Here is a 131,418-nt window from a genome sequence, read left to right on the forward strand (position 1 = left end):
ATTTGCTAAGGATAAGACATGAAATGGGAAAGTTTTCTTGTTGAAGTTGTAACAAAAAAATGTTTGTCACATACCCATATGCATGGGGAGGGAGCACGCATATCTGTATATTCCCACAATTCTTGCTCTCCAAAAGGGCCATCTCCTTGAAACAGGTTTACTTTGAGATCTACTTGTAATAATGAGAGGGCCTTCAGCATATATCATGTTTCCATGTACATCTGGTCAGGTGGGACTATTTTGTCAAAACTTCCTCATTATGTAAGACATGTTTGGTTCATCAGAGTTACTAGTGCTTTCCAAGGGGAATATGAATTAATTTGCCTATATACCATCTGAATAATTGGCAACTAGATGGCATAATGAATAGATCCCTGGATCTGGAATCAGGAAGGCTCATTTTCCTGAGTTCAAATCTGGCTTCAAACTCTTGCTAGCTGTGTGCCCTGGGCAAGTCGCTTTATCCTGATTACCTCAGTTTCCTAGTCTGTAAAACGAGATGGGGAAGGAAATGGCAAACCACTCCAGAATCTTCGCCAAGAAAATCTCAAACAGGATCACAAAAAGTCAGACACGACTCAACAACGAAAAAATAGCACATCTATTTTTCAAACGCAAGCAGATACCTCATTGTGGTTGTGGAGGTGATTTTAGCCCAGAGGGTGCAAGCTATAGCAAGCTCTTCCAGTCAAAAATAGCTTGAAGCCTAATGCTCACAACAGAAAGGGTCTGCTTTAGGAGAAACAGCCCAACTAGGAAACATTCATTACTAGATGAAGACTCTTTTGGTTATGGCAATCCAAGAATACAACAAGTCAGTCTGTGATAGCATCCTGCCCCTCCCCTCCTCTCAGCCCAGGAATTACAAAGGGTAACACAATACCTGCATTTTGTCTCGGAACTTTATTAAAGATAAACAGTTTCAACATAAGCTTTTAGAAATGCACATATTGCACAGCTTCACCAAGTCCCATTCCACAGGGCCCAGTGTAAATCCTTTATTTATTAATTCAACCTCCCCCCTCCCTTCTTCCCCATGAAGCTCATAGACATCAATCACTCCTTTCTCATCCCTCTCCAGATGTTATTCTTATTACCCTCCTGGAGATCTTACTTTTGTTGTGATGGATGGATGAGAGGGAGAAAGGAAGGAGAGCAAAGTAAGATAATAACTGCACTGAAGGAGCTTACTCTAACAGGGAAAAAGAATACAAAAGGGGGAGGAAGATACATGTGGTTCAAGGGGCAGAGGTCCATTCTCAGGTGGGGAGGGAATGTAGAGGATGGACTGGGTGAAAGCGAGAAGGAATGGCTAAAGATATCAGAGAAGTGTGGCTTATCACAATTCATATGACCCTTCCCAGGCTCAGTTCCTGACCGTTTTCCTTGGCCGAGGAGATGGCTCCAGGTCATAGCAATATTTTTGCCCAGCGACAAAGTTGTAGTCCTCATGGTGTGGACTCTTTTCTTGACTCTGCCTGCTGCAATATGCATTAGTTCATGTCTTTTCCATGCTAGGCTATGCTCCTCTCTTTGGAATATTCCTTCACATTCATTTAACACAATTTGTTTAGCTAATCCTCAATCGATAAGTATCTATGTTGTTTCTGGGTCATGTTTTGATGTATATGGAAGTTTTCTTCCTATCAGTGGCCTCCCTGGGGTAAGGCTCCATAATAAAATCAGTTGTCAAAGGGCATGGACACATAGGTGATTTCATTTGCACAATTCCAAACTGGTTTCAAAAAGGGCTGGCTGATTCAGACCTAGCAAAAAGACAGGATCAGTGTACCTATCTTTCCCTAACCTGCCCAACACTATTGCCATTTTGGTCATCTTTGCCAATTTGCTGAGTGTAAGGTAAAAACCTTAGGTTGGGTTTAATTTCTATTTTCCTTTCTATAGCAATTTGGAGCATTCTTTCATAAAGCTACCAATAGTTCACAATTCTTCTTTTGAGATCTTTGTGTTCATATCCTTTGGCCACTCATCGATCGGGGAATGACTTTTAGTCTTGTACATGTCTGTTAGTTATGGAAGCCATTAAAAAAATTAGTCATAATGGCAACCTACGCAGAGTAGAGAATTACCTTCAGAAGCCATGCCTCTGCCACATACTGGTCATGTGACCCTGGGCTGTTCTCAGTGCCCCAAAGTTGCCTGGTCTGCAGAGGTGAACAGGAGAACACTCCCTAAGGGTTCCCTCCATCAATGAAGTCACATATCTGGTTCAAAAATAAGAGCCACCATGAGATCGTGTATTCTCTGCATCGTTCAGTCAGTTGTGACTCTAAAAGACATGTTCTATTGTAGAATATCATTTATGAAACTTGCCTAGTCTCTCCTCATTCACTGAGGACCCTTTCACTATTGCTACTAAGAATCATTACAATTATGGTTAAACACTAAAAACAGGTTCAATAGCTAAAAACCACTAAAATCAACCTACAAAGACTGCTTGCAAGAAGCATTTTAACTGTATAGAGGTGGGTTCAGGGGCCAGGTTCCACGTAGACTTTTGGAACTCCCAGAACCTCATGTGCCAGTTCACAGCTTTCAGCATGCCTAGGTTAAAAGGATGGTGGAAATCTATGGGTAGAGAGTACAAGAAAGCTGAGACTAGCTGATTATAGGGACAGTTAGGTGGTGCTGTGTGATCCTGGGCAAGTCACTTCACCTTGTTTGCTTCAGTTTCCTCATCTATAAAGGGAGTTGGAGAAGGAAATGGCAAACCACTCCAGTATCTCTGCTAATAAAATCCCAAATGGAGTTAAGAAGAATCAGACAACAATTGAATAACAATACAAGATCACAGGATGCCAGACTTTGAGCTGGAAGGAATTTCCTGGGTCATTAAGCCCAACTCCCTCCCTTTATAGATGAGGAGAGTAGAAAGGGGACATGACTTGCCAATAGTTAACACTAGCATTAAGCGCAGGTAAGGATTTGAAACCACATTCTCTGACTCTACATTCACTACAATTTCCAATGTATCCCACTTCCAATTCTACTGAGTGGGACTCTGGATTCCCACATGAAGAGAATCTCAAAATATTATGAACAAAAATGCAAAATAAGGAAGAAACATACTAAAACCAGTGTGACATAATAATTCTAAAAAATAAATTAAAAAAAAAAAAAACAAAGCACAGTAATAGGATAAAATTCCTTGAGGTCCTAAAGGTAACGAACAAGTAAGGGCATGTCAAAGGCTTAAAAAGACTAATTACTGGCTTCTGAGAGGTGCTTTGGAGAAGTGGTACTCCTGAGTTTCATGCTGCGGGTAAGGAGATATCAGGAATTTAGATTTAGTTTCTTCCAGAAGCTTCTGGGTGGGGATCTCTCTTTCTTATCTTCTCAGGCTAACAGTTTTAGGCACTGAGCTTTTCAGCTCTTACCTCTGACATAAGGGCACTGCTTGTGGTACCTGAGCAGAATGGGACATTGGGATGGAGGCAATCAAGATCAAGGCAGCATATTCCTATTCTCTGTCTCACTTTCTTTATCAACCCCACATAAGGAACTGTCTTTTAGCCTCTGAATTCTTCTTTTCTTCCTTGTAGACCAGGAGCATTCAGCCAAGAAATGAGATTTTGCCACCCTACAAAGGATAACAAGGAATACTGGACATTAACTTGAATTTCTACCAAGAACATTTTTCTTCAATTGTCTAAGGCCAAGACAGCATTTAGTGAGTAAGAAGAAAGTCCTTATTCATATACAAACTTGGAAATAAGGTTTTGAGATCGCCATAACTCTTGTCACCTTCACCAGAAAAATACTACCCAATGATTAAAGCAAATTCTATTACTTTCCCATCAAAAATACAGCGTGGCATTTAATGTTCCTGGGATTGCAAATATGACAGGTACACATCAATTCTATATTGTGGTAGTACACACATTAAAATGGAAAACTTAGGCAATAACACTAAAGTAAGGCAGAAATTGATTTAGGTTTATCTGCATGTCTCAGAAATAAAAAGGACCCGTGACATGTGGCTTTTTTCCCCCCTGAACTCACTGTACAACCAAGCAACGGGTGTAGTTTTATGATTTATTTTACTACTTAAAGAGCAAATATTTGAACAGAAGTCTAAAATTAAAGACAAGACATTCAGGAGCACATGCATTGAGATATAGGCTTTACTTATATATCCATTTGGTATTAGAATCTCTCTCTCCTAATCCACACTATAATTTACAAATCCCTTACAGGGTACCTACTTTTCTTGATGGCACTAAAAGCCTTTGGATAAATAGTCAAGTCTGAAATTTACCAACTTAGAAAAGTGGGTTAGCATTTCTGACCTTTCATAAATGTTCTCTAGCTCTACAATTACAGCATAAAATATTACTTTCACATTTCTAATTTCCCAAGGCGGCCTGGAGAGGGTGAGGTGAACATGGTGGGAGGTAAATGTCATTTTCACAAGTGCACTATAAAATGTTCTAAGGTTACACACCATCCCAGCAGTTATTTGGCATGATCCTCACTAGGCAATGATTAGCACCAAAATGCCCTACAGTGATAAGTCCCCATGCAAATTTCTAAATCGGGAAACGGAAGTGTCCTTTTACTATGGTAAATTGATTATTCAATAACCATTGATTTCTGACACTATGCCAGGCCTTTATCTTTACTTATCTGTGCCACCATCTGACAGTGACTTACTTAAAAATTGAATCAAAAACAACTCATTGTTTTCAATTACTTTAAAGGTTGAGAGTAATGGCTAAAATTAGTTTTTTGGATAATCTGTGAATTTCCTTTTACTATGATTTCTTTGCCTTATTATGTAATTAATTGACAAGTCAAAGCAAAGGTAAAATCCAAACCAAATGAGAGAAAGGGATAAGGGGAAGGACATAGGTATTTATATAGCACCTATGTGCCAGGTATTGTGGTAAGCACTTTACCAGTATCTCATCTAATCCTCACATCAAATCTTTCAAAAGAGATGATTTTATTCCCATTTTACAGTTGAGGAAACTTAGGCAAACAGAAGGTGTGACTTGTCCTGGGTCATACAGCTTGATGTGTCTGATTTCAGCCACTGAGGTTCTCAATACCTAGATACACTCCTTGCTCTGCAGACATCTTTGAATCCTTTCCTAGTTTCATTCAAACCATAGCTCAGAAGCTGCCTCCTACATGATACCTTTTCCTGACTGTCTTTCTTAATTACTCCATCCCTTCATCCCTTCGCAACTATAGACATATTGTATGCTCCTACGTTTGAGCCTATGACAAAGTATATTCTCCTATCCCCATTTTATAGATGAGAACCTTAGCACAATGGAGCAAAACTTTGTTTATTACATGCTATTTATGGTTCGGAGCAATAGGAAAACAATGAATTTTTTTTTTTAGAAGTGACATGGTCAGATACACACATTAGGTTCATTTTGCAGCATTTTTATTACAAAAAAAAAAAGGTCAGTTGCAATTACTGATACATCCATATGTACTTCCTGTTTATTTACTATAAAAACACACTGGTCTTAGGGAAAAATAAGCCCTAAAGGCCCTCTTCTAACCAGACATCTCACATGGATATTTCCATGTCACACAAGATTCCTTGATAAATACCACCATAAAAATGACTTTATTCTATGATCTCTGATAATCAGTATCAACTAAGACATACAACAGGGAGACATACATTTGTCAAAGGTGTTTGTCACTGTCATGGAGGATGTCCTGTGCAAAATCCAAATGGGAGAGGGATTCCCTATAGGTGACGAGGTCTTCCAGATGTTCCTGTTGGAAGATGATATTGTACCAAATGCATCAAGTTCCAGAACATAAGGATCTCTACAATAAGATCCATGACCACTCAAAAGAGATTAGCAAAACAAGTTATTGGAAAAACCAAAGGAAAGAGTATCTACTATCCATCCTACATAATATGAAGTTGGAGAGAGAGAGTGTGTTGCATTAGCTTATCTGTACACATATCTTAGATGGTTACTGGTGAGAGGAAAGGAACTGGACTTAGAATTGGAGAAAGACAGCAGACTGGGCTGGGCTGCATTTGATAAACTGTAGAATGCTTCCAGTGATCCCAAGCTGCTCTCGAATAGAGAAAACCAATGTTTTAATACCAACATTCCTCTAATGATGCTATGGTGGCTACATATGATGAAATAACAATTTTCAAAGAATCAAAATTGCATGTGAACCAAAGGACAATGAAAAGATGCGTCACAGGGAGAGATGCCTATTGCCAATGGACACTTTACACAAAAGAAAGAATAAATGTTACCATTCAGGAACTATATGACTAAAAATGAGACAGACCAACCAGGTATGAGAGAAAGAGTTGGTCAGGGCCAAGTGCTGCATTAGTACACAGAAAATGTTCCAAGTCTTAGCGGAAGACCTCTACTCTGTGGGTACATCATTTATGAAGGGTTGCTGAGAGGTCAGGGATAAGCATCACAGAAGATGAGGAACGTATGCACTGCACAACAATGCAATCAAAGGCCCATTGCAGTATCAGCTCAAATAACTGAAAGTTGCCAACAAATACAAAGCAGTGGAGAATATAGAACATAAGTGAATCACTTTGCAAAAGAGCAGTTTATAAATGTCATCAGACGAGGGATTTCCTCATATACCACTATATTCTACATGGTCTAATATACAAATTCCCAGGAAGCCATTCCAACTAGAGAAGATGATTCCAGGGGCTCAAACAATTTCCATCTACTCTTTTTGCACTAACTTCCACCCAAAAGAAAATTTAAAACATTGCTTTCTAGAACAATCCACAATTCTATTTGTAGATCTTCAGATATGTACTCTGATGTTTTAAGGGGAAAAAAACCCACTTATAATGAGCAAAAACAATTATTCTTTTTTTTTTCCCAGTGAAATTTTCACCTACTGTTTCACTTCAGTCTCCTAACACTTTGAAGGCTGGGTATATTATTATCTATATATTATAAAAAATTTTTTAAAAAGGAAGTAAAGGAGAAGGAAGTTAAATGATTTGCCTTAGGGCATTTAGTTTGCTAATGAAAGAAGCTAGATTTGACTCAGAGTCTAGTACAAAATCTAATATTCATTACCTAAAGTTGAAAAACTCCTATTTTCCTTTTACATTTATATATATAGTTTCATAAACGATGCTATGCTCCCTCCCACACAACTTTACATACAAGAAACAAGTAACCTTTTGCGTAACTGGCTTAATACATTAAAAGGTATCACACACATTCTCTAAAAAACACAAAAATGAATACCATATAGCAAATGACATCTTTCATTGATGCAATGGCTCTTAGGTTGGCAAGTCTCTGAAAGGGCATTTAAAAAATTACCACATACTTTAAAGATCTGTATTTATGCTGGCTGGCTGACCAACACTGAGGACAAGAAAATACAATTTTCATTATATTCAAAAAGTCATTTTGAAGCCAAATGAGTGGCCAATGCTTTTTTCAAAACATTTCCCTTTACAATGCAAGCTTTGGACTTTAACAACCTATGAAAAGTATAGACTGACAATGTCAAAGCAGGAATAAACATTGGGCCATCTAGCCCTTAACATACCTTAAAGGAGTAGCAGTCTAGGTAACTTAACACCAGAATGTTCTCCATGTCCCAGGCATGAACCATAGGAATATTCTTGTTTTACACAAACTAAAGATATGTATGAGGCAGACAGCCAAAGTAGCATGCTCCATGGCTACCCCAACCCCTCATCCCTTTCAATGCCAAGGAAGAGGCAGGCCTCTAGCACATTAGGTAGATCCCACAATAGCATATTTAGGGGAAAATATGGACAAAAATCACTCAGGATGGTCTTCTGTCTGTATTACTTGAGGGCATGCCCAAATTGATGCAATCACAGATCCATTTGAGTACTGAGTTTGTAGAGATGAGCATCATGTATAAACTCAGGATTTCTAGCCAAGATTCATAGTATATAGCATCTTACAAATTCCCCAAATGCTTCAAACATTAAAAAAAATGTTGTTTACATCAAAATTAACGTGCACATAGTGAAGACATATGAATGTCTTTTCATTTTAAAAAAGGTTTTGAGGGGGCAGCTAGGTGGCTCAGTGAATGAGAGCCAGGCCTAGAAATGGGAGGTCCTTGCTTCAAATCTGGTTTCAAGATACTTTCTAGCTGTGTGAACCTGGACAAGTCACTGAACTCCCACTGCCTAGCCCTTACCACTCTTCTGTCTTGGAACCAATATACACTATTGATTTTAAAGTGGAAGGTAAGGGCTTAATTAAAGAAAAAAAAAAGGTTTGAAAATAGATAAAATTAGGCACTAATTTTTAAAATGTGGGTACTTTCTTCATATGAATCAGTTCTAAGTTTTAGACCATTTTTAGAAATGTGATTGTGATCAATAACCTAATTTTATATTTAAAAATGAAGGCATCTGGATATCATCTCAGAGAAGGTGTTTCATTTACAGTGTGATCCCTACTTTGTCTACACAAATACCACATGGTAGTCTCACTTGCCATGATCTTCTTCCTCTACCACTCTCTGGGTAGCTTTAGTTGTCCCTCTATGTAACATCCTTTGTGCACTTCATCTACAGTTTCACTGTCTTCTTGTTGTACAGTTGCTTTGCCACTTAGGGATCTCCACATTTCACCAAAGGCAAAGTTATTTTTGCCAAAGCACCAACGAATTTGTCAAGATTCAGTCATTAAGCTGAGAAAAAATTCTTAATCTGTTTCGAAGCAAAATATGGCATTTTGCTATTTTTCGAGATGGTATATAGTTCTTGCTTTCTGAATCCTTCTCAATCTTGTCAGCCTTTGTCATTTCATCAAATTCAGATCTATATTCCCTCAGCACAGTTCTAAAAGCACTTCTTCAACAACTCTGAAAAGGTGTCAGCCATCTGTACACTCATCTTTTGTTCTTCATGGAACAGCGAGGCAAACAAACCTCTTGGCATCAGGTTTCTTAGATCACTTTGAGTGATGTTCCCTCTGTATCATTTGCTCATCTGAGCAGCATGAGGAATGTCATTCACTTGAGCACTACTGTCATCTTTGTCTAGCCAGTTCCAAAAAAATCACTGGAAAAGCATCTCTTAAGCACACAGGATAACTCTTGTTTGAGCTTTGCTTTCTTGGATACGGAATTTTTCAATAAGGGTATTTTTAAGTCCCTAGATTTGGCTCATTTGCATATAGTCTTAAAGCATTACATCAAGGTATCGGTCTTCACCCAGATTTTCATATGAGCTCTACAAATCTCTCTCTAGTCAAGAGGGACTGTGGGCAGAGAATTTACTCAGTGCGCAGAGAATGGTCTATTCAGCAAAAAGTCAACCCCCAGAAGAAAAAAGCCTCATCTTTGAGAAGTTAGGTTTTCTTTAATGGCTTGTGATAGTTAAAGTTTAAGGTCATCTCCACTGGAATCGTCCACTGATAAAGGTTCTAGTTCCCCAATCTGCAGTTGTTGACTTTGAGGGATTATCAAATCTCTTCTTACCAATGAGGAACTAGCCTGGCAATCTCCATGTGGACAGAGGGCCCAGGCTTGGAAAGCCAAAAAAGCAAGGTTTTAAATTAGAAAAGAAATGACAAAGTTTGCATTGGAGTCTCCATTCTTCTCTGAAAACGATTAAGAAAACTTTTTTGTCTTTTTTAAGATACCAGGGGCCACGAACCTCCAAAGGCATAAAAATAAACTCAAGGTGACTTTTCCCAAGAGACTTGAATGTCAGTAAAACAAGAGCACATCCTGGTAGCATGGAAACAAAATTTGATGGAACAGGTACTTCTGGAAAAACATTATGACTATTTTGAACATATCATACTGAAAAGTAAAATGGTTAATCTAACTTCCTCTGCATTTAAATCCTGGAACTCCACACAGCACGTAGCAGTCTCTGTGACCTCTAGGGCATTAGAATGCTATCAGCAGGAAGCTCTTGATGGATAGCCTTGGATGGATCATGCACATTGCTTCCCTACTGCTCCATATTGAAGGTCCAGGCAGCTACTGCTACCTCCTGGGCTCATCAGTATACTAGAGTCTCATAGTAGGGAAGATGACGGCTCTGATCCATGGCTCACTGCAGTAGCTGAGTCTGGTGGGTCAATATTAGTTGATTCAATGATGGCTCCCATTATCTGTACTAAGCTCTCCTGCAGAAATGCATCTTACAATGTGCTATATAAAAATATCTTTAAAAGTCCACACATAATAGAAGTCTCATTACACATGATCTGTTGAGAAGCAAATGGAAAAAATTCACTTTGATCATAAACTCTGTCAGAAAAAGAAAAGAGAAGAGAGAGGAAGGAAGGGACCAGGGGTGTATGTAGAGGTGGGGGGTGAGAGTGGGGTGTGTGTGGAGAAGGGGATGGATGGACACAGAGAGAAAGGGAGGGGAGAGAGGGAGAGACAGAGAGAGAAAGGTTGAATCAAATGCCCATTGCTCATTAAAATATTTTTATGAAGGAAGTGAAGAAATCAACTCCTGATTTAAAAAACCTCAAGCCATCAACATGAAATCCCTCTTTGATAACGGAAAGCCTTTTGGAGCACTCCTTTCCTATTCTTGTTGATGGAGGTCTGTTGGAAACGTAACAACAGAAAACCAAGAAGAGCCAATGAAATGTTTTGCCACCAAAGAAGGCAGTGTGGGAAGCTTAATTAATCCTAAACTGAAATGGGTCCTGATGTGCATATCTTTGGTCTCTTAGCATCAGGGTACAAGCTAGCTGAGGAGGCACTGTCAGCAACGTTGAGGCTGCTCTCCATGAAAAGGTGAAGCCCGTGCAGATCCTCCAAAAGGAGATAGTCCAAGTACCAGTTCCATTTCTTTTTCTGCAGGCAGAGAAAGAGCAAAGTAACAGAATACCCTGTTTTTTAACAAATGTTTGTAAAGTATTTTTCACTTTTATATCATCGAATACTGTCATTTTAAAATAATCTCAATCTAACACCAATGAAGATGAACATGTTCATTTGCTAAGCTGCAAAGAAAATTAAATTTGTACATGTAGCTACAAATTAGAACCATGGAGAGTGGCAGACTTCTCCTTCCAAACACAAACTAAATTTATTGGGGCATTTTTAAAGTGGTCCTACTTTGTGTCATCTATTCAGCTTCCTCTCGTTTCCTTCATATTAGTTGTTCCTTCAGTGATTTTTTTTTTAAAACCCTCACCTTCTGTCTTAGAATCAATACTGTGATTGGTTCTAAGGTAGAAGAATGGTAAGGGCTAGGCAATGGGGATTAAGTGACTTGCCCAGGGTCAAACAGCTAGGAAATGTCTGAGGCCAAATTGGAACCCAGGACCTCCTGTCTCTAGGTCTGGCTCTTAATCCACTGAGCCACCTAGCTGCTCCTTCTTCAGTGAATTTTTAAATGATTCAATGGCCCTTTTTGTGTTCCCTTTCTGCCCACCCCATTTTTCGCCTCAACTCCCACCTCAACAAAAAGAAAAACAAAACCCTTGTAACAAATCTGCAGGGTCAAGCACACCAAATCCCTTTAGTGGCCATATCCAAAACTGTCTCTCTCATACTCTACCCTTGAGTCTTTCACCCACTGTCAGGGAATGGGGAGCCTGCTTCATCACTGGTCCTCTGGAATAATGGTTGGTTATTACACTGAACAGAGTTCTCAAGCCTTTCTTAGTTATTTTTATTTACAATGTTGTGGGTCTGTATAGATTATTCTCCATTTTGGGCTCATTTAGTGCTAAGTGTTTGAGCAGTTCTTAAGATATGTATGCATGTTAAAAATCAAACCACAGTAGAGCTGGATTCACAAGAAAAAAGTCGTTAAGTTAAACTAACCCAGAAAGTGCTTGCCAAGTCAACTGGTACTTGTTATTCCAATAGTATTTATGAAGTGCCCAGTCAAACCCAACACCACGAGATGCAAGTTAGAAATTTTCCTCGACCTCTAGGACCTTAAAGGCCAAAACAAGCTACAGAAGCAGACTTTGTATGTTCCCAGAGGATGACTACAAAGCACTAAGGCTTGTGTAGTTTCTATAATCAGTTGGATTACATTTTAGTCACATCTTACACCAACACCTGCAAAGGGAGAATTGAAAGATGCTAACAGCAAAGTCAACTTAGTGGATATTTGAAAAATTTGTGTGTCTAAATCTTGCACCCCAAAATGTGCACACTGGCCACAAAAAGCAGGCTTTTCAAAGATCTCTGAAACTGCTCCGTTCAGTGGGTACTCTTCCTTTGAGTGGACAGATGCTGAAGCATGCCTATTGATTTGGGAAAGAACCATACAGTACCAGCCATGAGGAATATATGTGTGTGTGTGTTACTTAACTGAATAACTCTTTTTTTTAATACAAGAAAATCTTCTCTTGGATAAAGAGAGGGGAAGAAGCAGAGTATGAGAAGTGAGGGGGAGACATATTGGCAGAATAAAATTAGGAAATAAAAAAATTAAACAAAATCAAGAAAACATTTTAAAGAGACCTCTGAGAAAGGTGATGCAATTTTTAGAATTTGGAATTTCTTTGAATATTTACCTGAATGGTACCCAAAGCAAGCTCCTTTTCTCCCGGCCATCCCTTAAAGAGGAGAAAATAGTGTTAGCTAAATTACAGGAAAATTAATTGAGTCTTCTCAAATTTTCAGTTACTTAAAAACCACTGAAGATCTCCAAGAACAGCGAATGAAACAGGCAGAGAGGCGGGGCCTTACTGGATCTGAAAGTAGCATCTCTTTTCACATACTTTGATTCAGGTGCTCATGATTTCCTTTATTACAAAGGAGAATTCAATGTGGTGTCAAAATTAGTAATATAAATATGAAAGAGATCAATCTAGCACTAAAAAAAAAAAGAAAATTGAAGTTTCCCAAGCTATTGCTTGTTTTGCTGTCATTCAATTGTATCTGATTCTTTATGACCCTATGATGAGTCTTCTTGGCAAAAATACTAGGGTGGTTAGCCATTTCCTTCTCTCCAGCTCATTTTACAGACAAAGAAATGGCAGCAAATCGGGTTCTGAGGTCACATTTGAACTCAGGTCTTGGTGACTCCAGACCTGGCACTCTATCCACTGCACCACCTAGCTTCCCTTCTTTGTTTTAGCTTCTGGGAAACCTTTGACTTTCTTGGGGTTCCTCTTGGACATTAACTTCAGCTTTCCTAGTTTTCCATCTTTAAGTCTTGAAGACAAACTAAATGGAAGAGAAATGATAGGGAAAAAGAAATGCTACCACTTTTGCTGTGATTTTGTGAAAGCAGAGGTCAGCATCAGATGGTCTGGAGCTGAATAGGTAACAAATGAATATTTGATGATAAAGGTTTAAAGGCAATGTTGGGATCCAGGAATTATTCAACCAGATTGACTGGGTTCAGTACAAATTTCTATTATCCAACTGAGCCTTCAAAGCAGCAAGGCAATCCATTTACTCCTCCCTCCTGAATTGATTTTCTATAGAACTTCCTAAAGCAACTTTTTCAAACCCTTTCTTTCCTCAAGCCTTCTTACACCATCCCTTACTGCTCTCATTGACTTATTCTACACTAAAAAGAGCCTATTCACTATGAATGGCCACTTTTCTAAATCTCACCCCCCCCCCCTTAATATCATCACCATTTTCTCTTCTTTTAGTCTGATGAAAAGGCAGCACATCTTGCCAAGGCCAACCCTCTGACCCATTTATATGTTTGATCCTAGTTACTTCTTGATGTTTGCTGTCACACGAATCCCCCCTCTGATTTTGGCTCTTTCCTATCTATTCTGTCATGATTTCTAGTCTTACACCCCCAAATGATTCTTGAATATTTTGAATGGGATGTTATCCCAAATTTATCATGTTCAGAATAGAACTCCTCAGAATTTTTAGCAAAATCTGTTCCATTTCTGAAGTTCCTTGTTTTTGTTAGAGGAATCCATATCCTTCTAGTTACTGAGGCGCACAACTTCAGCCATGCATGGATTCCTCACTCTCTCTCACCCCACATAGCTAATCACATGCCAAGTCTGGTCCATTCTAGTACTACAAAGTCTCCCACATCGGTGTCCTTCTGTCGACTCATAGCCACCACTCTAACTCAGGGCCTTCACATCTCTCACCCACGGATGATTACAACAGCCCCCTCACTGGCCTTCCTGCTAGCCTCTCCTTTTCAATCCATTCTCTATATGGCTGTTAGAGATGTTTTCCTAAAGTAAAGATCTAACCAAGTCAGTTGGCTAGACTCAAATGTCAGTAACTCCCTGCTACCTCCACAAATACAAACTCTGGTAACCCTTTACAAAATCATCAGGCATCATTTCCCATTATGCAGCTGACTGTCCAGCCAAAATAGGCTGCTTTGCTGTGCCCTCACATAGAATACTCCATCTCCCACTATGCTGCCTTTGCACTGACTATTCCCTCCATGCCTGGAAAGTACTCCATCCTCATGTCCCTCTCTCAGGATCTCTTGCTTCCTGTAGAGGTCAGCGTAGGCACCACCACCAAATACTTGCTCCCTACCTTACCCCAGATGCTAGTGCGTTCCATTACTCCTTGAATGACTTTGATTTATTTGGTATGGATTAGGTTTTCTCTCTCACACCTTCAGACACACAAATTCTTCCTTGATAAACATTCAGTACACCAAGGGTAGGAACTGTGAATACTTGTGGTGCTGTGCCCCTAGCACCCAACATAAAACACAGCACATAGTCGGAGCTTACTAAATGCTTGTCAATAACTGAATTGGGGGCCTGGAGTAACAAGATATCCAAAACCTTAGGCCCCTCAAGGATTTGAACAATTCCCACCATTTGCTGATGAGGTAACTCATTTTTTGAAGCCCAGAAAAATTAGCTAGGCTTTTAGGTTGCTGCTCTACTAAGTCCTGTTCTGAGAAGCAGTTAGCCTGTACATCTCCAGGGATTATTCAGTGCTGATTAAAAAGGACCAAAATGAAATCATCAGGAGCCCCTATTAATGAAGCCACATACCTTTTACGCTGCCCCTAGAATTAAGGTATACAATAGTTAAGTTCTAGGTGATAGAAGTTCAAAGGCAGCCCTCTTAGAAGATTTATTAGCATTAAGGCCTAACATTTTCTTAGCCCACATGGAACCACCTGTTAACAACTGCAAAAAGTAGGTTTCTCATTTGTTAAAGAACAGTGCCATCTAGAGCTAGAAAAAGAACCAGTCTCTGATGAAATATTTGAATCATCCAGCACTATTTCCTTAAGCAACTGCAGAGAGAATGGACTGATAACAGGAGACTAGCAGGGAGGCCGATTAGATGACTCTTGTAGTAGTTGTCTCTGGTGCGAAATGTAAAGGGCCCAAATTACAGTGGTGGCTGAGTGGGTAGAGAGAAAGAGATAGATGTGAAAGATTTTATAGTGCTAATGGACTGGCCTTAGCAACTGACTGCCTAGGTGGAATTAGTTAGTGAAAGTGAAGAGTGAATGATGGTCCCAAAGCAAAAAGTCTGTTGGCCTGCACTCAAAGAGGTGCTATTTTTTTAATTAACATAGTTCATTTTGAAAGAAATTTCCTAAACAGTTAAACAATGCGTTCATCTCTCCTCAACTGCTGTTATAGAAAACCCCGTGGAATGATTGGGCCTGGTACGTACCTGTTCCTTCCCACTTCTGTCATTTCTCAAATGGTGACAGAAAATAAAGACTGGCTTCTTTCAGCTTTGCTATTACAGTACCAACACTGACTTCTACATGCCCTCAGAATTGCTGCTTTTTAAAGACCACAGTCTTTACTTTGTGGTGACTCTTTTTAGTAGCTGTGTACGTCATTCTTTGATTTGCATTTCTTTACTCTGTACCATGCAATCCAAGTTTTCCTATATTGCTCTTAATTTTTCACAACTGTCAGGCCTTCTGATGCAATAGCAACTCACTGCATTCCTTTCCAGTGGGTTCGGCTATCCTGAAGTTACCTGGCACATGTCATTTATCACTAGTGTTTTGCATTTATCAATCAAAGCCTGCTATTTAGACAGAGTCAGTTATCTATGGTCAACCCAAAGTGCTAGAGGTTCACCCATGAAGCACCAGAAGTCCATCCACAGCAGCAGGATGCCCCTGGCAGTGGCCTTTTCTGTTTCCACTTTCATTTTTGGGGAAAGGGACGGGTGGCGGAGAGTGTGCTTGGATCCATGGTCATGGGGGGTTAGCAGGTGTTAGCTTATATCCATAGTCTCAGCTATCTGTAGTAGATCTTGGAACATATCCCCTGCAGATAGAGGAGCCCTACTATATTTTGGGAAATAAAAGAGAAGCAGAAGACAGAGCAATCATTTCACCCCTCTGTGCCTCAGTTTGCTTGTGGGAGTTGGACTAGATGACCTCTACGGGGCCTTGTGACTTGAGAACTAGGAGCCTGTGATTTGCCTTGAAGGACTTTATAACCTAACAACATTATGGTAAGCAACAGCACAAATATTATCCGACAAGCTACCTGGGCTAGGGGAGTTCTGAGGAGAATGGAACCACTGAGAATGAGTAAGGAAAGCTGCATGGAGAAGGACTTGAAAAGGAGACTGTAGGGGGATTTGAAGGTGTGACACTACCCTGCAGCCAATTCAAAGTCCCTCTAATACAGGTTCAGCACAATACTTGAAAGGAATAAGTTTCTCAGAGTAGCTTATCCTCTGAACCAAAACCCCCAAGAGACCATTTGGCCCACTGTTCTTACAGCCATAAATTATGGGATAACTAATTTTAAAAAGCCAAAAAAATGAGGTAATAAGAAAGCATGAAAATGTTTTCAAGATAGCACAAAGTAAGTAATTCAGGAATCCTTATGTGCTCTTACCTGAAGCAGAAAGTAGATGGAATAGACTAGTAAGGCTGGATGATTTGTTAGATTTAAACTCTTCTTATAGTCCTTTATTTTAGTTTTTTTCATAATCTCAGGATCTATGTAGAGAAAGTGGTCTTTTTCAAAGGCTGTGGATGTCCACAGGCAGTCCACCAAAGCAGTCACATATTCATTAAACTTTTGGTAGGTCTTGTTGAACTTCTGCCTTTCCTAAGTGGGGCAGGGAAAAAATTTTGTCACCCAGAATGTGATAAGCTTTCACCTCCTTTCCAACTACACCTCTGTTATCCTGACCAACTTGGACACCCAATAAGGTCATGCTCAGTTATTAACAAAAGATCTGAAAGCACCAGTCTACCCTCAGTACCTGGCGTATCACATCATTTTCCTTGGCAGCCGTCAAGTTGACACGATACCTAAAAGGAACAGCAACCACAAAATGTTAAGTGGTAATAGGAATGAATATTAGCAACAGTATATAGGCAACTGTTTGGATAACATTTTTACCTCCCTGCTATGAGATTGCTACACTCTTCTGGAGGAATAAATGCTAATATAAGTTCAAAGGCGATTGGTGGCTAGTACAGAGTCATTCTCCCTCTTCATGGCCTAAGCTAGAGAAGGAGGTAGACAGAGGACAAATACTGCCATCAGATAGGGAGAGGGAGTACTGGATCTAGTCCCATATAGCTGAATGGGCAGAGCTAAGAGCTCAGTTGAGTATAGTTATCTCAGGATGATTTTTAAAAAAGGAAAATCTAGGTTTAAATGAAGGAATAGGAAGCCATGATAAATAATGTGAGCCTACCCCTTCCCCAGGAATCACAAAATATGTATAACAGTACTTTTTGAAGTAGCAAAGAACTGGAAACAAAGAAGATGCCTATTGATGGGGAATGGCTAAGTCAAATGTGACATATGAACATTACATGTGGTCATGGAACACTGGGTATACCACCAAAGAAATGAAATTTAAAAAAAAAAGAATTCAGAGAAGCATAGGGTATATATACTCTTAGGCTCAGATGCAGAGCAGAGTAGGTCAGAACCAGGAGAACAATATATACACACCATGAAATGATGTAGATGGGAATAAAGCAAGCAAACACTACAATTGTAATAACCAAGCTTGTCTCCAAATGCACTTCTATCCCTTTGGGACTGAAGTGGGACGGTGTGAGTTGGAAAGTGATGGCTTTTCTAAATGGCATTTTCTCCCTTTCCTTTGTGATTCCTTGATAAAAGGGATGGCTCACTAGATGGGACAAAAAGAAGCTTCCACTCAGAAATGAAGGTATTGTCAAAACAAAAGATATCAATAAAAATAAAATTTTAAGAAGAATGACATGCATTAGTACAGCTCAACAAAAAAAGCACACAACTTGAAGAGTTATTCAGAGTGCAATTATGGATCACAAAGCCAATACTGATGCTATAATATGCCACTGGCAACAAAATACTGGATAATAATGCCCCCAAAATGCCGTTTCCCCTCTGTTATTACAAAGACCCTGGCAGAAGGCAACAAAAATTGTGAATGGATTACTAACATTAAGATGGAATTGTCCTTAGAATTTAGAAAAGGATGTATACCTGTACATAATATAACACAGATGGTTGAGGGTGATGGAGTCGAAGGTAAGTAGTGCTGGATAGAAGACTCCACATGGAAATATCACCACTAATGGAAGGTTATAATTCAGGTACATGTCAGAGACCTTTAGGGAACAAGGATATCATTAGATATTACTCTCCAGTTCTCAATCAAGAATAATAAAAATATCATTTTTGTAAAATAAAACAGTATTTACTCATTGCTTATTATAATATTAAAAGCCATTACTCCATTAGTTCAAAAGTCGACCATCTTCATAGAACAAGTAGGAAACTATAAACCTGCCCTCTCACCTAGTGATTTGACTTTCTACCTGATTAGTCAAAAGCTAGGTTAGGGAATCATCCCCAGAAGACTATGTAACAAATTCCATGAGAGGCTAGGGGGGTCAGGAGAGTGAAGGCCATTCATACATTCTAGCACATGCTAACAGCTAGCTAATCTGATACATTAAAAAGCAAATAAGATACCAGACAAAAATTACTTCTGATAAAAAGAGGGGATCCATAAAAGCCTGGAAACATTCAGTATTTCCAAATGGAGGACAAACTTTGTTGTTGTTGTTTTTGTTTTGTTTTTTTAAACCCTTACCTTCCGTCTTGGAGCCAATACATACTATGTATTGGCTCCAAGGCAGAAGAATGGTAACGGCTAGGCAATGGGGGTCAAGTGACTTGCCCAGGGTCACACAGCTGGGAAATGTATGAGGCCACATTTGAACCCAGGACCTCCTGTCTCCAGGCCTGGCTCTCAATCCACTGAGCTACCCAGCTGCCCCCTGGAGGACCAACTTTGTAATGACAGCAAGTTTGAAAGATCCTAATGGGCCAGAGGGGTCTAAGGTAAAAACAGTTAAGACTTGGAGAAATTAGAATCTGGGTATAGGAGACAGGGATCATTATCAAGTATACCAAAGATCTGAATAGGGCTAATTCTGTAGCAAGAAAAGACATCCACTTCCCTTTTTATTTCTGTGGTATTACATAATTCTTCAGAAGTATATAGTATCAAAAACATCAATTGGTTTAAATTATATTCATATGAACCACTACCACCTAGAAGCACTGATTGCAGAGAACATTTAAACAATAGATCATTAAAATGCATAGATATTATATAAGAATTGATCATACAGAATGGAATTCTTACTGTCTCAAAGAAATCCAAAACAAAATGAAACAAGAAACTACTGTGTTCTTCCAAGCGCAGAGCATTTGTGGACAGCCATCCTACGAAGGAGATCAGCTCACTCACAGAGTTCACTACATTCAGGGTAGTGTGCCTATAACCAGAAAGCACTTGATTCACACACGAGCATAACCCAAACTCTTTAAATAACAAGCTATTCTGTATAGAATGGGGCAAAAGTTGCTACATGCATGTTTACAAACCTTGAAAGGTCTATGTAGAGCAAATATAAGGGAGGGAGTACGCTCCATGAAAGCCCTGAAAATCAGTTCCTAGGTCACACAGCTCCTAGGCTGGATGGCAATGAAAAATGGGACCAGGCTCCAGATAGGCTGGAACTCCTATCACCCTAGGCTAGCAAATTGGGTTGAATTCTCCAATCTATGTAGCCCTGAGCACATAGTTGGTACTTGATAAGTGCTTAGCACTCATTATCAACAGACTATGCAAGTGATAACGTCTATGCAAAATACATGAGAAGAAAACTTAAGTTTGTGAGAATAGAATCTGAGACAGAAAATGATTAAAATAAACCAGGACAAATATGAACTGTTTAATCCAAAAGAGAAGTTTAAAACAATCAACATTAACATTAAATAAAGATTTCTTTTCTCTACAATGCTGATAGAGAATAGGTGCCAAGAATCAGGAAGGTGTGGGCTCCAGTTTCTTCCACCTTTAACTTACACTGCTTATATGACCCTGCACAAATCGCCTAACTTAGCACTGCAGTATCCCAAATGATCCTCAAAGACTCCAAGTTGGGCAAAAATCTCTGATTTGCCTTGGTAGACTTCCCAACACCAAGGAAATCCACAGGCTCAGATGGCTGTCACCTCACAAGACATCAGCATTAGAACATATGGATTGGAAAGGCCAAAAGGCCAAAGTGCACCAATTTCAACAACAAAAGCAGTATTATGTAACCTTTTCAGCTTGCCCTCCTGAGTTACAGAAGTTGTAAAAACCTTTACTCAAACTGAACACTTTTGGCAGGTACTTCAATAGTGATTTAGTCCGGTCTTTGGCTTCTCTCTTCCTGCCAAAGATCAGAAACTATTATGATCTAAATTCTTCTCAGCCTAACTTATTTTAGCTTTTATAACTCATCATAGATATTCTTCCATCTATACTGACCTGGCTGAGATTACATTTGAAGTTGGAAACAATCTGGTGAATGAAATCTTCATTTGGGAAGTGGACTTAATGCAGGAAGGTTGAATCTATGCAAAATGGCAAAGTAACCAATGTGTCCGTGCTGATGCCAAAGTAGTGCTAAAATGAGTTATGGAGGTATGGCTTTGCAAAAAGTCAGATAATAGTATGAGGATCTATCTATAGCCTGTGGGACCCACAGTTCCATCAATCCTCTTCTGTAGGTTCTGGCCTAGAGCCATCTATCTACCTGACAGAAGAGAAACATCAAAAAAAGTCCCAATTCCAAGTCCACATTGTCCTTATTCTCTAAGTGACAAGGAAGACTTAATTGATCTGATGAAAACAATGACTTGCATGTAATAGGCTCTGCAGGGAATAGGATACTCAAAGGATGTTAGAAGACTGTGTTTTCCTCAGCTCAGGGAACTTCCTGTGTGGAAATTCCCTCTACCAACCCAGATCCCAGGTGTCTATGAATTAGTAGGTTAAGTCCCAAAGAGCTGCCCAAAGCACAGAGATCAAGACATTTACCCAGGGTTATATATAGCTAGCTAGTAAATATCAGAGGCATACGAACTCTTGTCTCCCTGGCTCCAAGCTCAGCAATCTACCTACTATACCAAGTTATCTCCCTCTCATCTCTACAATAGAGATGAAATGAATATTTATAAAACTGGCAGCATATATGGGTCAAGAATTAATAATACTGGGAAAGTAGCTCAGATTTTGTAATTATTGATTTAGAGTTTTAGGGAAAAAAATTTACATGCTTAAAAGTATAAATAGTGATTTTTTTTAAGTTTCCAATTTTTTTCTGAAAGAAAATATGAAAAAATCAATCCTCCATTTTTTGAGCTCCTAAGATCCAAAGCAAAAGGAAGATCACGGATACAAAGATAAATTTTGATGACTTTTTTTATGGAAACTTAAGCATTTAAACATCATTATAGAAGGCATGCCTGCCTATTAACTCTTCATGTCCCTACCTAAAGTAGAGAAGAGAAGCACCGTGGAATGCAATAATGACTAAAACAATTTTTAAATCAATTGTCCAGCTGTCTTTCTAAACCTCCTCAAGCATAGAGTACCACTCCAACTACTTTTGATGAAAAATGACTTCTGAATCTGGTTTGTGTTAAGTCTGAACTAAGAATATGGCTCAAAAGACAAAATGACTTCAAGTTAAAGCTTTTGGGGTTGAAACATAAAATCTTGAAAAAATTGGGTTTTTCCTATTACCAGGAGAATGAAGCATATCACAGGCAGTACTTACTATTCTAAGGGAGCAAATTAAAGAGGATGCTACCCAAATAGATTAAAGTAGTAATGGTGAACCTTTTAGAGACCATGTGCTATGGCCCCATCCTCCTTTCCCCACACAGGGGAGAGAGAAAGCACTCCCATTGGGCTGCTGGGCAGAGGGGGGGAGGTGATATAATAAGATGTCCTCAGGCATGGTGGATAGGGGGAAGGAAGCAGCTCCACCCACCCAAGTTGCTCTGCCTTTCTAGTAAGGAACTCTAGCAAGGGACGGTGCTCAGGTGTGCACAGAGTGTGCTCTGCATACCCTCTTTGACAAGCGTGCCACAGGTTTGCCATCACAGGCTTAGAGGGTCTTCTCCAGGTATAATCAGAATTATCTTTATTCAAATTGGGATAACCTGAATGCATGAAGAGTTGTTATGAACCAGTTTGATCCTGGGCTTTTAACTTGCTTGCTACACAACTTAAAATTATTTAAGACTTCAAAAATATAAAAATGGTTGTTATATGTAATTAGGAAAATAAAATAAAAAATTTAAAAAAGACTCCAAAGAGGTATTGTTCCTTTATGTAATAAGAAAAAAAACAACTAAACTTAATGCCAGAGGACTGTAGGGGCAGACAGTAAACCACTGAGGCAATACTTTATTTGCACCATGTCACTAAGTACATGGAAGCCTCAGGCCTCAGGCCTGGTTCTGGATAGGCACCCCTCCCTTCCTCAGTCCCCAGCATCCCTTATGGGGGGTGGGGAAAGAACTTACGAAGAAGTGCTCATCATGGTCTTCACGTTGGCCCTCATAGCATACCTCAAAAGCCAGTTCTGCAGCAGTTGTTTCAGACTATAAAGAACGCTACACTAAAGGAGGCAAAGAAAAAAACCTGTTATACATACAGCTCTTCCCTGCTCTGATATCTCAGCTCAGCAGGTCAAGCACAGCCATTGCAGGACTTGAACATCCAGGGCAACCTTTCTCCCAAGGCAAGAATCCCTCCTACAACAACACCCTGAAAAGATACTTGTTGAATAAACGAATGGCCATCAGTTGCTGCTCAAATACTTCTCATAAGGGGAGGAAGCTGACAACTTCTGAAGGGAAGCCTGTTCACTTAAGAGCACTGGTTGTTAGAAATTTATCTCCTTGTAACCCTGGTCCACTGGTTCTAGTTCTCCCTTATACAGATTAATACTTAATAATCAAATAATAATCTTACAAAGAATGATAATGAATAATTTTCGCTTTGCTGGTACATCAAATAACTAAAGACACTCAAAGCTCATGCTGCTCTAGCCTTCTCTAGACCCCTACTGAAATGATGGGCAACATCTTCCCAGGGATCACTTATTTTCTCATCACTTGTCCCACAGGGTTTGCTTGGTCTCTCCAACTTGAACAAACTGTTTCTCCACTACTTGAAAGCAACCTGATGCTTGTGTATTCATCTACACTACTTGGAATAGTGCTGGCTTACTCATGACCACATGGATAGCCCTTTAGAGTTTACAAGGCGCTGTCTCTATAACTACTCCATGAAATAGTCTATAAGTGATTTCATGTCAATATTAATAGAGACTGCAATAACTTGATAACTTAGGATATAGTCTATTGTTGCTAAGTAGTTTATAATTCTGTAGCCAGCCTAGTAAGAAGCCCTTTTGCACAGAGCTGGGCTGAGCACTGAGACACAGATGTTTAATACATCATTGGGCCCCTATTCCAGGTTTGTCCAGTTTGGGGACCCCTGCCAGAGCTTACACAACATCAGAGAACCTAGGATCACCTCCATGCTGTAAAAAGGCATTGGAGGATTCCAGTGGAAAGGCGAAAACTGTCTTCTCCATTTGAACAATAAGGAAACCAAGGTTCAGAGTAGTGACTTCCCATGAGTCACCCAGTTGAGTGTCAGAGATGGCACTCAAATTCTGGTCCTCTGACTCCAAATTCACCATTCTTTGGGCCATATTACCTTTTCATGAACTCACAAAGCCTCCAGGGAGCCTGAATTTCAGGGTTGGATTTCCTCATTATAATAAAAATCAAAGCAATAAGAGAAAAATACATATTTAGAAATTTCTAGATTGTTAAGTAATCACTTCACAATTGAGTCCATGCAATTTTCTCACCTAGAAAATAAACCTTAGGGTTGAAGTGAAACTTGGCAACTCTCAGGTACAATTACATCCATACTGCTCCTTTCTACTCAGCTATTTTGTAAGTGGCCAGGCCTTAATTTCTACTCACAAAGGGTCTTTGGGAGAGGCAGCTGGCATAGTGCAACAGTGGACTCTGAGTCGGCAAAACCTTGGGTGAAAGCCCGCCTCTCCTACTTACAAGCTATGTGACCAGGAAGAAATCATTTAATCTCTCTGATCATCTGCCAGCTCCCTAGAACCTACCTGTTAAGACAGAGTGAGATTGTGAGCTGTTTTTGGGGAGGGAATTCCCAGTGTCAAGAATGACAACATATCCCACTACTGATCTTCTTGAATTCAATATCCATATAGCATATAGGAGCTTTATTCCTAATAACTATGACCATTTTGTACATTTCCTGTTGCCAATATCTTATATCTTCATCTAAAACTTAAACTGAATTTATCATAGGGATGGAACTTCCCTCTAGAATGCCATTATTACCAACACTCCTTAATAGCTAGAGGATGTTCCCACATAATACATAATGCCACAAACAAATTCCAATCCATATATAAATTTCCATGTAATAATTCCCTTAAAGCAGCTCACAGCCTCACTCTGTCTTAACAGGTAGGTTCTAGGGAACTGGCAGATGATTAGAGAGATTAAATGATTTCTTCCTGGTCACATAGCTTGTAAGTAGGAGAGGCGGGCTTTCACCCAAGGTTTTGCCGACTCAGAGTCCACTGTTGCACTATGCCAGCTGCCTCTCCCAAAGACCCTTTGTGAGTAGAAATTAAGGCCTGGCCACTTACAAAATAGCTGAGTAGAAAGGAGCAGTATGGATGTAATTGTACCTGAGAGTTGCCAAGTTTCACTTCAACCCTAAGGTTTATTTTCTAGGTGAGAAAATTGCATGGACTCAATTGTGAAGTGATTACTTAACAATCTAGAAATTTCTAAATATGTATTTTTCTCTTATTGCTTTGATTTTTATTATAATGAGGAAATCCAACCCTGAAATTCAGGCTCCCTGGAGGCTTTGTGAGTTCATGAAAAGGTAATATGGCCCAAAGAATGGTGAATTTGGAGTCAGAGGACCAGAATTTGAGTGCCATCTCTGACACCCAGCTGGGTGACTCATGGGAAGTCACTACTCTGAACCTTGGTTTCCTTATTGTTCAAATGGAGAAGACAGTTTTCGCCTTTCCACTGGAATCCTCCAATGCCTTTTTACAGCATGGAGGTGATCCTAGGTTCTCTGATGTTGTGTTAGCTCTGGCAAGGGCCTTCCTAATAAAAATTTAAGAACAGCTAGCATTTGGACAAATGCCACCATTAAGCATCTACATGCCTAGTATGGCATCAGGCAGGACAGGGGACACAGAGACTAAGGAGAAAACAATGAAGAAAGCATTCCTCTAATGCTTGGAAATGATCAAATAAAATATATTAAAAAAAAAAAAAGAAAGCATTCCTCATTTATTTTCTGTTCTTTAGCTCTGCTATGTTCAATAACAAAGGTTCTTATTTAAGATTCTATTCTTTATTGAGGCTGATTTGATTATTGGTATTCCTTCAAGTGCCACATCCCCCTCAGTCTCTGTATTGGTTTTTTGTTTGCCACGAGTGTTCTGGATTAACTAAAGAAGGTGTGTCTTTTCTCTTTGTGAGACCCCAGTGCTTGGCATAGGGCCTAGCACAAAGGAGTGCAAGTACTGATTGCTCATAGCTATGAAGTTTTATGTGATACACCCCCCCCCCCACACACACACACACACTTAAGAGAAGCTAACCTTGGGCCTTCATATCACAGCTCAAAAATTGTCTAAGCCTGGGACACAAAGACTGCCAGAAATCCAAGTAATATGTACGCTATACTTACCTGAGAAGTGTTTTATGAAATTTGGTATGTGAATGCTTTTCAAAAGGTTATTATTGATTGTTACTGCTATGGGGAAACTGGAGTCAATTGGAGAAAATATAAAGGGAATCAGAAAAAGAATAAAGAGGTGGCCATGCAAATTAGACCAGAATTACAGAAAAATACAAAATTCAGATTGCAAAATGAGTAAATAAAGAAATGGGATAAAGGCCATTGATCAGGCAATGAAAATGACAGTTACAGCTAGGTGGCTCAGCAGATAGAGAGCCAGTCCTGGAGACTGGAAGTTCTGGGTTCAAATCTAGATTCAGACACTTCTTAACTGTGTGATCTCAGGCAAGTTGCTTAACTCCAATTGTCTGGCCCTTACAGCTCTTCTGCTTTGGAACTCATACTTTGAAGACAAGGGTTTTCAAAATAATGCAAAAAAGAAAGAAAAAGAAAATGATAGGTATATGAGCAAAGCACCAATCCCACTTGATATGGCAAGTATAAACAGAATCTCATTTAGTGTCTGATACTAAGCCAACACCTGTATTTTCTCCTCAGGGTCTCCCCAATAGAAAGTGGCTTAAAATACAAAGAATGAGTTGCTAAGGACACACACACACATATATACACTCAATGCTTTGGAAATAGGCATTATTTATACTGCAAGGTAGCATGAGCTTGGAAACCAGGCCACTGGCAACAACCCAACATACATAATTAGTTCGTCATTTTACCTTATGAAAAATGGAGGATGTAAAGAACAGTGGTGCCAGGGAGTCACAGAGAAGCGGCCTGATTTCTAAAGAAAAAGCATTCAGAGGGTTAGTTATCTTTTTGGAAATATCAGTGAGCATTTCCTCATTTATAAAGAGGTTCCCTAGTTTCTTATTACATACCAGAGAAATTTCCCAAGGGAAGCCAGCTGAGAAGCTGCAGGTATTCTGACCGGCAAGAGGTGCCATCCCATAAAGGGAGGCTCCTATACAGGAACACCTCACTGGAAGGAAACCCCTCCTGAAACACAATCAAAGCTCAGAAAGTCTTTGGCCAGAAAAGCTAATCAAATACCAAGCGTCCAAGGACACCTGGAAAGAGTAAAGAGCAAAGCAGGATCAACACAGCCAACTGTTTGGGACAGTTGTTTTACAAGAAGACCAAGTTGAAGGTGGTTGAATTTCAGCTGGGCTTGGACAGGGCTAAGAAATGAACACACTGGAGTGATTAAAGTGACACTTCCAGAGTCACAAGGTCACTGTGTATTACAAGCAGGCCTTGATCTTCCTAGCTTTGAGGACAGCTCTCTGTCTCCCAAAAGACAATCCCACTTGGCCCAAAGTAGGCCTGCACTTAAGTGTTTGCTGACTGAATGGATGATCTTGCTTTCACAATTCCCTGATCAAATCTATACTTCTTAGTATAGTAAAGAAAAGCCCAATTTTTAGAAAACATTCTTCTAATTAGATCTAGTCCAGGTGCAATTACAACAAATTATATATCTCATATATATATATATATATATATATATATATATATATATATATATATATATATTAGGATGAATAGATAGCTTCTTCTTATTAAAAATTAGATAGTGCTTAAAAAAAAAAGAATGTGCTAGACCTATGCTAACTATATAAAGGATTCTTCTACTAACTAAACTAGTGTGGTTTAGGTTCACACAGAAATTTTAGTGTTCAATCCCATAGCACTCACCATGATTTTAATCCAAAGTATTTGAACACATGAACACACACACACTCTCTCTCTCTCTCTCATTGTCCAGAATACAGTCATATACCTTAAGAAAACTTTATAGTAACAAATTATACATGAATAACATTTACTGATTATCATGAGAGTCTAATCAAGAGTTAGAAAAGTTGTAAAACTCTAGGAAAAAAGTCAGTTCTCACCTGTAAGAAACACTGGGCCTTGCCAACAATGTCCAGAAAGCTCTTGAACTCTTCTTCAGTCGTGTAATTACTGACTTTGCACCATGTACATCCTAGAGCAGCAGATCCCAAATGAAAGAAAGCATCCAGTTACTGAAGGAAAGCTCCATCCCCAAAGGGAAGCCCAAGTCCCCTCTTCTCCAACTGAAAATAGGCCACATCTAAGATGCTAACCACAGGTGAGCTCAGCTGGCACCAGGTCTTTAGAGCAAATACCCTGGTGGATGGTCAGCCCAGGATCTTGCCGGGAAGCAGGGCCCATCTAGCTCCCTCTCTTCCAGGGCTTTAGATCGTTTTCTTTCTTACCTTCTTTTAACACTTGATTCATCCAGTAATAAAGCCTCAGCCAGACAGTCTCATCTCGGACACAGTTCAGATAGTGCAACAAAGAAGAGTTCTTGAGCACCGAGCACATCTGGGATGGAAACTGTGAGCAAAATCCAGTGTACAGGGAGGGGTCCCCGGGTACAATGACAGTCAAAACTGCTGGGACAGGGCCTAATCACTTACCTGAATGTTCTGAATGTTCTCCAAGAGTTGGGAGAACATGTGGAGCTGCTCTACCGGAAAGGTTTTCCGTACACCAAACATCACATCCAGGCTGGTAGAGCCACCCTTCTGCTTTTTCTCGCCAGTAAAACTGCTGGTGGGCTTTGGTATAATGCAGCTAGAATTCCATTTCTAAGAAGAAAGACAACTCATAATCCCTTCAAAGAATCTGATTAGCTCCAAACTTTAAACACAAAGACCAGAATGAAAGTGGCTTTTAGGGTGATTGTGATCAAGCACCAAATAATGATACCAGAAAGAACATTTAACTAAGCCTCATCACTTGAAGGTTGGGGTGGAGACTGGCTCGGGAAGAAGTCTCTGTATCACTTGGGGTTTAGATGCTTACCCTTTTTTGAGGCTGGCTGGCAGATATGCCAACACTTAGTTCCACAGATGGTAATGAGGGTAACTGATTTCTTTGCTTCACAATATAGACGGCTGTCTGCCAGATGCTGTCTGTATTCTTAAAGTAGTACTGTAAATTAAGAAGCCTGTCAGGTTTGAAGCCAACAAAGCCAGAAGGCAGGGCAGCCTAGATCCTAAAACTCTGCCCAAACTGCAATTCAACAACCTATTTGTTATGAAACTTGCTAAGCTCCCATAAATCAACTGAACATCATTTTTCTTGCCCCCATTTTCTATAACATATATATTTTCCCCACTAAGTAATTAAATCTCTTCTCAACCAAATCTTACAAATTTGTGACTCTCCATACACTTTTTTGACCATTCTTAAATCCAAAGAACACACATCTCAATGTCAGCACAGAGCATTCCTTTAACTTCTTACCTTCCTTTTCTGAGGCAAAGAAATGCTAACCAAGTCGGGACAAAAGGATTTATACAAAGATAACAAGGCCTGGAGATGAGGCTGAATTCCCTGCAATGTAAAAAGACTTTTTAATTCTATGCCCAATAAGAGAACCTGAAAAGGATGTCAGAAATAAGATAACTCAGACATAAAATCGCCCTGGAGATGGCATAACTAAGCAGATGCTGACATTCTTAGACAAAGAATAACCAACATGGTATTTACACAAACCCAGAGTGTGAGGCAAGGGTTCAGGGGATTCTACCCATGTCTAGTACACACCTCTTTACTACTTCCTTCCTTCCTTGTTTTTGTCTTTTTTCTGTCTATTCTCCCCAACCTATGCTTTCAGCCCACCAATGGGGAGTCATTCTACAACTAGCACCACCACCACCACCACCACCACCACCACCAGCAGCTTGTCAGTCAATAAACTTATGAGGTGCTATGCTAACACCTGGGAGTACAAAAAGCCAGACATTCCCTGCCCTCAAGGAGCTCACAAAAGGTGAGACAACCAGTAGATATGTACAAAGAATCTATTTACAAAATAAATAGGAGATAATTAACAGAGGAAAGGCACTAGAATTAAGAGGGTTGAGAAAGGCACCCATTAGAAGATGGGGTTTGACTATCCACAAGCAGAGGATAAACTGTGAGAGTAAAAACACCAAAGAAAAGCAACTGCTTGACTACAGGGGCTGAGGGGATATGACTGAGGAGAGACTCTAAATGAACACTCTAGAGCAAATACCAACAACACGGAAATGGGTTCGAGTCAAGAAAACATGTGATACCCAGTGGAATCATGTGCCGGCTATGGGAGAGGTGGGGGGCGGGGGGAGAGGAAAAGAAAATGATTTTTGTTTCCAATGAATAATGTTTGGAAATGACCAAATAAAATAATGTTAAAAAAATTAAAAAAAAAGAAGATGGGGTTTGAGTTTGGACTCTGAAGAAGCCAAGAAAGCCAGGAAGTGGAGATAAGGACAGTATGTTCCAGGCATAGGGGACTGCCAGAGAGAATGCCAGAGCTGAGAGAGCATGTCTTATTTGTGGGACAGTAAGGAGGTAAGTATCACTGGATGTAAGAGTACATGGCAGAGAGAAAGAAGATTGAAGCATTGGGGATGGGGGGGGGGGGGGGAGAAAGGAAAAGGTTATGATGGACTTTCGAAACCAAGTAGAGAATTTTGCACTCCATCGTGTGTCGCGCACACACACACACAAGCATGCTCTTATATGTCTTTGAGAAGAAAGCGGGAGAGAGAGAGAGAGAGAGAGAGAGAGAGAGAGAGAGAGAGAGAGAGAGAGAGAGAGAGAGAGAGAAACATATAGCTGGAAAGGGACTTTAGAAAAATCACTGGGGGGGCAGCTGGGTAGCTCAGTGTGTTGAGAGCTAGGCCTAGAGATGGGAGGTCCTAGGTTCAAATCTGGCCTCAGACACTTCCCAGCTGTGTGACCCTGGGCAAGTCACTTGACCCCCATTGCCTAGCCCTTACCACTCTTCTGCCTTGGAGCCAATACACAATATTGACTCCAAGACGGAAGGTAAGGGTTTTTATAAAAAAAAAAAAGAAAAAGAAAAATCACTTTGGTGGCTAAATGGAGGACAGACTAGAATAGGGAGAGACAACAGTTCAGGAGTAAGGAGATGAAGACCTGTTCCTGGGTAGTGGTAGTGTCAGAAGAGAGAAGAGGGCATATTTGAAAAATGTCACCAAAGTGAAATCAACAAGCCAGGCAACAGCCTGAATACTGAGGGGTGTGAGTGAGAGATGATGAGGAGTTCAGAATGGCAATGGGATTGTGAATCTAAGGGACGGGGAACATGGAGATACCATCTACAGTAATAGGGAAAGGTAGGAGGGAGGCAGAAATTAAGGAGAAAGATAATGAATATGATTTTGGTTATTAAATCCTTGGGGGCTGGGGAGATCACCAAGTGAAACAATCTAGAGGGAGAAAAGGGCCAAGGTCAGAAGGATACAAAGCTCTTCCCTCAGTAACCCCATGGTGAGAAAAGTTGTACAAGGATCCTGACTTCCATGCCATAGAGAAAGACATGGAAGCTCAGGAAAGCGGCATGATTGCTCAGATGTGGAGCTCAGAAGTCTCTAAATGTGGGCTCAAAATCAGACATCCCACTTCTAAATGAAGAGTTCTTTCCACTTGATTATACTCTTTCATACTCATTTACATCCAGATTTGTGATTTAATTGGTGTAGGAACTTAGTATAGAAACCTCTGTGCCAAAGCAAAGCAGCAACTTCCATTGCCAGAGAGTCTTTGAGACACGAAGAGGGTGAGGGATGGGCATGGTTAAGTCCCTAGAAGGGTTTCCTGATGCCAAAGTTATCCCTTTGTCTCTCTACTGGATTTCAATACTTCTCTACCATAATCCCACTGGTGACACACTCAAGGATAGAGATTTTCCCCACTCGACTTAAATGCCAAAGGAGAAACAAAAGAAGAGTAGGGGAAGAGGCACATGCCAGGAGAACAGTGGGAGAATGGCCACTGGCAAATGTCGCACTGGGGCAAAGCACCTGCCATGTAGCTTCCATTTAATGGAGACCCTGGTTGTAACTAAATCTACAACAATCCCAGATGAGAAGTTATTCTTACTTGGCAACTGTACCTTTGGCATATCTGATTATTCAGAATATTATATCCCTTCAAACAAATTGGAAAGGTATTCAAATTACTTTTTAAAAATATAGATAAATTCAACTTAATTGAATTGAAAACTCTTAAAATATGCAGCCCAGTACAAGTGATTCCACATCCCTGAGCTGCTTCTTCATCAACTGTAAAATGAAAATACTATTTAGACTACCTACTTCAGTAGAGAAATGGGGGCATTTCTTGGTTGGTTGGTTGTTTTTAAAGCCCTTTCCTTCTGTCTTAGAATTATTACTATATATGGGTTCCAAGGCAGCAGAGAATAGAAATATAAGTTCCTTGAGAACAAGGAATATTTTGTTTCTTGCCTTTGTCTCCCCCAGGGCTCAGTACCATGCCTGGCACATGGCAGCTGCATAATAAATACAGGATTACTCAAAAGTCTTAGTTCAATTTGAAGCTATTACATTGACTTCTGGAACAGTCTGTATTTGCTTTTGAAGTTGTCACACACAGACTTACAGCTTATGCCCTCTGACACAGTAACCTCGACAACGCAAGTACTGTCATTATCAAATAAAAATGTTTATGTGCAAATGGTATTGTCTCTTGGGCTAAAGCAATTTTGATGGAGTAAGAACTGAGTAGTACAGGGGCCAGTAATCCTTACTGCCTAAAGCTGGTGTCCAGGAACCTTCTGCTATCACACAAAGACCACCAGTTGCCCATGTTCTTACCTAATGTTTCGCTGGCCACTCTAAGTCTACTTACCACCTTGGACTGGAAGTCAAGCAATCTCCTCACACGAAAGGGTTTGACTAGAAAAAAGCAAAAGAAGCAAAAAGGTGTCAGACACGATGGGGAAGAATAAAAACAAAATTTAAGCAAGCATTCAACCAACTTTCTATGAGATTCAGTTCATTCCACATGATTCTACAAATAGGGCCATGGGTACAGAATTATAATGGTCCTTTCTGCCCCAGAATCTGCTCCCAGACAAAAAAAAGCAATGAGAAATTGCCATCAGAAGCTTTGCCAATGAGCACAGAATAATTCTCCAAGTCTGGGGAACTGGCCCTGCAGAATCAACAGCCAAAAAGGAACACAAACAGTAAGAATACTTACCATTTTCCCTCTTGGTCAGCAGATACAATAAGTGACAGACGTAACAACTCTGTGAAGAAAGAGCACCAATAAAAAGCAATCCAATACTATAGGCACATGTTTTACCTGAGCTTTTAAACTTCCTGAATGAAATCATTCCCTCAAGGAAAGGGAGAGGTTCATGAGGGGTATGAGGAGACATCAGTCCTTTATCAACAATGACCTCCCTGCACAGAAGTATCTGTGGGCAGTCACAGAACAAGGATAAGCGATAGTTTTTGACTAACCCAAAGGCTGCATCGTAACCCATGGTACAATCCAAGTCTCAGTGAAAGTCACTGCCAGCGGAGCTCCGGGAAGCCGCAGCCCATCCCCCCGCAGGCCGACAAAACAGCCTCACGGCCAGCTATTCTGAAGGCAACTTCCGGAAAGCAACCAGACCCAGAGAGCCGGGGGAGAGTGTGGCCCCCTGGTCCGACCCTTCCACTCCAGTTCCAGTGAGGCATACTCAATTTAACCCAGGGAAAGCTCATAGAACCGACAATCTGCCCAGGACTAAAGCCTCTGAACACCAGACAGAGATAAGAAAAGCTAATCCTCCCCATTCAGAGATGGCAAACTCCACAGAAGCACAAAAGCCCCCAAATACCAAGAAAAATAAGAAGAAAGGGGCGACTTTGGACACATTCTATGGAGCCAAAATACAAAATACAGAGGAGATAGAAGAAGATATAAAAGAAAATGCTCCAAAATCTTCCAAAGGAAATGAAAACTTTCCACAAACCCATGAAGAATTTGAATCAGAAATGACCAAAAAGATGGAAGCCTTCTGGGAGGAAAAGTTGGAAATAATGCAAAAGAAATTCACGCATCTACAAAACCGGTGTGATGAAATAGCACCTAGTTCACAGGACTGTTGTGAGGATCAAACAATATGTGTAAAGCACTTGGCATAGTACCTGGAATGTAGTAGGCGGCAATCAATAAACACTTACTTGCTTTCTTTTGTTTGTAGCTTTCTTGTTTTCCTTCACACACAATACCTACCTCCATGTCTTTGCACTGGGTATCCCCCATCTCTAGAAACTCATTCCCCTCATTTCTACCTTTGGGAATCCTTGTGTTCAAGGATTCAAACAAACAAAATCCTTTGTTCAAGATGTAGCTTCTTCTACGTGAAGCCTTTCCTGGTCCCCCACACCCTTCATTATAAATGGCTAATTTCTTCTTCTCCAAGGCTAACCTGTATCTGTAGGTTGTCCCTGCTGTTAGAATAAGCTCCTTGAGGGTAGGAACTCTTTTGACTTTATATCCTCAGAGCCTAGCACACAAAAGAATCTAATTAAATGCTTGATCAATAACTGACTAGGCCATCAAGTACTTAGTATTTCTTGTTCATTACAACCCTGGAACATGCAAATTTATTCTGAGACCTGAGAGATAATTTTAAATGTCCTGAAATTTTAAAAATCTTTATTTCGTCCAAATAACAAATTTACACATAGGTTTTCCAAAATCACATGATTCATGTTCTCTCTCCCCTCTTCTCTCCTCCCTCCCAGAGTTGATAAGTAATTCCATTGGGTTACATTATCATTCTAAATGCACTGTATTTAGATATATGTTTCAATTCAGTTTTCTCCTTACTAACCATTCATTTTTAAGCAAGCCAAACAAATTTTATACGAAATATAATAGTTCTTATAAAAGCTTGCCTCTTCCCAAACAGCTTCTACCCATTATAACTTCTGACATGACTCAAAGTATATAATTAAGCTTTCACTCAGAAATATATGTACAATGCCTCAAAGAACATTGCCAAACAATATCTCAGTACCTTATCTGTGAAGGACTTCAGTGCCTTTCCTAACAGGCTTCAAATTTAGGAACTAAATATTTGCCCAAGAGTAGAACTGTTAACTATTACAGCTAAAGTACTGAAAACTTGGACTACAATCCAAATTAGATGCAACTGATTTTCCAGGGGGAAAAAAGCACCATTAAAAAAATAAGTGGCAATGTAGCCCATGAAGCACACGACCAACTGCCAACATGCTGAAGAGAAACCCTTAAGATTTTTGCATCAAACAGTTCACTCTAAACCACATCAGAGACAAGGCCAGACTATTCCTGCAGATGTTGTGGCAGGGCCTCTGAACTCAGAATCACCATATACGAGTAAGGAAGTTGGAGTAAGAATCAAACACTAGCCGAGCCTCAATCTAGAAATCGAGGCTGGATATATGAGTAAAAAGGAGAAATCACCATAAAGAAAAAACTTGGACTAAGAGGAGCCTAATGAATATATCCACAAGAAGATAAAAACTCCACAAAAATTCCAAGTTAGAACCTCAATGAAAAGAATATCCTCACCAAAAAGACTATAAAAGTACCTGCAAGAAATGGAAGAAGAGATACAAAATCAAACAGCTAGAGAGGAAAAAATGTCAAGGAGAATCAATACCTTAGAAAAGAATTTCCTCAAAAGGAAAACGGGCCAAAAGAAAACAAATATATAAGGCAACAAAAAATATTAAAATTAAAAGACTGAACAAATAGAAGAAAATGTAGGGTTAATATTATTGAAAACCACTGACCTGGAAAATAACTCAAAAAGAGATAATCTAAGAATCATTAGACTACCTGAAAATCATGACCAACACATACACGGTGAAGATTAAATTTAATTCTCCCCTGATTATAACAATGAAAATATTAACTCTCTCCTGATTATGAAGATTAAATTGTAACACTTGTCTATTTTTAGATTTTAATCCCCATAAGTGTAAACACACTACTTAAAAGTTAATTATGGAGACCTGCCTATTTTTAGATTCAATCACCAAAAGTGCAAATATCCCACTTAATCACGAAGTGGGAGGTCTGTGACCCAAGTGTACGATGGTGGGTAACGAATCAGAATCGACTAACTGCCTTCTGGGCAGTTCTAGAGCAGAGTGTCAGCTGTGATTGGTAGACGTGGAATTAGGGGAAGTGACGCAAGAGAAAATGCCTTTCAAAGGGAGAGTGCTAAACAGAGTTGGGGATTCTTGAAGTGGAGTTCAACTTGGACTTCCACTTCTGCTGGAGTCAATTCTTCATGCTTTCGAGTTATGGCTGGTGAAGAGGGACAGAAGGATCTCCTGACTGGACTGACTCGTGACCAGTGGAAAAGCTGACTCTTCCTAGATATTTTTCTGAAGAGACTAGCCTCAGGAGAGACTTCCCCAGGTCCTTGGCTTTGCTGAGGCCAGCTAAGGACCAACTCTCCAGTCCTGGTTTTGAGCCAGGGGCCAGGAGTAAATTACTTAGTGTTCAGGCTAGATATCTGACCTTATCCTCTCTCTGATTTCTTGCTTCACTCTTTCTACATTTTGTAAATAAATTGTAAATAAAATTTCTTTGGAATTAATTAGATTCCTGGCGACTAAACTCTTAAATAATCAAGTCCAACCCTTTAAAAAATAACCTCCTTGCCCCCTTACCACACACACACACACACACACACACACACACACACACACACACACACACACTTCACTTTTAAGGAAATTAGAAATGAATTGGCCTGGATCTCTTAATACCAAAGGAAGAATAAATTGAAAGAAAATTCAAAACAAGAACTCCCAGGAATACAAAATCCAGGGCTTTCAGGTCAAAGAATAAATGCTAAAAGAATCCAAAAAGGAAGAATTTAAGTACCAACGAGTAGCAGTCAGGATCCCACAAAACTGCCACTATTAAAAAAAAAATGAAATTTTGGAAAATGATGTCCCCAAAGGCAAAAGACAAAAGGCCTATAACCAAGAATAATGGCCAAACAGAAGAATGGACAGAACAAAATTGAACAATCTGGCCAAATAGAATGTAAGTGTTGTAGTTTTTAGAACATAAAAAATATTATAGGAAAAATCAATCTTTAAGAAATCTAAGAATTTCTGATGAAAAGGCCAGACAAAGCAGACACTTTGAAATAGAAAAGAATACAATTTATAAGAGAGAAGAAGATTTATTAAGCACTTACTTTTGTGCCAGGCTTGGTGCTAAGTGCTGAGAATACAAATACAAGCAAAAACAAACAAACAAAAAACTCCAAACCAGACAAAAAACAGTCCCTACCTTCAAAAGCTTATATTCTAGAAACTAGGGGAAGGGAATGAAAGATAGCTGAAAAAGAGAAAGGCAGGAAAAAAATAAATTTTAGTTAATTGAAAAAGAAAAAGACATATGAACAATAAAAGTATCACATACATAGGGGTAAGGTGTGAGAAAAGCAGGAAATGCAGGAGAGGGGGAAAGGCAAGTAGTGAGCTGAAGGTGATCCAGCTTCCTCAAAAGGAGATTCCTGACAGGAATTCACCTAAACTAGGGAAGGGTCAGCCATAGGACAGAGGCATTTCCAAGGGGAAAAGGTGGGAAATCCCTCAACACTAAAGAAACAAACAATGATTTTGGAAGCTGTAAGCACATCTTATCAATGCAATAACCAACCATGATTCTAGAGGCCTGGTGATGACAGAGAGGTGATGGACAGAGTACAGACTAAGCCATATCAAGCTCTTGGTTAGTCCTATGGACCTTCATTGATAGCAAAGGAATCTTAAGTTCTTAAGACCTCTTCCAGTGAAGCAAGTCTGTGGCAGGTCATAACAAATGAGAAAGATTTGAAGGAGAGTCCCAGTAAAGGACTAGAAATCAGGTTATTAAATCAGGCCCAGCCTAGCTAAGCAAAGAGAAGGTGATCACCAGATTGGCCAGTGATAAAGAATTCTCAAAGACTGTCTAATTTCAGGGGTAACTCGGTGGCTCAGTGGATTGAGAGCCAGATCTAGAGATGGGAGGTCCTAGGTTCAAATCTGGCCTCAGACACTTCCTAGCTGTGTGACCCTGTCAAGTCACTTCAACCCCATTGCCTAGCCCTTACCACTCTTCTACCTTGGAACCATTACATAGTATTGATTCCAATTGGAAGATAAAGGTTTTTAAAAATATATCTAATTTCTAGAAGGGTTGTGATTTTCATGTGTGGAGGGCCAAGCCACACAAGACTGGACCAGCACTGTCCCAGTCAGCCCATGCTCAACTTTGTATATAAGACTCCTCGATCTGAAACACAGCAGGATACAATGTTAGACAATGCCTGCTGGTAGAGCAGGCTATGAGTAAGCAGGGCATGCTCTTTGTGCAAATGGAGACATATGAGAAATTATAGAAGATGATTTTCTGAGAATTGGTATGTGAGAGCTTGTTTTAAAAAAACCTTTCTAATAACTGTCCTAGTAAATGATGAGGAAAAGCATTAGAGGTAATTTTCTATCTTGTGTTCATGAATACCTCTTTAGTGGGTACAATTTGGTCCTATTCATTTGAAACTCATTTTAACTAGCTACAGACAAAGCCTATGACCAACCAAAAAGCAGAAAAAGATGGGATGATTGGAATGGCAGGCGGCAAAGTAAGTAACCACATTCAATTATGGAAAAGACCAGTTCAAGATTCCATATCTTGGGGGGGCTGCAGGGGTGGTCAGTCTCTTCTAAGGACCTCTCATGCTAGAAGTCTCCCCAAGCACCCCAAATCTTCTACCAGAGCTCCTGGCTCCATATCCTAAAACACCAGCATCTCTTTTGTCACTCTTTTTACGGAAATGTAGATCCTGAGGGACAGGGGGAGTGCTTAGCAACTGATAGAAATGTGTCCTTTAAATAAGTTTGCTGTCTTACACCCTGGAGCATGGCCATAGGTAAGAGATTCTTCCCATGACAATCTCATTCATACGTGACACTAGAAAGGCAGCTCCAACTACTACCAGCTTTGGGATACAGAGAAAGAAAGAAGCCTGCTTATGAGTTCTAAAGACAATATAAGCCAATTGCCTAAGCACAGTTTAAATTTAAAGAAAGAGGGGAGATAGACTAGGTGTCTCTTTATTAAATTCACACACTTACGGCTAGATTAAAGGCTCTTCACTTTTCTACAGCAACACTCCCCAACCAAAATGGAAGACAAAAACCAAAAAAACCCTGGCAAAATACACGTGAAAAAATAATCATCTTACCCAAAGCTTCTTGACAATCTTGGCTTTTCAGGAACCCGGAAAAAAAATAAATAAAAATTCTACTCTACCTGGAAGCCACTCTTATGTGACCAGGAAAAACTGAGATAAAAGAAAAGGCAAGAGAGGATCAGTTTCCCAATTTGTGGATCACCAAGTTATTATCATAATTCTCTGGATATTGTATATTAATTTATAATTATTAGTAAAGGTTAGAGAGAAAGAGAAAAATCACACGATCACGTAGCCACACCTAATTAATTTGAGTTTGCCATATTGTCTCCATCCATTAGTCAAAAGCTGCTGCACCAGCAAGAGTCTCCAGCCCCAGCTCCCCAAGAGTCAAAAATCCAAAAATAGAGCTCACTTCCCCATCCCCAGCTCCCTTTCTTCTAAAGCCATTTAGGCCACCCCCATCTGGGTTTCTCTGGTCGGACAGACTTAACTTCAGTCTGGGTTGAAGCCCCATCTTTCAGATACCACAAATTGCTTGAGATTAAAACCAGCCCCTTCCAAGTGGCCAGGATGCCAAGAGGTGCCCAGTCAAAGGGTGGGGCTGACAATGATCAAAATGGATTTTCAAACAGATTAAGGAATACGATTTCCATTAAATTCACATACAAGACAACACAGCAACCAGTTCCAAAAAGATCTTGACAGAGTATTGATATCGAATTGAACTGATGCCAATGTAGTAACCTATACTAGGGTTAAAAATCAACAATATTCAAGAATGGAGCAGGGGAAACATGAGTAAGCATGCCATTTGGCTTGACTTTGAATGGGTAGCAAACTCAATGTGTGCCAACAGGTTGATGGGATGACTAATGCATTCAAGAGGTCCAAGTGGCAGTTCTGTTGTCCTCTGTACTGATCAAAACACATCCAAGGTCCTGAGCTCAGGTCCAGGCTCCAAAGTTTAGGGAGGTCAGTGACAAGCCAGAGAGCACTAACAGAAAGGCAACCAGGATGCTGAAGGGCCTAGAGCTCAGGCCACCAGAGGACTGTTGGAAAGAAATGGAGCTATTTCCCCTAGAGAAGGGAAGACTTAGGGAGAGACAGGGGAGTTATCTTCAAGAGAAGGACGGTATGTGTTTTATTTGGCCCTAGAAGACAAACTAGGAACAAAGGATGGCTAGAAGAAAAAAAAGAGGCCAAACCTGTCTCATTTCTGTTTACATACAATAACTCGGTCCCCCTCAGACATGAATCCTCTTAATGCAAACACTAGAATTAAAGCATGCAAGGGTCAGTATCTAAATAAAAAACCACTGACTTTGAGCCCCTTCAAATGTCCTTCCTTTTTGGAAAAGCAATTTTTCACATGATCTCACACTGTAGTGAGAATAATTTGCTAAAAATAGCAAGTAAAATGGTATCTAGGAACCTTCAAACAACAAGCAGCACATATGATATAAATCAAATGTGATCACCTCCCATGATCCTAATTCTGAAGCTCTCAGGAATCCTGGATAAGCAATGGATGGGTTGTATTAGAACAGCTCTTAAACTACAGTGATAAAACAGGCATGGATGGACTTACTCTAGATGATGCCCCAACAGAGTCTGCCTTGTGTGGGGCTAGAGAAAACAATAGTCAGACTAGGCCACATGAAAACTCAATATTAGAACTATGGGCCCCAATAGAAGGAAGGAAAGAAGCATTTATATAGCACCTACTATGTGCCAGGTACTATTAAATGTGGAGAATTAGCTAGAATCAGTAGTTCTCAAACTTTTTGGTCTTAGGATTTCCTTACACACTCAAAAAATATTGAAGATTCCCTCAAAGAGCTTTTGTTTATGTGAGTTTACCTGCATTTATTGTATTTGAAATGAAAACATCTTAATATTATTATGAAAATAGTTTTGACCTCAAAGACCTCCTGAAAGGGTCATAGGTATCCCCTAGGAGGTCTAGACCACACTTTTTGAGAACTGTTGGGCTAGATTATCAACACATTCAGCATTAGAAGAGCAAAGCAACAGATCTATAGAGAGTTGGAGGAGAGAGCTTACAATAAATAGGTCACTGGGGAAGTGCAGGGACTGGGCCCATAGTAAAGTAAACCTGGGCTTTATGAGTAACTACAATCATTTTTTACTCTATTATGTACACTTGCTACAGGGCAGTGATGGCAAAACTTTTAGAGATGGAGTGCTGGGCCCACTGCCCCCCCCCAACTGAGTGCCACCCCCCCCCAAACAGGATGGGTATGCCCAGCCCCACCCCCTTACCCCACACAGGGGAGGGAGAAAGTGCTCCCATTGGGCTGCTGGGCAGAGGGGTGGGTGATGTGAAAAAATGTCATCAGGTGTGAAGAGGGAGAGGGTGGCATGCAGCCACCATGTGTGCACAGAGAGCGTTCCGCATGCCATCTTTGGCAACCGAGCCATAGGTTTACCATCACGGCTATAGGCATCATTTCCCCCATTTTCAAGATGAACATGTGTTATGTTTTGGCATGTTTATACATGTGACCTACATGTTCAGTTATTATGTGCAAACCAGCACAATTCTTCAAGCATTATTTAGGCACTGTCTATGTGCTCAAAACTGTGTTAGGAGCTGAGGCTACAAAGATAAAAAAGAAAACAACTACACTTGCCAGGATCTTCCACAGACTAGTGCTATCATATGTGTTTGGAGACATTCTGTGTTATATATTGTATTAAACTATTACTTGGTCTATTTTTATATTTTTATATATACTTATGCTTAATAATAATAACTGTGAACATTTAAATAACATTTTACATATGCTAACTCATCTAATGACCCTGAGGGGTAGGGGCTATTACAATAATATTTTACAGATGAGGAAACTGAGGCACAAAGAGATTAAGAGATTTACCAAGAATCACACAGCCAGTAAGCATGTGAGGCTGGCTTGGAACTCAGGTCTACCTGCCCAACATGCTTGCTGAATGTAATTCTAATGCAAATAACATGTGCTAGAGCAGTGTTGGCAAAGATGTGGCATACATGCAGAGCCCACACTCAGGGAGCTGTTCCATTCCCCCTCTTTCCAGCACCCAAGGATATATTTTGCATACCCTTCCCCTCTATTCAGCCACCCAGAGCAAGCACTTTCTCCCTCAATTCTCTCTGGTAATCTAGGGGTTCATAGACAGCTTGAATTTGCCCTCTGGACACTCAAACTCGGAAAAGGTTCACCAACAAGGTGCTAGGCTATGGGAATTGTGGAAAGATGGTGGTATGTAAGAACCTAGAGGAGCCCAGACTCCTAGCAGACATGCCAGTTAAAATGCTAAAAATTCACTAAAAGGAATGACAATCAAGAAGCCACTTGTTTGCCTTAGTTTCCTCATTTGTAAAATGGGGATAATAATAGCAACTTCCTCCTACAGCTGTTGTGATGATCAAGTGATATAATATTTGTAAAAACCTTAGTATAGTGCCTGGCATATGATAAGCACTATCTAGTAGTAGTAGTAGTAGTAGTAGTAGCAGCAGCAGCAAAATAAGAATAGACCCTTTCGAACTCTTTTTAAGATACAAGCATAGCCTTGCTACATAAGCTTGAGGAAGACAAAGCACAGAAGAGAGACTATAGATTAATATCCCTCAAGAACAATGCTTTTAAAATATTGGGTAAAATATATTACATTAAAATACATTATACATTAATACATTAAAAAAACTATACAATGTGACTAGGTTGCATAGGTTGTGTTTATATCAGGAATGCATGGGTGGTTCAGTATAGAGAAAATTACATGCATAATAAGCCATAAAAATAAGAAAAACAATGAAAACCACATAAATATACCAGTAAATGCTAAAAAAGCTTTTTGACAAAATCCAAACTTCTTTTCTATTTAAAAAACAACCAGAAAACATAAGAATAAAAGGACTTTTCTTTAATATACGAAGCAGTATCTATGTAAAAGCAAGAACAACAATTATATGCAAGAGAGGTTAAAGGCCTTGCTAATAATAATAACATCACTGGTAAAAATGTTCATTATCATCAACAGTACTTAAAAGAGCTAGAAATGCTAGTTCAAAGGAAAACTAAAAACAAGCAAAGAGAAAACAAAACTATCACTTTCTGTAGATGATATGGTCTACCCTGAATGCCCAAAAAAATCAACTAAAAATTAGCTGAAATAATATATTTAGCAGTTGTACAATATAAAACAAACCTATATAAGTTATTGGCATTTCTGTATGTTATCAACAAAACCCAGAGGAGAAAGAAAAAAAATTCCACTCAAAATATGTGAATTATTTCCATTTTAGCTGAATATAAGTTAAGGCATAAAATAGTAGGAGGGACTAACTTTCAAGGGCAACTAGGTAGTTGGATAGAGCACTGAGCCTGGATAATCGGGAAGATTCATCTTTCTGGGTTAAAATCTGGCCTCAAACACTTATTAGCTATGTGACCCTGCACAAGTCACTTCTCCCTGTTTGCCTCAGTTTCCTTATTTATAAAATGAATTGGAGAAGGAAACGGCAAACCACTCTGATATCATTGCCAAGAAAACTCCAAATGGGGGGATCACCAAGAATCAGATACGATTGAATCAACTGAATAACAATTATCTACCAAGGCCCACAGGAACTATGATTGCTACTATGAAATGTTCTTTAGAGAAATAAAGACAGGCCATTGGAAGAATGTGAATTGTTCATGGGTAGCCAAACCAACAAAAACAATGACAATAGTCTCTAATTACTTATTCAATGCTATATCAATCAAACTCCAATTATTTTAAAGCAGCAGTTTTTTTTTTAAACCTCACCTTCCATCTTAGAATCAATATTGTGTATTGGTTCCAAGGCAGAAAAGCAGTAAGGGCTAAGCAATAGAGGTTAAGCGACTCGTCCAGAGTCACACAGCTAGGAAGTGCCTGAAGACAGATTAGAATCTCTGGTCTCTAGGCCTAGCTCTCAATCAACTGAACCACCTACCTGCCCCCTACAGCAGCAGTTTTTAAATTTTTTGGTCTCAGGACACTTAAAAATTGAGGACCTCTCCCCCAAGAGATTTTACTTATGTGGCTTTTAGCTATTGATATTTATCACATTAGAAATTAAAATATCTTAGTTTTAACCTTGTGGCTCCCCCTCAAAGGGTCTCCTCAGGAGTTCCCAAACCATTCTTTTGAGAATCATTGCCCTAAAGAGCTAGAAAAAATAAATATAAAATTCATCTATAGGAACAAAAGATCAAGAATTTTAAGGGAAATAAGGAAAAAAAGGAGGGAAAGATGGTATCAGATCTCAAAGTATACTACAAAAAGCAGTAATCACCAAAACAATTCAATACTGGTTAAAAATTGAGAAGTCAATTAGTGGAACAGATTAGGTATACAACACAAAGAAACAAACCAAAATAGCAGCATAGTAGCATGCCCAGAGATCATAGACACTAAGGTCAAAATCTAAAACCTGAAAAAAGCTGCAGGAAAAACCATAAAGTAATCTGGAAGAGATTAGGATTAGATCAACTACAATTCCAGAAGGCTAATGATGACACCTACTACTCACCTCTTGACAGAAGAGTTATTGAATCAACATGCAGAGTAAGATATAAAAGTTTTAGACATAGCCAATGTGGGAATTTGTTTTTCCCTATTTATTTGTTCACAAAGTCTTTTTTGTTTTTCTTTTCTTCCAATGAAAGCAGTGGGAGGGTGAGGAGGGATAGCCCTGAGGTAGGATCCCAAATTATGAGTTATAAAAAGAGAATAAAGACAAGAGTGTTATTGAAGCATTTTTAGAACACATGTAGACTAGAGAACAGAAGGAAGGCCAGAAAAAAGCTGACAAGCAAGCCATCTCTGAAAGCTACAAGTTGAACTTATTCTATACATAAAAAGAAAAACAAGCTAAATATAATAAAGTTGATATTTCATGTACAGTTCTCTCCTCTTTCTGTTCTAGGTATGTGGAAATGCCCATCTGATCTATTATTTAAGTTCTGAATTTTTTAAAAAAGAAGAAACCATCCCATTGATGTGTTAATGTATTATTATACAGTATATATGAATGCTATAAGCATGGTATGTCAATTCTCTTATCTTACTTTTACTTACCATACTTTCTTCTTGCAGAAAGGAAAAAAAGAAGCCATAGAGAGAGTTCATTTCTTCCGTATGATCAATGAAGTCAAACATTGCAATCAGCCATCGAAAAAAGATTATCTATACCAAGAGACAAAACATTGACCTTTAAGGAGATGTGACTAAAGCACAGAAGCTTAACTCTTTCCCCAGAGACTGTTTAATGACTTGAATTTCTTCAATATTCTAGCATACAGAGAGAATTTCATTTCTCACTCGAAATTCTTTCAGTCAAGTCAGGTTGAGTCATTCATTCCCAGACTGGGACCTTTTGCACAAGTCACCACTGCCATTATCATGTGAATGTCTTTCAAGGACTCATCATCAAAAACATTGAAGCAATTACCTTGATGCTATTAGAATAATTATGAGTACAAAGCTTCGAGAAAGCTTTAACCACAGCACTTTCAGGTATCAGAGTTGTTGGAATGAGGCACTTCAACATCCGAGATTTTACCGCTTCAGCTAGAAAACAGAAGAGTCTCAGATGAAAGCACATCTCTAATCCCTGACTCTTCTCCCATCACTCTATTTTTCTAGCACCTATCCCTAGTCTCAACCAAAACACATGCACACATATACTCCCACCAAAAAACCTCATATGCAAAAGAATAATAATAATTTTAAAAATCCAATAGGCAATCCCTAACCTTGACTTCACTAGAAAACAGTATTGGATACAAAGTTAAAATAAAGTCTTAGCACAAACAACCATTGGCCCAGCACTTAATTCTTTTATAAAGAATGGGAAAAGAACAAAGTATGGACATCTTTGAAAGCAGTAGGTAGCCTGATATGCACACATCCACCCACACCAGTGTCTGACCAATCCCATTCTACCACTTCCTATGTGGTGGTAGGAGTGATATGGCCTTGAGCAAGGCTTTGCATGTAGCCTGCTTCCACTCATGTACTCCAAGGCTATAAGAATTAAAATATGCCATTCACAACAATTTCCATTCTGCCACTGCACCTCAATTCCTCGGGCTAGAAGAAAGAGAGCTCCAAGGACAATTACCTTAAATGTCAGGTGGTTACTGAATAGAAAAAGAAAGAGTGACTAGATAGCAATGGCAATAACTTTGGACATCTTTTAAAATCTAGTTACAGAAGTTTCTCAACGTGGATTTTGTTTCTCCAGAAATGTTGAAGAATTACCCTTGGTGCTCACTCCCTCCTGATTCCTCAACAACCTTTGGATTTTCATGATCTTATCTCTCCTTTCATAGTTTGACATGGCCAAAAACTCATTATCATTAGAGAAAGGCCTACAACATGTTAGACCTAACCTTTGGGGAGGGTCTGGGGAAAAATACAGACAAGAGTCACAGAGGGAAAGACAACATGGGCTGTGATCTATTTTGACAGAGGAAAATGACACACTGATGAGGTCATAGATCTATTAAAATGTTAGTCATTCTTTTGTTCAGAATACGAGAGGCTTATTACTTACCTAGTCAATTTTGATTTTTCCACAACCTGGCACCAACTTACCTTTCTTGTCTTCTCATTCTCCTCCTCTACGCATATAACATACACTTTAAATTACTGAATTATTTTCTGATTCTGGAATATATCCCAAGGCTTCCAGACTCCTTGAGTCCAGTATGTTTCCTATGCCTGGAATATCCTCTCTCCTATACTTTACTTATTCAGTTGTATCCAATTCTTTAAAAGTTGACTCAGATGACACCTCCTTGGTCCTCCACTCCCAGGTGGTAACAAGCTATGCTATCCAATTTAAAAGCACTTGGTTTCCTATGTCTCAAATGTACTAATTCTGTATTATAATTCTGTGTGTATATATACTGGGCTGCAAAATTCATGAAGGTAGGTAAGCATATGGTCTTTTTTCCCCTTTTAAAAAACCGTTACCTTCTTCTGTCTTACTGATTTTAAGGCAGAAGAGCAGTATGGGTTAGGCAATTAGGGTTAAGTGACTTGCTCTGAGTCTCACAGCTAGGAAGTGTCTGAGGGCAGATTTAAACCCAGGACCTCCTGTCTGTGCCCTATTCACTGAGCTACCTATTTGCCCCATAGGCATGTGGTCTTAATCAAGCTTCCTATCTATTAACTTGGCACTAGCTTCCAGCCCAAGCACTTTGCATTTTTCCCTCATATACAACAAATCTTAGAGAAGGTATTATTAGCCATCCTGATGTCCAGAATGAGCTATGGCTAACAAGGAAATCTAAAAAGAACCAAAGGGGTTTAGGGTTAAAAAAATTTTTTTTGATATGGGAAATGAAGAGGATCAAGGAAGGATCAAATTCCTGCTCAGGGTAGATTGTGCCATGGTGATAGAAAGAAGGCAGAAGCATTGGATTGTTACTTCCATTTTCTCTGCGAAACAGAGTGATCTTTAACCTGGAAAGGACAAAATAAATAAGGCGAAGAGAAATCTGATGCTGAAGATAAGTAAGGAGAGACTAAGGGAGCAGCATGCTGCCCTTCTGGAGTTCAAGGCACTAGATCTGTTCAGTTCCAACCAAAGATATTAAAGAAACTAATGGAAATGCCTCCTGAGCCATTGCTAGTGATTTTGGAGAGGCACAGGAGTACTGAAGGCTAGAGAAAGAAAGGCAAACGTGTCCATTTTCCAAACAGAAGAGAATGGAATCTGCAAACCACAGGCCAATAAGTTTCACATCGAGCCCAAACAAATTTGGAAATAGATTATTAAAGAGGTGATTAGCAAACATTTCTATCTAGAAAGGGAACAGTGATCACAAAGTGATCACCTGACGAGGCTTTTTCAAGAACAAGGCATGCTATATATTTTGATCCAGTAATACCACTACTAGGTCTGTATCCCAAAGAGATAAAAAAAAAATGGAAAAGAATGTGTTTGTACAAAAATATTTATAGCTGTGCTTTTTGTGGTGGCAAAAAATTGGAAAATGAGGGGATGCCCTTCCATTGGGGAATGGCTGAACAAATTGTGGTATCTGATGGTGATGGAATACTATTGTGCTATAAGAAATGATGAACAAGATGATTTCAGAAAGAACTAGAAAGTCCTATATGAACTGATGCAGAGTGAAATAAGCAGAATCAGGAGAACACTGTGTACGGTAACAAAAATACTGCAGAATGTGATAGCTACTAATAACAATACAATGATCCAGGATCATTTTGAGGAACTTATGAAAAAGAAATGCTAAACACCTCTAGGGAAAGAACTGATGGAATAGAAATGCAGATGAAAACATACAATTTATCACTTGTTTATTCAGGCATATGATTTAGGGTTTTGGTTTTATATGATTTTTCACTTACAAAAATGAATAATATGGAAATCTGTTTTGCATGATAATACATGTGTAACCCAGAAAAAAATAAAAATAAGGAAAAAATAAAAAGGAAAAAAAATCCCCGAGAAAGGATTAAAAAAAAAAAAGAACAAGTCATGCTAGATTAACTTCTTCCTTCTTTCCTCCTCTCTTTTTCCTTTTTTTGAGAAGGCTATTCATCTGGTATTATTAGGAGAATGGTATCAATATAGGCTACCTAGTATTTTTTTCATTTTTGGTGGGGTTACATTTGGAATTCTTTCCTATGCTCCCATTAGTAAAGGCCAACATTTGATATAGATATTATATATGGAACCATATAATATGTATTTCCATTTATCAATTCTTTCTCTGGAAGTGGATAACATCTTCCTTCATAAGTCCTTTGTGGTTCATAGGAATGTTCATGCTTTTCAGAATAGCTTAGTCATTCATTCACAGTTTCTCTGTGAGCAATATTGCGGTTACTACTATAAATAATTCTCTCTTGGTTCTGTTCATTTCATTCTGCAAATCTTTCTATGTTTTTCTAAAACCAACCTACTCATCATTTCTTACAATGCAATAGTATTCCACAACCTAGTGTTTTTAGCAAAGAATTTGAAAGTCTCTCATGCTATTCTTTTTTTTAAACCCTTACCTTCAGTCTTAGAATCAATATTAAGTAATGGTTCCAAAACAGAAGAGTGGTTAACAGCTAGATAATTAGTTAAGTGGCTTACCGAGGGGCATATAACTAGGAAGAATGTGAGGCTCTCATGTTATTATTGATGGAGAGGTGTAGGACAGATGATAGTAAAATTAAACAGACTTGGAAGTGAATGAGAATGGTCAGAGAAAATGAACAATTCAACAATGTCAACTTAGAATGAAGAGTCTCCAAAAGAATGGCCCAAGGGTCTAGCTGGGCTGGGCTTACAGCTTACCAGCTGTCCAACACTTTCATCAATGACTCAGATAAAGGCAAAGATGGAAGGCACATGAAGTCTACAGATGACACACAACTGGAAGGGCTAACACACTACATAGAGTTAGGATGCAAAAAGATCATAACAGACTAGAACACTAGGCTGAAGCTGATATGGTTCCATTTCCTCCTATTAAATTTCAAATCATATACTTGCATTCAAAAACTCTATAAGCACAAGGTGAGAGATGTATATATATAGCTAGCTAACAGTCTATGTGAGAAAAGATCCTGAGGTTGTATGGGACTACAATATCCGTGTGAGCTGACAGTGTATTGCAGTAGCCAAGGAATATGGTTTGTTAATCACTGTGATCACTGTCTTCTGAACAGCAGCACACTTCCAAGAATTGGAGAAGTAAGAGTCCTGCTATACTCTGCCCTCATCACCCCACATGTGGCATCTACATTTTAGGAAAGATGTTGGAAAGCTAGAGAGTATCCAAAGGAGGCCACCAGGTTTATAAAGCACCTTGAGGCAATGACATTTAAGCAACAGCTAAAGGAAATAAGAATGTTTAGGATCACAGAGAACTAAGGGAGATGCAGAGAGCTGTCTTGTACTAACTGTCAACTGCAAGGAACACAGAGAGAAAACCAAACAGTCCTCGCCACCAAAGAGCTGACCTACTGGCAAGAATATATGTACACAGCTAAGTATACAGAAAATAGACACAATAATTTCAAGATGGAATGGAAGAGCATTATCAACTGGAGTGCAGGGAAATTAGAAAAGACTTTTTGGAGGGGGTGGCACTTGACTTGAGCCTTGAAAGAAACCAGGGACCCCAAGAGTTAAAATGTAAGGAGGAAGAGAATTCTAAGCCTGGGGGTTAACCTGTGTGAAGGTACAGAAACAGGAAATGGAAAGTCACATACAGAAAATAGTGAAAAGGATCACATGACAAAATTTGAATCCAAAGAACAAGTTAGCACAATGGGCTGAATCAGACAACATGGAATTTAATAGGTGTAATAGAAAGTCTTATACTTAGGTTAAAAAAAATCACCTTCACAAATACAAGATCGCTAAACAAATGATCAGAAAAAGATTGGGGTCTTTTAGTAAACAACTCCAATAAGTCAAGGGATTGATAGGACAGCCAAAAGAGGTAGATTTAAGAGTTCTTAACCTAGGGTAGAGATTCAATAAGGACATATTTTAGGGAGAATCCCTGAACTTAGCCAGGAAAAAAAATTTACACCCTTATTTTAACTAAGTCCTAACGAGAATGTAGGTTTTCCTTCAATTATGAATGTAGGTAACAACCCTTAATTCTGAGCAGAGATCTGTTTATATTTGGTTTCACCAGACTGACTACTGGAGGGATCCAAGATGTCAAAGTGTGAAGAAGAATTAAGTCACTATGATCTTACACTGTATTACAAGAGGTCAGAGGAGGTGATACTCCTGCTCTCCTCAACCCTAGGTATGCGACATCTGAAGTGTTCTGTATAATTCTAGGCATCATATTTTAAGAATGACCTTGATACAAGGGGCCACCTCCAGAAGAGTAAGGCTTGGAAAACATTTCCAGTGACAGACCTTGTCTGTTGTCTGAGAGTTAGCCTACCTAAGAAAGAGAAAAATTCTTTGGCCATAGCAATAGTATCAGTATTGACCTTCTTAAAATAAATTTACAGTTTCAAGCACAATCTTCTTTTTCTATTCTGCTATGTATACAGAACTGTCCATTGTATTTAAGTTCAGAGTAAAAAAAAAAAGAGTAATTTTTAAAATACTGGCATTCTCACTGTAAATGAAACCAAATATGGAAATGAAGTTGCAGCTAAGTGGAAAGAAGGCTCATCACTTTTTGCAGATGACATGATGGTCTACTTAAAGAATCCTAGAGATTCAACCAAAAAGCTAATTGAAATAATCAACAACTTTAGCAAAGTTGCAGGATACAAAATAAACCCACATAAGTCATCAGCTTTTCTATATATCTCCAACACAGCTCAGCAGCAAAAACTAGAAAGAGAAATCCCATTCAAAATCACCTTAGACAAAATAAAATACCTAGGAATCTACCTCCCAAGACAAACACAGGAACTATATGAACACAACTACAAAACACTTGCCACACAACTAAAACTAGACTTGAGCAATTGGAAAAACATTAACTGCTCATGGGTAGGACGAGCCAACATAATAAAAATGACTATCCTGCCCAAACTTATTTATCTATTTAGTGCCATACCCATGGAACTCCCAAAAAATTTCTTTACTGATTTGGAAAAAAGCATAACAAAGTTCATTTGGAATAACAAAAGATCAAGGATATCCAGGGAAATAATGAAAAAAAAACACTAATGAGGGGGGCCTAGCAGTCCCAGACCTCAAACTATATTACAAAGCAGCAGTCATCAAAACAATTTGGTACTGGCTAAGAGACAGAAAGGAGGATCAGTGGAATAGACTGGGGGAAAGCGACCTCAGCCAGATAGTATACGATAAACCCAAAGATCCCAGGTCTTGGGACAAAAATTCACTATTTGATAAGAACTGCTGGGAAAATTGGAAGACAGTGTGGGAGAGATTAGGAATTGATCAACACCTCACACCCTACACCAAGATAAATTCAAAATGGGTGAAAGACTTAAACATAAAGAAGGAAACCATAAGTAAATTGGGTAAACACAGAATAGTATACATGTCAGACCTTTGGGAAGGGAAAGACTTTAAAACCAAGCAAGACATAGAGAGAATCACAAAATGTAAAATAAATAATTTCGACTACATCAAATTAAAAGGCTTTTGTACAAACAAAAGAAATGTAACTAAAATCAGAAGGAAAACAACAAGTTGGGAAAAAATCTTCATAAAAACCTCTGACAAAGGTTTAATTACTCAAATTTATAAAGAGCTAAATCAATTGTACAAAAAATCAAGCCATTCCCCAATTGATAAATGGGCAAGGGACATGGATAGACAGTTTTCAGATAAAGAAATCAAAACTATTAATAAGCACATGGAGAAGTGCTCCACATCTCTTATAATCAGAGAGATGCAAATCAAAACAACTCTGAGGTATCACCTCACACCTAGCAGATTGGCTAACATGACAGTTATGGAAAGTAATGAATGCTGGAGGGGATGTGGCAAAGTAGGGACATTAATTCATTGCTGGTGGAGTTGTGAACTGATCCAGCCATTCTGGAGGGCAATTTGGAACTATGCACAAAGGGCGATAAAAGAATGTCTACCCTTTGATCCAGCCATAGCACTGCTGGGTTTGTACCCCAAAGAGATAATGGACAAAAAGACTTGTACAAAAATATTCATAGCTGCGCTCTTTGTGGTGGCCAAAAATTGGAAAATGAGGGGATGCCCATCAATTGGGGAATGGGTGAACAAATTGTGGTATATGTTGGTGATGGAATACTATTGTGCAAAAAGGAATAATAAAGTGGAGGAATTCCATGGAGACTGGAACAACCTCCAGGAAGTGATGCAGAGCGAGAGGAGCAGAACCAGGAGAACATTGTACACAGAGACAAACACACTGTGGTATCATCGAACGTAATGGACTTCTCCATTAGTGGTGGTGTAATGTCCCTGCACAATCTGCAGGGATCAAGGAGAAAAAAACACTATCCAAAAGCAGAGGACAAACTGAGGGAATAGAAACACCAAGGAAAAGCAACTGCCTGACTACAATGGCTGAGGGGACATGACAGAGGAAAGACTCGGAGCGAACACTCTGATGCAAATACTAACAACATGGCAATGGGTTCAAGTCAAGAACACATATGATACCAGTGGAATCACATGTCGGCCACGGGGGGTGGGAGGGAGGAAAAGAAAATGATCTTTGTCTTTAATGAAAAATGCATGGAAATGATCAAATAAAATACTATAAAATTAAAAAAAAAAAAAGAAAGAAGGCTCACAGGTTCTACTTCAAGAAGCAAATGGAGGAGATGGTTTTATCATGTGCCCAAAAGCAACAAGAGATTTCTGGCATATTTCACATCTAGCCTAGCAGAGCTCATAATAAGGAAAAAGGCCATCCTGAACATAACTCTAACTTCTATACCAATATCTGCTGTGAAGGATGAAGAGAATTTCTAAGATGAACTTGACAAGAACAGCTAGGTTCATCAAATACATTTGATGCTTAGCAACTTCAAATCAAAGGGGGGTACAAAGGCTAGCCAAAAACATAGTGAAGAACAGAGTTCAGGATTAAGAAATGAGAGAGGTAAAAAGTCTTATAGATTACTCAGAAGCTTCTTGCTTATTTAGTATGAAGTCTTCTATCTAGAACCATAATCCAAATAATACTGCCACTATTACTGTGTCAATTTTTTCCCTCATGGTTCTACTTATCATTCCAATAACTTTCCAAACCAAAATAGCCTAATGTGGTTTGTTCCTATTAGAATGTGAGCTCCTTGAAGGCAAGGTCTTTCTTAATTTTTGTTTTTGTATTCCCTGTGCTTGGCACAGTGCCTGGCACACAGAGCTTAAGAAACACTTTTTCATTCACTTGTGAGATTCACAAATATTTAGATGTAAGTAACAATCATTGCTACAAAAATATGAAACTAATTATAATCTTACAGGAAATAGCTGATTATCTACATGGGAGTCACTTTCTAATCAGCTGTTGTCAGTCAAATAAACTAGGTAGAACAAAAGGTCAAGGTTAATATGAAACTGCAAGGTAAAGATGAGAAGAGACTGTGTGCAACCAGAATAGCTCAATCAACTTATATAAGCAGAGGCCTTAGAATATTAAGAGATTTGCAAAGTCTCGTGGGAGTGTTTGTATGGAAGACTATGAACATCAAAAGAAACGTAGAAAAAGAAAAGGAGTTGGCATAAAGTCTGGAATGTGACAATAAGCCAGATCATCCGAAGGATATTTATGAAGGAAAGTGGAAGGATGACAGATAGAAAAAGTCAAATAAATCTGCCAACATTTCTCTAATCTATTTTCATCACTGACGACAGTGGAATTACCTCCTTTGGTCTCTTAACAACTTGGAACCCAATGTGCTATGTGATCCAGCTTCAGAGGCACTGAGGCACTGATTTCTAGGGTATCAGAAAAAGGGCCAAAGGGACATCAGGACCATCATATGAAACTTTTCTATGATAATAATCTACATGTGTAACAAGGGTATTCTTAATAAAAAATGAGAGAGGAACAGGCAAACCACAGCTTTGGTCACACAGATGAACAAAAGGTATAGAGAATAGAAGATGCTTGAACAAAATATACTGGGAAAAAAAAATCTGGAGAAGTGGCCTGCTATCTAAGGAACCACCACTACCAATTGTCACCTACAGACATGTGAACTCCAAAGCCCTGGGAAAAGCAATATAATCCTTCCTCACCAAAGATCCTGCATCCACAGCCTGCGCACTATAGACTTTATCCAGAGACTTTTGTAGAGATTCAACCTGGCTAAGACAAAGCTACTATGGGCCCAGAAAAGAAAGTTCTTCCCATTGAAGTCCTTGGCATGGTCAATAGATAAGGTTTTATCAATAGAAATGACACTAAAAAAGATGCATTATGGGGGCAGCTAGGCAGCTCAGTGGAGAGAGAGTCAGGCCTGGAGATAGGAATACCTGGGTTCAAATGTGACCTCAGATACTTCCCAGCTGTGTGACTCGAGGCAAGTCACTTAACCCCCACTGCCCACCCCTTACCACTCTACTGCTTTGGAACCAACATATAGGAGTGATTCTAAGACAGAAGGTAAGGGTTTTTATATTAAAAAAAAAATTACCATGTACAGGGCTGATGCACTGGGGTCTTTCCATCTGACTTGCAGCTAGAATCTCCACTATGCATTATCGTCCCATGAGAATGAGAGCTTCTTGAGAGCAGGCACTGACTTCTCTTTGTATCCCCAAATCTTAGCACAGTGTTTGGCAAACAGTAAGCGCTTAAATGCTTTTTCATCCATTCATCTTACACTTATTTCAAGATCTATTGGAAATTGAGACCACTATATAACATTAAATGAGGAAGCATGATACAGTGGATAGAGGTCTGGCATTAAAGACAGGATGCCAAGTATTGCTTCTGATTCACAGTGACTTTGTGATCCTGGACAAAGTACTTAACCTCTAGGCAACTCTCTGAAACTATCGGCAGCAAAGACAACAATTGCTTTGGTTGAGGGAGTTTCTTTGCCCAGAAGCTCACTATGCCAATGAAACCACAGGTCTAGTCTCTATGTAATATTAAGAGCCCTTCTCCAATAGTTAAGTAGTAAAAATACAAACTTTTCTCAAAAGAAACAAATTACAAATGGCCATTTGAATTAAATGTTCCAATTGCTAACAAGCAAAGAGATGTCAGTTAAATGTGACTCTGAGGCATCAAGTCAGCAAAGATGACAAAAGAGTAAAAAATTAATTGTTGGTAGGGATATGGAAAAACAAGCACATTAATTCAGGCAAGTGGATTATGAGCTGGTCTGCTCATCTACAAGCAATATGTAATTCTAAAGTAAGAGTTACTCAAATGTTCATCCCTAGTGACCCCACTATGGAAGACTCCTAGGAAATACTGAAAAGTGAAGAAAGTAGAAAAAAAGAGCCACAGCTACTAACTACTGTTATGTGAAGACAACATGAAAGAATACTAAAACTCAACTGGACAGCACTGGTACCGACTTGTTCAAATTAAAGCTATAGAGTCTTGGTTCTTTTAACAAAGTGGTAAATAACAGAAGCCTGATCATTTACAATCACTCTGAGGTGCTGTCTCAATCTATTGTTCTGGAGATTTTTGGTTCTGGCTTTTGCTATCCATTATGCTAAAAATTAAACAAAATTTATCAAATGATAAAGAGTACAAGAAGTCACTGTGTTTACTGGTTATATTGATTATATTTTACATTTGACCTTGGGAAGTAAAATGTAGCCTTAAAGCCTTCCTCCAAAGAAGGTGTTTCCTGTGTACATGAAAAGATTACACAGGAGTCCTTGACAGATGCAGCTACAAAGATAACTTTGTACAATCAGAAGCAAAACATTGGTAAAGGAACTAAAAGCTGAGAAAAGGTCTTCACTACCATTATGGAAGCTGTTCCAAAGGAAGAGACTGACTTCCTAGAGACACTAAGGGCCTCTAAATTCTTTGGTTTTCAAATCACATTACAATGATTGCATTAAGCACCAAATTGTTATAAGAATTCCTCAGCCAAAATTCACAACCACTCAAAAAAGATCAAAACTCTTTAAAATCCCCACAGAAAAACAGTCAACAAGAGGAAGAAGACTTGTTGTCTAGCTGCCATCTGCACTGGGATTGGAAGCCCCCTGAGTTGATCTATTAGCTGGACAACAAATGAGGCCAAAAACTGACTAGAAATTGAGTAGGAAGAGATGTAATTGGGAAACCACAGCATTTCTAAAGGTCCCTAAAACTAAAAAAAAAAAATAATCATAGAACCACACAATTTCTGAAAATACAAAACTGCCAGTGACCCAAAGGGCAATAGAGATGCAGAGATACCATAAAGGAAACATATAACTGGAAAAGGAGGAGGGTCAATAACATAGTAATATCCAAGAAAAGAAAGAAAAAAGCAAGACAGGCTGAACTGTTAATCATGAAATTTTAAAAGATCTACCCAAAGCTACACACAGAAACTCTCCCCTATCCTCAACACAATGGGTAGACCTGCTAGAGTGAATTTATGGGAAAACATGAAGATGGTCCAGCAAAGCAGCAGTCTGATAGGTAAGAGAACAAGGAAAGAGTGGCACCCAAACACCTAGAGAGCAGAGAACTAATTATCAAGGAGGAGAGTAATCAATAGTGTCAAAAGCTGCAGAAAGGTCAAGGAAAATGAGGATTGAGGAAAGGCCAATGAATGGAGAAATTTACAAAGTGGTGAGTTTGGAGAGAGCTGTTTCAGTGGAATGATAAGGTTGGAAGCCAGACTAAAAGAGATTAAGAGAGTGAGAGCAGAGAAAGCAGAGGCATCTACTGTAGGTGGCCTTTTAAACAAGTTGTAGCCACAAAGGGTAGAAGAAATATAAGATAATATTTAGCAGGGATGGAGGATCAAGTGAGGGTTTTTCTTTCCAGGACGGTGGAGACATGGGCATGTTAGTAGGCAGTAGGAAATGAGCCAGTAGACAAGGAGAGATTGAAAATAAGTGAGAGAATGAAGATAACATCTGCTGGAACAAGGATGGAATGGAATGTCTTAAACAAGTAGAGGGGTTAGCCTTGGTAAGGAGGGAGACACAGGTGAAAGAGGAGATAGTGGCAGAAGGCTCATGAGCAATAAGAGATAAGGAAGAGAGGAGGAGAGGGAACTCATGGAAAATGGCCTCCATTTTTTCTGTAAAATATGTGCAAGGTTCTCAGCTAAGAGAGTAAGATGACAAGGGAGCTGTGGGAGGCTAAAAGAAAGATGAAAAGGTTTAGAATGGAATAGAGTTGCTTAGGGAGGTACAGTAGGATTACCTAGCAGTAATAAGGATCCAGTAGAGGCTGTGTCACATATATTTATAGTGGATCAAGTTAGAATGGGTGTGTGATTTTTTTTCCACCTTCATTCAGCAGCACTGTTCATTGGACTGAAGTCAGTGAATGGTGGGAGCAATCCAAGGCTGAGGCTTGACAGAGAGTGATCATCAATATAAGAGGGCTGGGGATTCAAGAGAGAATGACAATGGAGAACTGAATTGGTTTGCTGAGATGAACCAATACAGGGAAAAGGAGTGGCTTGTGCAGGGGAGATGGCCTAGGAGAGAAAAACGAGAAAAAAGGGGCTAGAGGTCATGGCACAGGTGAAGAGTGAGATTCTATAAGGGAAGATAGAGGGAAAGGTGAAAAGTCTATAGATCATGGTCAATTAAGGGTATTTTAAAATTCCTAAATGTGAAGGTAGTACATTTGTGGGTAATGGCAAGATGAAGGGCATAACTATCAGTAGCCGAGATGGGGTTCATAGGTGCACAGTCACTTTATAATTTCAACACTAGAAATCCCTATTTTATCACAAAGTGGAAAACAATGAAATGCAAGCCAAAGAACACAATATTATAGAGTGGAGATAACTTAAACATTAGAAAATTAATCAGAAAACGGTTCCACTCCTACATACCTCTGAGTGGGCTACTCAGTACCACCTCCAACAGCGTGTCAATGTCTTTAGGACCTAGCCCAGACTTCCAAGCAATATCTTCCACAGTCTGCAAGTGTTTTTCCAAGGTTGACTCTTTTTTCGTTGCTTTCCTGATGTAATCTAGAAAATTGAAAGGGAAACTCTTAAAACCAAATATTATTCTGAATAGTCATCCATTGCACAGTTGCAATCTGGGACTTTTTCATGAGGCCAGATCCATAAAGGTGAATCCCCTAAAAATCCTTATATTTTTAGTATACTTAATAACAACCATACTTTTAAGCTGGGAAAACTGAAAAGTTAAGAATGTTAGTAATCTTAACTTTATCCATTTGGCTTCTCCCGACTGTGCTGATAAATTCTGTTCTTACTATGACTGTCACATCTGTATCCAGAAGAATTCTGCATTGAACTTTTGTTACAAAAGACGTATAGTAAAATATATTACAAAATAACAAAAGCAGCCATCAGAGGTATCATATCTGGATTAAAGGGTAGCACTAACCTCCAGGAAAAGAACAATAGTTGAGCATGAAAACCTCCCACAAACTTATAACAAAATAATTTCACTCTAATTTGAAGCCAACAAGTAAGGGGAAGCAGTTAAATAATAGTGCTGCAGAGGTCCTTAGAAATGATCCAATTCAACTTTTTAATTTTGCCAATGAGGAAACCGAGGCTTCTCCCAAAGCAAAGATTGCCCAAATAATAATATATTCCAAATTCAGTGTTTTCTTTGCTATACTATATTGAAAGAAACAGCTATGCTTTAAGAGGACTAAAACCACCTTCGCTGAAAAATGGTTTTTATATAGTGATTAAAGCCTATCAAACAAAAGAAAATAAAGAAATGTGGGAGAGTTGGGGAAGGATTTATGGTTCACAGTAGGGAGTCTAAGATACTTACTGAATGCTTGTTGCAGAGCTGCATGCTCATTAAATTCTTCCTTCCCATCACCAAGTCCATATTGTAGGTTGGCGGGCCCTAAGCCACTTTCATTTTGTCTCATTTTCCATGCTGAACGATCACATTGTATAATAGGAATAACTGGTGATAAACTAGTCTCCTGAGATGACATCACCATAGAAGTTCTATAGGGAAACAAGTGTGCAATAACCTTTGAAAGTTGAATGTTCTTTTTTGTTATGATGAGACAGCCCCAATCAACAAAGAACACAGGTTAACTATATCAAAAAGGCTATGGCCTAAATAGAGGTTCTGTAAGGAAATCAGTATACTGAGTTCTCCATCAACTGAGGGTTGGTTAATAGTACAGACAATCTCAGCAATGCAAACGTCGTGAAAAAGAATCCACAAGTATCATGTACAAGCATGAGGATACACTTTCTGAATTTATTCTCAAAGTTTTCTGTTTTTCTACCATCTCCCACAATCTGCTTAGGTACAACTTCCTAGTTAAAAAGCAAAACTAGTAGTTAGAGCAGACTCTCAGTGACATCTTTACTTTTCTCAGACCCATAACTAATTAATACTTGCATAACTGCATGACCTTTGAACAGGCAACAACTATTAAATTGTGTTTTAAGGATTAGACAGGCAATATAAGGGTTATCATTTCCATTTTACAGAGAGAAGGCTCAGGATAAGGGATTTAGGATAATGGTTTTAGAGGCAGGTAGGTGATTCAGAGGAGAGTTGGACTCATAGTCTAGAAGACCTGAGTTCAAACCCTACCTCAGGCACTTCCTTCACTGTAAACCTTGGGAAAGTCACTTAACCTCCCTTGGTCTGTTTCTTCATCTGTAAAGTGGAGACAACAGGACCTACCTTACAGAGTTGTAGTGAAGATTAAATAATACATGTAAAGCACTTCAAAAAGCTATGTAAATGTGAGCTATTATTATAGTAGGGCACTTAGTCTAACCCCCTTTCACAGAGGAGGGAAAGTGAGGCACTGTGATTTTCCTTGGACACCAATATAGCTTTCTGAATCAATCTGACTCAACAAGCTTTTCTTGAAAAACATTTACAGTGTTACAGGCTGTACCGGGTCCTGGAGACTTTGGTGGGGGAAAGAATAAGTATACAGATAAGTTAACACAAAATGTTTTAAAGATCTATAGCTTCATAAAGGGAACCCCCAATAGGAAAACTTTCTAATGCTAAGGAGAGGTGCCAGGGAACTAACAGCCAGGAGGGAGAGGGAGAGTGTAGGCGGAAGTAAAGCTACTTTTCAGGAGGTGGGTGCAGAGCTACTGAGGGGATCAGGAAAAGCAGGACCTGGTGCCTGTCCTAAATCTTAGATGAAAAAAGTACATACAAGGCATTAATAAAGAGGGGACGTACTGGAAGCATGTGGGAGACATTTGTTGTTCAGTTGTTGGCGTTGACCTCTCAGGTGAAGGGCTCTCTGGGACCACATCTGAGGATCCCTCGGCAGAATTATAGGGGAGGTTTGCCATTTCCCTCTCCAGCTCATTTTCCAGTGGAGGAAGCTGAGGCAAACACTGTAAAGTGACTTGCCCAGGGTCACCCAGCTTGAAAGTGGCTGGGGCAAATTTGAACTCGGGTCTTCCTGATTTCAGGCCAGCACTACCTGACTGCCCACGAGGGGCAGATAAGGCGCGAGAAAGCAGAGGTGGGAGACAGATCGGTCGGTCAGCAGTTCGGCGAGAGAGCTCCTCGGTCTCCAAATCCAATACTTTCTGGGCGCACGGCTGGGGTGCGACCGGAAGTCTGGTGGCCCTTCGCCCACCTGACCCGAAAAGCCTGCAAAGCAGAAGGTGTGGGGACTCAGCTCAAGTAACAAAACACTAGAGAGCAACCAGACCCCAAGGGGGCGGCCGAGCCCTAGGGGAGGGACAACAGCAAGCGCGAGGGGAGGGGCGCGAACGTGCAGGGGGGGAAGCGTAAAGGTCACATGACAGGAGAGCACGTCAGCCCACCACAAGCACGGGGGTTGGGGGTGGGGAGGGGTGCCTTCACCTCAGACCGTTTGTCTTTCCCTCGCCGCTCAAAAGGCCTTCCTCCCACCGTGGGAAACAGCTTCCCTCTGTAAGTGCACCCTCCCGAGGCGGCAGCCTAACGGGAAGCCAGGGCTAGCTCACCTGAGGCCAAACGCTAGCCCCGACAGCCCCAGGAATGATTCCCGCGCTGACTTTCCAGTTCGAAAATGGGAGCCCCGCCCTGCGCAAGCGCGAACATCCAAACAGGCCTCCCGAAGGGCAGAGCGAGCGAAGGAGCGCGCTCTGGTTCACTTAGACTTATGCGCAGGCGCAGAAGTCGATTTGAAGCTGTATCCCTTTTGCAGAGAGAACGCCTGACGGGTAAGTTGCTGGTCTCTGATTGGTTGAAGCTCAGCCGGCTTTTGACTGATTTGTTGAGGCTCAACTAGCGCGGTTTTTCGAATGCTCACGTAGTGCCGGACGAGCACTAACTTTCCTTGGTTCGTTTGGAGTGTAATATTTTGGACATTTCCGAGGGGATCTTGGGGTAATAAGTAACTCAAAATCTCTCAAGCAGAACGCATTATTCCCCCCCCCCCCCCACCAACACACACACGGAATAAATTGTCAAACCTTGCTGTGTTTCCAAACCCTGCTCTCTACTTAGCCACTACCTTAGTTCAGACCCGTTAGCTCTTGCCTAGATTATTGCAATAGCCTTCTAATTGGTCACCTAGCTCAGGTCTTTCACTACCTACTGACTGCTGTAATCTTCCTTAAGTACATAGCTGGCCTTGCCACTAGCTCAATCGATTCCAGATACTTCCTGTTGTCCCTAACATAAAATAGAAACCACCTCTGAATAGCTTTTACCATCCTTCACCATCTAGCCTGGGCTGAAAGATGGCACAGTGCACAGAGCGCAGGACCTAGAGTCAAAAAGACTCATCATCCCAGGGCCAAATCAGGCCTCAGACACTTAAGAACTAGGTGACCCAGCTAAGCCACTTCATCCTGTTTACCTCAGTTTCCTCGTCTGTAAAGTGAGCTGAAGAAGGAAATGGCAAACTCCTCAAGTATCTTGACCAAGAAGACCCCAAGTAAGGGGGCAGTTGGGTATCTCAGTGGATTGAGAGTCAGGCCTAGAGAGGAGAGGTCCTGGGTTCAAATTTGGCCTCAGACACTTCCCAGCTAGGTGACCCTGGGCAAGTCACTTTACTCCATTGCCTAGTCCTTACCACTCTTCTGCCTTGGAGCCAATCTACAGTATTGACTCCAAGACAGAAGGGAAGGGTTCTAAAAAGAACCCCAAATGGGTCACGAAGAGTCAGGCACAACTGAACAGTAGCACAACCTGACCCAAACACAATGAACATTACTGACCCTCTTATACTCTGAAATCTAGCCAAACTGGCTTTTGCCCCCTATTCTTTGGACATGGCACTCCATCTCCCATATCCATGTCTCTGCAGAGGTTATCCCTCATGCCTTAAATGCACTTCCCCTTGTGAAAAAAGTCTCTCTCCTCCTTCTTCAGGAGGGGCTTTTCTCATCCCTTCAAATGTTAGTGCCCTCTCTCTCAAACTATTTGTGTTTAACTATTTTGTATTTATGAATTGGTATATATTATACTGCTTTGTATATATTATGATGTGCAGGGTGTTTCAAAAGTCTTTGTGCAGTTTTATTTATTTATTTAGGTAACTTAATTAAAGCCTAAAACTGCCCTAAGACTTTGGGGACACTCTGTGTATATATTTCTTTCTGTTTGCTGTCTCTCCCATTAAAATGTGAGATCCCTTTTGTGGTATTAAAGAATTGAAGACTCAGGAAATGCTCATTAGTTGGGGAATGGTTAAACTAATTAAGGCATATGAATGTGATAGAATACTATTGTGTAGCAAGAAATGATGAAGGAGATGGTTTCAGAAAAATCTATATGAACGGATACAAAGTAAAGTAAGCAGAACTAGGAGAACAAGTTACACAGTAAAAGCCATATTGTAAAGATAATCCACTGTGAAAAACTTGGTAATTCTGATCAATATTATGATCCACTACAATTCCAAAGAACTGATGAAAAATACACTTCATCTCTACATAGAGAACAGATGGATTTAGGAGTGCAGATTGAGGCATTTTTTTTCTTTCTTGTGTTTTTTTCCCCCCCTTTTGGACTATGACTAATGCAAAAATATGTTTTTCATTCAAATGTATAATGGGTATTATAGTCCTTTCCTTCTCAATGGACAGGGCAAGAGTAGAAAAGAGCTAAAGAATTTGGAACTGAAAATAAAAATAAAATTATAAAAATAATATGAGATCCTTGCAGGTAGGAATTGTTTCACTCTTTGAAATTATATACCACTGTGCCTAGCACAGTTCTTTGTTGGAGAGTAGGTTCTTAAATACTTTTTGACTGACTAAAATAGAGACTTCTGTAGCAATGTTTGTGATTTATAGGTGGCGCCATAGATTGTTTCACTTGGAGTCAGAAATACCCAAGTTCAGATTCAGCCTCAGATACTTAGTTGTGTCGCCCTAGACAAACCACCTAATCTCCTTATATCTGAGAGCATAATAATAGCATTTAACCCCAAGGGTTATTGTGAAGATTAAGTGAATTAACATGTATAAAACATTTTGCAAACCTTAAAGTTTGATATAAATGCTAGTTATATTCATCATCACCATCCTGTAACTATTGCTACCAGTCTCTCACTGGCCTCCTTGACTCATTTCTTCCATCTCTAATCCATCCTCTATACAGGAGCCCAAATTATTTTTCTTAAAATGTAGGTCTGACCATATCACTCCCTTAGTAAACTTCAGTGGCTCCCTATTCCCTCCTTGATCAAATCTAAGTGAATCTATTTGGCTTTAAAAGCCTTGGTCAATTATTTCCCTTCTCATACTTTGCAATATGACTTTTTCTTTTTTTCCTCACAGATAGAACTTCCCTCCTAGCCTTTGTACTTATTGTCTCCCACATTTGGAATGTTTTCCTTTCTCAACGTGTCCCTTCCCTTTAATTCTTAATTCCCTTCTAGGGTCAGTTGACCCTAGAAAGACAGTTATTCTGATCATCACAATGACTAAATGACTATCCACAATTCTAAAGGGCTCATGATGAAACATACTGTCCTCTACCACAGAGAACTGATGGACTCAGAGAACAAATTGAAGTGCATTTTTTTCTTTTTGAAACATGGCTAATGTGGGAATTTGTTTTGTATGACTACATACAATGAGGTTTGTAATGGGGTTTGTATTTCTTGTTTTCTCAGTGGGTGGTGAAAGGATGAAGGAGAGAATCTGGAATTGAAAATTAAATTAAAATTTTAAAAAACGTCATCTTTATGGAATCTGGCTTCAACCGAAGTTCCAAATTCTTTGGACATGTTTAAGGGACTTATGAAGCTGATTCCACTATCCCCAAAGGGTTTTAAAAGAATGCCTGCCCTTTGGTCCAACCATACCACTGCTGGGTTTGTACCCCAAAGAGATAATAAGGAAAAACACTTGTACAAAAATATTTATAGCCTTGCTCTTTGTGGTGGCAAAAAACTGGAAAATGAGGGGGTAACCATAGATTGAAGAATGGCTGAACAAATTGTGGTATCTGATGGTGATAGACTATTATTGTGCTCAAGAAACAATGAACTGGAGGAATTTCATGTGAACTGGAAGAACCTCCAGGAATGGATGCAGAGTGAAAGGAGCAGAACCAGGAGAACATTATACACAGAGACGGATGCACTGTGGCAAAATCGAATGTAATGGACTTCTCTACTGGCAGCAATGCAATGATACAGGAAAATCCTGAGGGACTTATGAGAAAGAACGCTATCCACATCCAGAGAAAGAACTGTGGAAGAAGAACCCAGAAGAAAAACATATGACTGATCTCATGGTTCAATGGGGATGTGATTAGGAATGTTGACTTTAAATGATCGCTCTTTGCAAATATTAATAATATAAAAATGGGTTTTGAGCAAAGATACACGTAAAACCCAGTGGAATTGCTCGTCGGCTCCGGGATGGTGGAGGTAGGATGGGAGAGAAAGAACATGAATCATGTAACCATGGAAAAATATTCTTAATTAATTAATTAAAATTTTTTTTAATGAAGCCGATTCCAGAGATATTCTTGGCAGAGAATGGTAGAGAGAGAATCAAACTTAAGAATGGCAGCCATTCCTGGAAAGCTGGCCTAATCATGTCCCTGAATTTGCTTGAAATTCTAGATCCTGCTGGGAATAGACCTTCTCTGGGGAGTGATGGTTTCTCTTGATTTGGAGCTGAGATCTTACCTTATTCCCAGTTAAAGAATTCTTTCAGTCTTGTGTGCATATTCTTATCTGTAGAATGTCTCTGATGTCTTTTTGCTGTTTTGCTTAAATAAACTAGTTTATTCACATTTACTATTTGTAATGGTCTTTTGTGGAACCATTGTTTGGTGAAGATATAAGCTATTTCTTCTAAACTTGTTATTCCCCAGATTTCCAGTATTTGAAGAGGAATATAGATATAATTCCAGCCTAATATCTCCCAGAAACTAAAAAAGAAAAGAGTGCCCATCCTCAGCAATGCTCTAGAGGTCTGTCCCCCAATCTCTAGGTAGCATACTGGCAATGTAGATTTGGCCCTTGAGACTCCTCCTCTACCAAGAAACAGATCAAATCCCATGTCATATGTATCCATGACTCCTATATGCCTTTATAGTTAATCAGTCCTTGTGGCCACATATATTACATTTATATGAAGCCTTTCTTGATTCCCCCAGTTGTTAGGGCATCTCCTTCCCTCCAATTAGGCTGCATTTATTTTTCTATGATCTGTATTTTTTTTTCATCCCTGTACATGTTTGTCTCCATTCAAGTGTTGTTTTAAGGGAAATAATTTTGGTTCCTGTGTAAAGGATGAATTAAGTAGAGGATTGTTTGATATTTGCCCTTTTTATTCCCAGAACCTATGACTGTACCATCTTGGAAGATACTACTAAGCACAGAATGAATAATTATAGAATTGAATCAGTGAAAGTGGAGGTTGAGTATGCCTCTTTACTAAAGACCAGGATATTCCACCTTCAGGGCATGGGTATCTACTAAGGTAGGGGTAAAACATGTGAACATCTGTTCTTTAGCAACCGAAAAGGTCTGGAAAGTATTAAAGATACCTCTCCTTCCATCATACCACCTTGGAAGAACTGAAAGCAAATAGATCCCTGGAGCCAACTCCAAAGGCAGCACACAAAAGCTTGAACAATGCTCCCTTTACCACAGGTACAGAGCCCAACTTTAACAATTTTTTAAATTAAAAGAAAAGAAAAAGGCTGGGAAATGAGCAAACATCAAAAAAAGAAACTCAACCCAGAAAGTTATTTTGTTGATAGGGAAGACCAAAACACATACTCAGAAAACAACAACAAAATCAGTACCACTGCATCCAAGGCTTCCAAGAAACCAAAGCTTCCAAGAAAAATAGGAATTGCTATCAAGCCCAAAAAGAATTAATGGAGGAGCTCTAAAAGGATTTTTAAAAACCAAATAAGAGAGGTAAAAGAAAAATTGGGAAAAGAAATGAGTGCTACAAGAAAATCATGCAAAAAGAATCACTAGATTGGTAAAGGAGGCACAAAAAATCTAATGAAGAGAAGAACTTTTTAAGAAGCAGAACTAGCCAAATGGAAAAAGATACACAAAAAGGCACTGAAAAGAACTTCTTCAAAGGCAGAATTGACCCTATGGAAAAAGAGGTACAAAAATTCACTAAAGAAAACTCTACAAAGTAGAACTGACCAAATGGAAAAGATAGTACAAAAGCCCACTCAAGAAAATCATGTTTTAAACATTGGAACTGAACAAATGGAAGCTAATGACTCCATGGAATATCCAGAAACAATCAAACAAAGTCAAAAGAATGAATAGAAAATGTGAAATATCCCATTAGAAAAACAACTTGCCTGGAAAATAAATACAAGAGAGATCATCTAAAAATTATTGGACTTCCTGAAAACCATGATCAAAAAAAGATCTTAGACATTATCTTCCAAGAAATTATGAAGGAAAACTTCCCTGACATTCTAGAACCAGAGGGTAAAATAGAAATTCAAAGAATCTATCCATCATGTCCTGAAAGATATCTCAAATGAATAACTCGCAAGAATATTTTAGCCAAATTCCAGGACCCCCAGGTCAAGGAGAAAATATCACAAGCATCCAAAAAGAAACAATCCAAATATCATGGAGCCACAGTCAAGATAACACAAGATTTCTCAGTTTCTATATTAAAGTATCAGAGGGTCTGGAACATGATATTCCAGAGAGCAAAGGCGTTCGAACTTCAACTAAGAATCACTTACCCAGAAAAACTGAACAAAATCCTTTGGGGGAAAATGGGTATTCAAGAAATAGAGGACATTCAAACATTTCTGGTGAAAAGGCCAGAGCTGAATGGAAAATCTGACTCTCAAATACAAGACTCAAGAGAAGTATAAAAAGGTAAACAGGAAAGAAAAATCAAAAGACATTCAATAAGATTAAACTGTGCAACAGCAATATTGTGGAATGATCAACTATGAAAGACTTAGGTACTACTCTCAGCAATACAACGATCCAGGACAATTCTAAGGAATTTATGACAAAGAATGCTATCTACCTCTAGAGAAAGAACTGTTGGACTTGGAATGCAGATCAAAGCACATGATTTTCCACCTTATTTGGGGGGGGGGGTCATTTGGGAGTTTTGTTTTATATGACTATTCTTTTACAAAAATGAACAATAGGGAAAAATATTTTGCATGATAATACATGTATAATAACCCAGATCGAATTGCTTGCCAGCTCTGGGAAGAGGAAGAGAAGGGAGGGAGAGAGATAATTTGGATCATATAACTAAAGAAAACTTATGCAGAAATTTGTTATTACATGTAATTGGTAAAAGAAGATATGTTTATAATTTTAAAACATTAGATTATGTACATCCTTACATGAGGAGATGATTCTTGTAACTCTAAAAAACTTTGTCATTAGTCAGGCAGTTTGAAGGAATATAAATAGATTGAGGGCAAGGATGTGAGTTGAATATGATGGGATGGTATAAAATTAAATTAAGTCATGAGAAAGAGGAATGCTTTGGGAGGAGGGGCAAGGGAAAAATAAAATTAGCTAAATTATTGCACATAAAAGAGGCATGAAAGACTTTTTATAGTGGAGGGGAAGATGAGGGAGGTGGAAAGGGGACCATGTGAACTTTACTCTCATCTGAATTGGCTCAGTTGGGAAGAACTATATACTCAATCAGTTGGGTACATAGAAAGTTCTCTTACCCTACAAGAAAGTAGGAGGGAAAAAGGATGAGAGAAGGAAGTGATAGAAAAGAAGGCAAATTGGGGAAATGGGGGTCAGAACCTAAGCAGGAGTAATATACAATAATGATAATGGTACAACATTTTTTATAAGTCTCTTTAATAAAGAGACTCATTTCTCCAAAAAAATGGAGAAATGAGTTGAATGTATAAGAATACAAGTATAAATGGTCAAAGGATGTGAACAAACAGATCTTAAACAAATAGTTAAGGCTCTCTATGGTCTTACAAAAAAAAATACTTTAAACCCTATTAATTAAGGAAATGCAAATTAAACAAACGTTGAGGTGCTACTCTACCCTTATCTGATTGACTATCATGACAGAAAAGGAAAATGACAAAACTTGGAGGGGATATGAGAAAGTGGAGATACAAAAGCCCTGCTGGGGGAGTTGTGAACTGATTCAACTATTCTGAAGAGCAATTTGAACCTATGGCCAAAGGGCTATAACAGTACATACCCTTTGACCCAGCAATACCATTACTAGGTTTGTATTCCAAAGAGATAAAAACAAAAAGGGGAAGGATCTACATGTACAAAAATATTTAAAGCCTTTCTTTTGGGGGACAAAGAATTGGAAAGTGAGGGAATCCCCATCAATTGGGTAATGGCTGAATAAGTTATATAGTATATGATTGTAATGGAATACTATTATGCTGTGAAAATTGCAAGCAGGAGGAACTCAGAAAAACCCTAAAAGACACAAAATGAAGCAGAATAAAATAAGCAGAACCAGGAGAGCATTGTACATAGTGACAGGAATGATGTACAATGAACAACTGTGAATAACAGTTATTCTCAGCAATGATCCAAAATTATCCCATATGACTCAAGATAAAAATATCATCTGCTTCCAGAGAAAAAGAAGTGATAGAGTCTGAATCTAGACCAAAGCAAACTTTTTTTCATTTTCTTTCTTAATTTTTAAAATTTGAGATCCAGGACAATCCCAAGGGACTTATGAGAAAGAATGTTATCCACATCAAGAGAAAGAACTGTGGGAGTAGAAATGCAAAAGAAAAACATATGACTTTTCATTTGTTTATATAGATACATGATTTGGGGTTTTGGTTTCAAAAGATTGCTCTTTTGAGGGGGCAGCTGGGTAGCTCAGTGGATTGAGAGCTAGGCCTAGAGACGGGAGGTCCTAGGTTCAAATCTAGCCTCAGACCCTTCCCAGTTGTGTGACCCTGGGCAAGTCACTTGACCCCCATTGCCTAGCCCTTACCACTCTTCTGCCTTGGAGCCAATGCACAGTATTGACTCCAAGACAGAAGGTAAGGGTTTAAAAAAAAAAAAGATTGCTCTATTGTAAAATTGAATAATGTGGAAATAGGTATCAAGTGATAATATTTGTATAACCCAATGGAATTGCTTGTTGGCTCTGGGAGGGGGGAAGGAAAGAAAAAGAATCATGGAAATATGGAAAAATATTTTTAAAAAATAAAAACAAATAAATAAATAAAAATAAAGAACCAATAGAATTGAAAAAATTAATTTGAGTTTACTTCCACAAAAGAATTAATATTGAAAAATATTTTGCGTGATTGCACATGTAAAATCTATATGAGATTGCTTACTATCTCAGTAAGCGAGGTGAGGGAGAGAATTCAAGATTTAATATTCTTTGAAAAATGTTGGAAGCTGTTGTTACATGTAATTAAGCAAAAATAAAATAAAGTTTAATGAAGTGGGGTGGGATTGGGAGGTGACATAGGCACCAAAAAGTGATCTGTGACCACGAGAAGGGGAAAGAGTGCCAATTTTGGAGGCAGGACATGGTTTAGAACACTGGCTCTGCCTTTTCTTAACTATACCTTGACTAAGCCCTATCTTGATGGTACTTGGTTTCCTCCTTTGTATAAGGTAGTTGGACTAGATGGCAAACCTTTTAGAGGGGTGAGTGATATGAGAAATGTTCTCAGGTGAATACTCTCCTCTCGCACATATGCCATAGGTTTGCTACTGCAGGACTAGATGATCTCTGAGGTCTCTCATTGCGTTAAATATAGGCTCCTTAATCCGTTTGGGAAGTGTGAAGTATTTGGATCATTGGATACATGCAGATGACACAATCCAGGAAGTATTTTGTGAGTAGCTGAAAGAATCAGGCAAAACTCTGAACCTATGGATAGTTGAGCATTAAAAGTACTTAAGCTTCAGGAATGCCTTAAAGAGACAGACCCTCACTCTTGTCCAAGAGGGAAACAAAGAGAAGGAAGTGTTACCTCCTGCCTCCTGCCTCCTGCCATCACCATCACCCTTCACTCATGATCAAGTGATAATCATGTGAAGTCATGGAGTTCCAAAGAGTGATGATGTCTACAGCAGTGACTGATGGCAGCAGCATTATTAGGTGCTTCAAGACATGCCAAGATCATATCAGACACACTGAAGAAAGCTGGCTTCAGAACTCCACAAGAGCACTACTGATGATAGCTCATAGCCCAATAAAGAGCTACAACTAAGGAAACTTCATGAGAACTCCATATAGGGAGAAAAGAACTTCAAATAAAGAACTCAAATTACCTCGTTGGCACATGTAGTCTCTCTGTTATATATACCTCACCACCATTGGATTTCTAAATGTTTGCCCCCACTCTCTATTGGTACAATGTGGGTTTTATGGGAGAGTGTGCCCCAGACTTTTAGAAGATTGTTCTTTATACCACCTGTTCTTGCTATACCAGCTCAGTAAATACCTTTTCCTAAAAACTAATTATTGCTGCTACCTGTTAATAAATGGGAAGCATACCAGTGGGGCTTCATGAAGAAATGTACTAAAAACTCTAGTCTTTAGAATTACCTATAGAACCCTGAGAAAGGAAGTAGGGGATCCAGCCTGCTGATGTGGGAGTGGGAGTTATGGAAGAAGCCTTGGAGGAAGCATTGTACTAGAATGGGCACTGGCCTGTTCAGCAGGTATTTCTGATTCTGAGGAGGTACAATTTGAACCTTGAGCTACAATTTGATCTTTATTTGAATTAGGAATCAGGGAGGAAGGAATTGAACTTATTCTTTCCATGAGCAGACTTCTTTGGTCCATAGAGTAGCTAGATCATTAGCTCCTCAAAATATTTTTCCCTCCTAGCTATGTTCTAAGTCTCTGGAGATTGCTACTATAATTCACTAACCTTCTCATATTGGAACTTCCCTCAGCACTTGGGACTTTCTCACCTCGGAAAGCCCTCTTCATTCTCATAAGTAAGTTCGTTCCAGAGGCCTCCATTTGGGGATAGGCTCAGGCTGAATATTATTCACCTTCTAGCTGTGATTCTAGCTCTCCAGACTTTGCCACCAGGTCCCCACATGAGTACCTCCCTTCCTACCCCACCTGCTTTTCAGCTCTCTTTTATGAGTTCTCTTTCCCCCACTAGAATGATAACTATTTAAGGGCAAAGGGCCATCTTTCATTTTTGGTCTATTTGTATGTCCAGTGCCTAGCACAGAGCCTGGCACATAGTAAGCACTTAGAAATGCATGTTGCTTCTTTCCTTAAGTCTATATAGAGACCCTCATGAACCCCAGGTTAAGAACCCTTCATCTATATTATCTCCCTTGTTGACCTCATGAGCTTCAATGGTTTTAATTATCGTCTCTGCAGATGATTCTCAGATCTCTATTTCCAACTCTTTCTTGAGTTCCAGTCCTATCTCACCAACTGCCTTTTGGACAACTTAAAGTTAGATTACTCATAAGCAATTCATATTCAAGCTATTTAAAACAGAACTCATTCGATTTTCTCCCCGAACCTCCCCTTCTTCTAAACTTCCCAATTATTATTGAGGATACCATCATTTTCCTAGTCATCTAGCCTCACAACCTTAGAGTCATCCTTTACTCCTCATCCTCGCTCCACATATCCAATCATTGCTAAATCTTGTCATTTCTGATTGGACAACACCTCTTATCTATGTTCCCATCTGTCTAATCACTCTGCTACCATCGCGGTTCAAGGCCTCATCACCTCTCTCCTGGACTATTGCAGTAGTCTCCTAAATTGTCTCCCTGCCTCAACTCTTGTCCCACTGCAATCCATCCTCCATTCACCTGCCAAAGTGATTTTTACAAAGCAGAAGTGACCACATCTTCTCCTGGTCAATAAATTCCAGTGCCCCCATGCTATCTGCAGAATCAAATATAAAGTTGTCAGTTTGGCATTCAAAGTTCTTCATGAAGTGGCCCTTTCCTATCTTTACATTTTCATGTTGCCCCAAGGAGAAAGAAGTGACCTTTAGGAACTGGCATAGTGGTATCTGAAACAAGGACTCATCTGGAAGCCATATTCTAAGTGGATATGAATTTGATAGTAAGGTTATATAGGAACTGAGCTCAGTTTGAACCCACTCTCCTCAAAGGACAAAGTGATATAATGGAAAGTGCACCCCAATAGGGAACTGTTTGTACTTTTGTCATAGCATAGCTTCAAAGTAAATATCCTTTTGTAAAAACTAATTGATGTTAATCAGTTAAATGAAACTAGAGCAATAGGAACTGATGTCTAACAGTGTGGCAGAGAGAACAACTGTTGGGGGCTTGAGCCCATGGCAACAGAGAAAAGATATCCCCAAACCTTTCAGGTTATCCCCAGAATCCCGAGGGGGAAATGTAGCTGACTTCAGTCCAGGAGAGTTAGGCCACAAGAATGTGTTCCATATTGGGTCTCATCCAGGATGCAAGTAGAGAAGATCTACTCCTTGGCTCCTCAGGATACCGGTAGAATCCTGAGGGAGAAGAGTAGCCCTCTTGACTCTGAGTATTTACCATATATGTACATGTCTCTCTAGAATATGAACCCCTTGAAAGCAAGGACTTTTTTTGCTTTCCTTTGCGTCCTTAGTGTTTCATAGTCAGTTTGACTGACTGGACCACCCCCACCAAATGTTGTTTTCTGTACCCTCAAGTGCTTTGGCACATATTATCTCTAGACTATCTAGATATTGTTGAAATGGTTGAACTTCCTCAAGGTGTCAGACTGAAATTTTCAGTTGGAAAGAAGACCCAATAGAGGGGAAATTATATAATTTGATTATGATATGAAATGATTGTCCTCCCTCCTTCCAGAAATTGAGTATCAGCCCAGACTATTTCCTTCAAATTTCTAAAAGTTTATTTGGAAAGAATGAGACAAAAAGGGGAGGAGGGAGGGAGCCATTTATCAAGAATGGTGACACTTTTTACAAAATGACAATCTCATTCTTCCCCTTCCCTGGCAGAACAACCCCCAAACCATGGAAATTGGTTTACCAACATCCAGCAAACCAGCAGTTTCTATCAAAGGAAGCAATTCCTCAGACTGCTCAGCTCAACTGTCACCTTTTCAAATACTCCCCCTCTCTAGTGAAGAGAGATATAGATGTAGGGATGGGTCAGGACACTGCTCCTAGTAGCAAACCTGAACCCAGTATAACCTCAGTGCAAAATCAGTAAGAAGGGAGCTTCTGTTTGGCAAGAAGTTATAGCTTCGCTTGGGCACTTTGGGGATCAATTGGGAAGTAGCACAGCTGGGATTTGAGGACTTCAGGTGCAGAGACATCTATAACAGGGCCACCTCCTGCTCCCTCAGCTACAAGAGCAGAGTAGAGCAGAGCAGAACAGAGGCTAAATCCTCATCGGTGGCTGAGGAAGCTTGAAGCAAGGCAGCTTTGGGATTAGGAAAATCAGAAAACAGTGTCTGGAGGCAAGTTGACTGCTCGGGTTGTAGACTATGTAACCATTTGGGAAAAGTGGTGCAATGAAAAGAATGGAATTTGGATTCAGAGAACCAGAATTCAAACCTGGGACAAGTCATTCAAACTTTGGGGGCCTCCCCTCGGTTTGCCATCTTTTTTACAGAAAAGACCCTTTTACGAAGGGCCTAGAATAATTACTAACATGCCTTCCAGCTCTAAATCTATGATTTAGCAATATAAACCGCTCATTTCTCCACTAAGTTAGAATTGGATTTTCTATTGACTGCAGGTACTCCTTATTCTAAGTTAATTTAGTATTTAGGTTTTCCAATTTACACGATGGATGAGGGAGGACGCTGATTAATTTTACGTCACCCAACACCTCAAATTTAAGAAATTTCTGCACAGGACAAGATTAGTTAGAAGCACCTGCTGGGAAAAGGTGATATTCAAGCCCCAAAGGAAACAAATCCTCTGAGATCCAGTGGTAATATCAGGAGATTTCTAGCTAGAAAAGTCATTCCTGGGGGATGGGGAGGCAGAGGGATTAGGGAATGGGGACAGATGACAAAGGAAAGAACCCAGAGTCAGTCAAATTGGAGAAGGGCTACATAGCCCTGGGAGGTGTACAACATCAGCCATCTTGTAGGGGCAGCCATCTCAAGCTGTCTTCACCTTGGCTAGAATGCACCTTGTACATAAAGTGAGGATTACCTGTAGAGGGTGAGGCTGAGACCAAAGCCTCCTCCTCCTACACTCGCATCTTTACACACACAAGTCAAGCACACATCTCCACATACATACTTTTCCCCCACATACAATATTTGCTGGAATAGTTTGCCACACAAACACCTGAGAAGTAATCTTACACACAATTTACATGCAGCCAGATGTGGGAGTGATAAAAGGTGTTGGGTCTATGGCTGGATCAGGAGCTAATTTTAGGGAATAGGGGAACATAAATTTCAGAACCATTACATGGCATAGGTCCCCCTTTCCCAAAAAAGCAATCAGTTAAGAAATAAAAAGGAACAAAATGCACTGAGATCTTCCTGGGCTACTCAGAGGAAGCTGCCTGGAAGGTCCACCGTGTAGGGCTGCTTCCTTAAGACACTTTGACCTTGACCTTCTTGTGGGGGGCAGCCTGCCCCTCACCACCCCTGGACGAAGCCTTCCTCTCAATAAGCTGTTCCTCTGGCTGGCGGGCAATCAGCAGGCGGCAGGTGAGCAAGATCCCGAAGACCAGGGCATGGGCATAACGCTTGAGGGGATCGCCAACCAGCTGATGGAAGAAGAGCACGACCAACACCAGCAAAAGAAGGAAGAAATTGGCGACATCTTTAGGACGGCCAGGGACCACGGTCATGATGATGCCACAGATCACTTCAAGGGTTCCAATGCTTTTTCGGAGAGCAATGGAAGTCACACCCATTTTCTTCAGCAGTGGCAGGGCCCGGACATAACTCTTGTAGGCACGTTTCTGGAATAGGAACATCATAAAGTAGCCATTGTATCAAATCTGGACTTAGATATGGGAATGGAGAAAAATGACCTACAAATTCCTTCTTCCCTGTCACACTCCTTCCTTACAAGTCAAGGACACATTACCCATCTCCTCATAGTGCTCTCCAAATAAAAGCCCAATAACTAAAATTAAGTCATTAGTGGGCTGGCCAGCAGAGAGCACAGTGTAATTAATGGCTGAAAGATAAGTCTCAGTGTCAGGACCTACCTGGGAATCCCTGCTGTCAGGGTCCTGCCTTTGACACACACACCAGTGAAGAAGTTAGTTAGCAGATCCCTAGGCAGAACCCTCAGACTAGGAGTTGCCAACCAACTTCCAAATTCTGCACCCATGGAGGGAATTCCCATTACAGGAGCCTCTTACCCTGATAAAATCACAGGTCTAGTATGTATGGGTGGCCATATATTTGCGTGCAGGGGTGTGTAGACATGTGTGCATGTTTTATATATGTATACTGGAAGGATTTGGAAATCCTTTTTGACCCAGGAGTATGCAAAATAGAGTCTGGTATTATGGGCCAGGATGTGTGATTACCACTCATTAAACCAATCCTTGTAAGCAATTTTCAGGGAGGCAGCAAATCATTCACAAGCTCTGAATTCAAATTCTGACTGCTACTTACAACCTGTGTGACTGGGCAAGTGATTTCATCTCTGGGTGAAATTGGGCCTCAGTTTCTTAAACTGCAAAACAAAAGAGTTGGATCTGGTGGCTTCTAAGGCCCCTTCCATCTTGAAATCTATCTCCTATGACTCCTGAAAGTTCCACTTCATTTGCAAAATGGGTTAACCACACCCATATTCTCCAAGGCCTGACAAATTCCTCACAGCACTGATTCTCTTGAAAATTAAAAGAAAAGAAAACAATAAAGGTGTTATAGTATGTAGTAATTATTCTTATTCTTATTTGGGGATTTTCTGATGTGGAACTTATGATCATTCAGACAAGGATTTTGTTGAAATTTACCTTCATAGTATCCATAAAGTTGGAAAGTATTTGCTAAACAAATGGTGTAAATGAGATTAAACTGCTCCAGAGAATAAGTGGTCCAGGCAACTGCAAACACATCACTGTTATGATTATTACCACTAGCTAGCATTGATACAGTGCTTTAAGGGTTATAAAGCATGCCAAATCTTATCTCATTTGATCTTTTGAAATGTAGTTTACATCCCCCAAATATGCTAACCTTAAGCCATGCCTATATTCTTTTAAGTACATGCCTAAGAACCTCAACTAGGCTATTTCTAGTTCCTGTTTGGATTTGCAAACAATAAGCTTGCATGCCTTTTCCTCACTCTTTTGGACTGCCCTGGTCTCCAACTAGTTGGTATATAAAGATGGGCTTGTTGGACTACACGGACCTCTGGCTAATCTCCCTTTTCACACTGATATTCTGGATGCCTCAGGGGGAAGCTCTGTAGAGTGGTCAGAGGGCCCTTCCTGCTGGTGAAAGCAAGAAAAAGGGGGTCTCTGGCTAGATTTCTAACAATAGCACTTTTATTTGTTTAGTGCTTGACAGTTTTTGAAGCACTTTCATGTCCACTCTCTGAGATGATCCATCCATCAGCCTTGTGAGGTAGGCAGGGAGGAGGAAACTGAGACACACAGTGCCCTAGGCTCACAACTAGTAAACTGCAGTGCTAGGTAGACAGCCAAGGACACTCCTTAGAGATTGAGAGAGGAAGGAAATCTAGACAGTCTGTCATGCAACAGCCTAGATTTGGGGAAAGCACATTTCAAAAGGGTCCGAGGAAAGCTGGGTGGGCTCCCACGGACTCAAGCCCTTCAGAGGCAGCCAGCCCTGGAGGGATGTGGGAGGCTCAAGATAAAGACATATAGTGAAATCGGGCAGTTGGCGTCTGTCTAAGGAGCCCAGGGTGGCTGGGGAAGTCACTCACCAACTGAGCAAATTCAGTTTTAAAAAGAACTGCCTGAAGACGGCAGCAAGGCCATGGAACACTGGAGGTATCCAGGGCCATGGCCCTGTGTGGCCTTTGATATTCCCCGTGCCCATTGCCTGACGAGCTGTGCGAGCATGTCACTCACTAGTTATGTAATTGTGGTCTAGTCTTTGGAGCTCTGTGGGCTTCAGTTTCAGCTCCAAAATGGCAGTGACAACACCTGATTTCCCCTCCTTCGTGGGGTGGTGGTGAGGCAGGTGCTCTGTAAATCTTCAGGCCCAGCATTGTACAATTCCCTGACGGAGGCGAGCTGCTGGGCTTCTTGCTAATAGTCATTTCACTGGGGTCGAGGGAAAAGAGATTCCCCGGGATTTGGCCAGCTCTTGAACCCCAGGCCCCAGTGGATATGGCCTTGACTCTGATCCCTGCTCCACGCCCCACCCCCACCCCACTACAAGGTGGGGAAACCCCGGGACCAAACCTTGGAACACGGAGGGCTCAGGTTTTGTTTAGGCTTATTCAGAGGCACTAAGAGAAAAGCAAAACTGCTACTGAATGGCTTAAAATTCATTGGTGCCATTCATCTGCAGGGGCTTCTCAGGCGGCCCCAAAGGACAGGCAGTAAGTAAGTAATCGCCCCAAAGGCCATTTTCCCCCTCGGCATACGTGGACGATTCCTTCTCAGCCACGGGGTCAGCAGGGAAGCCCCCCACCCAGAGAGGGCAGCACCAATATTGGGGGTGGGGTGCACTTCCTACTTCGGGGAGTCTAGAGACTGCTGTCCCTTCTCCATTGGCTGGGGAAGCTGGGCAAGGGAGTCGGGGCTGGGAGCAGGAAGAGGATGGAGGGGATCTGCGCTCCCACCGCCGGCCAGGCTTTCCGCCAATGCCGCTGTGCACCCCCACTCCGCCCCCCCCCCACCCCCACCCCCACCCGGTTTTGCCCCAGGTGGAAAAAATCTCCAGTTCAGTCTGCGCTTCTGCCTTTTCCCAGCTCCCAGCCTAAATTGCATTCCCCCACCCCACCGCACCCCTTGGGAGGTGGGGCTCTGGTTGTAGCAATCAAGGCACGGCTGTCAGATGCAGGGGAGAGTCAGAGTAGGATGGGGAGGGGAGCGGGAGCGGGAGCGGATTGGCAGGTGCTGTGGGAGAGAGCCAGAAAATACTAGAAACTTCCACGGGCATTTCCTGGTGCACTGAGGAATTCTCGCAGGTCCTCAGCCCTCCCTTCCAGGAAGAGCAGCCCCACCTTCAGCGGAGGGGGGCATCGGGGGCGAGAGCCGCTGGCCAGTCAGTCCCCTTTGCCCATTCCAGATCCATAGAGCAGGCAAAACGTGCCAGAGCCCTGGCCTTGCGCACCCGGCAAAGAAAGTCCATGACCGGCTGTCAGCCCCGAGACGAGAAGCAGGCTTTGCAAATTAGCCTAAAGCCCCTGGAGCCCTGGTAGCGCAAGCAGGCTAAGTGGGATCTCTGACAGGCCCATTCTCCTCCCTCCCCGCCCCCCCCCCCCCAAGCCGCTTCCAGGGGCCTTTCCCCAGCTCACAAAGGCTCCTGACCCCATTTGCTCCGGGGATCGCTGCCTGGCCCCGTCCTAACCCCGAAGTAGCGGAGCTACTCTTGCCGCTGGTTTCTTTCCCTCATAAATGAACTCTCGGGCTCCATCCCTCAGGGACCAGGTTTCCTCATTGGTCCCCCCGGCTATACAGTTTCCGAATAAGGGCGGTGGGGGTGGGGTTGCGCGTTTTGCCGCGGTGGTTGTTTTTGCCCCAGTTGGGGACTCCTTCCGAGCCGAGCCGAGCCGAGCCGAGCCAGGTACTTCTCAGGTCATAGCATCCCAGGCTCCCTGTGCGGAGGACCTGGCTGGGGTGGCCCCTCCCCCCTGCAGCATCGAGCTCTCCAGAGGAGCTCCCAGATGAAATTTCCCTAGCATGGCTATTCCTGCTGCAAAGTTGTGGGGAGAAGGGAAGAAGGTGACATTTAAGGGATCGGGGTGATCACATTAGAGGCACTCGGCACAGAACCCTCCCCCCCCATTCCCACGCCAGCCTGCATGCCCCTGTTAGCCCCCAACGCCCACATTTACCATCTCACTGTAGGCATCCTTGCTGAGCCTGGGGGTCAACTTGATGGTCCCCATGAAGACAAAGAAGAGCCCCAGGGCCACGGACAGGGCCACGATGGTTACTGTCCTGGGGGAAGCCATTGGAGATAGTAGGGGAAGATCCTCCCCGGTCCCTTCTCTTTGGGCTCTCTATCTGGCCAAGAGCCAGACAGTAACCATTGAAGGGGTGGAGGCAGGAGGAAAGCTGTCCAGACAGCAGTAGCAGCAGCAGCAGTCTGCTAGGCTGGGAGGATGACAAAGAGAGGAGGGAGCCGGGGAGAAACACGGGAGCTGGAGATTCCACTACCTTGGGTGCTGGGTCCTAATGCCCCACCCACCGTGGGAGCCAGGACAGAACGTCAGCCCTATGTCTGGACTATTTTCTCTGAGGACAATCAGTGGCATGAGCAAGGCAAGGGGCATGGTGGAGAGCTGCTGAGTGTGCTCTGAGGCCATGGCTGAGATCCCTTTCTCTGCCATTTTCAAGGGATTCATTGAGACCACCAAATTAGAGTTAGGTGGACTTTAGAGACCACGCTGTCTGCCACCCTTTAGTCCTCCATGGACACAGGGCCTTCAACTCATCACCTCACGAGCCAGCCAAATTCCTTTTCAGACAGAAATTCTTCTTCACAAATTGTTGAAATCTAGCTCCCTGTGACTTCAGAAACTGCCCTTAGTTTGGGCCTCTGGAGAGAAGCAGAAATAGCCCAAGTGCTTTCCCATCATCAGACTTTCAATTGCTCCCTTCCTCCCCACCCTGTGCCCCAACACATGCCTTCTTTACGCTAGGCTCAACCTTCCCAGTTCCTTCAAGCAGTCTTCATGTGCTGTGCAGCCTCTATCTAGACTTCTCCTAATCCCCGATGCCCTCCTCAGATGGGGGCCAGGTATATTCTGGACACCTGACTCCAGTGATCCAGTTTGCTTCTGGAGCTTCTCAGGCACACTGTTCACTCTTCTCGGCCTTAGTCTGCTAAACTTCTCCAGGCCTTTCTCAGATGAATTGCTGTCACTTCTATTTTTTGTGTTTTCCCTTTCTCTTTTAGTTCTTTTTCTTCTATCTATACATTAGGCCTGACAAATATTACTTAGCTTAATGGTGACACTCCAGGCTAAAGAGATCATTGACATCTGCCAGAGGCAGCTTTATTCCTTGTCATTTTCCAGTTCAAAATCCTTCTGGGGCTTCTATATATATATATATATATATATATATATATATATATATATATATATATATATATATATATATATATCTTATTATCTATAGGATAAATTCCAAACCCTTTAGTCCAGAACTCAAGGCTCTCAATAATCTCACGTCACCTACCTTACTAGCCTAATTTCCCTTCACTCCTGAGAATCCTTCAGTGAAGCTAGACAGGTTTTCCCATTTCTTACCTGCCCCCCACCCTGCCCCTTGTGCATTATGTTTTCCAGCTTCCCTGAATTTAGTCATGATGTGCCCACATTCTGCAGTACCCTCCACTTATGGAAATCTTAAGCATCTTTCCAGGCTCAGCTCAGCTGCCACCTTTCTAAACTAGTATGTTCACACCAGCTGAAGTGATTTCTTTCCCCTCCATATTTTGTTGGAGCTCTTTTTCAATTACTCATAGAAAAAACATTGCCCCATCTAACGGGTGTTTGTCTATTTCTCTTTTTTTTTTCTCTTAAACTCTAAGCTGTTTGAGGACAGGAGCTGATTCTCTTATTTCTTTTCTCCCTCTTATCACTATGCTAGTGCCTAGCATAACACTTTGTACCTACTAAATGCTCCAAAAAGAGAGATTTTGTGGAATGAATAAAACAGGTCCAAAAAAGTTAGATTTTGTACCCTAGCAGTCATTTATACTTACATAATCAAATGTTCTATCAAGTAGCACAGTGGATAGAGCCTTAGGCCTGGAGTCAGGAAAACACTTCTTCCAGAATTCCAGTTCAGCCTCAGACACTTCCTAGCAAGTCACTTAACCTTGTTTGTCTCTGTTCCTCACCTGTCAAACAAGATGGAGAAGGAAATGGCAAAGCACCAAAGTACCTTTGCCAAGAAAACCCCCAGTGGAGCCCCAAGTGTTGGACACAACTAAACAACAACATCTACCTATCTGTATCACAGATGAATCCCTTCTGAACAGGGTTAGCTCCCCAGTGAATTTTTTTACTGTCATAACTCACTAAACCATATGCAAAGCAATGGAGGAATTTTTATTTATATCAGTGGAAGCAAAATCTACATGGATGAAGTCAAGAATGTTTGAAGTGCCCACGCAGGTGCATATATCAAATCCTTCAGTGAACACAAAGATGAAGGAGGCAGTCTCTGCCGTCCAGGAGTTCACTATCAGCAAGAAGAGACTGAAGAGTTCTTCTATGTAACCACACAGAAAGAACAGAACGATCCAAGCCCAGGGCCGAACCCTCCCTCCTCCACATGCCTTAACAGCCAGTGATTGGAGCTGTAAATCAGGGTAATGTTCGTCATGCTCTTGCCCCAGTGGATGTCCCATGAAAAACAAGGTTGGAGAGATGGGGAGCTCAGCTTGTGTCTGTGCTCTGCTTTTCATAAAGTAGAGAACCTTTCCTCAAGGCACTAGTGGTCTACAAGCTCTGAGAGGAGACCCATATGCTTAGGCTCTTTCCTTTGAGTTCTAGGAATATTGTTTATCAAATGAGGCAATATTTGTAAAGCTCGTTGCATGGTGCCTGGGACTTAATGGGTGTTTATTGTTGTTGTTCAGTAAGGTCTGACTCGATGTGACCCTGTGGACCATAGCAGGCCAGCACAGTTCATGGGTTTTGGGAAAAAGATACTAGAGTGGTTTGCGACTTCCTTTTCTGTTGGATTAAGGCAAACAGGTTAAGTGACTCGCCCAGCTAGTGAATGTCTGAGGCCCAATGTGAACTCAGGTCTTCCGACTCCAGGACCAGCACTCTAGCCATTGAACCATCTAGCTGCCCACTGGGGATTTAATGAATGTTTATTCTATAGTACTTATCCAGCTCCTTCCCAACAACCCTGAGGTGGCATGGATCAGCATCCCAACCAGGAGCTCTCCTGGACAGGAACCTCTGTCACTTTTCAACCCATTCTATTCCTGGCAAATAGTGTTTGGACCCCACAGCCAGACAGGAGATGGGTGCCCGAGTGAGTGCAAACTAGCCCATTTAGCCCACTCCATCTTCTAGCTGGCCTCAGGCATCAGAGTATGTTTTACTGCCATATGCCAAGCAGTCATCTACCCAAATTGTGTCACTGTCTGCCCACCACAACTCTGGTACTCTGTCCCTTTCCTCTTTTTCTGGCCCCAGAATTCAGTGACTTCTGGAAGGGAGTATGAATTGGCTTCCACACCAACATCTTTGGGCCTCCCCAGAACCAAACTGCCTTCCCTGGCTACCACTCCCCTACACACCTTGCCTTTTTTAGGATGTGAGCTCCTTGAGCCCAGGACAGATTTCTAGTGTGGCCCTGCGCAAGGCCCCACCCCCTACTTTTTTTTTTCTCTTGGATAAAATGAGGTGCTAGATCTCCATAACAATCTCTGAGGTCTCTTCTGGTTTAAAGGGTTTGAGATTAGATGGGTCCGGGTCCAAGGATCAAGGAGGACCTGGCTGGATCTCCCGGGACAGATGCTGGCATAGCAGAGGGAGGGCCTGGGCGGGCAGGAGAAGGGATGCTCCAAGGCCGAGGGTGGTGGGGCTGCGGAAGAGAGTTCGACTCCGCCCTCCCTCCCCCCCCCCCCCCCCCCCCCCCGCACCAGCCTCTGCCTCCAGCTCTGATTGGCGGCTTGGGGCCCCACTCATCCCGGCCCTGCTGGCTGGCCGGCCCGGCCGGGCCCGGGATGCGATTTAGGGAGCCAGTTCTGCCCGGAAGTGCCCGGTTCCCGCGTGCCACAGGCCCTGATCCGAGGATAGAGTTCCCAGGCCACTCCAGGCCTGGCCGGTGGCCAAGTGCTGAGCCGCTAGCCTACCCGCAAGCCTGCCCCCATCCACCGGGACTCCTCCCTCTCCCCCGCCTCCCAGCCTCCTGGGGGCCTTTCCTCCCCGGCTGGGGCTGCGGTGGTGGCTGCAGTGGCTGCTGCGGCAAGTCCGAGGAGCCACGTGGGCCAACGAGGGCCGCCAGCTGGAGAGGGGGGAGGTGGGGGCGGACCGGATCGAGGCTGCAGCGGCAGGTGGCTGATGGGGTGGAAGGCAAGGAAGGGATGGGATGGGAAGGGGAGAGGAGGGAAAGGAAAGAAGGAAGAAAATGGAAGGAAAGGAATGCAAAGGAGAAGGGAGGGAGGGAGGGAAATGGATGGAGAGGGAAAGGAGAAAATAGGAAGGAAAGGAGAAGAGAAGGAAGAAGAGAGGAGGGAAGGAAGGAGATAAAAGGAGAAGGAAGGGAATGGAAAGGATAGAGAAGGAAAAAAGAGGAGAGAAAAAGGAAGAAAAGGGATGGAATGGACAGGAGAGAGAAGAGAAAAGAGAAAAAGAAAGGGATGGACAGGGGAGAGAAGGGAAAGGAGAAAAAGGAAGGGAAGAAAGGAAGGAGAGGGAGAGAAAGGAAAAGAAATGAAAGAAGGAAGGAGAGGTAGGGAAGCTAGAAGGTAAGGAGAGGAAAGGGATGGGATATAGAGAGGAGAGAAAGGATAGGAAGGGAAGTTGAGGAATTGGAAGGGAAGGGAATAGAGAGAAGGGAAGGAAGGAAAGAAGCATTTGTCAGTACCAACTATGTGCCAGACACTATGCTAAGCATTACAGATACATAGAAAGGCCAAAATCCAAACCTAGATCCCACAGTCCTTGCCTTCAGGGAGCTGAAAGTTGGAAGGAAGGAGGGAATCAATCAATGAATCTAGCCTTTCCCTTAGCTCCAGCCCATGTGTACTTGCTTTTGGTTTGAGGGATATCAATGAAAATGAGACACAAATCTATCCCCTAATGTTGAAAAAAACAAAACAATAAAAAACTTAAGCCTAAATGAGTTTTCCTGTCATATCCATATAAAATGTGAGTAAGCATTAGTGTTACTGGCCACAAGATTAAGATCTAGCTTTAGTCCTTTCAGTTAAACTACTGAGTCTTCAACTTTTAAAAACAGATCCAGGAAAGGTCTCAGGAGATCCCTCCTCCAACTAAGACTTCAGACTCTTACTTTTTTCCCCCTAATTTGTTCTTTATTTTTAACATTCATTTAAAATTTTTTTGACTTCTGAATTCTTTTCTTCCCTCTAGCCACCCTACCCCCCAGCCATTTGAGAAGGCAGGCAGTATGATATTCATTATAGATGTGAAGTCTTGCAAAATATTTCCATTTTAGCCATGTTGCAAAAAAGCAAGAGAAATAAGGTGAAAAATTATACTTCTGTTTGCATTGACACTTAAAAAAAATACATTTTCAGTCAGCAAAAATCTGCTCTCTTTTGCCCTCCCTAATTGAGAATGAAAGAAAGAAAAATGAAACTCCTCTTATGAACACGTGTACTCAAGTAAAATGAATTTCTATATTGACCATGTCTACGCCCCCCCCCCCCAACTATGGATATGGGACATATTTGTGTCCTCTGTGACGCCTTTCTGTCAGGAGAATGTGTAGCACGTTCTGGCATTGCAGTTGGTCATGACCAGGATCAGAGTTCCCAAGTTCAGACTCTCCTTCCTCTTCAAACTCAGAAGGATGTTGGGCTGAGCCTTTCCAAGCTCTTCTGGCCACCTGAGACCCAAGGCGCACAAGCTCACCTCATTCTTCTGGCCTTTTCAGCCCCTATTTGAACAATAACAAAATGATTTGAAAGCGTATAGCTTGTTTTTTTACCAAACCAGCAGAAACAAAGTATGGTCCGTGAAAGCACGTAAGCATAGGAACTCCCAGAGTGAGCGCCACTGTACGCTCTTACAGCTTAACCTACTGTCAAAAAAAAGGCCAGCTGGCATTTAGATGGTGCTTTCAGCCTATGGACTTGTCTCGAGTGCCATCATAGATGTAAACACTGTCTAACCTCGGGGCTCCGAGGCAATACCCAGGTGCTTAGCGTCCAGCAAACTTGTTTTGATCCAATCCAAGAGTGTAGGTAAAAGAATGGCATGTTTTGAAAAGCCATATTTTTATCTTGTAAAAGCAAACATTTCCCTTCCGTCAGAGTGGCTATTGGTAGACCTCTCTTCCAGCCGGAGCTCCACTTTCAGACAGTTAATGTCCTGGGAGGGGCAGAACTCCTAGAGCACCAATCAATCATGTATGCAGCTCAGCCCCTGAAGCTTTCAGCACTGGAGGCAACCTCTTCTGCAGGAAGGGCAGCCCCAGCTACCTAAGACTCAGAAAAGCCTCAGCACCAGTTGATCTTAGAGCTGGTAGATAGATGGTTCAGTATCAGAAAGGATTATGATTATCAGTAGAAATGACATTAAACAATATTTCTTTAATCTAGATATTTTTTTAAACCCTTACCTTCCATCTTGGAGTCAATACTGTGTATTGGCTCCAAGGCAGAAGAGTGGTAAGGGCTAGGCAATGGGGGTCAAGTGACTTGCCCAGGGTCACACAGCTAGGAAGTGGCTGAGGCCAGATTTGAACCTAGGACCTCCCATCTCTAGGCCTGGCTCTCAATCCACTGAGCTACCCAGCTGCCCCCTAATCTAGATATTTTACTGGATGATGCCTTCTAGGAAGTGGGGAGGGGAGAAGGGGTGAATAAAAAAAAACAAAGAAGAAACTGAACAGTTTAAAAAAAAGGCTTATAGGCAGTGATGGTAAACCTTTTAGAGATGGAGTGCCAGGCCCCTATCCCCCCCCAGTGCCAGGTGCACCCTGACCCCTCTTTACCCCACACAGGGGAGAGAGAAAGCACTCTTATTGGGCTGCTGGGTGGAAGGGGGATGTGAAAAAATGTCCTCAGACATGGTGGAGAGGGGGAGGGGAGCAGCTCTGCCCAAGCCTTTCTAGTAATTTACTGGGTGGGGGAGGGTAACTGTGTGCCCACAGAGAGTGCTCTGTGTGCCATCATTGGTACCCATGCCATAGGTTCACCATTACTGCCCTAAGGAGTTAGCTAGGTGAGCAGTCTAGTAGATAGAATGCTAGACTTGGAGTCAGGAAGATATGAATTCAAATTCTGCCCCAGGCACTTACTAACTGTGTAACCCTGTGAAAGTCACTGAAGCTCTTCTAACCTCAGTTATCTCATCTATAAAATGAGAATAATAATAGCACCTATCTCATAGGGATGTTGGGAGAATCAAATAAGATAACAAAGTTTACAAACTTTAAAGACATTGTATAAATACTAGCTCTCATTATTACTTTTTATTTAGATTTGCTCAGACATCTGGATAGCACAGGGGCATTCTGTTCAAATCTTTCCTCAGACGTTTAGCTGTGTGAGCTTAAGCAACTACTTAGCCTCTTGGCCTCAGTTTCTTCATCTGTAAAATGAAGAGCATTTATCCCAGAGGAGAACTGTAAGAATCAAATGAGATGATGAAGATGATTAAAGTGCTTTGCAAACCTTTAAGCATGTTATAAATGTTAGTTATGCTTATTAAATGCAGCTGATTCCTTTAAGGGTTCTTTCCCTCTCTAGAGTATGAATTCCTTGAACAATTTAACCAATGAGGAAAAAAATACATTGTAAAGTCAACAACTTGAAAGAGTTAAGAACTCTGATCAATGCCCTGACTAACCGTGGCTCCCAAGCAGTTCAATACCCACCCCCCCTGCCAAGAGAGGGGATGGGCATTTTCAGACCTGGCTAATGCAGGCATTGATTTTGCTCATTGATGTATATTTGTTGTGAAGATTTTGTTTTTCTTTTTGTCAATGGGGGGTGGAGGGAAGAGTTAGGAAAAAAAATCTATTTTTGCTCATTGGAGAAACATAGCATTAAATTTAATAAGTAAATAAAATGCATAGATGGGAACCGAAGGAAGTCCAGACAAGCAGGGAGTCAATCTGTTATACTTTTTTTTTTCTTTCAAGAAGAGAAGCAATATGAACATAGAGCTTCAGATAGAATCTCCTTTTGGGGTTGTGCTCTATGAATGGAAATACTCTTTTTGGGGTACATTCAAAATAAAGAAACATTTTTTTTTAAAATATGAGCACCTGGAAGGCAGGTGTTATCTCCTTTTTCTGTTTCTATTCCCACTGGTTGGCACAGAGTAAGCTCTTTATAAATGCTTTTCCATTCATTCAAATACTATCATGGAACTTGGTTAGAAAGCCAAATAAGGTTCTGAGGCACTGGCTGTTCCAACATATCCTACCTAATGGTACACAAAGTCCCTCATCCTTCTTGGCTTCTTTACAGCCTTCAATACACGCTCCCCCTGCATATTTTCTCCTCTCTGGGTTTCTGATTCCCCTTGAACCTATGAGGCCACTCCTCCGGCTCCATCGTTGATTCTTCTAGGTTACAACCCCTACACAGGGGTATCCCACAATGCTCTGTGTTGGGTCCTCTTTTCTTCTCCCCCTATACGATCTTGCTTGGTGATCTTGTCAGCTCCCCTAGGTACAATTATGATCTTTATTGATGATTCTCAGATCTCCTGATCTAGCCTTAGTCATACTCCTCAGTTTTAGTTGGTATCTCAGACATGTCCAAAACAGAACCAATTCTCTTTCCTCTCCAACCCCTCGCCTCTTCTGAGCTTCTCGGACACTATAGAGCACAGTGTTTCGCCCAGTCACTCAGGGTCCTCACTTTGATCCATTCTACATATCTAATCAGTTGTCAAGTGTTATTGTTTCAACCTTCCCAACATTTCTCTGGCACCATCACCTTCCCTCTACTTAGAGAGCCATCACCCTGGGACAGGCCCTCATTGCCACACACCTAGATGATTGCAATCGTCAAATTCTAGTCAAATTCCCTGCCTCAAGTTGCTGTCTACTTCAACCTACGCACCACTTAGCTACCAAAGTGATGTTCTTAAAGCATAATGGGTCTGACCACATCACCCTCAGCTCGATAATCTCCAGCAGCAACCTGTTACCTCCAGGATAAAATATACAAGTCCTTCAACTCAACCCTTTCTTATTTTCCCAGTCTTCCTCCACTTAATTCTCTTCCACTGATTTGATAATCCTGCAACACTGGCTTTCTGCTATTCCTCGAACACAATATGCCCTTTTCCTTGAGACCCCAGATGCCTTTTCACTGGCTGGCTCTTCCTCCTCACCTTTGCCTTTTGGCTTCCTGGGCTTCCTTCAGGTCCCAACTAAAGGCCTACCTTCTACAAGAAACCTTTTGAAGTCCTCATAAATACTAGTGCCTTCCCTCTGACACTACCTCCAGTTTACCCTGTAGGTATCTTGTGTAGACACTGTTGCTTGCATGTTGTCTAGTTAGAATGGAAGCTCCTTGAAGGAGGGCACTGTTTATGCTTTTCTTCATATCCCTAGCATTTAGCATAGTGCCTGGCTCATGGTAAACACTTAAAATGCCTGTTACCTGGATGACTGACTGAATGACTGTTTGAATACCCAGTACTGACAGAAGTCTTCATATGAGATTGAGCACTCTGACTTCTGGACTTGCTAACAATCCCTGGCTAAGACTCTTCACAGCTAGCCACTTCCTGCCTCCCTAAGATCAAGTTGGATGCTTGCCTTCCTGCAATAAATCTTCTTTATTATTGAAATGCCTGCTTTTGCCAATAATTTATACTTTGTATTGAAATCCCCAGAATAGAACCTCAAACACATACAATATCTCATTTGACTGGCCCAACTACCCAGTGAGATAGCTACTACTGGCATCATTATCTCCATTTTATAGAGGTGGACACTGAGGTTCAGAGATTTACCCAGAATCCCACAGCCAGGAAGTACCAGAGGCAGGATTCAGTCAGTCAGTCATTTCTTAATCCTTTAGAGTCTGTGCTAGACTTCGGAGATAAAAATCCTATGAAGGAGGCCATTCCTATTATCATGGAGCTTTTATTCTGTTCACCTGGAACCAGGTCTCCTGATTCCTAGTGTGGTAACCTATACCCTATGGCTCCCTCCCACCCATGTAGGCACCGTTAGTGTGGTTCTTATTCTTCAGGATCTGCTTTCTTCACTGTGACTCATTTAATGCAATTCTTCCCATACCATCTTGAATTCTTTGATGTTCACAATTCCCAAGGTTCCAGTACCCTCTATGGATGGTTTAAGGGAGGGATTACTCGCCTTTGTTTTGGCCATAGACCCCCTTTGGCAATCTGGAGAAACCCAGAGACACTTTCGTGGAATTCTTTAAAAAATAATAATTGAAAATGTTAAATTTCAGTTAGAAGCTAGTGAAAATAAAGATGTATTTTCTCCTCATCCAAGTTAACAGACCTTCTGAAATCTATCTATAGACCCATGAGACCCTAGGTGAGGAACTCCTAAGTTCACAGAGGACAGAGATGAGTTTCTCAGGATTTGCAAACGTAGACAGATTGCAGTCTGCATTGAGGATGAGAAGACTCAAAACAATGAGATTTCTCCTGTGCCACGTGACAATCCATCATAGCCACATCATAATACCCTTTGGTTAATTTGTTCCTTTTTCACGTTTTTCTGTTAGAAATGTTGCTGCTATGAGTATTTGTAATATAGTTATCTCTTTCCTTCCAGCAGACAAATGTTCCAAAGGGTTAAAGTCAGTTTTTTAAATTGTAAACTGCCTACATTGTTTGTTTCTTGGATCATGCCAACCAGGGAGTTTGTGCTCAAGTGTGATTAGGCATCTTGATCCTTGAACATGGTTACAGTCTGTTCTCAGGATAAAAAAGAAATCTTGTAGATCTCTTAGTGTTCTGCCACTGATGTCACAGGCGGGGAATATTGAGGCAAAGAAATGATGAGTGACTTATCTAGCTCCAAATTTCTGAGTCCAAGAAAGAATTAATGGTATGCAGGAATCCTTAATTAAACTATGACTCTTCCAAAATAGATTGGGTTAATAATTAGAAAGCTTAAATTAAAAAAAGGCACCCAATGAGCCTGGATGATGTATCACTTTGTCAAGTACTGATTATGATCTATTTATATTTATTTTAAAAACAACAGTTACAGAATTTGAGTTTTATAGTATCTCTTTTCACATTTCTTCTATACAGCATGTACAACCATTCAGCCGTTTTTCAAGGTACTTGATAGCACCAGTCAATTTGTGATCATACCAAATTAACAAATTCTCCATGTAGTCTCAGACTTTCACATGCACACAGACACATACACACACACACACACATAGTGCATTGCGTTTCTAAAAACATATCACTCTATTATGCCCAAAGGGCTTTAAAAGACTGTGTGCCTTTTGATCCAGCAATACTACCACTAGTATTCATAGCTGCACTTTTTGTGGTAGCCAAAAAATGGGAAAATGAAGGGATGCCCTTTGATTGGAAAATGGCTGAACAAATTGTGGTATAGGATGGTGATGGAATACTATTGTGCTATAAGGAATGATGAATTGATGGATTTCTATAGGAATTGGAAAGACCTCCATGAGTTGATACAGAATGAAAGGAGCAGAACCAGGAGAACACTGTATACAGTAACTGAAACTTTGTAATTGACTTTTCTACCAATAGCATTGCAATGATGAAGGACAATCCCAACGGACTTGTGAGAAAGAACTGTGGGAGTAGAAACGCAGAAGAAAAACAGTCAATCTATCACTTGTTTATATGGGTATATGATTTGGGGTTTTGATTTTAAAAGATTATTACAAAAATGAATAATATGGAAATAGATATTGAGTGATAATACATGTATAACCCAGTAGAATTGCTAGCCAGCTCCAGAAGTGGGGAGGGAAGAGAGGAGGGAGAGAACATGAATCATGTAACCTTGGAAAAATACTTAAGAAAAATAAAAAATAAAGGTTAAAAAACAAAATTTTATCATTCTCACTTAAGGAGATATGGGGATATGATGCAAGCTAGATAGTCAGGAATGCCCAGAGGGCAATACATAATGGTATTTTTCAGCTTTGTGCTCACAACAGGACAGGGAAAGTCCAAAGTGTCTTATGAGTGAATGCTGATATGCAACTCCTGATAGAGAACTGATGGACACATAGTACAGAATGAGACTTTTTTTTTCTTGGATGTGGCCAATGAAAGGATTTGCTACATTTAACTAAACCTGTTTATAGAAAGGGTTTTGTTTTTCTTTCTTTCTTAATTGGGGGTTGGAGGTTGAAAGTGGGAGGGGAAAAATGGAAATCTTAAAATAAAATTTAATTATTAAAAAAGGAAATTCTAACAAACTACCAAAAAGTACTTCATAGAGATGTAAAAAATAACAATAATAAAATTATTATAATGAAGATATAATTATGTATAATATTATGTGTTATATAAATTATAATAAATATATAAATAAAATTATAATTATTATTATTAAATGAATAAAAATTAACTTGGAAGGACAAAAAGTAAAAAATATCAAAGGAATTATTGAAAAAAAAATGAAGGGAAGTGACCCTGCTGTACCAGATCTCCAGCTGTATTCAAAAGCCTTCATGACTCTTGAAACAAATTGCTCTCATCCACTCATTCCGATTGGTGAAGTCATACCATTCATGGGGTAGACAGCCCCCTAGATCATTGCTGTGGAATAAAATGACAACAATAAATCCTTGACTTTCCTGAGGTATGCAAGCTTGCTGTGCTTATGATAGAAAGATCCTAGAAAAATCCCATTAGGTGGTGCAGGTGACAAGAGGCAAGGACTAGGTGTGGATGGTGGGGCATTGGAGTTAGTATAAACTGGATAAGGGGACAGAAGAAGATCCCTGTGATTTTAATGGGGAATCATCATCTCATGCTAGGAGGCAGGGTTTACTATGAAATGATGAGCTACCCAGCAGTTCAACAGCTCTTAGCTAAAGGTAGCGGACACATCTCTATTGTCCTCTTTATCAAGTGGCAGATAGCAGGGGATTTCAGAAGGAATGACAAGATGTGGAGGGAAGAGACATTCATATTCGAAAAGGCTTCACATCTGAAGAGTTTGTGGCCTGGCACCTTGGGGAGAGCAGAACTGAGATGTCCTAACAGGTGTTGGAATGGAAGGAAGTGTTGGAGGTTATATATGTATACGATTGTTTGTTGGTAGCTTATATCTTTGACCTCTTCTCCTTTTCAATCTGATTTAGCCTTCAGCCCCTTTCCCATGCCTCAGATACCTATCACTTTGATATCTGCCACCTCCTGACATGGACTTTTCTTGTGTGTGTGTGTGTGTGTGTGTGTGAGAGAGAGAGAGAGAGAGAGAGATTACCACATCAACTTTCTTTTTCTTAATTTTATTTTTTCTCAATTACATATAAAAACAATTTTTCAAATTTGCCTTTAAAATTTTTGAGTTCCAAATTCTTTCTCTCTCCCCCTCTTGAGATGACAAGTGATTTGCTATAGATCATGCATGTAAAGTAAGGACATGGACATTTCTGTAACCTTGACAGCTTTCCACGAGGTTATCCCTCCTTCTCAGGATTTCTTAGCTTCATTTCCCTGGCTATACCCTAGTCTTTCCGAATGGCCAGGATACCTGCTGATGTTTGTCACCCATCTGAGGAAACCAGCCTGCTAAGCCAATTTAGTGGAAACTGGCAGAAAATACTCTTTCAAATGCAGTGATCAAGCTGAATTGGGGACTTAAAAAGCAAAAGAATTTAAAATTCAGCACTGAGTTGCTCAGAGTATTCTAAAATTCAACTGTATTTTTAGTAAATTTTCTGAAAATTTAAGAAATTAATTTCCTTTTTAACCTTATCTTCCTAGTTATTTAATTGAGATCGTTTTAAAGAAAAGAGAAGGAAAGATGGAAAAGGGAGCTCTTACCTGGACATCTAGCAGCTGGTCATGTGCTCTTGCCAACCAGGGCACAGGATTGAATGACGGGTATAGGCCAACCTGAAATCAATCCCACAATTCAGACAAAACTTGTTTGTTCTCAATTACAGGCTATAAGCTTTCTGCCACCAAAAGAGTCATTGGGAAATTCAGAAAATAATCTCAATATTAGAGATTAATTTTGCAAGAGCCTCTCAGGGACTAGATAATTTGGCAGAAGCAGTCATTCTAACTTTGGACCTTTGCCAGAACTTTCAGGTCCTTCTCTCCTGCCATATAGACAGGCTATTGACAAAATTGCATCTTTATGTTAGTAACATAAACTTACATTTGTAGGAGCCATTAAGAGGTTTCCTCCTTCATCAGATCGTGACGTCATCCTTGAGATAGGAAAGGTAGGTAGCACATTAGCAATCTATTCTCCAAGAATACTTACATTTTATTTTTTTTAGTTTTTAGTTTTTTAAACTCTCACCTTCTGTCTTAGAATCAATAGGATGTATTGGTTCCAAGACAGAAGAGCAGTAAGAATTAGGCAATGGGGGTTAAGTGACTTGCCCAGGGTTATACAGCTCTAGGAAGTGTCTGAGGTCAGGTTTGAACCCAGGACCTCCTATCTCTAGTCCTGGCTGTCAATCCACTGAGTCACCCAGCTGCTCCAATATTTGTGTTTTTTAACTGAGCCACTAGAAACCACCAAACCTTCATGACCAAAGGAATGGATCTCTTTGGGCAGTGGTGTGTTTTGTTGGGCTTGTATTCTGGAAAAACCAAGTTCTAATGTTGCCTCTGAAATTTACTAATTTTTAGCCTTGAGCAAGTCACATTGCCCTTCTAAGCAATTTTCTCCTCTATAAAATTGGCTTAATCATGGTAGTTCCTAACCTACATGGATTCTTGTGAGATGTAGAAGAGGTTTATTCACCAACATTATGTCGTTCAGAATGCTTTGTAAGAGGTAAAGAGGTTACTATTCAAACACCAGGTGTTATTATTACTAGTCACATCATGATAAGCAAGGAGACCCAATTTATTCACTGTACAACCATTTATTAAGGGCATTATATGTAAAAAGTACTGTACTAGGTAGGCATTGGGGGAAGAGCAAAAATGATCATTGAGGACCTTGAGACTAGGAATTAGCGAATCACTCATTTTCTCTTTGGAGCAGGAACCAATCAGTAACCAACCTCCAAGCAATGGTCAGTCTCTAGGGTTAACCTACAAAATAGCCAATTGCTCTGCCTCCCATATCCTGATCTTCAATCTTTAATGGGTAACCTGCAGTCTTCCTGGGGAGTTGATCCTTAGGTCATGAGCAGTACTAGCTCACAATGTACAGTAGAATATAGAGTGGACATCCTCCCCATTAGAGTCTGAACTCTTTGTGAGCAGGAACTATCAAGCCTTTCTTTGTATCCCCAGCAATTAGCATAATGCCTGGCACATAGTAGGTGTTTAATAAATGCTAATTGACTAACTGACCTAGTCTCACTCAGCTAAGCTTTCTATGTGGCCTGCAACAAACAAAAACCAGTGTCTAGTGGGATGGCTTTGTAAATTTGAATCACTATCAGCTAACAGTAGAAACTGAAATTAATAGGATGAAAATGAAAATGAGGAGTCTTTAAAGATGGGTCCTTGCTTCCTCATTGGAAATAATTATTGAAAACCCTGAGCTGTGTCCTGCTAAGTGTTTAGATGTCCTGGGGTCAGAGGAAAGAAATACTGGGATAAGGGGGAACTGGACTCTGGCCAACATACATCATGGTGGGTCACTGAGGGATGGAGAGCAGGCAGAGATGGAGAAAGGAGTAAAATATTCTGTTACAAAGACTCACTTCATCCTTACACAGTCACAGTCTAGCCTGGGTAGATCCTTCAGAGCTCTAAGTGGCTGGCCAGCATCCCCTGGCTCTTGATAGGTGTGTCACCATCTTTTTCACATCCCCAGGATGGAGTGCCCAGCTGGTGATTCCTGTAGAGAAGAAAGGCCCCCACAGCATCCCCCCCTGGCCCAGCATTGTTGGTCAGAGCCTAGGAAGGAAACATCTGTAGCTTTTATGGGTGTGTGCTCGAGCCCCCAGACCCCATCATAGGTATCTTCAGGCCTCTCATATGTGAAAGGTAACAGATTTTTCTACTTGACTCTAAAGGGTAGAAAGAATCATGAGCAGTGGGTGGGTGTTGCAAGGAGGCAAAGTTAAACTGGATATCAAGCAAACTTCCTCATGTTTAGAGCTGTCCCAAATTAGAATGGGCTGCCTCAGGAGGTAGTGGGAGCCCCTTTTGGAGACCTTCAAGTAGTGGCTTGAGACTACTTGTCAGCTATAGTATAGGGAGGATGGCTTCTGGGGTCTCTCCTGACTCTCAAATTTTGTGATCTCTACTCAAATGATCATGTGTGTACTTATCTGTTGACAGACTGTATCTGCTGCACATCATTCACACATACATCTTCCATGTCTAGTAGAATTTAAACTTCTTGATCTTGTCTTTATATCCCCAGCATCCAGCACAGTGCTTTGCACATGGTAGGTGCTTAATGAATATACCTTGGCTTGGCTTGGATTACTTCAGGATGGAGATCTCCTAGGATACCATGGAAACATGTGATATAGGCAGTTAGTTTACATGAGGGTTTCAGAATGAGAGATGCCATTGTCTTTGGATGAAGGATCTGTTATAGGGACAGAAGGCAGAAATAGACAAGGACAGTCCTAGGAAGGTAAGGGCTAATCAAAGTTAGGATGTTCCCATGCCCTCTAACTTTGTTCTATATCAGTCCCTCACCAAAGGCTACCATCTTCCCCTTGAGCTTATCAGATGTATCTCCTCCAAGAGCTCTAACTTCATTCTCCTCCAGAGAATACAAGCCTCTAGCTATCATTCTTACCATGGCCCTGGTTCTCTGCCTTCCCAATCTCTCTCTTGCCCTATAGGGTTCTTGCACCAACATTGCCAAACTCACCTCTCCAATCTAGGCCTTGGTTTACAGAGAAGTTGGATTTATTTCTGTAACCACTGATGACAGGCTGGTGATGACAGAAGGAAGGGATAGAGGAAAAGGAGGTCAAATGAGGCCAAGGTTTAAAAATAACAAAAGAAAGGAGTGGTCACCACTCAAATGTCTCCAGGATGACAAGGGTTCAAGTCTGGGCGGTTACATTGGATAAGTAGGCCTATGGCCCAGTTACACAGTAGTACAGGACTTGGACTTGGACTCAGGTTTGAGTGTGCTGTGAAACTCTGCTTCTGGCCAGCAAGGGAGGCAGGCCTAATGGGGCCTAAGTGTAGGAGTCCTCAGGGAAACTCGTTAAACACCCAAGCGGAAGATATGACCTTACAGAAGGGGTTAAAGGATAGAGAAGATAGTGTAGTCTCTCTCACTTTCATGCAGGACCCTGATGCTATCTATACCAGACTTGTAGAAACAAGTTTCTTTGCACTATGAAATTTTCTACAGACCATCAAATTCTACCTGGAGTGGAAGGATAAAAAAGAAAAGCAAGCAATTCTATCTGGTTATGTCACTCATCAGCTTAAAACCTTTAGAAAAGTGATTGCCTATTGCCTACCAAAGAAAATCCGGCCTCCTTAACCTGTGATTCAAGGTCCACTACAATCAGGTACCTTCCATAGTTGCTAAGTTCCACCAGAGAGGAGCTACCCATGGTTCTCAATCCCTATTATGAAGTCATGGAATCCAGCTCCAAACACATAACAGCAACCATGGTTCACATTTATATTGTATTTTAAGATTCACAAAACATTTTACAAATGTGATTCTTATGAGAACTACATGTGATCCTTGGGGCATTACAGTAACAATAACAGTCTACACTCACTTGTGTTCTACAGAAATGGAATGTCCACTGGGGCATAAGCTATCCTCTCTCCTCATTGGGTCTGGATTCTCATTATTCCCTATCCTTGCATGGAATGACTTCCTCACTTTCACCTGTAGTAGTCCTATTCTTCTTTTAGAGTACCTGTGGTCCATGGAATCCCCTCAAGGATCTGCTATTTACTACCTGTGTCACCTTGAGCTAGTCACTTCAAATGTCTGGGCCTTGGTGTCCTCATCTTTAAAATGAGAGGGCTAAATTTGGTGACCTTTAAAGTCCCTTTCAGCTCCAAATCTAGGCTCCAAGCATCCCTGCCTACCCACAAGACCAGTTTCCTGTCTCCTCTCACCACAGGATGGCACCCTAGCCTCAACTGCACAACAAGCTACCCCATAGAGTAGAAGCCATTCCTTTTCTTCCAGTTTAGTGCCTTTCCTAGTTGGTTTTGATCTCAAGTGGTAGGGTGCACAATGTAGATAAAGAGACAAACTTGGTTTCAGGAAAATCCACTTTCAGATTCTGCTCTGGATACTTGCTATATGGCCCTGGGTAAGTCACCTGGAGTGATTTGTGATTTAATCAACAAATTTCAGAAATCATGTTCACAGAAGTGGCAAGTTCAATAGTAGTTAAAGGCTTTGGAGAAGTACAGAATGATGAAGCCTGGGATTTTTAAACCCTTACTTTTAAACCAATACTGTGTATTGGTTCCAAGGCAGAAGAGTGGTAAGGGCTAGGCAATGGGGGTTAAGTGACTTGCTCAGGGTCACACAGCTGGGGAGTGTCTGAGGCCAGATTGGAACCCAAGACCTCCCATCTTTGGGCCTGGCTCTCAATCCACTGAGCCACCCAGCTGCCCCCTGTAGATGACTTTCTAAAGAAGTTTAGCAAAGAAGTTTAAGAGAAATATAGGGGGGAAGGTCAGCTCAAGTGAAGCTTTTTTAAGGACCAGGAAAACATGAATGTGTTTGTAGGCAGCATGGAAGGAGTCAGATAAAGATAAATTGGAGATGAGGGGAAAGGAGAGAGAGAGAGAGAGAGAGAGAGAGAGAGAGAGAGAGAGAGAGAGAGAGAGAGAGAGAGAGAGAGAGAGAGAGAGAGAGAGAGAGAGAGAGAGAGCGCCAGCATAACAAAGGCAATCTGCTGGAGAGGAGGGATCCTGCCCAGGCAGGTAGGATTTGTTTCCCATGCTTGAGGTTACAGTAGTCAGCTTGGATACTGGGATTCTCCAAATAGAAGAAATGTGGTGGGTAGGAAGGAGTTCATAAAGGATCAAGAGTAGGAGTAAAGGGTTGGGAGAGTATTAGGTGGGAGGAGTGGGCTAGGAAAGAGAGTCTCTTGGTCAGATATCTATTAGACTAGAAAGGAACAAATACAATTTGACCACAACAATTTAGAAAATCCTCAGAACTGCTCTGGTGTATACTCAAAGGAAGAAGAATTTGAAACAAGTGCTATGAAAGTAGGTTAAGTGTAGGCTGGGGGCCTGCTGAATAGGCCTGGCAGCAAAGACAAGGTTACATGTTAGACTTCAAGATTGCATCAGCTGATAGAGAAGACAGTCTTCTCTTTCTAAAAGATCCCAGGCAGATGACTTCCCCAGAGCCTTATAACTCTGTCCTGTACTGCCTAGACATAGAAGCATTCTCTCAAACACAGAGAGAAGAATCAGAGCTAGGCTGAATGGAAGGTTGAAAATTGGGGCAGCTGACTGCTTGCCTCCAGTCTCTCCCCACTTCAATTCATCTTCTATTTAGCCATTACAGTGATTTTCCTAATGCACAGATCCAACCATGCCATTCTCCAACTCAATACACTCCAGAGGTTCCCTTCAGGATCAAATACAAAATCCTCTGCTTGGCATTCAAAGCCCTTAAAACCTAGCTCTCCTGACTTCCTAGTCTTCTTACACCTCACTCCCAGGCACGTTGTCTTCCATCCAGGGACACGTTGCTGTTTTATAATCAAGATACTCCATCTCTGGGCTTGGGGCATTTTTCTGGCTGTTCTTCAATGCTGGAACACTCTCCTTCCTTTTCTCTGCCTACTGGCTTCCCTGGATTCTTTCAACAACTTTTCACAACTTACCTTCCTTACCCTTCTTCCTTACCCCTCTTAATTCTAGTATCTTCCTTAGGTTATTTCCTATTTATCCTGTAGATAGCTCATTGGCACATATTTGTTTCCTTGTTGTTTCCCCATTAGATTGTAAGCTACTTGAGGGCAGAGACTGTCTTTTGTTTCTTTGTATATTCAGCTTTTAGCACAGTGCCTGGTACATAGTAGGTTTTTAATAAATGTTTATTGACTGACTTGAGGGAACCAGGGGCTAAGGAAGGTACAGAGACATGGCCTTCAGGGAGTGGAGCTGCCCACAGTTCTTGATCCCTATTATGAAGGCACAGACTTTAGACATATAAGAATAATAACATCAGTTCACATTTTTATTGTATTTTAAGGTTCATGAAACATTTCACATATGTGACACTTGAGAGAACTACGTGTGATCCCTTAGGGATTATAGGAGCAGTAACAGTCCACACTGGCCTGTGTTCTACAGAAATGGAATGACCACTGCATTACTTAACCAACAAGGGAATGGAATTGGAGTTGAAAGGTGACATGGTTGGATGTATGTTTTAGGAAAATCATTTTGAGGGCTGAATGGAGGATGGATTAAAAGCATGTGCCAAGGGCAAGAAATAGGAGAGGAGACATCTCAATTTAACTCAATGCCATAAGCATTTATTAAGTACAGTACCTACTATGTGTCAAGTATTATACTGTACTATAATAGGTACTGTGGATACAAAAATAAAAATATCAGAATAGTTGCAGCAGTTCAGTGATAAAAAAGGGACAAAGAAAGTATAGAGTAATCTGGGTGTAGAGGGAGAGAATTTAATGACTGAGTAGAAGTGGAAATTCAAAGAGGCAGGGACTAGAATGGAAAAGAAAGAGAAAGTCAATCTAACTAGAACATCTGGTGAGTGCATGAGGGAGAGTGAAAGGGTACCAGGCTTTCAGGATCAAACTGGAGCCTGTGTCTTATTCTAGAGTCAATAGAGAGCCACTAAACCTTCTTGAGCAGAAGAGTTGTTTTGCCATGTGTTTTGTAGTTATAATCATATAGTTCCTGGATTTGTCTTGGCAGGTAGATTCTCAGATATTTTTTATTGTCTAGAGTTATTTTAAGTGGGTTTTCTTTTTCTATTTATCTTCATCAGGCTTTATTGGTAGTATAAAGAAATGCTGATGATTTTTGTGGGTTTATTTTATGTCTGGCAACTTTGCTAAAGATATTAATTATTTTAATAATTGATTATAATTAGATTATACTATTAATTTGTAATATATTTGATTATTATCATTTGGTTGATTCTGTAGAATTTTCTAGGTATGCCATCATATCATCCTCAAAGAGCAGGAAGCTTTATTTCCTCATTGCCTATTCTAATTCCATCAATTTCTACTTCTTTTATTATTGCTACAGGAAGCATTTCTAGCATAATATTGAATAACAATGGTGATAATCAGCGTCCTTTTTTCACTTCTGATCTTAACTGGTAAGGCTTCTAGCTCATCCTCATCGTGTTTGCTGATGAAACCATCATTTTGAGGAATGTTCCATTTATTTCAAAGTTCTCTAGTGATTTTTAATAGGAATGGGTATTGTCAAAAGCTTTTTGTGCATTTATTGAAATAATCATATGGTTTCTGTAGGGTTTGTTATTGACATGGTCAGTTATGTTGGTAGTTTTCCTAACATTGAGCCATCCTCTCATTCCTGGTATAAAATCTACCTGGCCATGTGTATGATCCTTATTATATATGGCTGTAATCTTCTTGCTAGCCTTTTGTTTAAAATTTTTGCATCAATATTCTTATTTTATTTTAAATTATTTATTGAATTAATAATTTAGAATATTTTTCCATGGTTACATAATTTGTATTCTTTCCCTCCCCTCCTCCCTTTCCCCTCCCATAGCCAAAGATCAATTTAACTGGGTTTTACATGTATCATTGATCCAAAACTATTTCCATATTATTAATATTTGCATTAGAGTGATCATTTAGAGTCTATATCCCCAATCATATCCTTTTTGAACCATGTGATCGAGCAGTTGTTTTTCTTCTGTTTTTCTAATCCCACAGTTCTTTCTCTGGATGTGGAGAGCATCTTTCTTATAAATCCCTCAGAATTGTCCTGGATCATTGCATTGCTGCTAGTAGAGAAGTCCATTATGTTCAATTTTGCCACAGTGTATCGGTCTCTGTGTAGAGTCTTTTCCTGGTTCTGCTCCTCTCACTCTGTATCAGTTCCTGGAGGTTGTTCCAGTTTACATGGAATTCTTCCAGTCCATTATTCCTTTGAGCACAATAGTATTCCATCCCCAACAGATACCACATTTTTTTTCAGCCATTACTCAATCAAAGGGAATCCCCTCATTTTCTATTTTTTTTTTGCCACCACAGAGTCTGGCTATGAATATTTTTGTACACCTCTTTTTACTTATTATATCTTTGGGGTATAAACCCAGTAGTGGTATGGCTGGATTGAAGGGCAGGCAGACTTTTAACACCATTTGGGCATAGTTCCAAATTGCTTTCCAGAATAGCTGGATCAATTCACTATTCCACCAGCAGTGCATAAATGTCCCAATTTCGCCACAAACCCCTACAACATTTATTACTTTCCTTTGCTGTCATGTTAGCCAATCTGCTAGGTATGTAGTGGTTTTTCAGAGATTTAGAACACTTTCTCATGTGCTTATTGATAGTTTTGATTTCTTTATCTGAAAGTTGCCTATTCATGCCCCTTGCCCATTTATCAATTGGGAAATGACTTGGTTTTTTGTACAGTTGATTTAGTTCCTTATAAATATGAGTAATTAGACCTTTGTAAGAGGTTTTTGTTATATTTGTTCCCAATTTGTTGCTTCTCTTCTAATTTTGGTTGCGTGGTTTTGTTTGTACAAAACCTTTTTAATTTAATGTAATAAAAATTATTCATTTTACATTTTGTAGTATTCTCTATCTCTTGCTTGGTCTTTCCTTTCCCATAGATCTGACAGGTAAACTATTCTATGTTCACCTAATTTACTTATAGTTTCCTTCTTTATATTTAAGCCTTTCACCCATTCTGAATTTGTCTTGGTGTAGGGTGTGAGATGTTGATCTAATACTAATTTGTCCCATACTGTTTTCTAATTTTCCCTACAGTTTTTGTCAAATAGTGGATTCTTGCCCCAAAAGCTGGGATCTTTGGGTTTATCATACACTATCTTGCTGAGGTCATTTACCCCAAGTCTATTCCAATGATTCTCCCTTCTGTCTCTTAGCCAGTACCAAATTGTTTTGATGACCACTGATTTATAGTACAGCTTAAAATATGGTACTGCTAGGCTCCCAGCCTTCACTTTTTTCATTATTTCCCTTGATATTCTTGATCTTTTGTTCTTACAGATGAACTTGGTTGTAATTTTTTCTAATTCAATAAAAAAAGTTTCCTGATAGTTTGATAGGTATGGCACTAAATAAGTAAATTAATTTGGGTTGGACTGTCATTTATATTATGTTAGCTTGTCCTACTCATGAGCAATTAATGTTTTTCCAATTGTTTAGATCTAGTTTTAGCTGTGTGGAAAGTGTTTTGTAGTTGTGTTCATATAATTCCTGTGTTTATCTTGGCAAATAGATTCCTAAGTGTTTTATATTATCTAGGGTGATTTTAAATGGAATTTCTCTTTCTAACTCTTGCTGCCATGATGTGTTGGAAATATATAGAAATGCTGATGATTGGCCATCTGAAAACTTCCAGTCAAGATGGTGGCTTAGAGAAAGCTAAAGTTCAGATCTCCTGAAAACCCTTCCCGACAGATCTCAAACTATAAGCTCCTAAGGCGCCGAAATTCAAAACGATCAACAGCACAGACCCTGGGAATCCTCCTCCTGGACCTGGACCTGGATCCAAAGGTATGGCCCCCCTCAAAAGCCAGAACCCGAGATCACTTGGACCTAAGGGGTAGGAGCCCAGAGTCCAAGGCTCCTGGAAGCCGCAGCCCCGCCCCGTTCAGAGAGCAGGGTCATCTGAAACAACAGTAACCCTCAGGGCCTTCTATCTGAGTCCCAGTGAAAGTCACTGCCCTCGGAGCTCCGGGAAGCCGTGGCCCCTTCCTCCGCAGAGAGCAGGGTCCTCTGAAACAACAGCAACCCTCAGGGCCGACGAAACAGCCTCACGGCCAGCTATTTTGAAGGCAACTTCCGGAAAGCAACCCGACCCAGTCGAGGGGGCACCTTAGCAGCAGGGAAACAGAGAGAACCGGGGGAGAGTGTGGCCCCCTGGTCCGACCCTTCCATTCCAGTTCCAGTGAAAGTCGTTGCCTGAAGGCATACTCAATTTAACCCAGGGAAAGCTCATAGAACCAACAATCTGCCCAGGACTAAAGCCTCTGAACACCAGACAGAGATAAGAAAAGCTAATCCTCCATATTCAGAGATGGCAAACTCCACAGAAGCACAGAAGCCCCCAAAATCCCAAGAAAAATAAGAAGAAAGGGGCGACTTTGGACACATTCTATGGAGCCAAAATACAAAATACAGAGGAGATAGACGACGATACGCAAGAAAATGCTCCAAAACCTTCCAAAGGAAATGGAAACTCTCCACAAACCCATGAAGAATTTGAATCAGAAATGACCAAAAAGATGGAAGCCTTCTGGGAGGAAAAGTTGGAAATAATGCAAAAGAAATTCACGCATCTACAAAACCGGTGTGATGAAACTGAAAAGGAAAACCAGGCTTTAAAGGCCAGAATCAGGTAGCTGGAAGACAACGATCATGTAAAAGAGCAAGAATTAATAAAGCAAAGCCAAAATACCAAGAAATTAGAAGAGAACATAAAATATCTCACCAACAAGGTGACAGATCTGGAAAATAGAGGGAGAAGAGATAATTTAAGAATAATTGGACTTCCAGAAAAGCCAGAAATAAACACCAAACTCGAGATCGTGATACAAGATATAATCAAAGAAAATTGCCCAGAGATTCTAGAACAAGGGGGCAATACAGCCACTGACAGAGCTCACAGAACACCTTCTACACTAAACCCCCAAAAGACAACTCCCAGGAATGTAATTGCCAAATTCCAAAGCTATCAAACAAAAGAAAAAATCCTACAGGAAGCCAGAAAAAGACAATTTAGATATAAAGGAATGCCAATCAGGGTCACACAAGACCTTGCACGTTCTACTCTGAATGATCGTAAGGCATGGAACATGATGTTCAGAAAGGCAAGAGAGCTGGGTCTTCAACCAAGAATCAGCTACCCAGCAAAACTGACTATATACTTACAAGGGAAAGTATGGGCATTCAACAAAATAGAAAACTTCCAACTTTTTGCAAAGAAAAGACCAGAGCTCTGTGGAAAGTTTGATACTGAAAAACAAAGAGCAAGGAATACCTGGAAAGGTAAATATTAAGGAAAGGGGAAAAATGTTATCTTCTTCTTTTACTCAAACTCTCTTCTATAAGGACTACATTTATATCAATCTATGTATACTAATATGTGGGGAAAATGTAATGTATAAATAGGGGGTAAAGAAAGACCAAATAGAATAATCTTTCTCACACAAAGATTCACATGGGAAGGGGAGGGGAAGAAAACTCCTATAAGAAGGAGAGGAAGAGAGGGTTTTTTACTTAAACCTTAATCTCAGGGAAATCAACTCTGAGAGGGAAAAACGTCCAGATCCATTGGGATCTTGAATTCTATCTTACCCAACAAGGATAGGGAGAAGGGAAAACCAAGGGGGGGAGGGGGAGAGGGAAAACAAAAAGGGAGGGAAAGAGAGGGGAGAGGGGGAGGGAACAAAAAGGGAGGGACTAAAAAGGGAAACATCAAGGGAGGGGACAAGGGGGACTGATTCAAAGTAAATCACTGGACTAAAAGGTAGAGCTGAAGAAGAAAAGGATAGAATTAGGGAAGGCTATCAAAATGCCAGGGAGTCCACAAATGACAATCATAACGTTGAACGTGAATGGGATGAACTCACCCATAAAACGTAGACGAATAGCAGAATGGATTAGAATCCAAAACCCTACCATATGTTGTCTTCAAGAAACACACATGAGGCGGGTTGACACCCACAAGGTCAGAATTAAAGGATGGAGTAAGACCTTCTGGGCCTCAACTGACAGAAAGAAGGCAGGAGTGGTAATCATGATATCTGATAAAGCCAAAACAAAAATAGACCCGATCAAAAGGGATAGGGAAGGTAATTATATTTTGTTAAAAGGGACTTTAGACAATGAGGAAATATCATTAATCAACATGTATGCACCAAATAATATAGCACCCAAATTTCTAATGGAGAAACTAGGAGAATTGAAGGAAGAAATAGACAGTAAAATGATATTAGTGGGAGACTTAAACCAACCATTATCAAATTTAGATAAATCAAATCAAAAAATAAATAAGAAAGAGGTAAAAGAAGTGAATGAAATCTTAGAAAAATTAGAATTAATAGACATATGGAGAAAAATAAATAGGGATAAAAAGGAATACACCTTCTTCTCAGCACCACATGGCACATTCACAAAAATTGACCATACATTAGGTCACAGAAACATAGCACACAAATGCAGAAAAGCAGAAATAATGAATGCAGCCTTCTCAGATCACAAGGCAATAAAAATAATGATTAGTAATGGTACGTGGAAAACCAAATCTAAAACCAATTGGAAATTAAACAATATGATACTCCAAAACCGTTTAGTTAAAGAAGAAATCATAGAAACAATTAATAATTTCATCGAAGAAAATGACAATGGCGAGACATCCTTTCAAACCTTTTGGGATGCAGCGGTAATCAGAGGTAAATTCATATCCCTGAATGCTTATATTAACAAACAAGGGAGAGCAGAGATCAATCAATTGGAAATGCAAATGAAAAAACTCGAAAGCGATCAAATTAAAACCCCCCAGCAGAAAACCAAACTAGAAATCCTAAAAATTAAGGGAGAAATTAATAAAATCGAAAGTGATAGAACTATTGATTTAATAAATAAGACAAGAAGCTGGTACTTTGAAAAAACAAACAAAATAGACAAAGTACTGGTCAATCTAATTAAAAAAAGGAAGGAAGAAAATCAAATTAAGGGCATTAAAGATGAAAAGGGGGACAGCACCTCCGATGAAGAGGAAATTAAGGCAATCATTAGAAATTACTTTGCCCAATTATATGGCAATAAATACACCAATTTAGGAGAAATGGATGAATATATACAAAAATACAAACTGCCTAGACTAACAGAAGAGGAAATAGAATTCTTAAATAATTCCATATCAGAAAATGAAATCCAACAAGCCATCAAAGAACTTCCTAAGAAAAAATCCCCAGGGCCTGATGGATTCACCAGTGAATTCTATCAAACATTCAGAGAACAGTTAATCCCAATACTATACAAACTATTTGACATAATAAGCAAAGAGGGAGTTCTACCAAACTCCTTTTACGACACAAACATGGTACTGATTCCAAAACCAGGCAGGTCAAAAACAGAGAAAGAAAACTATAGACCAATCTCCCTAATGAATATAGATGCAAAAATCTTAAATAGGATACTAGCAAAAAGACTCCAGCAAGTGATCAGAAGGATCATTCACCATGATCAAGTAGGATTTATACCAGGGATGCAGGGCTGGTTCAACATTAGGAAAACCATCCACATAATTGACCACATCAACAAGCAAACCAGCAAGAACCACATGATTATCTCAATAGACGCAGAAAAAGCATTTGATAAAATACAACACCAATTCCTATTAAAAACACTAGAAAGCATAGGAATAGAAGGGTCATTCCTAAAAATAATAAACAGTATATATCTAAAACCATCAGCTAATATCATCTGCAATGGGGATAAACTAGATGCATTCCCAATAAGATCAGGAGTGAAACAAGGATGCCCATTATCACCTCTACTATTTGACATTGTACTAGAAACACTAGCAGTAGCAATTAGAGAAGAAAAAGAAATTGAAGGCATCAAAATAGGCAAGGAGGAGACCAAGTTATCACTCTTTGCGGATGACATGATGGTCTACTTAAAGAATCCTAGAGATTCAACCAAAAAGCTAATTGAAATAATCAACAACTTTAGCAAAGTTGCAGCATACAAAATAAACCCACATAAATCATCAGCTTTTCTATATATCTCCAACACAGCTCAGCAGCAAGAAATAGAAAGAGAAATCCCATTCAAAATCACCTTAGACAAAATAAAATACCTAGGAATCTACCTCCCGAGACAAACACAGGAACTATATGAACACAACTACAAAACACTCGCCACACAACTAAAACTAGACTTGAGCAAATGGAAAAACATTAACTGCTCATGGATAGGACGAGCCAATATAATAAAAATGACCATCCTACCCAAACTTATTTATCTATTTAGTGCCATACCCATTGAGCTACCAAAATACTTCCTCACTGATTTAGAAAAAACCATAACAAAGTTCATTTGGAAGAACAAAAGATCAAGGATACCTAGGGAAATAATGAAAAAAAACACATATGATGGGGGCCTTGCAGTCCCTGACCTAAAACTATATTACAAAGCAGCAGTCATCAAAACAATTTGGTATTGGCTAAGAAACAGAAAGGAAGATCAGTGGAATAGACTGGGGGAAAGCAACCTCAGCAAGACAGTATAGGATAAACCCAAAGATCCCAGCTATTGGGACAAAAATCCTCTATTTGATAAAAACTGCTGGGAAAATTGGAAGACAGTGTGGGAGAGACTAGGAATAGATCAACACCTCACACCCTACACCAAGATAAATTCAAAATGGGTGAGTGACTTAAACATAAAGAAGGAAACCATAAGTAAATTGGGTAAACACAGAATAGTATACATGTCAGACCTTTGGGAGGGTAAAGGCTTTAAAACCAAGCAAGACATAGAAAGAATCACAAAATGTAAAATAAAGAATTTTGACTACATCAAACTAAAAAGCTTTTGTACAAACAAAACCAATGTAACTAAAATCAGAAGGGAAACAACAAATTGGGAAAAAATCTTCATAGAAACCTCTGACAAAGGTTTAATTACTCATATTTATAAAGAGCTAAGTCAATTGTACAAAAAATCAAGCCATTCTCCAATTGATAAATGGGCAAGGGACATGGATAGGCAGTTCTCAGATAAAGAAATCAAAACTATTAATAAGCACATGAAGAAGTGTTCTAAATCTCTTATAATCAGAGAGATGCAAATCAAAACAACTCTGAGGTATCACCTCACACCTGGCAGATTGGCTAACATAACAGCAAAGGAAAGTAATGAATGCTGGAGGGGATGTGGCAAAGTAGGGACATTAATTCATTGCTGGTGGAGTTGTGAACTGATCCAACCATTCTGGAGGGTAATTTGGAACTATGCCCAAAGGGCGACAAAAGAATATCTACCCTTTGACCCAGCCATAGCACTGCTGGGTTTGTACCCCAAAGAGATAATGGACAAAAAGACTTGTACAAAAATATTCATAGCTGCGCTCTTTGTGGTGGCCCAAAACTGGAAAACGAGGGGATGCCCATCAATTGGGGAATGGCTGAGCAAATTGTGGTATATGTTGGTGATGGAATACTATTGTGCTCAAAGGAATAATAAAGTGGAGGAATTCCATGGAGACTGGAACAACCTCCAGGAAGTGATGCAGAGCGAGAGGAGCAGAACCAGGAGAACATTGTACACAGAGACTAATACACTGTGGTATAATCGAACGTAATGGACTTCTCCATTAGTGGCGGTGTAATGTCCCTGAACAATTTGCAGGGATCTAGGAGAAAAAAACACTATTCATAAGCAAAGGATAAACTATGGGAGTGGAAACACCGAGGAAAAGCAACTGCCTGAATACAGCGGTTGAGGGGACATGACAGAGGAGAGACTCTAAATGAACACTCTAATGCAAATATTATCAACATAGCAATGGGTTCAAATCAAGAAAACATGTAATGCCCAGTGGATTTAAGCGTCGGCTATGGGGGGTGGGGGGAGTAAAAGAAAATGATCTATGTCTTTAATGAATAATGCTTGGAAATGATCAAATAAAATATAATAAAAAAAAAGAAGTCACCATCTACCAGTGTAAACCAATACCTGGTCTGCAACTTACCGTCTTTGAAGGTTGCTGTTGCAATGACCAGTATGGAAATATGTTCTGCATGATAATACATATATAACTGAGATCAGATTACTTACCTTCTCAGAGAGAGGAGGGAGAGGAAGACGGGAGATAATTTGTCTCATAATTTTGGGAAACATATGATGAAAATTGTTATTACATGTAATTGGGAAAATAAAATTAAATTGAAATTAAAAAAAAAAAAAAGAAATGCTGATGATTTGTGTGGGTTTATTTTGTATCCTGCAACTTTGCTAAAGTTGGTGATTATTTTCCCTAGCTTTTTAGTTGATTCTCTAGGATTCTTTAAGTAGACCATAATATCATCTGCAAAGAATGAGAGTTTTAGTCTTCTCATTATCTATTTTAATATCTTCAATTTCTTTTTCTTCTCTAATTGTTACTGCTAGTGTTTCTAGTACAATGTTAAATAATAGAGGTGATAATGGGCATCTTTGCTTCACTCCTGATCTTTTGGGAAGGCTTTTAATTTCTCCCCATTGAAGATGATGCTTGCTGATGGTTTTAAATATATACTGTTTATTATGTTTAGTAAAGACCCTCCTATTCCTATTCTTTTTGGTGTTTTCAATAGGAATGAGTGTTGTACTTTGTCAAAGGCTTTTTCTGCAACTATTGAAGATATTTATGTGATTTCTGTCGGCTTGGTTGTTGATATGGCCAATTATGTGGATGGTTTTTCTAACATTAAACTATCCTTGCATTCCTGGTATAAATCCCACCTGATCATAGTGAATAACCCTTGTGATCACTTGCTGGAGTCTTTTTTGCTAGTATCCTATTTAAGATTTTTGCATCTATGTTCATTAGGGAGATTAGTCTGTAGTTTTCTTTCTCCGTTTTGGGTCTGCCTGGCTTTGGAATCAGTACCATATTGGTGTCATAAAAGGATTTTGGTAGAACTCCTTCTTCACTTATTTTGTTAATTTGTTAATAATTTGTCAAATATCTAAGCTGAGATCCCAAGCCCGCTAAGCCACTAAAACTGCAAAAACTCTCAAGCGCCAACAGAGAGAAAAAAAGAGAGAGAGAGAGAGAGAAAGAGAGCTCCACCCAACATGCCAAAAAATGGGGAGTGGGGTAGGACAAACTTAGGGAGTGGTTTCTATCATCACACCCTCTTATTTTTCTTTAAGGTCTATTGAATTCCCTCCCCAATCTCTTTCCTTCCCTTTTGGTAGTCCCTACACCACTCCTCCCACTTAGTTTTTCCCTCTTAACTTCCCTGTAGTGCAAGATATAATTCTGTACCCCAATGGATCTAGATGCTCTTCCCTCTCAGAATTTATTCCACTGAAAGTAAGATTTAAGTATTACCTATTACCACTTTCTTCCTCTCCTTATAATAGTATTCTTCCCCTCTCCCTCCCATGTACCTCTTTATGTGGCATAATTTATCCTATTTTTCTTCTTCCTTTAAGTTTCTCTTGGTGCCATCTTCTATCCCCTCATTTTTTTACTTATCATCTTAAACCACTTAGTACCCCAATCTCTACCTATGAATAATTCTATCTACTTTGATAGTGAAAACAATTTTTGAGAGTTAAAAATATCATTTTTCATATAGGAATATAAACAATTTGACCTTACTCAAGCCCTTAAAATTTTTTCCTCTCTTTCTTTCCACATTTCTTTTGAATTTTATATTTGGACTTCACATTTTCCATTTAGTTCTGGTCTTTTCTTTAGGAATACTTGGAAATCTTCTATTTTGTTAAATGCCCATACTTTCCCCTGGAAGTATATAGTCAGTTTTGATGGGTAGGTGATCCTTGGTTGTAGACTCAATTCTCTTGCCATTCTGAATATCATATTCCAAGCCTTGTGGTCCTTTAGTGTAGAATCTGCCAGATCCTGTGTAATCCTGACTGGGTAGATCTCCTTGATACCTGAATTGGCTCTTGCTGGTTTCTTGTGATATTTTCTCCTTCGCTTGGAAGCTCTTGAATTTGTCAACTGCATTCTTGGGGGGTATCTTTTGAGGATTTAATATATAGGGGGATCTATGGACTCTTTCAATGTCTATTTTGCCCTCTTGTTCAAGACTAGCAGGGCAGTTTTCTTGGATAATTTCTTGTTATATGATATCAAGGCTTCTGTTTTTTTTTTCTAGGTTTTTAAGTAGACTGATGATTCTCTCCTGTCTCTCTTGGACCTGTTTCCCAGGTCATTGTCTTTTCAATGAAATATTTCATGTTTCCTTCTATTTTTTCATTCTGTTGACTTTGGTTTACTAATTCTTGCTGTCTTGTGAGATCATTAGCTTCTCCTTACCCTATTCTAGTCTTTAAAGACTGCTTTTCAGCTATGATCTTTTGATTTTCCTTTCTGGTTTAGTCCATCCTGCTTTTCATGGCTTCTAGCAGGTGAGTTATGGTCTCCAATTTGCTTATTATTTCATGTGATTTCTGTGTTTTTTTCCAAGTGGGAGATTCTGTCTTTTAGACTGTTATTTTCTTTTTGAAATACTTATATTTCTATTTACCACTTTTCTGCCCATTTTTGTTCTGTCTTTCTTGGTTCTTGAACTCCATTTTGAATTCCTTGAGAGCTTGTGACCAGTTTCCATTTTTTTGAAAGTTTGGATGTGTTTGCTTGTTTGTCTCTTTCTGCTGTCGCCTCTCTACTCTGCTCCTTTTCACCATAGAAGTTATCCAGGGTCAAGGGTTTTTTATTTCCTTAGGTTCTTGTGGATTGCAGTTTCTTCATGTTGGTAGCCATTGCTGTGCTCATTTTTTCTCTGTATTATCTTGGCTTCTCAGCCAGAAGTTAGTTCTTGGTGTAGTGGACTTTAAAGAGTCTTGCCCTGAGGCTATTTTTCCAGTCTCCATTGAATCTGCTGAGGTCATCCCAGGTCTGCATGACCAGCCTTGGTCTGCCTTGTTTCTTCGTCTGAGCTCTATGCCCTGAGCTCCACGCTCCTCAGCCTTGGGTCCCAAGTCTAGCTGTCAAGGCCTTGTGTTGCTCTCAGAGTAAGACCATGGTACCCTCAGCCAGCCCCCAAGAATTTAGAGATTCCCCCTTCCTCTCTCTGACTCTTCTGTGATAGGTGGCATGGAGGAGGGGTGATAAGCTTGCACTTTTGTAGGTTAATTTTACCCCCTTATAGCATGGAAATGCCCAAAACTCTGCCTACCTTCAAAGTTGCAGCCCTTGGCAGAGTCCCTTCCCTTGTCTGATTTTGATTTTTGTCCTTTTGAGACTTTTTGTTGTGATTAGTAGTAGGAAGAGTTGGGGAGTTCCTTCTACTCTATGGACATCTTAGCCCAGAAGTCTGCATCAATATTCTTTAGGAATATTGGCCTATAGTTTTCTTTCTCTGTTTTTGTTCTTCCTGGTTTAGGTATCAACACCATATTTATGTCATAAAAAAGAGTTCAGTGGAATTCCTTCCTCAGCTGTTTTCTGAATAGTTTTTATAGTGTTGGAATTAAATGTTCTTTAAATGTTTGGTAGAATTTACTTATTAATCCATCTGGTCCTGGGGCTTTTTTCTTAGGGAATTTGTTGCTTGTTAAATTTCTTTTTCTAAGATGAGATTGTTTAAGTATTCTATTTCTTCTTCCCTTAACCTGAGCAATTTATATTTCTTTAAATATCCATCTATTTCACTTATCAGATTTATTGGCATATAATTGGATAAAATAATTTCTATCTTCTTCATTAGTTGTAATCTTGCTCTTTTCATTTTTAATTCTGGCAATTTGGTGTTCTTTCTTTTTTAATCAAATTAATAAATGATTTATCTATTTTATTGATTTTTAAGTAAAAACCAATTTCTTCTCTTATTTATTAATTCAATGGCTTTCTTACTTTCAATTTTATTAATCTCTCCTTTGAGTTTCAGGATGTGTAATTTGATGTTTAATGGAATATTTTTAATTTGCTCTTTTTCTAGTTTTATTTTAGTTGCATGCCCAAATCACTGATCTGCTCTTTCTCTGTTTTACAGAAATTTGCCTTTATAGATATAAATTGTCCCCTAAGTACTGCTTTGGCTGTATCTCAAATATTTTGGTATATTGTCTCCTTGCCATTCTCTTTAATGAAATTGTTGATTTGTTTTATGATTTGTTCTTTGACTCGCTCATTCTTTAATATAAGATTATTTAGTTTCCAGTTAATTTTAGTCTTTTTTTCTAGTTCTTTGTTCATTGTAATTTTATAGCATTATGTTCTGTAAAGGATGTATTTAATTTTTCTGCATTTGGTTATAAGGCATTTATGTCCAAGTATAGTATCAGTCTTTGTGAAGGTGCCATGTAATCTGAGAAAAATGTATATTTCTTTCTATTCCAATTCAGTTTTCTCCAAAGGGGTATCAAGCCTAACTTTTCTAAAATTCTATTCATCTTTTTATTTTCTTTCTTGTTTATTTTTTGTTTAATTTATCTAATTCTGAGAGATTAATGTGCCCTACTGATATGGTTTTATTGTCTCTTTCCTCTTCTTTTTTTTTAATAACCCTTACCTTCCGTCTTGGAGTCAATACTATGTATTGGCTTCAAGGCAGAAGAGTGGTAAGGTCTAGGCAATGGGGGTCAAGTGACTTGCCCAGGGTCACACAGCTGGGAAGTGTCTGAGGCCAGATTTGAACCTAGGACCTCCCGTCTCTAGGCCTGGCCCTCAATCCACTGAGCTACCCAGCTGCCCTCTCTCTTTCCTCTTCTAACTCATGTAGTTTCTCCTTTAGGAATTTGGATGCTAAGCTATTTGGTTCATATATGTTTAATGTTGATATTTATTCTTCTGTGGTTCCTTTTATCAAAAATTTTCTTCTTCATCTCTTTTAATTAGGTCATTTTTCACGTTTGACAATTTTTTACCATTTGCTTTTTCTGGTATCATAATTGCTACCCCTACTTTTTTTAAATTTTAGCTTAAGCATAGTAGATTTTGCTCCAGCATTTTACTTTTACTCTGTGCATCTCCCTGCTTTAAATGTATGTTTTTTATACATAGCATATTGTGGGATTCTGGCTTTTTATCCACTTTATTAAACCTCTTCCATTTTATGGGTGAGTTCATCTCATTCACATTCAGAGTTATGATTACTGTGTGTTCCTCTCCATCTTATTCCCCCCCCTTGTTTATCCTTTTCTTTCTCTCCTTTCAGCCATTCCCTGTTTACACTTTTTTGTTTCTGTTTACACACTCTGAATTTCCCATCCCTTTTGTCTGTCCCTCTTTTTTTATCCCCCCTCCCCTTCTTGCTTTCCTATTGGGTAACATAGATTTCTATATCTGACTGTTGATGTTATTCCCACTTTGTGTCAATTCCAGTGACAGTAAGATTCAGGCATTGTACCTACCCCCCAGTTTTCCCTTTCACTGTATTGATTCTTACATGCCTCCTCATGTGAAATAATTTACCTTCAACTTTCTCTCCTTTTCTCTTTTCCTAGTGTATGCGTCTTTCTTATCCCTTGATTTTTAAAAATCATCCCATCATATTCAATTTACTCCCTACTCTCTGTCTATATATGGCCCTATTCATTGTCCTAACAGTGATAAAGTTCTTAAGTATCTTCAGTATCTTAAGTACTTTAGGTATCTTAGGTATTTCAAGGATCATAGATATCTTAAGTATTTTAATTATCACCTTACTAATAATGTATTCAATTCTTTCCCTTGATTACCTTCAAGTATCTTAAGTATCTCATACCAGCGGTTCTCAACCTGTGGGTCGCGACCCCGGCGGGGGTTGAACAACCAAAACACAGGGTCGCCTAAAGCCATCGGAAAATACATATTTCCGATGGCTTTAGTCGCTGAGAAATCGCACTACTTTACAGCAAGATCTTGGAAAGAATGGGGACCCTACTGCCCCACATTGTACTAATATTAGTTACCTATCAGCAGCCCTCCCCATATGAGGGGTGATGGATTTACCTTGTTGCCTGGAGACTGGACTCAAACAGAGACCCAGAGAGAACAACCGGGTGCTGGCTCCAGAGGGGTTAAGAACAAGTCCTGGAGCAGATAACTCCTGGAGCAAATAACAGAGTCCAGTAACCCCAGGAAAGTGAAGCTTCAGCTCGAGCTGGAGGGAGATGACAGGAAGAATAAGGCAGTGTCTGCAGACCCCCTCCCCAGGCAGGACTTACCTCCTGCCCCAGGCTGCCTCCTGCTGGATTAATATTTCTCAACATATAATTAAATATTGTTTTTGTGATTAATCACTATGTTTAAATTATGTTTGATTTGTAGCAATGAGAATACATAATGCATATCAGGTATTTACATTCCAAATCATAACTGTAGCAAAATTACAGTTTTGAAGTAGCCACCAAAATAATTTTTTGGTTTGGGGTCAGCGCAACATGAGGAACTGTATTGCAGGGTCACAGCATTAGAAAGGTTGAGAACCACTGTCTTATACCATAACTATCTTAAGTATTCAAGTTATCCCCATACAAGGAATTGTAATTTATTTAACCCATTGTTCCCTTGGTTACTTTAAGTATATATATTCAATACTTTAGATATCTTGTATACTATAGAAATCTTAAATAACCTAGTTACCACTGTCTTATGAGGGGATATGATTAGTTTAACCTCACTGATTCCCTTGAGTTTTTTCTATTTACCTTTTTTATCCTTCTTTTGAGTGTCAAATTTGATCATCAATTTTTCTTTTTAGCTCTTGTTTCATCAGGATTTCCTGGAATTCCTCTATTTCATTAAATAATCACTCCCCCCCACCCCTTGGAATATTATGCTTAGTTTCACTGGGTATGTGATTTTTTTTGTGTAGGCCTAGATCCTTTGCCTTGTGGAATGTCATATTCCATGCCTTATGATCCTTTAATGTAGAAGCTTCTAGGTCCTGTGTAATCCTCATTGTGGTTCTATAATATTTAATTGGTTTTTTTCCTGGCTGCTTGTATTATTTTCTCCTTGGTTTGGGAATTCTGGAATTTGGCTATAATAGTCTTGAAATTTTTAAATTTGAGATTTCTTTCAGGAGTGGATCAGTGGATTCTTTCCATTTCTATTTTCTCTTCTTGTTCAAGAATATCAGGACAGTTTTCTTTGGTAATTTCTTTCAATATGGTGTCCAAATTATTTTTTTAAATCATGGATTTCACACAATTCAGTGATTCTTAGATTAACTCTCTTGGTTCTATTTTATTTTCCAGGCCAATTGTTTTTCTTGTGAAAAATTTCATGTTTCCTTCTATTTTTTCATTCTTTTGAATTTGTTTTATTGTTTCCCACTGTCTCATGAAGTCATTAGCTTCTATTTGTCCAATTCTAATTTTTAAGGAGCTCTTTTTTCTTTGAGTTTTAACTGTTTTTTTTCCTGTTTGAAATATTGTATATCCTTTTTGGGGAAACTGTTTTCTTCAGTAAGTTTTTCTTTTAGGCTGTTGATTTTTTCTATCATTTTCTTTCCTACTTTTTTCTAAGTTTTTTAATTATTTGCTTTGCTGCCCTTTTGGGGAGCTCTACCAAGATTTTATTTTGGACTTGGCATCTTTGACATTTTCCTTTGAAGCTTCACAGGTTTTCATTTTTTCATTGCTATCTTTTTCTGAGCTTTATTTTGGCCATCTCTCTTATCAAAATGTTTTTCTAGCATTAGGCTTTTCTGTCTTTTGCTTATTTGGAAGTTACTCTTTTCTCTTGATTTTGTCTATATGCTAGAGCTTAGCTCTATTCCTGGAATGAAGAGTTCTGTCTTGTGCTTGTTCTGTACTTGGGATCAGCTCATCTGTCTCAGTCTCAGACTGAGCACTCTGCAGAGGCAGCCTGCTTGGCCTGCTGTGTGGAAGTTTATATTTGTTCAGTTCAGTAGGTTCAAATCGGGTTCTGTCCAATCCTGCCATGGCTAGACTGAGTTGGGCTGAATTCCTCCCACTGCTGTTTGTTCTGTGTTGAATTGGTTTCTCTTCTTACCCTGCTGAGGCTAGGAACTGGTTGTGCTCTTTCCTCAGAGTCTAGCTTCCACTGAAGCTTGTTTAGCACTTTACTCATACCACAGTGAGATGAGTTCGTGCTTCTCTCCACATCTTTTGGTTCTTTTGCTCTAAAATTCATTTGGAGGCATTTTTGTTCTTCTGTGGTCCTTTGGAGGGTGATTAGCATACTTCTAATATTCTGCCTACCTCCCAGAGGTTTCACCTTTTAAGTACTTTGCCTTCTTTAGAAAAAAGGAATATAGGCAGGAAAATCAAGAGTGACCTTCACTTCTTGGGGTCCTTGGATTCTCTAGTCAGAACTTTCTAGCTCTGTGCTGGATGAAGGAAGTTGCTAGAAGAGCCCCAGAGCTCTGATTTGATGGGGGAAAGGGGGCCCAAGAAGCTGAGCAACTAGTTGCTGTACTGTAAGAATCAATGGATATGAAGGATTCAGAAATCCTTAGAAGAGTTTATAGGAACTGATATAGAGCAAATCAAGCCAAACCCAGAAAACAGTTTGCACAATGAGCAAGCACATCAATATGAAGGAAATTAACATTAGGAAATGTCAAAATCCTGATCAATGTAGAGAGATCTATCATGCCTCCACAGAGCTTATGGTAAAGCAGGCCATCCTCCTTTCAACAGAGAAGAGATGGACCATAGGTTCAGAGTGAGCTATGCTTTGTCAAAGATGTCTACTGAGTTGCTGGTTTATTGAAGAACAGTTCTTTGTTCTAAGAAGGGGTTATAGTAGTGGTGATAGTAGAGGAAGGTGGAGAGAGTTATTGGGAAGTAATAGTGATATAAACGAAAAGCAAAGATATCCTTAAGCACCTTATAGCTCATTTAAATATCAAGATTAGGACCGACAAAGATGATGGTGAAGTGTTAGGCAGCAGATAAGTATTCTAAGTATCCCTGGTTACCGCTGGCCAGGAGATTGCTAGACACAGAATGCCCCATTCTCTCTCCCTCCAATAAGAACTGTTACCAAGTAGAATTTTGGACACTCTAAGTTCTGTTTGAGAACTCAGCTCTGTGATTCCCCAAGCAGTTTCCAGGCAACTCTCTGGTCTAGTGAGTAGATGGATAGGGCAAGAATATTGAATATAGTCCTGGTTTTGAATAGGGTCTAGAGGACCTAGCCAACCTCGCCTAGAATTGGCCCACCTGATTCCTTAAGGTCTTAGCTTATTTCATTGTACTGGGTAAACCAGGGAATTCAATTATCTTCAGGTCTCAGTGATGGTAAGTATAAAAAGACCTTAATCTAGATCTCTAGTGTCTATGGGACTTCTCCCAGGGGTTCTGGCCAAATTCTTCATGACAGTGTTTCCTAGGATCCTAGCCAGAGACCAAGCCTTCTCAGTCTTGCTGACAGGCCACTGGACAGTCACTGAGGCCCTCTGGCTAAAACTTACTTTTTCTGTGATCAAGAGATTTTGAAAACTTTCCTAGGTGAGTGGGGCTCTTTGGCTAAGGGCTTTCATGGTCCCCACTCCTCCCCATAACCACTAACTGAATGATGTAGTTCTAAAGCTAACACCCTGAGCACTGACTGGAAGAAAACAGTTACTGGCTTGGCAGTGCTTACCCAGGGACAATTTCTTCCCACATCTATTTCAATGGGGTTTAATTCTGTCAATCAAGGTATGTATGCCTCTGAAATGAGCTTCATTGTGGGTTCTCAGCTTGTCCTGAGATGAGGGAGGGGAAGTTTGATTGGAAAAAACAGATGGGGATCTGGAAGTGGTCCAGGATTGACCACACTGAAATGAAGGGGTAAGGCAAAGGGCATGGCCAGTTACAACATGCTACTATGAGTTAGGGTTGCTGTCTGTTGGCTAGGATAAAATTGGGAACCATCAGATAAGTAAAGAGTAGAGTTTACCCAGGGCAAACGAGAAAGGGTGGTTTGACAGAGAGAGAGAGCTAGCAGAGACAGAATTGATGAAGAAGCAGCCAAGGTAGCATTTTATAATGGCTGGAGCGTCAGATTCAGAGTGAGGAAGACATTCTACCTCTGGCACTTACTACAAGATCTTGGGCACATTACTTAACTTCTCTCAGCCTCCGTTTCCTCATCTGTAAAATGGGGGTAGCAATAGTAGCTATCTCACAGGTTGTTGTAAGGGCCAAATGAAACAATGCTATGATAAATAAATAAAACTATAATATTGGCCTAAACTGTACAGATAGTGTAGCAGCTATCCAAATGGGACTGGGCAAGACAGGAATAGGCTCTTCTAATAGCTGGTATGACTGCATGGTGAGGTCACTTACCTAGAACATCAATACCCAGCCATTCTAGTTCATAGGTCCTACATGGAAAACCAATTTAATAACATTGGCTAGAATTTATATTTAAGATTTACAGATCATTTGAGTCAAATATTTTCTCTCGTTTGATCCTCACAACAAACCTATGAATGCTATTATTATTCCAATTTTTACAGATGAGGAAACAGACTTAGAGAGGATTGAAGTCTTACCCAGGGTTTTATCTAGTTAAATGTTTGAGTCCTGATTTGAACTCAGGTCTTCTTGGCTTCAAGCCCAATGCTCTTAACTTCTGGGCCACCTATCTATACTTACTGAAGCAGATGAAAGTTGTGGCTCTTTCAGATCCTTCAGAGAAGTCATAGATGATAGAACCACAGCTTGTCATATCTACAAAGCACACTAGAAATCATTGAGACCTTGTACAGATAGGGAGACTGAGATCCTGAGTGGTGAAATGACTTAATCAAAGTCATACATACATTAAGGGGTAGAGCAAGGATTTGAACCTAGTACCTCTGACTCAAGATGTCAGACTTTATATACTCTCTCTGCTAGTTTTAGATAGAAGTAAGAAATTACCAAAAAGGTCATTAGACTTTGGGATGGGCAACTGACTAGGGGTCTGGCACAAGCTATCTAGTATCATAAGGACATATTCTTTCCTGAAGCCAGGGGGATGGATTAGGTGCCATCTCCTGGTTCCTCCCTGAGTTGTGATCCTACAGTAACAACACCTCGTAGTGACATCACAGTTCCACTTCAAAGTTATTGTCACAAGGAGGATCATGGATTCAAAGCTGAAAGGGACTTTAAAAGCTCTGTAGTCCATAAGAGGAAATGGAGACCCATGGGGGAAGTGACATGTCCAAAGTCACACAAGAATCAGCATCAGGGAGAGGCAGGATTCAAACCCATATCCTCTCATTTCAAATACACAATTCTTTCTTTTAAAAAAGAATTTAAAAAAATCATTACTATCTTTTGTTTCTCCCACACCTATGTATCTCATTGTTTCTGCTCTCCAGAATCATCCTCCCCATCTTTATAATTAAAAATAGAAAAGAGGGGGAAAACAAAGTTGGCAGAACTAACCAGTCGATTCCAAAAGGGTGATGTTGTATTTGGTATACCACATCTCTACAAAGAACTAAAGGAGAAATGCCACCTTCATTGTCTTCTTTGGGGCCAAAGGTCATCATAATTAACCCAGTTTAATTTTGTTGGGTGGCTGAGGCAGGGGCTGTAGTGGAGAGAGCTCTAGCCTTAAGTCAGGAAGATTCATTTCCTGAATTCAAATCCAGCCTCAGACACTTACTAGCTGTGTGACCCTGGGCAAGTCACTTCACTCTGTGTACCTCAGTTTTCTCACCTATAAAAAGAGCTGAAGAAGGAAATAGCAAAGTGCTTCAGTGTCCCAGAGGAATCATAGAGAGTCTGACAGTTCTGTTGTTGCTCTTTCCATTTACATTCTAGTGGTCACTGTGGTCATTGTTTTTCTGGTTCTGCTTCCTTCACTCTGTAGTAATCACCACATTCTATTCATGATTGCTTTTAGCCCAATTATATTCCATTCCATTCGTTTATCATAATTTGTTCAGTTCAGTTCAGGTTTTATATAGAAACTTTTTATCATATTAAAAAATAGATGTCACTATAACTATGCTTTGGATGTCTTTGTTTTTAAGCAACGGCATCATACTTTGTCAAAGGCCTTTTTGCATCAGTTGAGAGGAGTATGTGCTTTTTTGGTGCCTTTGTTTTTGAGACAGTTAGTTATGTGAATTGTTTTCCTAACTTCATCATAGTGAATGACTTAGGGGATAAATTTACCAGAATTTTATTTAGATTTTGAATTGATTTTTTTAATAGTATCAGTGGATAATTCTATGTCTTTGTTTTCTCCTTCCTTTGGATCTACTCCCTACTGATCCCATGGAAGTAGTTTGGCAGTCTGTTTTTTTCTTCTTAATTTTTGAGAATAATTTGGGTGTTATAGGTATAAATTGCTCTTTACAAGTTTGACAGAATTATACTAGAAATCCATCTGTACCAGAGTTTTGTCATTTGTTCTGGAAGTTCCTTGATAGCTAATTTCGTTTCCTTTTCTGAAACTGGATTTTTGAAGATATCTATTTGTTATTTTGCTCATCTGGGTTTTTGCAGGGTGGATACTCCTATATTGCTTTTGAATTTTCAGGTTTGCTGGCATATAACAGTAGAGTAGGTTTTGAGAACTCTTCTTATTTATTTGTTGTGACCTTATTTATTTAAAATTTTTTTTTAAACTTGAGTTTCCTTCTTCCTTTTAATCAACTTGGTGACTAAAAGTTCATCAATTTTGATAGTTTTTTTTTCCTCCAAAAAACAGACTTTAGTTTTGTTTAATCCATTCTATAGTATTTTGGGTTTCCAATATATCTATCTTCCCTCTACATTTCAAAAGCCTCTCATTTGTGCTTTTCTTGTGAGGGGGCATATTTTGTTGGCTTTCTGATTTTTTTTAATTGCATATGCAGTTCATTTCATTATTCTTCCTACAACAGCATGCTGTCATCCTAGTAGCTGATGACAGTCCAATTAGGTACAAATTATCACTTGTATATTTGTCACGATCTGGATTGGTGATTTCATCAGTGTTGGGAATTTGAGGTGTGGATACTTCCTCTATCAATGCAGGTCAGTCACTTTTTGGCAATATACTGTTTTAGAGAGTTGAGTTTAGAGAGCTTGGGGTTAAGCCATACTGTGTGTTAGAGGAGTCATCTTGTAATCCTAACTCTGAGGTCATCCTCCCTTCCACTATACCACTCTACCTCTCATCTCCATATTATTAAGGGGGTAAACGGAGGCACATAGTGGAGAAGTTACTTGTCCAAAGTCCATAGTTAGTTGATGGCAGAAATGGAAATATAACTTGCATGTCTGGATTTTCATCCCCATACTCTTTCTGCTAAACCACCTTGCTTTTTCATTTTAGAAGAACTGAGAGTGTCCTTCATGTACACCTCTTTTTAAAAAAATTTTAAAACCTTACCTTCCATTTTAGAATCAATACTGTGAATTGGTTCCAAGGCAGAAAAGCAATAAAGACTAGGCAATGGGGGTTAAGAGACTTGTCCAGGGTCACACAGCCAAGAAGTATATGAGATCAGATTTTAACCCAGGGCCTCCCATCTCTAGGCCTGGCTCTCAATCCACTGAGCCAGCTATCCCCTCCCATATACTTCTAGTAATCAAATTCCACATGTGAATTTCAAATTTAGCTGCAATTCAGGGCTTCTGGCAAGGGGAAACAAAAGGAATGGAAACAATATGCTTTACATATTATGTAATATATAAATATATATAAAATATAATGTCATATAAATCTTCCTTTCCCTGACTTGCTGAATCCCCAAGTATGCTATCACTTGATGTAGCCAACAGCAGCTCACCTCTTCCTGCCCCTTCTCCCATCCATCCAGAAGGAGTAGCAGTTATACTAGCACACTGATGTTGAACCCAGGCTCAGGCCCAGTTCAACCAATGCCCCTTGGAGACTCTGAACTTCACTGGTCATATGCTACCCACCGTTAGTCCTAGAGATTCTCTTGTTTTTCTCCCTTGACATGTAGATCCCACACCTTGTCCCTCTGTCACTCCTTCCCCACCACCAATTGTACTCACCCCCTTCCCTGAGCCCCTGGAAATTCCTGTGCCACAAGGAATAAGCTTCCCTTTGTCCCAGTCCACTTTCTCTCATACTTCTGTCTCCTAGGCTTCTCTGATGAGATCTTCCCTCTGATGATGCTTCATCCCCTCTCCTGAAGAGAGCTATCCTCTCCAGAACTGTTGGCTCTACTTCTCTCATATTCCCAACATATTGATTCTTCATGTTTTTTTTAATTTGAATTAATTTATTTAGTCAATTTATAACATTATTCCTTGGTTACAATACTCACTTTATTTCCCTCCTTCCCCTCCACCAACCATTCCTGCAGCCGACGCGCAATTTTATTGGATATTACATGTGTCCTTGATCAGAACCTATTTCCATGCTGTTGGTGTTTGTATTGGGATGTTCATTTAGAGTCCACATCCCCAACCACATCCCCTCGACCCATGTGATCAGGCAGTTGTTTTACTTCTGTGTTTCTACCCCCACAGTGTTTCCTCTGAATGTGGATCGTGTTCTTTCTCGTAGATGCCACCAAGTTGTTCAGGATCACTGCATTGCCACTAATGGAAAAGTCCATCACATGCAATTGTACCACAGTGTATCCATCTCTGCCATCACCTTGATTCTTGATAGTGAAATCAGGATACCCTTTGCTCCTCTCTGCATTCTTCCTTTCTGTCTGTCACTCAGCAACTCCTCTGAGATTCACACAATCAAAATATTCTTCCTAGTCCAAATCATGGTGGCTATTGCATATCACCCCCCAGGTCATTCTCCTTCCTTTCTCAAGGAATTCAGTTACTGACTCATCATCTTCCTTTCCTCCCCAACTCTTGTTCATATAGCGAAGGACTTCAATATTCACAGTGATATTCCCTCTAACTCCTTAACCTCCCAGTTCCTCTAATGCTATGACCTATTCCTTCACTCCACTACAGTCACCAAAGGGATGGATGGTCATGCACTGGATCTCAATGTTCTGCTTGCTTAATTTGAACCTCAGACATTCTTCTATGTGACCATAATCTTCCATCATTCTATTGCTCCCTATGTCTCACACTCCTAAACGTATTCTCATGGAGACCTCTAATTCCTCTACCTTTCAATACTTTCTCAGGCCATTATTCCTATTTTGATTTCACTTTCCTTTCTCTCCAGTCTCATCCCAGCAGTTAGCCTTTTCAACCCTACCTTGTCCTTTGCTTTGGAACCCACCCCCAGATGACCCCTCACTACTAATCTCTTGCCACACCTCAGTTCTGTATAACTCCTACCATCTGTTTCCCTGTCAGTGTAGGACTAGCCTCTCCATACTTAGCCAAAATGGCCTTCAGATGACAACCATTCAGTCCATCTATGCAGATGAGATCAATGTCTTTCCACTTTGGTACATTCTACTACTCCCTTGATGGAACCTTGGAAAACCCAGGGGCCACCTCAAATCATGAGGAGATATTGGAGGAGGCTATTAGACTGGAGATATTTGGTCAGAGATCAGTGAGCAAATTTTCCAAAAATTGGAAAATGAGATTCTAAGCCCTTCTCACAGTGAGGTAATAGAGGACTATTCCATCCTCTGAAGAGAATTTTGGATAACAACAATCCTACCACACAAGGTTAGGAGGCCCTGTCAGACATTGCCTCTCAGAGAAAGTGAGAAGGGGAAGACCATCCAGGGCCCATCACTAATTACCATCCTTTTCCTGTCACTCTCCAACCTCACTATTTCCCAGCCTAAGAAGGAGAGAAGGCTCACTTAGCTATTAAGGAAAATTAAATTTGGAAATCCAAGGTAGCTTTGTTAAAGATCAAAGAGATTGAGGTATTGAGTGAGAAGAGAGAGGTAATAAAAATGAAAATAAAGGAGAGGCCATTGAAAGAAGATGGTACATCTTTGTGACCTCCTTTGGATTTTTCTGGTACCCAGTGTTTTTTGGAGGGAGAAATTTTGAATAGTTTATTATTTAAAAGTTTTAGCTGTCTTCTTCTTCCATATCTACTAAGAGGTAGTAGAGAGAAGCAGGAAGTGAACTTCTCTTACTCCTGCTCCAAAAAAGTTTGGCATGAGATGAAGATCCTCACAGAATATCTGACCTGGGTCCCAGTGCTGGGGAAAAAGGCCAAAGGCCAAATAGTATCACCCTATCTCCCTCACAACTGAGGAGGACTTGGGATGCCTACATTCCATCTGGTCCTTTAGCTGCCTTCTGCCTTCTTTCAAATTACATGTAGTCAAGGTTACTGAGAGCATTTGAACTCAGAACCCTTTGGGCCTGTGTTTTCATTACTAGGCTGCCTAATGTCACATACCCATTTCTTTTACCTCAACTTTCTACATAAGATAGAGCTAACAAATGATTTGTGTATTCTTAACCCTTTAGTGGTGTATAATTTTGGAAAGGACCTTAGGAATAGTCTTGTCCAGCTCTCTCCATTCTATGGAGGAGACAAATGAGGTCCAGACCAGGGAAGGAATTTGCCTGAGATCATGCAGCTAGTTAATAAGGGAGAGGGAGAAATGGAACCAAGACTTGTGACTCTTCTTTGAAATGACTAAATAATGGTAGGTTAAGAATGCTAAGGACATGGTCAGATGCTTGCCTTAGCTCCCTCACTCTAGGGAATGGCCTTTGCTATATGCTATATGATGGGAAGGAGCCTAGGTTCTTTGAGGAATAAGGTTAAATGTCTCGTTTATGTTATTGCAGCTCAAGGCAGCAGGGTTGCAAGAAGTCTTTTTTCCATGGCCTCACCTTCTGTCTCCTGGCCAGGAACACTTAAATTGGGGCTGAAGTCTGATCAGGGGATCAGAAAACAGGTTGCAGAGAAACCTGAGTAGGCCTCTGTCTGTGTCAAGTTGTAATAACAGAAGTAGCAATGGTCTTGCCCATAGTAGGTATTTAAGGGATATTTGTTGGCTCAAAAGAATGGCACGCATTGGAATTAGGGCTTCATCCCAGCTCTGTCACAGCTGGGCTTTTGAGGCTCCAAGTATAGCCAGAGAGTAATCAAATACAAATAGTACTGGCTACTAAAACCCCAGGAAATCACAAATGGTACCCTTGGAGTTGATTTCTCCATCATAAAACTGGCTAGTTTGAATGTCATGATTTTATGTGACTTCCTCGTGGAAAATAAATGATGGTGAAGTACAAGGCACTGGGCAGAAAATGAGATACCAGGAAATTTGCTTTCATCTAGATTACTTCAGTAAGGCAGTGGTTGTAGCAGGCGCCATGCCGGACCTGCAGCATAGAATATCTGGGTTCTACTCCCACCTTTGAGGCTTACTAGCTGGATGACTCTGGGCAAGTCACATGATTTCCCTGAGCCTGAGTGTCCTCATCTGTGAAAAAAACCCCATGATAATTTCCCTTCCAGGACTGCTCTGAGGCCAGGACAAATATGAGATGCGTTTTGTAAGTTTGAAATCATTATATGAGTTATTGCTCATTTTATTATAGTCAAGAAGATGTCAGGCAGCCTGAAGGTACATTTATGAACCACCTACTATTCTGGCAAGTCAAAAGCCAGAATTAAGGTTGCTGAGAGAAATATCAATAATCTCAGATATGCAGATGATAGCACTCTAATGGCAGAAAATGAAACGGAATTAAACAGCCTCTTGATGAGGGTGAAAGAGGAGACTATAAAAGCTAGGTTGGAGCTTAACAATGAAAAAATCATTAAGATCATGGCTTCTCACTTCCTGGGAAATAGAAAAAGAAGAAATGGAAGCAGTGTCAGATTTCCTATTCTTAGGCTCAAAGATCACTGCAGATGGTGACTGCAGCCATGAAATTAAAAGACGCTCACTCCTTGGAAGGAAAGCCATGGCAAATCTGGACAGCATACTAAAAGCCTCAGAGACATCACCTTGCTGACAAAGGTCGGTATAGTCAAAGCCATGGTTTCTCTAGTAGCAATGTCAGGCTGCAAGAATTGGATGATGAGGAAAGTGGAAGGGCTCAGAATCGATGCTTTCAATGACGCTGGAGAAGACTTTGGAGAGTCCCTTGGACAGCAAGGACATAACCTAATCCACTTAAAGAAATTAACTCTATTCATTAGAAAGTCAAATACTGAAGTTGTAGTTTAAACACGTTGGCCACATAATGAGAAGCCAGGACTCGCTGGAAAAGATCCTAATGTCTTGGGAAAGATTGAAGGCAAAAGGTCAAAGTGTCTCAACTGCAGGACTTCTGAAAAATGAATCTAATGGAATTGTGGAAAAGAAGCAGCTCATGTATCTGCTAGTATCTTCCCAGCAATCCTTGGCCATGGGTCTAAGGGAGATGGTTTTTAGGGCACTTACTAACTTGTATCTTTGAGTGAATCCCTTCCCTCTCTGGGTTTCAGTTTCCTCATCTATAAAATGAGGATTTTGGACCAGATGACCTTTACAGTTTTGATTCCAAATTCCTCATATCTCAAGAAGTAGGTTTTCCAAAATAAGTACATGGATGTTTTATTCATTCACGTGATCTTCACCAGTATTAGGTCCCCAGAGAAACAAAGAAATGTGCCAGATAGCATCCTGGGGCTGGACCGGCTCATAGCTGAGCCGAGCCGAGTGAGACAAAACCTTTCAGTATTACAATGTATAAATACATCTGGGATCTAATCATTCTAGTCTTGTCCTTCTTGGGAACCTTTGCCAAGATCTTCCCAGGTACCCACCAAAGAATATATGCCCAAAGGGCTAGGGACCTTTCTAATGGTCTCTGAGATAAGAGCAAACTAAATTGGAGGAGAGGCAGTATTGCATACTGTACAGAGCTCTGGTCCTCAGGTCAGGAAAATCTCCTGACACTGACATCAGCTATGCTATCACTACCACCCAGTGCCCCTAAAGTTGCCCATACTGATATCGCAAGTCTGGACCAAACTAATAAGAAACTAAGAATGCAGGGCAAGATATATGTCCAAAGAATGGTATGTTCTTTCTGTGCTGTAAAAGTTTAGAGGATACAGAGATCATTGTGGGCAGGGGTGGTAGGAAAAAATGGAGGAAGAATGACTTGAGCAGAGTCTTGAAGACTGGAGAAGATGGGGAGGCGGTGCAGATTCCTGCCAGAGGGTACAGTATGAACAAAAGCCTAGTGGTGGGAATGTGCATGATGTATGAAGGAAATGGTAAGATTGGTCTGACTGGAGTAGAAGGTTCATGTTAAAATGTAATAAACAATAGGTTGCTTGAAGGACAAAATGTAGGAAGAGTAAAATATTGGGGCTGAAACAGTATGTACGTAGATATCCAGGAAGCACTTTTCCTGAGGTTATTCCTACTATATGGAGCAAAGTCACTCCTAGTACAAGTCACTTAAGTTATACTCTGGACCAGAGATTCACATACATACATATATATATATATATATATATATATATATATATATATATATATATATATACATACATATCCAACACATTTGAAGTTTTCTTGGCAAAGATACTGTAGCAGTCCACCCCTAGCTATGGGCACGGGGAACAGTTGGTATGTACAGATTGCCTTAGAAGAGAGCATGCTCAGTCTTGACCATGCTTAGTGGCTGGGAAAGCCTCTGACCCTTGACCCCAGCTTCCCCCAGGTTAGGCGGGAACACGGGTGTCTTTGTGCTCACCTGGTTAAGAGAAACCACACCTATACCTTGTCATTAACCAATGATAATCATCCCTATATACTGTGTATATTTGCATATAAATAGCGCCAAGCCAGCTCCGCCTCGCTCTCTTCTGCTCTTCCTCCCTTCCAACTCGAACTGATGCCTGTCCTTGCTGGAGCCTGACCTTGGGCCAGGCTCCATCTCTAATCTTTCTCTATCATCTCTCCGACCTGTGTGGTATTGAATCTGGATCTCTGGACTGGTAAAAGCCTTCGGAAGGGTCCTTTGATCAGAGCTTGGCTGTGGCTCATTGATAATTAATAAAGACTCATTCCTGCCACCTCATATCTCTACTTCGACTCCATCATCCCCCTCGTGGTATCTAAAACTTCTATCCTTTCTCTATCTTCCTACCTTAAAGCTTCTCTCTCCCCTCTGAGGAAGCTTTAGATACATAGCAATTGTTTGCCATTTTCTTTTCCAGCTCATTTAACAGATGAGGAAACTGAGGCAAAAGGGGTAAAGTAACTTTTCCAGAGTCCCATAGCTAATAAGTGTCTGAGGATGGATTTGAACTGAAGATGAATCTTCCCGATTCTAGGCCTGGCACTTTATCCACTGTGTCACCTAGCTATCCACATATGGATGTGTATGTGCATACACACACGTACACAAACATATATGTACCAGGTGTCCCTAGAGTGTTAGTATAGTTTTAAGCTTTATATTCTTCATAATCTTATATTTTAGGGGGTCCATGAATTTGGATGGGAAAAAAATTTCATCTTTCTTTTCACTAACTTCTAACTGAAATTGAGCATTTCCTTCAACTATTTGCAAACCTGATTCTGAGCAAGGTTCCCTAGGCTTCCCTCTCCTCCCAGCCTGCCCAAGGAGTCCATATGGCCCAAAGGAGATGAAGAAGCTGCCGGGGATGGGGGTGGGGGATTGGGAACTATTTCATGAAGAAGCTAGCGGCTGAGTGACCTCTTCCAGGAAGAGGACAGGAGAGAGTACATCCCAGGCATGTAGGAGGTGGTAGCTGAGTGTGGCTTGGAGGTTGATGTACTAGGCACTTGGAGAGCGAGATCCTGACAGATGTGGAGGCCAGCCAGTGTGCCAAGATGACCAAGCTGGAAATGGAAGGGTGAGTTTGACCCAGCACAAGAAGGTCAGGGTGCAGAGTGGTAGGATTAAGATTAGGAAGGTAGAGGAGAGGAAGATTGTATCAGAGCATCATCCATTTTAAGAGTCCCAAGGTATTTCAGGGACTGTTTGGACGTAAGCCTATAATGACAATAGGGAAGGACAGTAGATGTTCCAGGAGGGAGGTGGCAGTCAGTTCCCCAACAGTTACTATGTGTTGGGTAGCGAGTGGAGAAACCCAAAATGAAATGGCTTCTGCTTGACTTCAAGGTGCTTAGATTCTCCTGGCACACTCAGCTTTATGCTGTAGGCCCTGTGGGACTCCCTTCCCTATAGGCTCAGGCAAGTGACTGGCTGGGATTCTGATTTGTTCAGGCCATCTTGGGACTGCCTTCCATTCTCCCTCTTTGTTGTCACCCTGCATCCCTTGACTAGTGTTTGTACCTTAAAGTTTTCCAGCTCAAATACCTCATTTTACAGATGCTGAAACTTAGGTCCAGAGAGAAGAGACTTGTCCTAGGTCATATAGCTTGTACTTGCAGAGGCAAGATTTCAGCTGGCAGGTCCTGGGACCCAAACCCTGAGGCCAGCACTGTCTTTCCACTTCACTAGCTATGCATTCCACCCTGAGTCGTCCCCCCCACCCCCGACTCCCCTTAATTCACTACTGAAGCATAAGTGGAGGGCCATTCCAGAAATGAGTACAGATGTGCTTTCATTGTTTGTGGGCTTACAGCAGCCAAGGCTAAGTAGGAGGTGCTGGGAGAGAAAAAGAAAAACTCAAGCAAAGGTCTCATGATGTCAGTTTGGAGGCTGCCTTCTATTCCTAGCTCTCCCACTGAGTGAGCTGGCAATCCGTGGGT

The 131,418-nt window shown here is 40.3% G+C and overlaps 3 protein-coding genes across 6 annotated transcripts in view; 1 reads left to right on the plus strand and 2 right to left on the minus strand.

Moving 5' to 3' along the window:
* Positions 1-866: 866 nt before the first annotated feature.
* Positions 867-61,821, minus strand: CENPI (centromere protein I). Of its 4 annotated transcripts, XM_056809386.1 has the most exons (23): positions 61,536-61,821; positions 60,897-61,319; positions 59,496-59,680; positions 58,568-58,708; positions 45,561-45,679; positions 45,188-45,295; positions 33,085-33,133; positions 32,731-32,777; positions 29,314-29,403; positions 28,870-28,998; positions 28,482-28,652; positions 28,278-28,398; positions 27,933-28,024; positions 26,916-27,033; positions 26,754-26,818; positions 22,770-22,864; positions 19,546-19,678; positions 18,375-18,499; positions 17,149-17,197; positions 16,776-16,991; positions 12,507-12,548; positions 5,666-5,763; positions 867-3,601 (listed from the first exon to the last, which is right to left on the minus strand). In XM_056809386.1, exons 2-22 carry the CDS (start codon positions 61,010-61,012, stop codon positions 5,671-5,673), a joined length of 2,304 nt encoding a protein of 767 aa, XP_056665364.1. In that variant the 5' UTR covers positions 61,013-61,319; positions 61,536-61,821; the 3' UTR covers positions 867-3,601; positions 5,666-5,670. The 4 variants fall into 4 exon arrangements, with proteins under 4 accessions (XP_056665364.1, XP_001374681.3, XP_007507848.1 ...); XM_001374644.5 differs by lacking the exon at positions 867-3,601 and having other exon boundaries at positions 5,403-10,824; XM_007507786.3 differs by lacking the exon at positions 867-3,601 and having other exon boundaries at positions 5,403-10,824; positions 61,658-61,820.
* A 12,131-nt stretch (positions 61,822-73,952) lies between these two features.
* TMEM35A (transmembrane protein 35A) lies at positions 73,953-80,397 on the minus strand. Its single transcript, XM_001374686.4, has 2 exons — positions 80,049-80,397; positions 73,953-76,017 (listed from the first exon to the last, which is right to left on the minus strand). Exons 1-2 carry the CDS (start codon positions 80,166-80,168, stop codon positions 75,643-75,645), a joined length of 495 nt encoding a protein of 164 aa, XP_001374723.1. The 5' UTR covers positions 80,169-80,397; the 3' UTR covers positions 73,953-75,642.
* A 38,563-nt stretch (positions 80,398-118,960) lies between these two features.
* XKRX (XK related X-linked) overlaps positions 118,961-131,418 on the plus strand; it is a 30,041-nt gene continuing 17,583 nt past the window's right edge. Inside the window, exon 1 of the mRNA XM_056809755.1 lies at positions 118,961-119,113. The gene's annotated coding sequence lies outside the window, so the exon portion shown is untranslated. The remainder of the gene's footprint in view (positions 119,114-131,418) is intronic.

This window comes from Monodelphis domestica, chromosome X, assembly GCF_027887165.1.
Source record: "Monodelphis domestica isolate mMonDom1 chromosome X, mMonDom1.pri, whole genome shotgun sequence".
Lineage (NCBI taxonomy): Eukaryota > Metazoa > Chordata > Mammalia > Didelphimorphia > Didelphidae > Monodelphis > Monodelphis domestica.

Coding starts and splice junctions, on each gene's coding strand:
- CENPI (XM_001374644.5), bottom strand. CDS start 61,012: ATGGCAAACCTCCCCTATAATTCTGCCGAGGGATCCTCAGATGTGGTC. Junction 27,034..27,932: donor AGGCCCAGTGTTTCTTACAG/GTGAGAACTGAC, acceptor ATTGTGTTTCAG/GAGGGGTTTCCTTCCAGTGA. Junction 10,825..12,506: donor TTGCTTTGGGTACCATTCAG/GTAAATATTCAA, acceptor CTCTGCCTGCAG/AAAAAGAAATGGAACTGGTA.
- TMEM35A (XM_001374686.4), bottom strand. CDS start 80,168: ATGGCTTCCCCCAGGACAGTAACCATCGTGGCCCTGTCCGTGGCCCTG. Junction 76,018..80,048: donor AGGATGCCTACAGTGAGATG/GTAAATGTGGGC, acceptor TTCCTATTCCAG/AAACGTGCCTACAAGAGTTA.